This window comes from Ranitomeya imitator, chromosome 6 (genome assembly GCF_032444005.1).
Source record: "Ranitomeya imitator isolate aRanImi1 chromosome 6, aRanImi1.pri, whole genome shotgun sequence".
Lineage (NCBI taxonomy): Eukaryota > Metazoa > Chordata > Amphibia > Anura > Dendrobatidae > Ranitomeya > Ranitomeya imitator.
In genome coordinates this window covers 90,073,085-90,179,268 of record NC_091287.1, presented here as the reverse complement: position 1 = coordinate 90,179,268, position 106,184 = coordinate 90,073,085, and the positions used below count along the sequence as shown (strand labels likewise).

The window sequence follows — 106,184 nt, the reverse complement described above, 5'->3', positions numbered from 1 at the left end:
CCCCCATCCTGTCATGTGCTGCACCCATCCTGCGCCCCCATCCTACCATGTGTTGCACCCATCTTGCGCCCCCATTCTGTCATATGTTGCTCCCATCCTGCGCCCCCTTTGTGACATGTGCTGCTCACATCCTGCGCCCCCATTCTGTCATGTGCTGCACCCATCCTGCGCCTCCATTCTGTCATGTGCTGCTCCCATCCTGCGCCCCCGTTCTGTCATGTGCTGCTCCCATCCTGCGCCCCCGTTCTGTCATGTGCTGCTCCCATCCTGTGCACCTGTTCTGTCATGTGCTGCTCCCATCCTGCACCCGTTCTGTCATGTGCTGCTTCCATCCGGCACCCCCGTTCTGTCATGTGCTGCCCTATTCTGTCATGTGCTGCTCCCATCCTGCGCCACCATTCTTTAATTTGCTTCTCCCATCCATATGCCCCATACGCGGCTCCATTATGGTTGATGGCCCCCATAAGATGCTCCATAGTATATGCCCCCATACACTGCTCCATAAAGGTTTATGGCCCCCATAAGACGCTCCAGTGTGTATGCCCCCCCGTACACTGCTCCATAAAGGTTTATGGCCCCCATAAGACGCTCCAGTGTATATGCTCCCGTACACTGCTCCATTATGGAGCATCTTATGGGGGCCATAAAACATAATGGAGCAGTGTACGGGGGCATATATTATGGAGCATCTTATGGGGGCCATAAAACATAATATATGCCCCCGTACACTGCTCCATTATGGTTGATGGCCCCCATAAGATGCTCCATAGTGTATGCCCCGTATGCTGCTGCGATATATATATAAAAAAAAAAAAAAACATACTCACCTATCGTCGCTGGGCGCCGGGTGCTGTGGGGCCTGAGCAGGCGGGGACACCGGCGCGCTGTGGGGGTTAGGTGCCGGTATCGCCGCTAGCTCAGGCCCCCCAGCACTTGCTATATTCACCTGGCCCCGTTCCACCGCTGCGCGCCGCCATCTTCTGGGTCCTCTGGCTGTGACTGGTCAGTCAGAGGGCGGCGCCGGCGCGCATTAAGCGCGTCATCGCGCCCTCTGAACTGTGAACGTCACAGCAGAGGAGACGGGAGACTGAGCCGCACGCAGCCCTAGAATGGGGGACAGGTGAATATACTTACCCTCCTGGCGGTCCCTGACTCTACGGTGGAGATCGCGGTGTGCGTTCAGTGTTTACGCATACCGCGATCTCCTGGGAGCGTCACTCTGTGGTGGGCCAGACTGCGCAGTCTATAAAGGCTTCGGACAGAGTGACTCTCCCAGCGTTATATTATAGATATCACGGTCTCCTTTGAAGCCCGGCCACAGGTTGGGTTTTAAATGACCTCAATAATCACAGGCACGGAGATCTTCAATAGACCCCCTACAGTAGAAACCCATCGTCGACCCACGATCACATCACAGGTGCGCCGATGGTCGCATTAAATGCCACACCCCCATACTGGGACATGTTAAGCCCCCGGCAGCATTTAACAGGTTAACAGTAGAGGACAGAGCTCCGATCCAACAGCAATGGCCAAGAGGCATGTCCAGCCATCATAAGGCAGAGTATAGAGCGTGGTCACCTCCTGAACCTGCTCCATACATGTACAGCGCATGTTTAAAGTAGTCGTCTGGTGTATGAGATTTCCCCTATAAATAGCCATTTGTCTCTGAAAATTCCCTACAGCTGTTACTGCCTTTTCACAGAAATGAGACATTATCAGGGGCAGGAATAAAAATCAGGGCGAGTGACAACAGTGCCACACCACAGCGTGTGACCGCAACTAAGACTTACTTTCACACTTGCGTCAGTACGCGGCTGTCGCCATGCGTCGGCCCAACGCATGTTGTGAAAAATGAACAACGGGGGCAGCGGATGCAGTTTTTCAACGCATCCGCTACCCCATTGTAATGTCCGGGGAGGGGCGGAGTTTCAGCCGCGCATGCGCGGTCGAAAATGGCAGACTCGATGCAAAAAAAGTTACATGTAATATTTGTGCCGAGTGTCCGCCAAAACACAACGCATCATTCGCATGACGGATGCAACGGGTGGCCATACGTCGCAGTGCGTCGCTAATGCAAGTCTATGGAGAAAAAAAAACGCATCCTGCGGGCACTTTTGCAGGACGCGTTTTTCTCCAAAACGACGCATTGCGACGTTCGTCACACAATGCAAGTGTGAAAGTAGCCTTAACACATTGTCATTGTGAGATGGGTGGAAGCTGCTTCTATCAGTCTAGTTCAGTGATGGAGGTGAGGATAGCAGCACCACTTCTATTGGACTCCATTGCCTCGGCAGATTCTGAGTATCATGGTGTGGCAGTGAAAGAAGCGGTGTCATGTGTTCTGATGCTGCATCACCAATGGTACGGACATAGCTTCCCCACGTTCCTACAGGCACCGCCTTTATTGGACTCATTTTTCCTCTCTGCACCCCTACCATAAGTGAGGTTTTGACAAAGACCGCCCTCGGTCGAAACGTTAACCTTATTGTCCGCAACCTGTATGTCATAAAGCACCTGGTAATGTCTGTACGCACAAAGATACTTTTGGCATAAATCTTCATACTACTCGAGTGCGGCTGTTTTTCATGAACACTTTCATTGGGGGGGGGGGGGGGGAATGGGGTGCAGTGGTAAAAGGTGCAGGGAATTAACTGCAGCTCCATCCTCCTGATTATATCCCTCACAAAGTCACAGGAAGTTTAAAAAAAAAAAAAAAAAAAAAACAGATTCAGGGATTAGCTGTGAAGGGTGTGCAGTTTGAGGACTTAAAACATTACAGGGTATTCAATGCATAGAAGTTTCCAAATATTCACTGTAGTTGGAGTAACATGAGGGGCTTACTCTAGCTGGATTCACTTAAAAAATGGGCTCAAATTAAATCTAAGTTACATCAAAGCACACAGTCTGATTAGGTCAAAAGTCTTATGTGGAATAAGTCACAGAAAGCCAAACTTTTTAGACAGTTTATAAACATTGATGAAGCAATAGTCGTCCAAGCTGTAGGGCGCACTCAGATTCCAAGAAGAAACCTTACCTCTTGGATCCCAGTCAGATGCCTCTCACTTTGCAATGACAAGGGGCAGTACCTCGAAACAGTGTGCCAATTGAGATGGCTTGGCTTTTATCTCAAGTCATGTAGCAAGACTCATGAAAGGATGGATATTGATGTTTAGGATTGCTACTTCCAATAGGTGGCACTAGGAGTTCTAGTCTTCCTCAGAAGAGACCACTTGCATACTCCTAATGGCATGCTTTCAATAATGGATCCTACAAACCTTCAGTGTAGTACGTGCGCCACCTAGTGGCTTCTGATGAAAGCTAAAAAATAACCTGAATCACTGCTTCAAATCAAATTGATCCAATCAAGTGAAAATCAGTTCATTCACACCATGCATACAGAAAGGTCACAATAGCATCTAAAGCAGAGGTCCCCAACGTTTCTGACCTTGAGAGCCACATTCAGTCTCGAGAGGGTCGTGAGCCACATTCAGCACCCAACCCCCTCACAATAGCGGCAACCAAAGCCCCCATTATAGGCATAATGGTAACCAAAGCTTTTCCACAAAAAAAAAAAAATCAATCACCCCAAAGCAGTATACAAGATCCAGTGGTTCCCACAATACCCCCCATTCAGTATTCTCCTATAAAGCACTCCCAAGACACTCACATCCAGCTTCAAACACCTCCTCTGACAGGTGGCATCTTGTCTCCAGCGTACCATACTCAAATCTCAAAACCCCTAAAACCAGTATATGTGCATCCAGATCTGCTCTTCTGTGCAGAGCTGCTCACAAAACTCACCATTTTGAGATGTACTCTTCATACCGGTTTGCTAGAACTGGAGCTAATGCACCAAGCTGACAGAGCCAAAATTCATGGGACCGCGAGCCACATGTGGCTCCCAATCTACAGGTTGGGGACCCCTGGTCTAAAGGTATAGGTTTGCTTTAGCATTTCAGGCTTTACATATACTAAACACAGAGCAGGCATGTTAGATTTCTGAATTATAGGGCCTTACACACAGATTTGTGCAATACGTTACATGAGCATTTGAAGAAAACCCAGACTAGATCCCAACCACAGGGCAGACATAATGGATAGATTTCTACATTAATTTCCAATATAGACCACATCTGCAGCATATGGATAAGTACTTACCTTTCTGAGCAGATAACACTGCTAAATTTCATGGTCACACAAACAGCTGGTTAACCCCAATGTGGGCCAAGAGCCTGTCCTCAAAACTCCTTAAGTGTTAGGTACAGATCCTTTTATGGTCCCTGGAGATCAACCACGATCAAGCGAGTTGAGAGTTCCTGTGTATAGGGAACTGTGCACCAATGGCTGTCAGACTGATGGCCGAAAAGTATCCGGTGTATAGGGGCCTCTAGTCACCATTGCAGGTAGCACAATATTACATGTGCAGAGTTATTGCTACAGAGCCGTCTAACGCCCACAAGTCGTGGGAATACAGTTGTATACAGTTTAGGAAGTGTGCACCTACCTGGAGCCACCATTATAACACACATTACCAATATACACACTGCACAGCTTATCAGCTACAGCAGGGGTAGGAAACCTCAGGTCCACAAGAGGTTTACAGCCCTCGATGGCCTTTTATCCGGCCCCCGGGCTGATTCCTGGGCACCACAGTACTTAGGCCGGCAGCTGTAGTATGATGGCCACCAGCACTTTAAATTTCTTCTTGCTGTGTGAGCATGTGCGATGAGGCGGGTGCAATGTAAGATTATGTCCTGACACCAGTGCCATCGTCAACGTATTTTAGGGGCAAAGTTAGCACGTGATTTGTAAGGACCCCAAAAGGATGGTATAAATATCCAAATGGCCCAGAATGGACCAAAAAAAAAAAAAAAGTTCCCCTCCCGAGTGACAGCAAGAATGGACACAGCTTGTATGGCTCAGAATTGTTACTAATCACAAGCACCAATTTAGCAACACTCATTTGCCACGCTACGTTCCATGAAGAGTTCGCTCGAGTATGTGCCAAATTCATTAAGAGGGAAGCAACACTATGAATTTTGGACTTTCAGCTGCTGTGCACCAGCGATACAGCCACATCTACCCAATGCCCGGGTCCTTTACTATACCAAAATGTTCATGATCAAGACAGTCGGTCAAGACATTTGACCTTTTCTTGCAGGATCAAAAATAAAATAGTCACTTATAGCATCAAGATCTTCATTCTCCATCATTTTGGTTCTGAGGTTTTTTGCTTACATTGTGAGCACTGCAGTCCTTTACTCAAGCATGTACACTTCAGAAATGGTGCCGATCTTTCCTCTAATCACCAGCAAGGCCTGTTGTGGACTTCAATACATTTGTCATAATTTACACCACTTGGGAGTATGTTATTAGGAATTTGCCTGGCTTGCTGACACCCTTTCTGCAAGACTGCTTTAATAGGAAGCAGTCACCAGAATTAACACAGTTAACCTACAGAGTAAGCCCCATATCTGCAGATTAACAATTATTCCAGTTAAGAGGTTCCCTTTAAAGTTTTATCCGCCCTGGCAAGAAAAGGAGAGCTTTGCACCACAAACAAAGCTTTAAAAAAAAAAAAAAAAAAACACATCCCCCCCCCCCCCAATCAATCCCCTGCAGCTCCATTTTGACAGCAAGCTCCCTGTGGAGTCCTGAAGCAGAACCCATTATCTGCCACCAGCTCAGACTTGTCTGTTAGTTAAGGTACCGTCACACTAAACGACGCTGCAGCGTCGCTGTTTGGTTGCTGGAGAGCTGTCACACAGACAGCTCTCCAGCGACCAACGATGCCGGTAACCAGGGTAAACATCGGGTTACTAAGCGCAGGGCCGCGCTTAGTAACTTGATGTTTACCCTGGTTACCATCCTAAAAGTAAAAAAAAAAAAACAAAAAAAAAACAAACAAACGCTTCATACTTACCTTCCGCTGTCTGTCCCCGGCACTGTGCTTCTCTGTACTGGCTGTGAGCACAGCGGTGACATCACCGCTCTGCTTTCCGGCCGCTGTGCTCACAGTGAGTGCAGGAAAGCACAGCGCCAGAGGACAGACAGCGGAAGGTAAGTATGTAGTGTTTGTTTGTTTTTACTTTTAGGATGGTAACCAGGGTAAACATCGGGTTACTAAGCGCAGCCCTGCGCTTAGTAACCCGATGTTTACCTTGGTTACCAGCGAAGACATCGTTGAATCGGCGTCACACACGCAGATTCAGCGATGTCAGCGGGAGAGCCAGCAACCAAATAAAGTTCTGGACTTCTAGCCCCGACCAACGACATCACAGCAGGATTCTGATCGCTGCTGCGTGTCAAACTGAACGATATCGCTAGCCAGGATGCTGCAACGTCACGGATCGCTAGCGATATCGTTTAGTGTGAAGGTACCTTTAGAGCTGATGCCTGCAGAAGGGAAACATGCACAATACAAGCAATAGTGGCCAGTGTTATTCCTCATATACACAGGACTGCTTATGAGAAGTTGTGACAGTACCATTATCCTTTAAGATTAACATGATCATGCACATGAGGCTGGAGTCACACATGAGAATATAAAACTATTTATTGAACACTGCTCACCAGTATTTACATTGAAGTAAACAATATACAGTCAGGTAACATTCCACTTACTACAGAGGTCTCCGGAGCACTTCTACTGAAGCACCAGAGCTAACAACCTAATGATAAAGATTGGGCTACAGCATTAACATGCACATCAATTGAAGGCTACAAAACACTTGCAAGTCTGTATTATAGATGCTTGACTTCAGTAGAAGATTCATAAAAAAAGGTCTAGACAGAGCCAATACATGTATGTATCAGATGCTCTACAAGGCCAGGTACATTTTTGGGGGGCCACATTTAGCCAAATTACTGGTGTGGTTTATTCAGAAACAGAAAAGAAAACAACCCAAATTAATAACCTTATGCTTCAGGTGGCCAAATGAAAAAATAAAATAAAAATCAGTAAAAAGAAAAAAGTCTACCAATGACTTTATTGCGCTTCATCTTCTGGACAAGAGTGCCATGTTAATCTTTCTTCATAAAACGCAATTACAACTTGAGGACATTTCATGTTTGCTTCTTTTGCTGGGACCAAATCCGCTTCATCCGAGTCTTTCCTGCAAGAATACGTCATATGTTCAAACCCACAGACTTATGCCAGACTCAAATTCAGACCAACAGTGAAGGTTGATGTAGAATAAATGTCACTATCGTCAAACTTCCTAACACCAAGAAGGAACACTTGTCAGAACAGACATGATAACTTGCACCTTTTGGCCTGAACTAGGTATAAATGGTCAAGTTTGCAGCTACCAGACCTTCTCTCAGGAGCAAGCACTGTTCAGTTAAGCGCAAGCTTAACACAGAGGGGAGACACCTGAAAGCAAACATGTCAAATCCTTGTCCATGCGCTGCACAGATGGCCAATGAGTTGTCATGTGGCATGTAACACGTCAGTCGGCAGCAACATGCGACTACAGGGGTGCCAAAAGCAGCACTATTACCTTTCACAGAAAATCAGTTGATTCAAGTTCGCCAAACTTGACAGAATGAACTCAAGGGCAGCTGCGCTATTACAGTTATGCATGTTGTATTCTGGAACACTGACATTTCAGGGAGGAAGAGGAGTGGGGGAAGAACACCTTTCTAAAGAAATCTGCTGGGATGAGTCTTGGATGACTAGTGAAAGATGCAGGTCCCTGGCAGCTTCTCCCCACCTTAATCTACAGAACAGACAAGTCTCACCACAAAATCCTAGGAGGTGGGGGGAGTAGACGCCAGACCCTGGCCTCTTGGACTAGTCAAAGAAACATAACCCAAACAGCCTTCTACAGTATGGCTTTTCGGAAACAGTGCACGGTTTCCTAGTCATACATGACTGCAATAACACAGCCATTCTCAAAGTCACTGCCAGGTTCCCTTTAATTGGCAAGTACCATCTAAAGCAGTGTTCCTTGAACTCTAGTCCTCACAGCCACAGCAAATCACATTCTCAGGACTTCCAGTGTTGTGCAGACAGTGCGGCAGTTTCTGACGGCTTGGTAATTCCATCACCTGTGCAATACTAAGGAAATCCTGAAAACATGATATGTTAGTCGTGTGAGGACTGGAGTTGGGAAACACTGCTGTAAAAGCTATATCCACCAACTTTATTTTCCAAATACATCAAGTCTGATTAAATATTTTTAATTTCCTACAGTTTGGGGTCTACAGGGCCTTAAAAGGGTTAAAAGTGGTGGTCCAAAGGCCAAAGAAAATTTTCATCTAAAACCCTAATTAGTGCTGAAAACTATTTTCTAATATACTTACATTAAGAATTCCCTACCGTTCCCTGAACTACCATAACTTACAGGGCACACCAACTTCCTAAATGGTTACACTTTAATAGAAAAATCCAGTGCATGCTGGGATACTCAAACCAAGGATTATCAGGGGCAGAGGCTGCTGTTACTGCCTCAGCCCCCACCCTGGAACAGAGTCAGACATGTTTCAGTGGCTGGGCCTTGTCCTAGTGCTTTGTGTGATCAGCGATCACTGCGCACACTGTTGACGGCTTAGATCAGCAGTGGCAAGTTAGCAACGTAGAGGAGAGTGCACTGTTAATGTGCGGCGTCAGAATACCTGGCGGCATGCAGACAAAAGTGCCACCTTCACAAGTGATGTCACTTGAGGAAGGCGGCAGGGAAATACAGGAGCAGTCAGATGGTGTAGTTAAACAGTAGGGAGTTTTAAATGCAAGCATATTAGAAATTAGTTTAGATTACGGCACCAAGTAGATGGGGATTTAAATGAAATTTATATAACTTTAAAGAGCACCAGCAGGGCGGTCCAGTCCAAAGGGTATCACTGGCCTTGGTCTGACGTTTTTCTTGCATCGCGTGGATGGCGCATCACTACCATCTACAACCATGCATAAGAGCCGGGAAAGGTCAAAGAGCTCCGATGCACTGAGTACTTTACTCTGCCCTAGTCAGGGCAGAGAAGTACATCTGCGCAGGAGCGCGATGCCAGGGAGACTGGAAGACGTAAGGACGTGTCATCCACACGAAGCAAGAAAGGACAGCATCACAAGAAAGGCATAGGACCAAGACCAGTGACACCCCTAGGACCACCCTACAGACAACTATAATAAAGGGTCTTTCTAGTCTTGCAGGTCGGGGGCAGATACAGCATTCTACAGGTTGGTTCATTTATATGGATAGCCCTGGGTGGGCCGTGTATATGGATACACCTCAATAAAAATGGGAATGGTTGGTGATATGAACTTCCTGTTTGTGGCACATTAGTATATGGGAGGGGGAAAACTTTTCAAGATGGGTGGTGACTAGTGATGAGCGAGTACTCGTTGCTGGGGTTATCCTGAGCACGCTCGGGTTATCGCCGAGTATTTGTTAGTGTTCGGAGATTAAGTTTTCATCTCCTCAGCTGAATGATTTACAGCTACTAGCCAGGCTGAGTACATGTGGGGTTGCCTGGTTTCTAGGGAATCCCCACATGTAATCAAGCTGGCTAGTAGCTCTAAGGCCATGTTCACACAGAGTCAGGTCCCTGCGGGTTCTCCCGCAGCGGATTTGATAAATCTGCAGGGCAAACCCGCTGCGGTTATCCCTACAGATTTATCACGTTTTGTCCTGCGGGTTCCGCTGCAGGATTTTACTCCTACTATTGATGCTGCATATGCAGCAATATGCAGCATCAATAGTAATGTTAAAAATAATAAAATGATATACTCACCCTCATACGTCCCGATCTCCTCGGCGCTGCACGCGGCGGTCCAGTTCCAAAGATGCTGTGCGAGAAGGACCTTCGTGATGTCACATTCATGTGACCACGACGTCACCGCAGGCCCTGGTCGCATAGCAACCTGAGACCGGACGGCCGCATGCAGCGCTGAGAGGTGAGTACAGCTTATTTTTTTATTTATTTTTTTTTTTACCCACAAATATGGTTCCCGGGGCCTGGAGGAGAGTCTCCTCTCCTCCACCCCGGGTACCACCCGCACATTATCCGCTTACTTCCTGCATGGTGGGCACAGCCCCATGCGGGAAGTAAGCGGATCAATGCATTCCTATGGGTGCAGAATCGCTGCGATTCTGCACAAAGTGACATGCTGCAGGTTTTTCCCCCAGCATGTGCACAGCGGTTTACAGGTTACTGTAAACGCTATGGAAACTGCTGCTGACCCGCAGCTGCAAAATCGCCGCGGGACGAGTTGTACTTTTACCATGTCTTGTACTAGAAGACAGGGAAAAAAATATAAAAATTGTAAGTTTGGTGAAATTGCAAACAAAAAGTGCAATCCCACACTTGTTTTTTGTTTGGCTTTTTTGCTAGGCTCACTAAATGCTAAAACTGACCTGCCATTATGATTCTCCAGGTCATTACGAGTTCAGAGACAAACATGTATAGGTTATTTTTTATCTAAGTGGTATAAAAAAATTCCAAACTTTGGTTAAAAAAAAAAAAAAAAAACAAGTGTTTGACAGTGTCATTTAACTAGTTAATAGCGGCAGGTGGATTGCAATTCCACCCGCTGCTATTGCGCACATGTCAGCTGTACAAAACAGCGCCAGAGCCCACAAAGGGGGAAGACACGACATGCGCTGTACTAGTATGGTGCATGTCGTGAAGGGGTTAATAGCCGAACACTAACAAATGCTCGGAGATTTCCTGAGCATGCTCGGGTTAACGCGAGCAACGAGTACACTAGCTCACCACTAGTGGTGACCATGGTGGCCATTTTGAAGCTAACTTTATAAATGGGCCGCCCTGTATAATGCTGTATATCAGGCCTGAAAGGTGGTGGCCGTATCTCATACCTGTCAAACCTGGTGACAGGTTCCCTTTAACAGACAACCACTTTAGTCAGATGCCAAAGTTATATCAATTACCTATTGTATTTCTATTGGCGAGAAGTAGGGTATTTGATAATAGCTACAGGATTAGATTTTTTACCTGCCACTCTGGAGATACATTAGATCTACACAGGAGTTGTAGGAGGTAGATGAAAAATGAAGCTACTCAGCAAGCGGTTTTTAATAACAAACTTTTTGCATATATTTAGGGATTTAACAAAAAAAATGCAGCAATTTAAACAGTGTCCACTCCCCAATAATTGCAGCGAAGTTGAAACTAGGGGAAAAACGTTATTGCACCAGATCACATAACCAGAGAACATTACATACCATTTCATAAGGAACATCAGCTCCCCGCTGCTGTCTGTAGCGCCAATTATCCTCTCTGGTTCCAAACCTCTAGTGAAGCCTCTTGGTTTGTCAGCCTAAACAATGTTATGAAAAAAAAACAAACAAACGTTGGAACACAACACCAGCACAAAGCAGCAACAGGATCCCCAACGCAAGCAATATTGAATACATGATTTGGCAAGGACTGAGCAACCATTTGATAGGAGTTTCATGACTCACATTAAAGGTACCGTCACACTTAGCGACGCTGCAGCGATACCGACAACGATCCGGATCGCTGCAGCGTCGCTGTTTGGTCGCAGGAGAGCTGTCACACAGACTGCTCTCCAGCGACCAACGATGCCGGTAACCAGGGTAAACATCGGGTAACTAAGTGCAGGGCCGCGCTTAGTAACCCGATGTTTACCCTGGTTACCATCCTAAAAGTAAAAAAAAAAAAAAAAAAAACAAACACTACATACTTACCTACAGCCGTCTGTCCTCCAGCGCTGTGCTCTGCACTCCTCCTGTACTGTCTGAGCACAGCGGCCGGAAAGCAGAGCGGTGACGTCACCGCTCTGCTTTCCGGCTGACCGGCGCTCACAGCCAGTACAGGAGGAGAGCAGAGCACAGCGCTGGAGGACAGACGGCTGTAGGCAAGTATGTAGTGTTTGGTTTTTTTTACTTTTAGGATGGTAACCAGGGTAAACATCGGGTTACTAAGCGCGGCCCTGCGCTTAGTTACCCGATGTTTACCCTGGTTACCAGCGAAGACATCGCTGAATCAGTGTCACACACGCCGATTCAGCGATGTCTACGGGGAGTCCAGCGACGAAATAAAGTTCTGGACTTTCTTCCCCGACCAGCGACAGCACAGCAGGGGCCTGATCGCTGCTGCCTGTCACACTGGACGATATCGCTAGCGAGGACGCTGCAACGTCACGGATCGCTAGCGATATCGTCTAGTGTGACGGTACCTTAAGAAGGAAGAATTGGGCACCCAATGCTTTTATTTGTATTGAAGATAACCACATAAGAAACCTCTGGCAGTGGCTTATAATGGGGGTGAGAGGGTAATACCAAACCAGACAAGTTGGACAAAAAAAAACAAACCGTATTTAAAAGCAACAGTGTGAACACATTGCTATATTATATCTAGCAGTTAAAAAAAAAAAAAAAAAAAAAAAAAGCACAGTATTGTGATGTCACCACAAAGTGTGTCACTCAGAGCAGCGACCCACTATATAGGCTCCCCGACAGGGCAGTGGGCTTATACACTCAGTGTTAAGAACCTCATCTTCAGTTTCAAAGAATAGGTTTACCTCTAGTGGCTAATATTTAGATGTGTGGTTAAGCTCTCTGCCAATTACAGCACACTCAAAATTAAAACACTTCCAAACCTGTTCCAATTGCGTTAGAGAACATAAGTGATTACATTGTCAACCATCAGTGAGAATTAGGAGATCATAATACCGATTCTCGTTTCTTTTTTGTCTTGCTTTCTTCAGATTCACTGTCTGACACAGATTTTCGCTTGTTGCCATCGGTTTTTTCTTTGCCAGCTTTTTGAGAGTTGAGAAAAGCTTCAATTAACTCTGGACAATCCAAGTTTTCTTCTGGTTCCCAAGTATTGTCTGCGCTGTAAGACAAAGATGACTAAGAATAGTATACATTCTCATACAGAACAAAATAAATCTACAAGTTTTGAGAAAGACAAAAAAAAAAAAAAACACAAATATGTACTAAAGGCTAGTTTATAAACAAAGCATGCATGTCGTTTATTTTCTGCTGCAGATTACCTTGCAGTAAATCTACAGTACCACCATAGCAAGAAATTTTACTAAAAAAACTACAGCAAACTAATCAGTATATATGTATAGGATTAAAATATAACTTTTACTGTAATCTCATTAATAAACAACAGTGTAACAAATGCAAAAACAAAGTGCAAGGTGCATCAGACAGACAAACACCAATAGTGATTTGCGCTTTTAGATCAGCATTTTGATCTAGTGCCTATGGCCAAATCCAATACTGAAAAGTACTGATCTCTAAATAGAGGTATCTACGGTAGCTTTCAAAAATATTTAGGTTATTAGTAGCTTTTCACAAAAAAAAAAAAAAAACTCCTAGGAGCATGGTTACCCTCATATAGCGCAAAAACACATTGGAGTTTAACGCTCACGTTCTGGGTTTGAGACAATAGATATTGTATATATATATATATATATATATATATATATATATATATATATATATATATATATATATGCAATTAGGATTATACCACAGGCTGATTATAGCAAACTAATCAGTGCTGAGGATTTTAAATCCTTACTATGGTGTATATGTTAAAGGGGTTTTCCACTTTTAGGTCCAAGCGAGTCCAGTATTGTGAAATTAAGCCACATTTAGTTTACTCGGGGGTAAAACTATAATAAAAGGGAACCTGCACCAGAAAAAACAAAAATGCTATTAACCTGCAGGTGAATAGGGTTAGAATGCTTGCTGGCGCCTGCACGTAGGACGAATGTGGCATGGAGAAAGTCAATTTTATTCTCCCCTGCAGCGTTCTGGTTTCAATCACAGAGTAGGTGCCAACACTGGTTCAGTCACCGCTCTGACAATAGAGCGGCGGCAGTAACCGTACCACTGGCCAACACTCAGCTGTACAAAACCGCATCGGCATACTATTACGCGCAATGTTGGAAAGGGGTTAAGCTACGTGTGGACACCGACCAGCATTATAATGCTGTTAACCTGCAGATTAACAGCACTTTTTCTGATGAAATGTTTCCTTTAAGAGATTGAAATCTGCATGTTTTTACTTTCAAAAACTGATGAAATAGTGACCTAATGTCACCAGTATATATACCACTAGTACTTACAATATATTAACACTTTGGATGATTCATTGTTACGTATACTACAGAATGTTTTGTGCCAAAATGACATGTTACTGGGATGTAGGTAAACTTTTACCTAAAGCCCCCGTCACACATAGCGAGATCGCTGCTGAGTCACAAGTTTTGTGACGCAACAGCCACCTCAGTAGCGATCTCGCTATGTGTGACACGTAGCAGCGACCAGGCCCCTGCTGTGAGATCGCTGGTCGTGTCGGAATGGCCTGGACCGTTTTTTGATCGTTGAGGTCCCGCTGGGTAGCACACATCGCTGTGTTTGACACCTTACCAACGACCTCGTTGACAGGACGTCCCATTGAATCGTCATGAAATAGCATCGTTGTACAGGTCGCCACATCGCTGCTGCGTCGTTGGGGAGATCTCACTGTGTGACATCTCACCAGCGACCACATAGCGACGCAGCAACGATCCCTGACAGGTCGTATCGTTGTCGGGATCGCTTAAGCGTCGCTATGTGTGACGGGGCCTTAACACATCATGCCAAACAACCTGAGGGAAGGGTTTATGGTCTTCTCCCACCACTGACAGCTCTATATGTGCAACTCATGAATTGACTCCACAACTGCAGCTAATAAACAGCCATTTCAATGAAAACTTAAAAAAAAAAAAAAAAAAAAAAAAGCACGAACAGAGCAGAAATCAGGGTCACTTGCTACCTAAGGCTATACTGTGTTTCCAAGTGCAGTAATCATCCATTAGTATGGATCCAGCAGTAATCATGTCAAAAAAGTTGAGCAAGCACAACTCAGTTTTTTTAAAAACTGATTTTAGCTGGATCGGATTTTAAACATTTAAGTATCATATTTTTCAGATTATAAGACGCACCCCAAATTTTGAGGAGAAAAATAAGAGAAAAAAAAAAATTGGTGATGCTTCTTATAATCCTTGCATCTTATTGCTTACCGGGGGTGGTGGCTGCAGTGAAGCGGGGTCCCAGGGTCGCTGCTGGAGGAGGCAGAATGGGGTGATGCTCCAGGCCGCAGGCAGGGATGAGTGAGTGCTCCGATGTGTGGCGTGCTGCTGCGGGGTGTCTCTGGGTGCCCGGCGCCATTTTGCGACAGGCCAGAGCCCCGGCACTCCACGTGCGCTGGTCTCCGGGAATATGGCCAGCGCACGTGGAACCCTTGAAGTGCCGGGGCTCTGGCCTGTCGCAAAATGTCCGCACAGCGCCAGACACCCACGCAGCACCGCTGGGCACGGAGATACCCGCAGCAACGGTCAGCAGTCGCCAGGCACCCAGACAACAGCATCCTCCACCCTCCCACCCCCAGTCAGGCATGTTCGCTTTTTAAGATGCACCCCCTCTCCCCCCCCCCCCTCAAGTTTGGGGGTGGGGCAGGGAGCGCGTCTTTACAAAGCAAAAAAAATACGGTATATGGACAACAGATCATAGACCTAGAAGAAAAGCTGACCAATTTTACTTAAGGTACCTTTACACTAAATGACTTACCAACGATCACGACCAGCGATATGACCTGGCCGTGATCGTTGGTAAGTCGTTGTGTGCTCGCTGGGGAGCTGTCACATAGACAGCTCTCTCCAGTGACCAACGATCGGGGGAACGACTTCGGCATCGTTGAAACTCTTCAACGATGCCGAAGTCCCCCTGCAGCACCCGGGTAACCATCGGGTTACTAAGTGCAGGGCCGTGCTTAGTAACCCGATATTAACCCTGGTTACCATAGTAAAAGTTAAAAAAAAAAAACACTGCATACTCACATTCTGATGTCCGTCACGTCCCCCGCCGGCGTCAGGGTTAAAACTGCTTTCGGCAAGAGCGCTGCTAATGCACGCGCTGCTGCCGAGAGTTTCCCTGCACTGTGTCAGCGCCGGCAGTAACAGGGGTGACGTCACTGCTGTGCTCTGCTTTACGGCCGGCGCTGACAGTGGACGCCGGGGGACGTGACAGACATCAGAATGCGTGTTTTTTTTTTACTTTTACAATGGTAACCAGGGTAAATATCGGGTTGCCAAGCGTGGCCCTGCGCTTAGTAACCCAATATTTACCCTGGTTACAAGTGAACACATCGCTGGATCGGCATCACACACGCCGATCCAGCAATGTTAGCGGTGATCAGCGACCAAAAAAATGGTCCTGATCATTCCCCAATGACCAACGATCTCCCAGCAGGGGCCTGATCGTTGGTCGTTGTCACACATAACGAGATCGTTGCTACGTCACCAGAAGCATGACGTTGCAACGATATCTATATGTAGACCAATCCGAGGACTCAAAAAGTAGTGGAAACAAAATAGATTTATTGAAGTCACAACCAGTCATACAAAATGCCAACGTTTCGGCCAAAGCCTTTATCCAGGCATTTATCTGTATGGTGGTAGAGGACACAGCATGTGAAGCGAGGCAAACAGGAAAAGAGCGCTGCCTATAGAGAACGGGGCAGATAGGATAAGGATTAACAAGAAACTCGCCTAATTTATTGTCGATAACTTTTAATGCACAGAAACGATGAGATAAGCGAATTTCTTTGGTGATATCTGACGTAGGATCATGAGTGATCCGAAGATAAGTGTCAGAATCGCTTAATTGAGAGCGGATCTCATTAACATAATATGGTCTGTCCTTAATGAGATCCGCTCTTAATTAAGCGATTCTGACACTTATCTTCGGATCACTCATGATCCTACGTCAGATATCACCAAAGAAATTGGCTTATTATCTCATCGTTTCTGTGCATTAGGAGTTAGACAATAAATTAGGCGAGTTTCTTGTTAATCCTTATCCTATCTGCCCCGTTCTCTATAGGCAGCGCCAGTGATCCCCAACTCCAGGCCTCGAGGGCCGCAAACAGTGCAGGTTTTCAGGATTTCCTTAGTATTGCACAGGGGTTGGAATCATCACCTGTGCAGATGATCACATTACCACCGATGCAATACTAAAGAAATCCTGAAAACCTGCACTGTTGGCGGCCCTCGAGGCCTGGAGTTGGGGACCCCTGGGTAGCGCTCTTTTCCTGTTTGCCTCGCTTCACATGCTTTGTCCTCTACCACCATACAGATAAATGCCTGGATAAAGGCTTTGGCCGAAACATTGGCATTTTGAATGACTGGTTGTGACTTCAATAAATCTATTTTGTTTCCACTACTTTTTGAGTCCTCGGATTGGTCTACAATCTACATATATATATATTATATTTTTTCTGAGAACTCTGTTATACTTGGATTAAGATCCCCCTGACCTTTTTGTACGGTTGCAACGATATCATTAACGATATCGTTATGTGTGACGGTACCTTTAGGTTCAATTGATTAGTAAACTGGCCCAGATGCATATAAACCAATAAAGCTGTAAGTGCATTGTCCATAGCCAATGAATAGTAATTGTTTACCATCTCCAGGGTGCATGGATCTATAAAGTGGGCTAGCAGGATTATTCAAGAGCAGTGCTTCAAAATAGGTATTCAAAAACAAAGCTCCTTACTGTGAAGTAAACAATGGGTTAAAAGAGTAAACTTTGAGCAGTCCTATAATATCCTGCCACAGCTTTGCAGGCTGGGTCTCCACAGGTGAGAATGTAAAGTTCCAATGCAAGACCCCCCCACAATGGGGAAAATGAACTGATAATTCTGCATCTTGTGCCCCTTTCACATTGCATTCATCCCAGTGCTTAGTGGTTCCGTCAGGGCTTCCATCCGAACTCAACGCAGAAAAGCATTTCAGAGTATATGCTGAGGGAGCCATTAACTATAATGGTGCCAGCAGAGCATCATTTTTTGGGGTGTATATTCCTACCAGAGGCGGACACTCAGAAGCAGTCCATTACATCTAAGTGTCCACCTACTGTAGGCGTATATGCCCCTACACGATGCACGATAACTGTCCACACCACTAGTCAAAAGCCCCATCTTCCCAAATTCAGTTTTGCGGGGGCGAGGACGTAAGCCCCAATGAGACAACTGAGTATAGGAATGAAATGAGAAAGCCTTAAAGACAACCAAGCAGCAGGACAGATGGTAGAGACCAGAACATGGTCACTCCTGTCAAACAAGTACCATTTCACGATTGATGGTAAATGCCAACCTCTGCACCATGAACACCCTTGTATGTACTCTGGCTTTAACTAGTATATATCAACGTATACATGACTGCACCTCTGGAAAATCAAAGGAAACAATATTTGAGAGAAAACACATTTATCTTTTGACCAAGAGTTTGGGAAAGGTGGGTGGGCCATGACACTTACTCTGTGAACCCTTTCCACTTTAGATAATATTCAACCTTCCCATTTACAACACGTCTGTCCAGAACCTTTTCAACTACAAACTCTTCAGGTTCTGCTTCTTCCACTTTCTTGCCCTTTCCATTCTGCTTCTTCCCCATTTTCTGTCAAGGTGACAATAAAATTAGAAAAAAAAATTATAAAGTACTAAACAGGCCAAAAACATTAGCTTTTAAATTATGTATCATATATACATCCCTTAAAAATGTAAAGGGGTTGTATCAAGTTAATAAGTCATCCCTTATGGGATTTGGGACAACTTACTGATTGCTGGGGATTTAACTGCTGGGACCCCCCCACTAATCCGGAGAACAAGACTTAGCCATGTCTGGGGCATTTGTAACTCCACTCTATATAGATAGCAATCACGCAGGACCCTGCAATCGGGTTCAGTGGGGATCCCATTGATAAGACCCCCAGCAATTAATAAGTTATCACCCATCACAGCTATGAGATTTGTACAACCCCTTTAAAAGTTTCTCATGCATTTAAAGCATAAAAGATATAACTAAGGTTTTGTGGTAGAAGTGTAAATGACCATGCAGTGCTCCAACTTTAATAAGATCTGGTAAAATCCAGGAAAGTAGCATGAATTTCCTCATCCGCCATTAGCTGTTCAGCTACACAGAAACCATGAGCCAGCAGTAGGCAGTGTGGTGGGGATTGTCACTAATGTGCCACAACACAGACTGAGCGCAACCGCTACTTTCAGCAAAATGGTAGATCTACTATATAATTGCCTAAGGGTCACTTCTGTCTTTCTGTCTGTCCTTTCTTTCTGTCACGGATATTCATTGGTCGCGGCCTCTGTCTGTCATGGAAATCCAAGTCGCTGATTTTTGCCATGACCAATCAGCGACGGGCGGCGGTGTAACGCACTCCATTAACGCAACTATTAACCCCGTGTGACCAACTTTTTTTTTTACTATCGATGCTGCGTATGCGTATGTAAACGTTATTCTCACCCTCAGACGTTGCGTCCTGTCCGCGGCAGTGCAAGCAGCAGGTTCCGGTGCCAAGGATGCTATGCAAGAAGGACCTGCCATGACGTCACAGTCATTGACCGCGACGTCATCACAGGTCCTGAGCTCATACCAACCCTGGGACCGGAAGATGCCGCGTGCACCGAACACAGCCGCCAGGACTACAAGGGCCCCTCGGAAGGGAAGTATGTTTATTTTTTATTTTAAGTCTTTTTTAACCTCTTACCTACATGGCTGGGCAATATGCTACGTGGCAATATACTATGTGGACATGCATATTCTAGAATACCCGATGCGTTAGAATCGGGCCACCATCTAGTTTCACATAACAGGAAAGAAAATTAAATAGCAGTGAAGAACTGCAAGGTGCATGGCATGTGATGGGGTTTCCCACTACACAGATATGGACTACTTATTCTTAGGATGGGACTTCAATCTCAGGGCAGGGGTGAGAGCCCTCCCCCCACAACAGAACCACTGATCTGCTACCAAAAGCTCTGGCTGGATGCAAACAATGCATGGAGTGGACAACACTGCCCTGGCACACTGGAACGGCTGCTGCAGCTCTGCTCCTGAATGAATAGTTAATCCACAACAGCTGAGCAGACGCTGAACAGTGAGGTAGCCAACGGTGGAGTTTAGGTTCTGTTCACACAACCAGTGGCACATTTTGTTTCTAAACTAGACTGTTGCATTAAAGTGTAACCATTTTTTTTTTAATTTAGTATCTGCATGTAGTGTAGTGCGCGTATCAATATACACAATTACCATTGCTCTCCAGGATACAGCGCCATTCTGCTCCACTTCTCAGTGACATCTGCAGATTCCCCGGGGTCATGCTGTGCTTTTACAGTGCAACTTTATGGAGCCTCCGAGCAGTTCTCTATAGACTACACTGTAAGAGACTTGTGGCTCACAGAGCGAGTCGGAGTCTGAATTGCAGTGATGTCAGGAAAATGGTGCTGGACACGGAGAGGGGGGTAGGTGGCTATATCAATCTACTAAAAATACATATTTATATGGGAGTGCTTCCTGCATCCAGCAGAAGGGACCCATTGATTATGTTTTGGCTTTTTTTCCCTCAAGAAAGTTCTGCATTCTTGACTTTTCTGTGGACTCCATTGAAGTCAATAGCCCCTTCCCCACACTTCAGTGTGCATAAGGCTACGTTCACATTAGCGTTACGCTAATGTGCGTCGGCGACGCACCCCTATGTTTAACATAGGGGACGCGTGCGTTTTTTGTTAGTGTTTTTCGACATGTGCGTCGTTTTCGACGCTAGAGTCGGACGCACGAAAATGCAACAAGTTGCATTTTTCGTGCGTCCGATTTTCGTCAAAAAACAACGCACGCGTCGCAAAACGCAACGTTTTTGGTGCGTCGCGCGTTGCGTCGCCGACGCACCGGCGCGCAACGCTAATGTGAACGTAGCCTAACAGATTCAGTAGGTAATTTGTTTCTAAAACGAACAACCAGAAGGTGTCCCAGTTAGCGGGGGTCTCATATCAATGACTTGTATTAAAGACTGGTCATCAGTACAGGTACTATGTAAATACTGGCTGTAGCTTCTGGCCATAATGAATGGTCGGGGTAATGTTGGGCCTGTAGTGGACTATGTTAGAGCACTGCATTACCCATTACACAAGGTCCCTTCACCTGCGCAGACACCGATGCCTGCAGCCATGTTGGAGCAGTGTACACAGAGGCAGCCCCTATGTACGCGGCCTCCATCCATTCTGGGTGTGCATCCAGCAGGCGCTGTAATAAAGCTGTAGCCGGGGGCTGCATCATTAAGCCGCGCAAATAAGCACCGTGCGAGATCCCGGGCACACCCCGCTCGGCGCGGCCGCCGCCCCCACCTACCGGATAGTGCTCGGTGGCCGCACTGCTCCTGATCACCCTAGGCCTGGTGTGAGCGCGGCCCCGCCCCTGTGCACGCATGCGCAGTACAGCCCGGGAGACTATTCGCGGGGCTGACCATCCTCTCACTACCACCGGGAATGACGCGCATGCGGCCCCCAGAGCGGCCACCGGGCCCGCACCCCTGTATACATGACTTATACATAACAATAGAAGAGTCACTTACTACCTGCGTCTCCAGACTGGCCTGCATTTAATACTATTATCTGGTCCCCTTATCGCCGTGCGGCTCTATGAAGTCCTGTGTGTGAAATACATAGAGCTTTTAGTACATGCAGGTCTCTGGCGAATACACAGATACACGGCGAGGACTACACGGCCACCACTGCAGCGCTCATGTCGGGACTCTGTCGCGACTGCTAGAGAGGTGCAGAGATTACAGCCCGGCGCGGGCTATGGCGGCAGCACAAAGGTGGTCCTGCCGGGACCGGCCACCACACACTTGCCGGGCTCACTACCGAGCTCCGCCACAGGAGCGGCGGCGGGGAAGGAGCGAGTGAGCCGGCGCCCGCCGCACGTGCCCGGGATTTCCCGCCTGCACGCCGCAGACATACAATGGCGGGAAAGAGCCGTTACTGAAGCACCGCCACACAACGCCATCTTGCCCCATCATCCCGCCCGCACAACAGCCCCGGGGTCCAGGACCGACCTCAGGCCGCTACCCCGGCACGCAGCGCAGCAATACCGGCACATGCCCGCCACCTACCTCTCTGCCGCTTCTCCCGGTGCTGCTCCTCAGTCACTTCTCACCGACAACCGCCTTCTACTGCCGCGTACAACGTCACGGCGCGGGTGGGCGTGGCGTGCTGATGACGTAGTAGAACAATGGGCTCGAGCTTTCTGGCGGGGATTTTACTGGCGGGAACGTTAACCACTTCGCTGCTGTGGAAGTGCAGTCTGGTGGTGTGCACCATGCACTCGGCTCACGTGTGAGCACCACAGGGTTAAGTGTGTGTGTGTGTGTGTGTGTGTGTGTGTGTGTGTGTGTGATGCGACCGTTCCCAATAAGGGTATGTGTCCACGTGCAGTGAACGCTGCGTGTTTGACGCTGCATAGAGCCGCAGCGTCTAACACGCAGCGTCCAGATGTTACAGCATAGTGGAGGGGATTTAATGAAATCCCGTCTCCACTATGCGTGGTAACACGCACGCGGCGGCCCTGTGACTCCGGACATGCTGCGCGTCTTTTCAGATCGCAGCATGTCCGTATATCTTGCGGCGACGCTCCGTCGCCGCAAGATATAGCACAGGGCCCTATGGTGGGGAGCGATGATGCCGGATGTGTGCTGTGAACACATCCGGCATCATCGCGTCCCAGAAAGGGGGCGGGGCTTACCGCAGAGCGGCTAAGCCGCTCCAGCGATACCGCCGGCCATCCTGAACGTGGACACGCAGCCTAAGGCTGAGTATTTAGAGCGCTCATCAAGAATGGACTGTAAGCATTCCGTCAATACTGGTGATTTATTGCACATACATAATTTTATAATCGCATATAGAAAGGGGTGGTTAGTTACCATAGTGTCTAGCTCCTCTGTTATTGGTTATCTAAATCTATATGGAATATTGTGATTAATGCACATATGAATGCTGATTAAAGGGACACTCACCTGAATTTGGAGGGAACAATCTTCAGCCATGGAGGCGGGGTTTTCGGGTGTTTGATTCACCCTTTCCTTACAGCCGGCTGCAATATTGGATTGAAGTTCATTCTCTGTCCTCCGAAGAACATGCCTGCACAAGGCAAGATTGCCTTGTGCAGGCGTGTACTATGGAGGACAGAGAATGAACTTCAATATTGCAGCCGGCTGTAAGGAAAGGGTGAATCAAACACCCGAAAACCCCGCCTCCATGGCTGAAGATTGTTCCCTCCAAATTCAGGTGACAGAGTCCCTTTAAGCAACTAAAATGTAGCTCTCTGCATCTAGGACAAAGTTGAGACATCTGATCATCACTTAATACATCTGGTGCTGTTCCGCTTTCGGGTGTCTGGAAAGTACCGAGGAACCATCTCTCAGTACGGGTATCACTCAGGCCAGGCACTCCATATCCTCGTAAGGCCCAGTATCCCCTGCCCATTGCCCAGAATCAAGCTGTCTCTGACCAACTGAAGATCTACCTGGAACTAGGAATCATTGTTCCTTGCACATCGCCTTGCAATACCCCGCTTTTCCCGGTCAAGAAAAAAACTGTAAAAGGAGAGCCAGCCAAGTTCAGAATGGTACATGACCTGAGAGATGTGAATGACACCACGATGTATGAAACTCCAATTGTGCCAAATCTGCAAACTCTGCTCTCAAATGTGCCTTCCACAACAAAAGTGTTCACAGTGACAGACCTGGCTAATGTTTTCTTCAGTGTTCCCATTCACCCGGATGACCAGTACCTGTTTGCCTTAACACACCATGGGGGACAGCACACATGGACAGTGATGCCACAGCGGGCCCAGAACAGCCCTTCACGGTTCACCAAAGCAATGTCCACAGTCCTCGCCAACTGGGTCACAGAACACGCAGAAGTAACCCTGCTACAATACGTGGACGATCTACTCCTTTGTGCAGCTGACTTTGACACATGTAAAGCCCGTTCCTTGTCTCTCCTACTCTAAACACAACCAAACTGCAATACTTTTGAATCCCAGAAGAGAGTATAAACCAAAAAGAAACAAGGATCCCTAAAAAATAACTTTTAATAATACATCTAAAAAGACCATTCTTTATCAAAATTTAAGATAAAATAGTATTAACCCCTTAGTGACCGAGCCAAATTTTTGAAATCTGACCAGTGTCACTTTATGTGGTAATAACTCTGCAACGCTTCAACAAATCCCAGTGATTTTGAGATTGTTTTTTCGTGACACATTATACTTTATGATAATGGTAAATTTTGTTCAACATTTTTTGTGTTTATTTATAAAAAATATCAAAAATTTGAGAAAAATGTTAAAAAATTAGCAATTTTCTAAATTTGAATGATTATCCCTTTAATCCAGATAGTCATACAACAGCAAACCATTAATAAATAACATTTCCCACATGTCTGCTTTACATCAGCACCATTTGTAAAATGTTATTTTATTTTGTTAGCATTTTAGGAGGTTTAAAAATGTAGCAGCAATTTTTCATTTTTTCAAAGAAATTTACAAAATGTATTTTTTTAGGGACTTATCCATGTTTGAAGTGACTTTAGGGGTCCCATATATTGGGAAACCCCCAAACGTGATACCATTTTAAAAACAGCAACCCTAAACATATTGAAAACTGCTGTCAGGTAGTTTATTAACCCTTCAGGTGCTTTACAGGAATTAATGCAAAGTGGTATGACAGAAATGAAAATGTGTATTTTTACCACCTAAATGTTGCTAACTTCTAAACAGATTACTACAGCCGTCAGACTCTAAGGCCGCGATTTGGTCATGAATTGCCATGGCAAACATCAGGACAACAAAATCATGATCTGAGGGCACCAATTGTGACAAAGAAGAAGCCCCCACACTCTGTTAACCATTTATAATGATGTAGTCACTATTGACAGCAGCATCAAAGGGGTTAAACAGATTTAGATGGTGCAAATACTGATCGTGGCTGGTACAGCAAGTTGTCAGCTATAGTGGACAGTATTTAACAAGATATAGGAGTGTGTACAACAATATCTTATTGTTTATCAGAGGCATTAATATGCTTTTTTATCCTATTTGGACAAAATATATATCTTTTCTGCACTCCGTGTACCCGTTGGTGGGTTGAATCATCTGACTGTACTTCATTAGGTGGGCATGGCTTTTTTAGTCATTGTGCTTTACAGTGCTCCTGCTCCTGTACTCAGATGAAATACATCTATCCATATTATTGTGAGGGAGGCGTTGCTTTGTAGATATTGCACTTTTCATTGCCCCCTCTGGTACATTGACAAATTACATATATATATTTTTTTTGTGTATTTTCCTTTTTTTGGGTTATTTTTTGCATTTTGTTTTGGTTTTTTTTTCTCTCACGGGTATTGGAGTTGTATGTGAGACAAAATCTTTTGTCTATCTCTTTATTTAGGGATTGTAAGGGACCCTAGGGTCAGCCGTCGTTGAGTGGGGGCGCCTACCGCAGTAAATTAGGGTGCCAACCTCCACTGTCAGGTAGTTGTTAATTGCAGGTTCATATAGCGCTCACCAGCCTTTTTCCTCATTATAGGTATCTCTCAGGGCATGGTAGGGTGAGCCGTCGAGGAGTGGGGGCGCCTACCGCGGTAAATTAGGGTGCCAACCTCCACTGCCAGGCAGGACTCATTGCAGTTTGACGTAGGGTCTGAATAGGTACATTTAATACTATTTTATCTTAAATTTTGATAAAGAATGGTCTTTTTAGATGTATTATTAAAAGTTATTTTTTAGGGATCCTTGTTTCTTTTTGGTTTATACTCTCTCCTACTTTTCCTGGCGGAGCAGCACTGCAAGGTCTCAAAGGACTAAGTCCAATGGTGTCTGTAGCGATTTACATTCCAGGGACACTGTATTGCTCACCAGACGAAACACCTGAAATGACCGGACGACCACAGTGGAAAAGATGGTTCCTCCAACAACTCCAAAGGCGCTACAGGCCTTCCTTGGTCTAGTTTCGTATTGCAGAGCCTGGATCCCTGATGCCTCAGTTCTAATGCAGCCTCTGTACGATTACGTCAATGTAACTCCATTCCTCCTGACAGATGCAGCCTTCAGCTCATTCAAGAAGTTAAAAGGCTCTGTAGTCTCAGCGCCAGCACTAGGCCTACCTGACTACGAGAAGCCATTCCGTCTCTACCTGATGGAAAAAGAAGGCCTTGCTACTGGAGTCCTGATGCAGCTTCAGGGGGGAAAGCAGAGACCTTTGGGCTATTGTTCAGCTCGCCTGGATCCAGTTGCAAGGGAAGCCCCTCCTGCATGAGAGTAGCATTTGCAGCACTCTCCCTCCTGGACAAGGCTGCTGACATTATTCTTGGATATCCATTGGAAATCCTGGCTCCGCATGACATCTCAGCAATCCTCAACCAAACCCAGCCAAAACATCTCTCCACCGCCAGGCATCTTTGCCTCCAGTGCACGACAATGTCACCATCTCCAGATGCATAGTCCTCAACCCGTTCACTCTACTCCCACTCCCAAGGGGGGATACAGATATGGACCCTCAGATCAAAATTCTGATCAAAATCTGCATGATACCTTCTGCAGGGATCTGGATTTGCTCCGGACGGATGACCATGATTGCTTCAGCATCATGCAACAGGAAACAGGACTACCCAAGGTAGCAGAAGAGCCACTGACCAACCCAGAGTTGATTCTCTATGTGGATGGCTCCAGATTTGCAGATGATGAAGGAAGATTCCACACGGGATGTGCAGTGACCAGCAATCAAGAGATCCTGTGGTCCAGAAGTCTGCCGCCTAGTCTGTCAGCCCAGGAAGCAGAAATGTATAGCGCTGACGAAGGCCTGCCAGATTGCAGAAGGCAAAACTGCGTACATATACACCGATTCAAGGTACTCGCATAGCATAGCACATGACTTTGGACCCATCTGGGCTGCAAGGGACTTTCTCACAGTAATCGGAACAGCCGTGAAGCATCATGGAGCCATCAAGGACCTTCTGGACGCACTCCAACTTCCAAAAATGGTGCCAGTACTAAAAGTCAAAGCACATGGAAAATTGAACACAGTAGAGGCACGGGGTAATAACATGGTGGATATGGCAGCCAAAGAAGCGGCCAAAGGAAGACAATATGGAGAAGTGGGAGAGGTCATAGAGCCGGACGGCTAATACGTGACGACTGAAGACAAGAAACCTGACCAGATGACGTCCTGGGATCTGCAATATGCAATGGACTACAAACCCTGTTTACCCCGAAGCATGTACCCTATGGTGGTCCAGTGGGCACATGGGCCCAGGCACAGATCAAAGACAAAGATGAATGACCTGATTGGTGCTTACTGGTTCGCTCCAGGGATCTCCACCCTAACAGCCGAGTTCACTAGCAGCTGTTTGACCTGCGGCAAATGCAACCCCGGAAGAATGTAGAAAGTACTCACACATCATCTTGCCAGACCACTGTACTCCTTCCAGAGGATCCAGATGCCGTCAAGTGGAGGATTCGAATATGCCCTTGTGGTCGTGGACGTGTTCTCAGTGAGGAACCAGTCAGCAAAGACTACTGCAAAGAAGCTACTCTCAGAGATGAGATATGCAGATATGGGGTCCCAGAAGTGAGAGAGTGACCAGGGACCCGCATTCACAGCAAATCTCACACGGGAGATCTGGTCAGCAGTAGGGTCAGATTTAGGCCTACGCAATCCCTACAATCCCCAGAGTAGCTAGAAAGTAGAAAAACTGAATGGAACCCTTAAGAACAGGAGGTTGAAAGTTGCCCAAAAGACAAACAAACCATGGCATGAGACACTCCCAAACACACTACTTAGTGTAAGGCACACTTCCAGAGGCCCAGAAAAGCTGTCACCATATGAAATTTTGTTTGGGTCTAGTCCTAGGTTAGGGGTATTCTTTCCCTCAGCAGCTGACTATGCAATATGATACTTTGTCTGCTTATGTAATTGAACTCACCAAGAAACTTGCTAATATCCATTCTCGAGTTTTTTCTTCATTGCCAGATCCAGATTCAGTGTCCGATACGCACTCATTGAAGCCAGGAGATTGGGTGTTGGTCAAAAAAGTTTGTAAGGACACCACTCGATCCGAGATTTGATGGTCTTTTAAGTGCCGCTGATGACACCAACCTCTGTGAAGCTGGAGGGAAGACCCACTTGGATCCACTCATCGCATTGCAAGAAAGCTCCCCTACCAGAGGATGACACTCAAGCCAGAACGATGTTGTGGATGCCCTGCCTGACCGACCGAATAGATGACCTACCTGATAAAAAATACACTGCACATTCTATTGACTCAGAGACTGATTGCAATGAACCCCCAGATCTCCTGACCGCCCATTTGCGAAAAGTCTGTACGGAGTGGGGCATATGCGCTAGGCATACGTCAGTTCACCGGCAACATAAAAAAGTTGCAGCGCTTTGGGACAGGAGGCTAGGATTAGGACAAGTGATATCTAAGGGGGGCTTGTGATAGATATATCATGTAGATCTCACTTGCATGTATACTCTATAATCATATATACTTATATCTCAACAGCTAATATATACTCTGCTAGTTTATAATCAATTGCTCGATTTGACCACATGAGCTAGGCCAGATGGTTCCTCGGTACTTTCAGACACCCGAAAAGCGGAATAGCACCACATGTATTAAGTGATGATCAGATGTCTCAACTTTGTCCTAGATGGAGAGGGCTACATTGTAGTTGCTTAATCAGCATTCATATGTGCATTAATCACAATATTCCATATATATTTAGATAACCAATAACAGAGGAGCTAGACAATATGGTAATTAACTAACCACCCCAACCACTCCTTTCTATATGCGATTATAAAACTATGTATGTACAATAAATCATCAGTATTGATGGAATGCTTTTCTGTCACAATGGTGTACAGTCCATTCTTGATGAGCGCTCAAAATACTCAGTCTTATTGGGAACGGCCGCAGCACACACAGGGATAGATTTATCCAAACCAAATTTCCATAACATATGCAGGGACGGACACTGACAGCTTGTTCTATTTGGGCCTCCCCACACCTCTAAACAATAAATATATTTTCTTATAAGGCCCCTTTCACACATCAGTCTTTTGCTATCAGTCGCAATCCGTCAAATTTTGAAAAAAAACGAATTCAGCCTGATCGTTTTTTTTTCTCATAGACTTGTATTAGCGATGGAAGGCCTTACGTTTCATCCATCGTTCGCCGGAACAAATTCTTATTGAAAATTGTCCGGCGGCCGGAGACAACGGACAAAGGAACGTTTTTTGTGTACGTCAAAAAATTGGACAGCGCCGGATCCATCAAATGACGGAATCCATTTTTTTTTAACTGAGCATGCTCCAATTTATTTAGGATCCAATTAGCCAGATCCGCTAGTCTGATCTGAAAACAACGAATCCGTCACATCAGTTTTTCACAATCTGTGACGATCTGACGAGCTAACGGATTGTGACTGACAGCAAAAAACTGATGTGTGACAAGGGCCTTACTGAGATGAAGTTTTAAGCTATGCGCACACGTTGCGGATCCTCAGCGGGTTTTCCGGGTGGATTTGCACCAAATCCACAAGGAGTGCTCAGCCAATGTTAATCAATGGGAATCCAGAATTGGTGTGCACATGCTGTGGAAAATTCCGCACTGATTCTCAGCGTTTTATTTTCCTCAGCATGTCAATTCTAATTGCAGATCTGCAGCGTTTCTGTACCCATTGACTTACATTGAGTCAGTCAAATCCGTAGCTAAACCGCAGGTGTAAAAAGGTCTGCGGATTAGCTGCGAAGTTGCGTGCCAAAAATGCTGCAGAAAGGAAGGAGGAAGAGTGTGTGGGCGACGACTGTGAGCGGAGAAGATGTGCGGGTGTCTGTGTGTATGTGCAGGTGTGTGTGTGCACGGGTCTGGGTGTGTAGCCAGGCATCATCTGATGGGACTACTGCTCCCATCCGGCTATGTCTGCTGTCACATATAGCAGTGCCAGCATAAGTCGATGATGGGGCAGTAGTCCCATCATCTGGCGCCGGTGTTCAAGTGTAAAAAAAAATCCACACATTTACATAATCACATACAATATTCATACTCACCAAACACTTAATTCCCCGATGCCCTCGATCTCCTGTAGTAAAAATAAAATAATAAACCACCATATACTCACCTTTCCGCAGTAGTCCATATAATAATGAGTGTCGCACGACAATCTCACATGTAGAACTGTCACATCAGGAGATGTGACCGCTCTACCCGGCCTCCGGTGATACACTGACAGGAAGTGATCCTCCCGTAGTGTATCACGCCGCCGTGAGAGAGTTCACCGTAGTTCGTACTATCACTTGTGGTGCTGTAAGTGGGAGCACGAACTCCGGTAAACTCTCTCACAGCTGCGTGATACACTACGGGAGGATCACTTCCTGTCAGTGTATCATCGGAGGCCGGGTAGAGCAGTCACACTCGTTATTAAATGGACTACAGCGGACAGGGAGTATTTATGTTGGATTATTATTTTATTTTTGTTGCAGGAGATCGAGGGATTAGGCGATGCAGTAAGTATGGTTAATTAAGATTAATAAAGGACTTTATTCTGGCTGTGTATTTATTGACCATATAACTATAGGATTAGTAATGGATATGTGTCTTATAGATGCCTCTCCATTAGTAAGCCATGGGCTTGATGTCACCTGACAATACACAGGTGACATCAACCCCACAAATATTACCCCACTTGCCACCGCTACAGGGCAAGTGGGAAGAGCGAGGCTAAGTGCCAGAATCGGCACATCTGTAAGATGTGCTATTTCTGGGGCGGCTGAGAGCTGACGTTTTTAGCCTGGGGGGTGCCAATATCCATGGCCCCTTCCCAGGCTATTAATAACAGCCCGCAGCTGTCTGCCTAGCCTTTGCTGGTTCGATTTTATAGGGGGACCCTATATCAATTTTTTTCTGGGGTTCCCCTGTAAACTAGCCAGTAAAGGCTAAGCAAACATCTGTGAGCTGATATTAATAGCCTGGGAACCTTTATGGCTATTGGCTCCTTCCCAGAATATTAACATCAGCTGACGGCTTTCCCTCTGCTAGTTAAGAAAATTACGAGGGAGCAAACACAATTTTTTTTAGGGTATGTTCCCACGGTCAGGAACCAGCAGCGCTTTGGATGCAGCACATGTCCGCTCTGTCCAAAGCGCTGCCGGCTTTTGAGCACAGGTGACTCCACATGTGTTCATTGAACTATGCAGAATCACAGCGCCCAATACATTGTACGGGGACGTTTATCTTTCGGAGACTGAGTGTCTCCGCAAGATAAAATTACATGCAGTCTGGAAAGACGCACCGCATGTCTGTCTCCGCAGGGAAGCCGCGGGTTTCGGTGTACGCATAGTGGAGATGGGATTTCTTCAAATCCCATCCACTATACTGTAACATTTGGACGCTGCGGATGTACGCAGCGTCCAACCCGCAGCATTTACTGACTGTGGGAATGTAACCTTATCAAGTTTTTGAAAATTAAACAGATATTGCGTTTCACTCAGATTTCGTGTGTGTGTTTTATTTAACTCTTTATTTACCATTTTATTAATGATGGTTTCTGGCTGACACTTGGTCATTACTAAACCTCGGGCTTGGTATTACATATATATATATATATATATATATATACTATATAATTAGCCACAACGAGTATAAGGAAAGGAGCGGCACTAGAGCAATACGATTCCCAGTACGCAAGATGGCGGCAACCGCACACATCACCAGAGGTTCGCTGGCTCTACACTGGATCCCGCCGGGTGAGTATATAACTATTTTTTATTTTAATTATTTTTTTTAACAGGGATATGGTGCCCACACTGCTAAATACTACGTGGGCTGTGTTAGATACCGCGTGGCTGCTATATACTACCTGGCCAGTATTAGATATTATGTGGGCTTTGTTCTATACTGCGTGGGCTGTGCTCTATATTACGTGGCCAGTGTTATATACTGCGTGGGCTGTGTTATATACTGCGTGGCTGCTATATACTGCGTGGCTGATATATACTGTGGGCTGTGTTATATACTACGTGGGCTGTGTTATTTACTGCATGGCCTATATTAACGCATCGGGTATTCTACACTATGTATGTATATAGCAACCACATGGTATATACCACAGGCCACGTAGTACTCCTATATACTTCGCGGCCTGTGCTATATACTATGTGGCTGCTATATACATACATACATACATATTCTAGAATACCCGATGCATTAGAATCGGCCCACCATCTAGTTCACTTATATTTGTTTTGTGTGTAAACATTATATTCGAACATGGTATGTAATGATATTATGGTTTTCAATGGAGAATATAAAAGAAGATGTTGGACTAGGAAATTACATCACAATTCTATTTTTTTTGTTAAATAATATATCTTTAGTTAGCTAACAAAAACGCAGACAAATCCGCATAGAAATCCACCTGAAAATTCGCATCAATAAAATCCGCATAGAAATCCGCCTGAAAATTTGCATCAATAACGCATAAAAATCGCCCGGATTTTCAACTGCGTTTTCTGCCAAGAGAGGAAGAATTTACACAGATTTTTACAAGAGCAAATCCGCAACGTGTCAGTTTTGCTGAGCCCAACCATGTATATACAGTGGGTACGGAAAGTATTCAGACCCCTTTAAGTTTTTCAATCTTTGTTTCATTGCAGCCATTTGGTAAATTCAAAAAAGTTCTTTTTTTTTCACATTAATGTTCACTCTCCACCCCATCTTGACTGAAAAAAAAACAGAAATGTAGTAATTTTGGCAAATTTATTAAAAAAGAAAACTGAAATATCACATGGTCATAAGTATTCAGACCCTTTGCTTAGACACTCATATTTAAAGGGACTCTGTCACCTGAATTTGGCGGGACTGGTTTTGGGTCATATGGGTGGAGTTTTCGGGTGTTTGATTCACCCTTTCCTTACTCGCTGGCTGCATGCTGGCTGCAATATTGGATTGAAGTTCATTCTCTGTCCTCCATAGCACACGCCTGCGCAAAGCAATATTGCCTTGCGCAGGCGTGTACTATGGAGGACAGAGAATGAACTTCAATCCAATATTGCAGCCAGCATGCAGCCAGCGGGTAAGGAAAGGGTGAATCAAACACCCGAAAACTCCGCCCATATGACCCAAAACCAGTCCCGCCAAATTCAGGTGACAGGTTCCCTTTAAAGGGACACTGTCACCGGAATTTGGAGGGAACAATCTTCAGCCATGGAGGCGGGGTTTTGGGGTTTTTGATTCACCCTTTCCTTACCCGCTGGCTGCATGCTGGCTGCAATATTGGATTGAAGTTCATTCTCTGTCCTCCGTAGTATATGCCTGCACAAGACAATCTCGCCTTGCGCATCCTGTACTGGGGGACCATGTACTAGAAGGACTAACAATACACAAGAAGTCTTCGATATACAAACACGAGAATTAGAAGACCGCCTGAAATACAGAGGTTATCCTGATCAGGTGTTGCAGGGGGCACGAAGGAAACTGAGTAACAGAGCCGCAGGAATTACTAATACCAACATTTCCGTAGACAAAAAATTCACGTTTTGCTTTAAATACGGCCCCATGGACCAACACATTCGAGCAGCCATCAGAAATAATTGGCATTTGCTGAATAGGGATAGTGATTTAGCTGAAATGGTAGCCAGAGGTCCTTTGATCTCAAATAGAAGAAGCACCAGAATAAGAGACTTAATAGTGCAGAATCGGATCACTCCCATTAAAACCAATAGTTGGCTAGAACGAGGGGTCCCTTTAGGGAATTATCGATGCGGACATTGTAAGTACTGTAAACAGCATGTCACAGACAGGATTTTACATATTGGACCAGTCAAACACAAAGTTATGCAATTCATAACATGCAAAACTAAACACGTAATTTATGTGATATTCTGCCCATGCGGACGCTTCTATATAGGGAAGACTATTAGATGCCTTTCAGTGCGTTTCAGAGAACATTGCAGATCCGTGACAACAGAGAAAGGTGCACCCAGGCTTATTACACATATAAAGGAGGAACATAGGGGAAACACAGGTGTATTGACATTCGCAGGGATAGAACAGGTTAAACCGCCCATAAGAGGAGGTGACCACCATAATACACTATTAAGGTGTGAGGCGACTTGGATCATGCAAACGGGAGCCATGGGCCCCGCCGGTCTTAATGACAAAATTGACATGTCCATATTTTTGTGACCGACGTCCCCTCCTATGATGTAAGACACGCATTTCTACTTCCCCCGTGCGATCCCTTATAAAATTGGTATACCCTGTGTAGGGATGATATATTCTGCCATGGGTCTGTTATTTTGCTTAGTTGGTTGGATAAGTTATTAATAATAGTGTTATAAATGAGGGAAAGAAAGAGTTAAAAAATAAACAAGAGGAAAAGAAAGAGAATAAGTGAGTATAATTATTAATAGTCGCTTACCAAGATAATATAATGCCTACGTATTCGATATTGAATGTTAACTTAATACTGTTGCTTGCTATATGCCTTAGGTGCAGTCAAGATGTCAGCTTATTATTGTAACGTTTATCTACACTTGTCTGCGTGTATTATTGATTTTATTATTTTAATCCAAATTTGTACCGTGGGGGGGAGGAGTGAGCCTGCAAGAAGGGGCTATGATAGTCCACACTACTTCAGGCGTCACGTCCGATCCCTCATTGAACCCGTTTAAGCGCCAGACCGGCGCGAAACGGCCGTCGTTCTGCTCCCGCATTCCTATGTAACACACCCCCGTGCCGTGAAGATTTTTAACTAATAAAACACACCTGCATCAGAAGATTGGTGAGTGCTGCCATATTCTTTTTCTTTACATCCATGTCATCTGGCTTTCCGGATTTAGCACCCGAGATCGGGGGATCAGCTGAGGCTAATTAGCCTAGAACGGAGGTAGTCAGCTGCAGCGGTGGTGCGGTCAGCTGTGCTCTCGTAGTAGATTCATATGCTGGTAATATTTGGTTATGGTTTGTTGCTATTTGTTATATTGCAATATTGTTATTGTGGTATTGTTACTATTCAAACATATATAGCAGTATTGTTAGAAATATGGGAAATATTGATTTCCTCCAGGCAGGGTAATATTAGTAATATATATCCTTATCTGGGGATCAGGGGTAGGGACAGCATGGGCATGTTTGATTTAAAATGCCAGGGCTGAATTTCATTCCCAGTCCGTCAATGCTTGTGACATGGTCTCCCATGTCCCGGCAGGTCACGGGAGACCTGGTGTCGTCTTGGCTGCAACGGTGCCGATGTCGGAGGAAAGTACCTGTTATTTCTGTTTTACAAGTGGAACAACTTCATTTAAATAGGGGATTTCTAGGTAGTGGACAAGCCCTTTAATTTGCCTTCAGATACTAAGATTCACACTTTTCGATGGTACTCTTATCATTTAAAATTCATTATAGTCAAATTAAATTTTGTTGTGGAATGAACCTTTCATGTTCATCTCGGTGGCAGGCGTTCTGCTCACACATTGGTGGGCTGCCATTGTAACAAACATATACCTTGTGCCCTCCACCGCAGGATTTTATTACACGCTCATGTATAATTCATTGGAAAAGGAAAGAGGGTGAGAAGACGAGCGCCTCTTCTGTCACATCAATCTGCAGGGCTCTATCAGGGTTGCCAACTTGACTTTTTATTATTTCTGGACAACTTATCAAAATATTTTGGTGCTCTAGGTAAATGAAGCCAATGGCGCCCCCACCACCCCAAAGCAAAGGAATGGCTCAGAGACAAAGGTAACAGGACCCATAATGCTCATCCCCCTTCCCTTCGATGGGTTAGGTAGCAAACTCTGGTGACCACTTCCAATAGAATTGTATCTTTTTTTTTTTTAAATGTCATCAAAAGTTAAAAAAAGTGATGTACTTTATGGATGTGACTTAAGAGGGAGTGCAATATCAAAGTTAGATGTAGATTCAATCATTTACACAATACAGGGGAAAATAGCAATATTCATCCCTGACGTCCTATATTTTAAATGTAGAACCCAAGGGTAGCCTTAATCATGTACTGATGGAGGTTCCGGTCATGTATATATGTACTGATAGTGGTTCTGGTGACATATTTATTCACTGATCATGTTTCTGGTGCCATATTAATGTACTTTTGACAGCTCTTGGGTTTCAATTAAGGTGTCGAGCATTTGGCAGTTAACCTAATGGAAAATAAACAGACCCACATTATAGATAAAAGGATAAGTCTGATGGTTTTTGCGTCCATCATGCAACAAATACGAGTTGCACAAAACTGATGGTGGTTCTGGTGATGTATTCCTGTTCTGGTGACATATTCATGTAGTGATGGTTGTCCTGGTGCTGTATTCATGTAGTAGTGATGATTGTGGTGATATATTCATCACCAGAACCATCATCAGTACATGAACACAAAGTCAAAATCATCATCAGTAAATAATTAGAGCACCAGAGCCATCACAGTTACATAAATATGGCATCAAAAACATCATCAGTAAATAAATACGTCACCAGAACCACCATCAGTACATGAATACATGACCAGAACCACCATCCGTGCACTAATACATCCCTAGAACACCATCAGTACATGATTACATCCCCAGAAGCACCATCAGTACATGAATGCATCCCCAGAACCATCATCAGCGCATGAATGCATCAATAGACCCACCATCAGTACTTGAATACATCACCAGAACCACCATAAGTAAATTAATACATCCCCAGAACCTCCATCAGTACATGACTACATCACCAGAACAACCATAAGTACAATACATGATCAGAACCAAGAATAATTTAATACAAGAACCAAGCTATTTACGATTAATTGTAATATCAAGGCAGCCCCATAAACAATTGTATTGCATGAACCTACAACTCCCAGTATGTCCTTAACAATGGTAAGAAGATACTGTTGTTATTAACAGCCATCATCAGACTGCGGACCATACAGGAACCACAGAACTTATGAGAAGTAGTCAGTATCACAAATAAACATTTATATTCAGGTACCTTATAAATTGCATCTTCTCTAGAGTACCGTTTCTTTTCAACTCCATCTTGCCTAGATGACATGATAACTTTTCACAGCCACAGACCTCCCTCTTCTCTGGTATTTTGCAGCACATTCCCACACAGCGCCCTTAAAAATAAGAGTGTTATTAAAATGCCCTTTGCATAAAAATATCTGTTCATATTATGACCTAAATAAGCCTTCTATGGCATATGACCTCAACACTTTCTGCCCTTATGAACTATAATCACCACACCATCTGCCCTTATGAACCAAGGCCTATACCATGGCTGTCCCCTCTCTAATTTTCCATTACACTTTCTACATCTCCACATTGTCCCCCAGCCATGCTAAACTCCGGGGCCACCATAAGGGCATTACTGCACTTACTGGTGTATGGGGCCCATTAAGCACCCGATGTGCTTCTGCTCACCGGGCCGCAAGGTATAATAATACATTGGGCGCAGGCACGCATCCATTGGCAGCACAGATCTCTTTGTTGGGAAATTTCCTGGAGCTCCTCGGCCATCAAAACAGAATAGCCACACAGCTCGAGAGGAACTCCCTCTGCCTCTTCTGTGACATGCTGGTGATGGCACCTATGCATGTACATATGCCAGGCATGTACAGTACGAAGGCATGTACTCATCACCAACGAAGCTACCGCCTCACCAACACCGGAGCTACCGCCTCACCAGCACCGGAGCTACCGCCTCACCAACACCGGAGCTCCTGCAACCCTCAACCTACTGTCTCCTTCCCCATAATCCTGTAGAATGTAAGCCCGCAAGGGCAGGGTCCTCGCCCCTCTGTATCAGTCAGTCATTGTTAGTTTGTTTACTGTATGTGATATTTGTAACTTGTATGTAACCCCTTCTCATGTACCGCACCATGGAATCAATGGTGCTATATAAATAAATAATAATAATAATAATGTACGTGCACCAGGATACCAGACCAGAAGAGGAGCTGCAGGGAATTGTATGAGAAATAAGTTTGAAAACTTTTTATTAAAACAAATTAAATGAGTATTGGGAGAGCAAATGATGATGAATTGAGGGTGGGGGCAGGGAACAGAAAATGATATACTGAAGGTGGGGGCTAGTGGAGAGCAAAGGATGAATTGTGGGTGGGGGACAAGAAATGATGAATTGAGAGTGGGGGATGGAGGACAGCAAATGATAAATTGAGGGTGGGGGATGGAGAAAGCAAATGATGTATTGAATGTGGGAGATGCGGTCAGCAAATGATGCATTGTAGATGGGACGGGATAGCAAATGATGAACTGAAGGTGGGGGTGGGGAACAGTAAATTATGACTTGAGCATGGGGTGTTTGGGAGAGCAAATAATGATGAATTGAGGGTGACCAAATGATGAAGAATTGAGGGTGGGGGGAGAGCATTTGATAATTAATAGAGGGTATTTATATTTAGAATGGTGGGTTGCATAATAACTAATTATATATTAATGGTGGGTGCACGTCTGTATTCAGCTGCGTAGTGGAGAATGTGATCTGGAAACATCCTGTAGATAACTGTGTGTTATTTTCCGCAGAGATAAGTTGTGGCTGGAAGAAGTGATGGCGGTCTGCACTGGATGAAGAAGAAAAGCGAAGATGAAGGACTTCAACTAGAGACGTCACTAGTGAGCCAGTGTATTTCCTGTACACTTATGCTATACACTAACTAAAAGAAACGAAGCTCCTGTATATAATGTCACTGGAGATCCCTGTATTACCTGTACACTGTCACCATATACAGAGCTCCTGTCGCGACTCTGTTGCCTGTCCAAGGATCAGTGGTCCTTCCCTGTCCGTAGCACTGGCGGTACTCTAGATCACCCTGTTCCCCATATTACTTCTGATGGTGAAGACACCGGGGTCACGTACCTTGCCTTAGCTCCTGAATCCGTCCTCAGTCTGTACCCTTTCTCCGCCCAGGGAAGAGGGGAATAGTAGTGTACTGTAATACACCAACCAGACTAACAAGGTAATATAAACAGGGATAAAGGAAAATACCACTCATACAAATATACTCACACAAACAACAGAGGTAAATACCGGAGAGTGAAGGATGGGGTAAAACCAATGTAGGAGAAGGAGGGGAATTTAGCATACAAGCAAAATCAAGCAACTGTCTCAGTTAAATCCACCAAACGCCTTCTCAGACAACAACACACCACCATCTCCTAACCATGCAGCATGAAGCTAGCTCTGGCAATGAGTGCTTGCCACTAGATATGGGTGAACTCGAACAGTGAAGTTCTGCGTCCATACCGAACACCAACAGTTAGGGCATGGACACAGAACACGGACTTCACCAGGAAGTCCGTGTTGCTGTTTGGGTTTGGCCCCAATGTTTGTCGCTCTGTCATGTGCTTCTGGACGAAGGTGAAATCATCACTGCCAGTCAGACTACTGCAGTTCTCATGCTATCAAAAGACAGCATGAGCCAGCAGCTGTGATCGGTGGTATAAAGTTCACCCATCAGCCAATGCCTGCTGCTGCTAATAAAAGTGAGAGCAGGTGCAGCTGATGGAAGTATTCATCAAGCAGCGCCTGCGCTGTAAAAAAATAATTTAAAAAAAAGGCGTGGGTTCCCCTGTATTTTTGATAACCATCCAGGCAAAACTCACAGCTGGGGGATGCAACTCTCAGCTGTCACCTTCAGCAATGCTAGTTATCAAAAATAGAGGGGTACCCACTCCGATTTTTTAAATTATTTAAATAAATAATTAAAAAAAAAATGTTGTGGGGTCTCCCCTATTTTTGACAACCAGCCTTGCTGAAGCAGACAACTGGGGGCTGCTTTTTCTCAAGCTGGTAAGGGGCCATGGATATTGCCCCCCATCAGCCTATTCTGATGCTTTGCCCTACTCTTCGCACTTGCCCTGTAGCGGTGGCAAGTGGGGTTCATAATTGTGGGGTTGATGTCACCTTTGTATTATTAGTTGACATCAAGCCCACGACTTAGTAATGGAGGGACGTCTATAAGACACCTATCCATTTCTAATCCTATAGTTATATCGTAAATAAAAACACAGCCAGAATAAAGTATTTTATTAGAAATAAAATAAAACACACTTTTACTTTTGTATTTAAAAATAACAAATAAAACTATACTCACCTAACCTTCCATTGATTCCATTGAATTCCTCATCTCCTGTAATAAAACAAAAATAAAAAAACAACACTATCCCTGACTTGTCCTTCATTCTGTCCCACGCCACAATCCATGTCTGGGGGATAAACATTTTTCAACCTGGACGGTGCCAATATGCGACCGTCTAGGTTGAGAACCACTGATGAATGAGCTGTTGTGAGCGCAGTATCAATGACTAATGGTGACATCATCGAGTTTACTGCCGTTCACTGAGGCTGCTTTCCCATCCGGGCTGAACTGCAGTGACCTCGGTGAGCTCTCCACTAACAGAGTGAGAAAGTCTGACAGTGCAGCGCTGAGCTCAGAGAGTTCACCGCAGTTCACTGTGGGAAATTTCTGTGTATAATGTCAGCAGTGATCACTGTATTACCTGTACACTGACACTATACACAGAACTCCTGTGTATAATGTCACCAGTGATCACTGTATTACTTGTACACTATATAAAGAGCTCATGTGTATAATGTCACTGGTGATCACTGTATTACCTATACACTGAGACTATATACAAAGCTCCTGTGTATAAAATCACCAGTGATCATTGTATTATCTGTACACTGACACCATATACAGAGCTCCTATGTATAATGTCACTGGTGATCATGTATTATATGTACACTGACACCATATACAGCGCTCCTGTGTATAATGTCACTGGTGATCCCTGTACTACCTGTACACTATATATTATATACAGAGTTCCTGTGTATAATGTCACTGGTGATCACTGTAGTACCTGTACACTGACACTATATACAAAGCTCCTGTGTATAATGTCACTGGAGATACCTGTACACTGGGAACTGTTAATGTTTAATTGGTGCCATGTACTTTTCAGGTAGAAGCTTTCTCCTGATAATCTAAATACCGTAAGTCATACTTGTTCGGATTTTTTCTAACTGTACTATCATCAACTTGAATATTTAACATGCTAGCTGAGGCCTATAGAGACTGAGCTGCAGCTCTTGGTTGTGTTTTTTGGCAAATAGGCCGCAGTCACACTACTGTATTATACGGCCGAGTGCTATGTGAGAAAACATTGCATAGCACTCGGCCCAGTGTTAATGTATGGGGCAGCTCACATCACCGTTTTCTTTTCTCAGGCGTATTTGACGTGCGTATAAATTCACAGCAGGCTGCGATTGGCACCGAGACTCGTCCGAGACTTGCCAATGCAAGCCTATGGGTGCGAGAAAAAAAAATCGCATAGCACTCAGATCATGTCAGTGCTGTCTGATTTTTACGCACGGATGTTCTTTGAAAAGTCGGCAATTCATCTGCTGCATACAGTAAAATAACAGGTTAGAATAAAATGAAAGGTTGGAATAGAATAGATATACACACATAGAATACATATATATATATGTATATAGATGTCAGTGACACACACAGACATATATATATGTATATACAGTATATTACATAGATAGACAGAAGAAAAGCCTGCAATTCAGCAGCCGTGTACGGTAAAATCACAGCTGGAGCCGACAGGATAGAAGAGATGAACTTTGACAAATATTATATTATTACATTGTGTGTGCAGTTTACTGCACATATATTTAATTATTAAAAGATTATTTTTATGAAAGAAATTGTGTGGGCCCCCATGTAATTTTCTTAATCAGCAGAGGGAAAAACAATAACTGGGAGTCAATGTTTATAGCCTGGGAAGGGGTAATACCTATGTAGCTTCCCAAGCAATTAATATCAGCTCACAACTATATAGTACTTAGCCTTTACTGGCTATTAAAATGGGGGACCCTAAAAAGATTGACATAGGGTCCCCCTGTAATAACCAGCAAAGGCTCTTCATACAGCTGTGGGCTGATATTAATAGCTTAAGAAGGGGCCATGGATACTTCCCCCCTCAGGCTAAAAACATCAGCTCTCAGCCACCACAGAAAAGATGCATCTCTGAGATGTGCCAATTCTGGCACTTAGCCTCGCTCTTCCCACTTGCCCTCTAGCGGTGGCAAGTGGGGTGATAGTAATCCATATATTCTATCCTGTCGGCTCCTGCAGTGATTTTACATTAAATGGCTGCTGAATCTCTGGCTTTTTTTCTATTTATCTATATAATATACAGAATATATATACACTGTGTGCAGAATTATAAGGCAAGTTGTATTTTAGAGGATTATTTTTATTATTGATCAACAACTATGTTCTCAATTAACCCAAAAGAATCATAAGTATCAAAGCTTAATATTTTTGGAAGTTGGAGTGTTTTTTTTTTTAGATTTGGCTATCTTAGGAGGATATCTGCTTGTGCAAGTAACTATTACTGTGCAGAATTATTAGGCAACTTAATAAAAACCAAATATATTCCCATCTCACTTGTTTATTTTCACCAGGTAAACCAATGACTGCACAAAATTTAGAAATAAACATTTCTGACATGCAAAAACAAAACCCCAAAAACTTAGTCACCAATATAGCCACCTTTCTTTATGATGACCCTCAACAGCCTTCCATCCATAGATTCTGTCAGCTGCTTGATCTGTTTACGATCAACATTGCGTGCAGCAGCCACCACAGCCTCCCAGACACTGTTCCGAAAGGTGTACTGTTTTCCCTCCCTGCAGATTTCACATTTTATGAGGGACCACAGGTTCTCTATGGGGTTCAGATCAGGTGAACAAGGGGGACATGTCATTATTTTTTCTTCTTTGAGACCTTTACTGGCCAGCCAAGCTGTGGAGTAGTTGGAGGCATGTGATGGAGCATTGTCCTACATGAAAATCATGTTTTTCTTGAGCGATACCGACTTCTTCCTGTACCACTGCTTGAAGAAGTTGTCTTCCAGAAACTGGCAGTAGGTCTGGGAGTTGAGCTTCACTCCATCCTCAACCCGAAAAGGTCCCACAAGTTCATCTTTGATACCAGCTCATAACAGTACCCCACCTCCACCTTGCTGTCGTCTGAGTCGGAGTGGAGCATTCTGCCCTTTACTGATCCAGCCTCTGACCCATCCATCTGGCCCATCAAGAGTCACTCTCATTTCATCAGTCCATAAAACCTTTGAAAAGTCAGTCTTAAGATATTTCTTGGCCCAGTCTTGACGTTTTATCTTATGTTTCTTGTTCAAAGGTGGTCGTTTTCAGCCTTCCTTTCCTTGGCCATGTCCCTGAGTATTGCAGACCTTGTACTTTTTTTTACTCCAGTAACGTTACAGATCTGAAATATTTCAAAACTGGTGGCAAATGGTATCTTGGCAGCTTCACGCTTGATTTTCCTCAATTTATGGGCAGTTATTTTGCGCCTTTTTTGCCCAACACGCTTCTTGCGATCCTGTTGGCTATTTGCCATGAAAAGCTTGATTGTTCGGTGATCATGCTTCAAAAGTTTGGCAATTTCAAGACTGCTGCATCCTTCTGCAAGACATCTCACAATTTTGGACTTTTCAGAGCCCGTCCAATCTCTCTTCTGACCCATTTTGCCAAAGGAAAGGAAGTTGCCTAATAATTAAGCGACCTTTTATAGGGTGTTGATGTCATTAGACAACACCCCTCCTCATTTCAGAGATGAGATGCACGTCACCTGATTTACTTAAATGGTAGTTGGCTCTCAAGCCTGAACAACTTAGAGTAAAAAGTATCATGTGATCAAAATACAATTTGCCTAATAATTCTGCACACAGTGTATATATGTGGGTGTCACTGACATCTATATGTCTATCTATTCTAACCTTGCATGTAGAAAAGCCGCGGAGACACCATCACGTGTTTCTCAACGCAGGCAATAAATAGCCAGGTCTTTCACTGGGAAGGAATAACCACGGGAAGGGCAGCATCCCAAAAGGGAAAACCACCTATGCCAAAACATGGTATCCATCCACAGACAGCTGTTTTGGGGTATTTGCCCCTCATCAGTGTGGAGTAGGAAACTGGCTATTAGGAGCAGTGCCTAGTAAAAGGACTATAAACATAAGGATGAATGACCTCGGGGAGATCAAAACATCCAACACCGCGGAGACACCATCACGTCTTCTCAAGGCAGTGATCCAGAACACTGCATCCAGAACAAATGCATGTAGAAAAGCCGCGGAGACACCATCACGTGATGTTGTCTCCGCGGCTTTTCTACATGCATTTACATATTTCTCATAAGGGATGGGGGCAGTGTTCTGCCCCCTGCTGGTCAGTACATATCGTGACATTATCACCGACCCATACTTTTTTCCGGTGAACCAATGGCTCAAGAACAGACTTTTGCTCACCTGATCTAGACCCTCACAGATGAGGTTAAGGAGCTGCAGAGTCAGGTGGTGCAGCAGTTCCAGCAGGTGTCGTGATTCTGGGTCTCGGCTCACGTCCAGGCTCAACCGGAACCCAAGATATCTCTCTCTCTTTGATGCAAATGACCCATAAGGAGTGTTTTTTTGGTGGTGTGAACAGGTTCCTACAGACTTGTTCAATGTGCAAGTAGCCCATGTGTTTCTGGTTCTATAATTGTTCTCTTGTTTCTACAAGACTAGGGAGTCCATCACTCCTCTGTGGGTCATTTGCATTTAAGCTGTTCCATCCTGCATGTCCACATGGATATTCCCTCTCTGAACCCTGCTTATACAGGTACTATACAGATGATCAGGTTTTAAAAACATCAGATAGGGATTATATACATTAGTTAGGACGGCTCTATATGGGTATACCTTGACGATTGGTGGAGCAGCTTAGTATACTTTTTTTGCAAAAAAAAGTATCAACTAAATACCGTTTTTTTCCATCTTTTGACAAGCACTTGCTTATTACTGTGATTTTTTTACAACAGATTATTTTTTACCTCACTGCGCTCTTTTGTGTCTTCAAGTTTTTTGGTGGTGTGAACAGGTTCCTACAGACTTGTTCAATGTGCAAGTAGCCCATGTGTTTCTGGTTCTACATCTCCCTTAAGGCTGGAGGGTCACCACTGAGTCCTGTGTAAGGCTGCCGTCACACTAGCAGTATTTGGTCAGTATTTTACATCAGTATTTGTAAGCCAAAACCAGGAGTGGAACAATCAGAGGAAAAGTATAATAGAAACATATGCACCACTTCTGCATTTATCACCCACTCCTGGTTTTGGCTTACAAATACTGATGTAAAATACTGACCAAATACTGATAGTGTGACGGCAGCCATGTGCATTTCTACAGCTAGCATCTTAATCTACCCAGCTCTGCCACTACTGGGCTCTGTTTCAGCTACGTTAAAGGGGTTGTCCGATCTAAATCGATATGTCTGCAGTCACTCTGTGTTACTGCAGATTTTTGAATCCCCCGAGCGCACGCACTGTGCACTGCGGGGATTTGCTGGTTTCTTATCCAGAAACGGTGGTGATTTATGTGTCATACTTACTCCCGGGCAGAACCCAACCAGTCAGTGTGGCCTCGCCAGAGGCATAGCTAGGGTTTTGGTTCAGGGGGGGCAAAGCTTCTGAGTGGGCCCCTAGCCAGGTAACTTTGATTACAGCTGAGTGAGGCGCCCTAATAGTGGAGGAGAACCTCAGCAGATGGACCGCGCTATTACTGGAGATAATCTCTATACAAAGACCAACATTTATATTACAGCCATATGGTCAGTGGTAGATACCAGCCCTACAGAACATATGAGATCACAGCACAGTTACAGATAATGACTTACCACTGACGTTCTTTATGATGGAATCGTTCACTTTTCCCATCTGGCCCAGAATGACATGACAACTTCTTCCAGACAGGACTCGGCTGCAGAGAATACAACAAAGACACATTTCACTTCTCACATTCCAGCCCCATCACCATCTATTCCCAACCCGCACAAACTCCTCATCCTGCTGATACCCCAATACTGAGCCACTGCTGCCGTATGTGTCCCTATTACTGCACCTGCTGTGTGGTTCTTTGTGCCCTCTAAATTTTAAAAAAGCAACCATCTATAATATAGTAATGCTGGGCACAAGTGTCCTAGAAAACAGTGCCCATATTTTGTCCCCTAGAAAGTAATAATGCCCTGTGTGCTCCTTTGACAGTTACAGTAATCTGAGTCCCGCTATAACAATAAGTGCCCAGTTTACATTTAATAATGTCCCGAGTATGCCCCCTGTACAGTATAATGCCCCCTTAGTAGCCTCCAAACTGATTGATGGCTCCAACACTGTAATCACCACACTGTATGATGCCCCTCTAGATAGCCTCTTTATAGTATAATGCACCAGATAGTCCTCAATATAGTATAATGCACCCCCATAGGCAGATCCTGTAGTATAAGACAGCACCCCCCCATAGGCAGACCCTGTAGTATAAGGCTGACCCCCATAGGGAGACCCTGTAGTATAAGGCAGACCCCCCAAAGGCAGTCCAGGTAGTATTAGGCAGACAACCCATAGGCAGACAATGTAGCATTAAGCAGACCCCCATAGGCAGACCAGGTAGTATTAGGCAGACCAGGTAGTATTAGGCAGACCCCCATAGGCAGACCAGGTAATATTAGGCAGACGCCCATAGGCAGACCAGGTAGTATTAGGCAGATCCCCCCATAGGCCGACCCTGTAGAATTAGACAGACCCCCTATAGGCAAACCAGGTAGTATAAGGCAGACCCCCCATAGGCAGACCCCCCATTGGCAGACCCTGTAGCATTAGGCAGACCCCCCATAGGCAGATCCTGTATTATAAGGCAGCACCCCTTAAAAAAAAAAACCTCTCTTCTTCCTGGTTCCTGCGCTGCTCTGAGCTCCCGCTTGTCTCCTGACAGCGGGCGCCGGGCAGTGATGTCATCGCGCCCCCTGTCAGCCACGCAGACATCAGATGCTGACAGGGGGATGACGGGGGAAGGAGCGCAGCGCTCCTTCCCTCATCATCGCTGTCAGATGTATCGGCTAAATGCCAGTGCAGCTGACCCTGCGATGAGAGTCGGGGGGGCCCACTGCTGGCACCGGGTCCCACACCTGCTCAGGGGCCCCATAGCGGCAGAGCAGGGAGATCGATTCTCCCTGCTCTGCCGCTGTGCGCGCCGATACAGTTACAGTATCGTCGCTCCGGGTGGGCCCCCTTTGAGCACCGGGCCTGGGGTGCCCGCACCCTCTGCCCCCCCGGTAGCTACGCTACTGGGCCTCGCTCTATACACTTGTATGAAGCGAGGCCTCACCCAGTCTAGTGACGTGATCGTACAGTGGGCACGTCCTTGGGCAATACAAGTGTATGGAGTGAGGCCAGGTCCACTAGTCGGGTTCTGGCCAGGACTCTGCATAAAGCATATATGACCGCCATTCCCGACTAGTGAATCTCTGCTATGCACAGTGCATGTGCTGGGGATTCATAAGTCTGCAGTCACACATAGTGACAACAGACTTATCAATTTAGACCAGACAATCCCTTGAAGGTATGCCACTAGCAAGGCTGGTTTTAGACAAAGTGGGGCCCTAGGCAAAAGTTTAAAGTGGGGCCCCAAATGTTCACATATTGCACCATCGCACAGAACCATTTCTATTGTATTTACAAGGGCTAAGTTCAGGACGCTAAACGAGCGTGATCAGCAACATTGAAGTCATCCGACGCTTGTTTCCCAGCCTGTTTAGGGTAGGTGCACTCGTTCAGTAATTGGCAGCGCTTTGGATGCACCACATGTCCGCTACATCCAAAGCACTGTTGGCTATTGAACGCAGGTGAATCCGCATGTGTTCATTGAACCATGTGGATTCACTGCGTCCAATACATTGTATGGGTGAGTTTTATCTTGCAGAGGCTCATGTCTCTACAGGATAAATAGACATGTTGCGGTCTGGAAAGATGTGCCACACGTCCGTCTCCGCGGGTAAGCCGCGGGAGTCTGTGCACACATAGTGGACATGGGATTTCTTGAAACTGCTGACCCAGGTCTGCTGCCTGCACAGTCAACCATGCTGCATAAAGGTTCCTACCTGCTTATGTCTCCGCTGATCCAAAGTTCTCTCCACACATAGCTCTGCTGCATCATGGTACCTTCCTGCCTATATGCAGCTCTACTGGTACTGGCTATTCCACTTACTGCCCGGTTAGTACAGCTCTGCTAGCTCAACGCCTGATTCGTGCTGCTCACCCACACCAACGAATTAGCAAATCCATCTCACAACTAAGCCCATGGCATTCACACTTGCTTAATCCGAGGCATTTTATTACCAAAAACTTGCTGCTACTTACCCTATCAATTGTCATAGAAGCAGTAAGAATGTACTTAATTTTTTAAACACTGCTTCGGTATTACAAGTTGTAACTAGTCCTGTGGAGTTTCATCAGAGGTCGTATTTAACTCATTTTAAGACCTTCTAAGAACCAGATTTTTTTTAATTATGTTCTAATATATAATACTATAGAAATCAAAGAGGGTCTACTTAATTTTCCTCACGACTGTAGATTCTGCCAATGACCAGACATTCGGAAGTGTATGTCCTACCTGCTTTCATGTGGTTTTTAAATTCAATTGTGCATTATCAATGGGCAACCATCTGCCGAGCCATTCACCTCTCCAGATGGGGCCGTTCCTTCCCTTCTGGCGGTACAATTAGGGTTATTGTGATGTAATGTAAGATTGTGTGTGGTGTTTGTCAGCTGTGGTGACGGTAGTAGAAACCCCAGTGTATGTTTGGAAACTCTATACTGAGGTTACAATTTTCTGCTCTAGATTTTTACTCTAAGGATTCGCAGTGTTAATTGAAAGTATTGGACTCGTACAAAAAACAAATGTGTGAGGTGTGAGTATGCCAGGGGCCACATTTATTACAGCCAATACACTAACTTTGTACCTAACCATAGATTATATCGAGGCTTTCCAGACCAGGAAATGTTGTCAGTCCCAAACACAGCGCCTGGATGAGATTGGCGCTATTCCTGATCAATTAATAGGTGCTGCAGTTTCTGCATTCATGTCCTCAGTGGAAGGATGTGGGTGGGGGGCAGAAGTCCGACTTGCACCCATCACACATTAGTGAAATAGCAAAACTCAGCAGTGGCCACTAAGTAATTTATGAAGCTGCTGGATCTGCCCCGTACATCACTTAATAAGCCCACCATACACGTTAGATATCTATCAGCCAAACCATGGTTCTTGGTCGTCCCTCCTGTACAGCAGGAGTGCTCCTGTGTTTCTATGAGATAGCCATTAATGCCAGACATCTCTGTCCGAAATTAGACATGCTGGATCCTTAAAGGGGTTGTCTGGTTCAAATCAATAAGTCTGCAGTCACTCTTATGAACCCACCAGCGTACTCACCGTACACTGCGGGGATTCGCCAGTTTCTGACCTGGGAGCAGAATAATAATGTATGGAGTGAGGCCGTGCCCACTGCCCGGTATGTATAACTAATGCATATCCTCCGGTCCCAGCTCAGAAACCCGAGAATACTTGCAGCGCACAGTGTGTATGTTGGGGGGAGTCATAGGTCTGCAGTCACAACAGAGTGACTGCAAACTTACTGATTTAGACCTGACGACCCCTTTAACTCCCATACACATTTAAGCAGGGATGTAGAGAGTCGGTAAGCCAAACCTCTAACTCCAACTCCGACTCCACGACTCCCTCATACATGGCTCATGTTTAAATTTAAGTGATAAATTTACTGTAGTAAAATGGTAACATCAGGCTTTTAATCTTTATTATGATACAATAATCAAGCCTTTTAGATAGAACATAAAATATATTTACTGGAATACAATTTAAGAACAAAAAAACTTTGCATATTTACAAGTTATTATACACTCTGCAGTAAGTGGAAAAAATAAGTTTTCAACAAAAACGTACTGAATAACATTTGTGCAGTCTATGAATTTGTTCTGAGAAATAGTATTACCTCCATCAGATCCTCCTTTATAGATGACCTCAAATCTGACCTAATTATTTTAAAGGGAATCTGTCACCCCATTTTTCGCCTATAAGCTAAGGCCACCGACATCAGGGGCTTATCTGTTGTGAGTTCTGTTTTTGGGCTCCCTCTGGTGGTTACTGATGGTACTGGGTGATTTGTGTTCTGCTGTCTCTGGTGTCCACCTGTTCTATTAGGATTTGTCAGTTTCCTATTTAACCGGGCTTTCTTGTCATTTCCCCGCCGGCTATCAAGATTATCAGAGTGTTTTTTGTTACCTCAGCTTCTGGCTTCAGTAATCTTCAGGACAAGCTAAGTTTTTGATTTTCTTGTTCCACGTTTTGATTTATTTTTGTCTTGTCCAGCTTGCATATAATTGTTTCTTTGCTGCTGGTTGCTCTAGCGGGCTGTAATTGCTCCTCATGTTCCATGAGTTGGAACATGAGTTCAAGTAATTACAGGATGGTTTTTTGAAGGGTTTTTTGCTGACCGCGCAGTTTACTTTTGTATCCTCTGCTATCTACTTTTAGCGGGCCTCATTTTGCTGAATCTGATTTCATACTGTGTATGTGCCTTCCTCTCATTTCGCCGTCATTATATGTGGGGGGCTGCTATTTCTGTGGGGTGTTTCTCTGGAGGCAAGAGGGGTCTGTGTTTCTTCTAATAGGGGAAGTTAGATCTTCGGCTGGTGCGAGACGTCTAGGATCAACGTAGGCACGTTCCCCGGCTATTGTTATTTGTGTGTTCAGGTTTAGGGTCGCGGTCAGCTCTGGTTCCATCACCCTAGAGCTCGTTGGTGCTTGTCCTTTTGTGATTCCCTGCCATTGGAATCATGACAGTATAGCCGGCCCAAACATGTTTGGGCTGAAGTAGGAGGAAAATTAATAGCAAATACTTAGTGGGGAGCATGCCAATCACTAAACATATATCATAAATCAAATAACAAGGAATATCTGATTGACTAGGACCACCTGGACAAACTGCATATACGTAAAACACACAAAACCCAGAAAAACAGGAGGAAAAGTAGTCTGAGGAAGTTTTTTTTTTTTTTCTCCTCTGAGGTTGCTGCCTAGCCCTAATTGCAGCCTGGCTGATTTTTTTTTTTTTTTCCTCCTCTTAATCCTTGAATGGCTCTGACCTTAGCTGTTTATCATGGACGTCCAGAGTTTAGCTTCCAGCTTGAATAATCTTGCTGCTAAGGTTCAAAATATACAACATTTTGTTGTACATGCTCCTATGTCTGAATCTAGAATTCCTATTCCAGAGTTCTTTGCTGGAGATAGATCTAGTTTTCTGAATTTTAGGAACAATTGCAAGCTGTTCCTTTCTTTGAAATCTCGCTCTTCTGGAGACCCTGCTCAGCAGGTTAAGATTATTATATCTTTCCTGCGGGGTGACCCTCAAAATTGGGCATTTGCATTGGCACCAGGGGATCCTGCGTTGCTTAATGTGGATGCGTTTTTTCTGGCATTGGGTTTGCTCTATGAGGAACCTAACCATGAGATTCAGGCTGAAAAAGCTTTATTAGCTCTCTCTCAGGGGCAAGATGAAGCAGTAGAAGTAGCTGTGGAGGATATCCACTAAATAAAACGTAACTTTTAATATATATAAATTAATAAAAAACTAGGATCCTAACCAACACATATATAGACATTGAACAATGTGCTCAAGTGAAACAGTGCTCAAGATAAAAAATTGGAGCAGTCTTACCAATTAGACGGACATGAAAGGAACCCCCTCACGCTTCTGTAAGGGGAGTGGTATCAAGAATAAACATAAGACTGGAGGGTAGGAAAAAGATGTGTCACTACTATCTTCCCTGTAAGCCCCCCTAAAGAGCTCCTGCCCTAACAAGGACAGGCCCCAAATAAGTCCTGCTATGGACACCCACCAACCAAAGAAAAAAAAAAGAAACAGGATGAATGCAATGTCTCTATATCTCCCAACGCGTTTCAACTCCAATAGGGGAGAATCATCAGGGGAGTTCTATTTAGTGCAAGGCAATAACCAGTGGACCCACTGATGATTCTCCCCTGATGATTCTCCCCTATTGGAGTTGAAACGCGTTGGGAGATATAGAAGCTCTGAGGTAGCAGTTAGGATGAGTGGGCAACAGGACGGCCAAGAGCAAGAGGACTCGGGTCCTGCCAGTGCTGCTGCCTTTTCTTCATTCTCATCAGATGAGGAGTTTGATTTCGACAAGTATTTGGATGACATGGAGCAGGCAAAGCGTTGCTGCAGGGAAAAAGATTCCACTCCCATAGAAAACAGATTGACCATATTTCTGCATAATTTTTCACTTGCTCTCAAAGAAGTAGAAGAGTTCAATCGTTCATCAAAACTGACCGTGCATGAGGCAATTCCTTTATACCCTGAATTGTTAGAGAGGTTGTTCTCTAGCCTTAAAGGGAATCTGTCACCCCATTTTTCGCCTATAAGCTGCGGCCACCGCCATTAGGAGCTTACCTTCAGCAGGTTATAATGCTGTAAATAAGCCCCTGATGTAACCTGAAAGAAAAGAAAAACAAGTTAGATTATACTCACCCAGGGGCAGTCCCGGTGCGGTCCGGTCCAATGGGCGTCGCGGTCTGGGTCCAGCACCTCCCATCTTCAAGCGATGACATCCTCTTTGCTTCCTGTCGAGGCTACTGCGCAGGCGTACTTTGCCCTGTTGAGGGCAGAACAAAGTACTGCAGTGTACAGGCGCCGGGCCTCTCTGACCTTTCCCTCAACTGGGCAGATAAAGTACGCCTGCGCAGGAGCCGTGACAGGAAGCAAAGAAGAGGACGTCATCGCATGAAGATGGGAGAAGCTGGACCCCACCATAACATCTTTAATGGCCTCAGAAAGGCCATCTCTGAATTTTGCAGCCAGAGCGCACTCATTCCACTGAGTAAGCACCGACCATTTCCGAAATTTCTGACAATATATTTCTGCTTCATCTTGCCCCTGAGAGAGAGCCAATAAAGCTTTTTCAGCCTGAATCTCTAGGTTAGGTTCCTCATAGAGCAAACCCAATGCCAGAAAAAACGCATCCACATTGAGCAACGCAGGATCCCCTGGTGCCAATGCAAATGCCCAATTCTGAGGGTCACCCCGCAGGAAAGATATAACAATCTTGACCTGCTGAGCAGGTTCTCCAGAGGAGCGAGATTTCAAGGAAAGAAACAACTTGCAATTGTTCCTAAAATTCAGAAAACTAGATCTATCTCCAGAAAAAAACTCTGGGACAGGAATTCTAGGTTCAGACATAGGCGTATGTACAACAAAATCTTGTATATTTTGAACCTTAGCAGCAAGATTATTCAGGCTGGAAGCCAAACTCTGGACGTCCATGATAAACAGCTGAGGTCAGAGCCATTCAAGGATTAAGGGGAGGAAAGAAGCAGTCAAGCTGCAATTAAGGCTAGGCAGCAAACACTGAGGAGGGAAAAAAAAAAAACTTCCTCAGACTACTTTTCCTCCTACTTCAGCCAAAACGATGACCAATTTTTTTTTGGGCCGGCTATACTGTCATGATCCCAATGGCAAGGGATCACAAAAGGACAAGCACAAAAACAAAACAAGCTCTAGGGTGATGGAACCTGAGCTGACCGCGATCCTGAACCTAAACACACAACTAGCAGTAGCCGGGGACCGTGCCTACGATGATTCCTAGACGTCTCGCGCCAGCCGAAGGATTAACTTCCCCTATAAGAAGAAACACAGACCTCACTTGCCTCCAGAGAAACACCCCACAGAAATAGCAGCCCCCCACATGTAATAACGGTGAAATGAGAGGAAAGCACATACGTAGTTATGAAAATAGAATCAGCAAAAATTAGGCCCGCTAAAGCTAGATAGCAGAGGATACAAAAGTGAACTGCGCGGTCAGCGAAAAACCCTTCAAAAAACCATCCTGAAATTACTTGAACTCATGTGCCAACTCATGGAACATGAGGAGTAATTTCAGCCCACTAGAGCAACCAGCAGCAAGGAATCACATATCTGCAAGCTGGACTAAGACAAAAATTAAGCAAAACGTGGAACAGGAAAATCAAAACTTAGCTTGTCCTGAAGATAACAGACGCAGGGAGCAGAGGTAAAAAGACACGCTGATTACATTGATAGCCGGCGAGGAAATGACAAAAAAAGCCAGGTTAAATAGGAAACACCCATAACCTGATGGAACAGGTGGACACCAGAGACCGCAGAGAACACAAGTCACCCAGTACCATCAGTAACCACCAGAGGGAGCCCAAAAACAGAACTCACAACACTGACCCTTATCACAACCCTAACCCCAACACACCCATAACCCTAATCCCAAACCTAACCCTAATCCCAAACCTAAACCTAATCCCAAACCTAAGGCTTCTTTAACACTTACAGGGTTTTTTGCGGGCCGTTATTGCAGGGTTTTTTTTGGGCTGTATTGCCGCAATTTTCACGGTCTGCTGCCATAATGGACCGCAAAAAACTTGCAGGTTGTCGTTTTTCGGGTTTGTAATACTATGGCAAAGGTATTGGGAAAAAAAAACGGCGGTCCACAAAACTGGAAGTCACAGTGCACCACAAAAACAACCTTCTGTTGTTTTTGCAGCCCCAGTGAATTACAATGGGGGCAGTGTCCGTTAGCCATGAAAATTATTTAGCAGGCTCGATATTTTTTCACAGCCGGAAACACGGCCCTCACGGCCATATGGCGTACGGCGCTCCGTAGAATTGTTGCGGCCCATTTTTGCGGCCCCATAGAAATCTATTGGAACTGAAAAAACGGGACGCAAAACCACGGTAAGTGTAAAAGAAGCCTTACCTAACCCTAATTTTAGCCCCAACCCTAGCCCAAATTTTAGCCCCAACCCTAACATTAACCCTAATTTTAGCCCCACCCCTAACCCTAATTTTAGCCCCAACCCTAACCCTAATTTTAGCCCCAACCTTAACCCTAACCTTAATTTTAGCCCCATCCCTAACCCTAACCCAAATTTTAGTCTCCAAAGAAATGTAACCCCTGGCATTCAAAAAAAAGTTCACAATATTTTTCTCATTTGAAGATAGTGGATTTATTCACTGCCAGTCAATAACATAACAGACTCATAAAGACCGACGTTTCAGCAAATCTTTGCCTTTCTCAAGGAAGTCTATAATAGATAACAAATGAACAATGTATAATAAGATATGAATAACATAATCGATCAAAAACACATTAATGAACAAAAAACATCATATGGTAGTGAAAATTCATATAGCCAAAATACAGCAACCTATGTATCACCCCAAGAAAAAGCCACTGTAATGTCCCAAGGAAAACACTATAAAATAATTCTTCAAACCGGTGGATGATAGTGTACAGTAAAACAATATATATAGAGAGACCAAGAAGAGACCCAACAAGACAAAAATAAATAAAAAAGTTAAAAAAGAAAACAGGGAGCCAACAGAAAATTAGAATTAAACCACCAAGATGTTGCCCAAAGAAACACACTGAGGACTGGAAAATGAGTACCTGTATAAAGATGCAATGTCTGGTATATCCTATATCAGGAAGTATATTAGGGTAACGCTAAAGACCAAAAGAATAATCACTTACAGACCAAAATCTAATTAAGCTTGAGCTAAAGTAATCCCATAACAACCGCAATCTAACGATACCTGTAACAGCGCGGTGACGGTGTGCGTCCAGTGACTGGGAGCGGTGGAGTGTAGCTAGATGACGGAAGCCGGGAATAAATGCTGTGAAACTGCAACGTAATATCCGGTCTAGGACCTGAATCTAGTACGGAAAAACCCAAAGGGAAAATACACGCATCCGCAGTGCAACACAGGGATCCCGAGCTATTCAATGAAAAAAAGGAAAGGTAATGCGCCTGCGCAAGCAGCGCCTAGCCACAAACCTGGGATATATGAATAAATACAATCCTGCCCAAGTACATCACATATATCATATATAGGTCTGTAAATATACACAGATCCAGAGGAAAATAGATACAGGAAGAAATGATATATAGAAAAAAAGGGGGGGAGGAAACAAAAAATGAAAAAAATTAAGAAAAATAAACAAAAATGAAAAAATAATAAATAGTTTAAATATAAGAATCTTTAAGTGGAAAAAAGAGGAGAAAAAAACAAGAATATGAACCATCAGATAATAAATGACACATACATAGACCAGTGAATATAGAATAGGAAGAGGTGTCACCCAGTAGGAACGGACTTGAAGAATATGGTGATCAAAGTGGTATCTAAAAAAGAAACCAGAGAAATATGGTTACAATAAAATGCATCAAAATACACTCAATTTACAGCATATTAAACAACATCATAAATTTCAACGTTGCAGAGCCTCATATTCCCTGTTCATACCCCGTGGGTGGAGTGTTTGGAGTGTGAATATCCAAAAGGCCTCCCTCTATTTCAATATCTGGACCCTATTACCACCACGTCTAAGAGGAGAAATACTCTCTATCACTTGAAATTTTAGTTGAGATATTGAATGTCCTGCTGATATAAAGTGAAAAGGGACCGGTAATAACGTGCGTTTACAACGAATTGTAGACTTGTGTTGGGATATGCGATCTCGGATATGCTGGGTTGTCTCCCCAACATAACCGAGACCGCGAGTACATTTAATTAAGTAAATCACATAGGTAGAATCGCATGTGAAAAAGCCATTAATCTAAAGATCGTGGGTGAGAAAAAGTATCACCCTTAGTAACATTAGAACATTGCGGACAATGTAGACAAGGATATGTGCCTTGTCTCTGTGTGGTCAATACAGATTGTCGTTGTTCCCTTTTAGCCGAACCAATGTCGGCTCTAACCAGTATATTTTTGATGTTTGGTGGTCTCTTATAACACATCAAAGGAGGTATTGAAAACTCTGGAATAAACGGGTAAGCTTTACCCAATAGTGGCCAATGTTCTAAAATACAATTTTTAAGAAAATTAGTATATGGGTGGTAAGTAGTAACAAAGAAAGAGAGGGAGGCCTTTTGGATATTCACACTCCAAACACTTCATCCACGGGGTATGAACAGGGAATTTGAGGCTCTGCAACATTGAAATTTATGATAGCAAGGATAGGAGAACCATGAGTCAAAAAGTAGCCAAAAAGATATACCAAAAATACAAACTTTATTGAAAACACATAATTTTCATAAACATAATATTACCATATAAGTAAAAGTGACAAATTTGTGACTAAATCCATTAAAATCATTGAAAATTATGTGTTTTCAATAACGTTTGTATTTTTGGTATATCTTTTTGGCTACTTTTTGACTCATGGTTTTTTTGACTCTTGCTATTTATGGTTGAGTCGCCATTTTTTGTTGTGATTTACGGCTGATGTTCATTTATGTATATGTTGAAATTTATGATGTTTAATATGCTGTAAATTGAGTGTATTATGATGTATTTTATTGTAAGCATATTTCTCTGGTTTCTTTTTTAGATGCCGCTTTGATCACGATATTCTTCTTCAAGTCCGTTTTCCTACTGGGTGACACCTCTTCCTATTCTATATTAATTGGTCTATGTATATGTCATATATTATCTGATGGTTCATATTCTTGTTTTTTCTTCTTTTTCCACTTAAAGATTCTTATATTTAAACTATTTATTATTTTTTATTTTTCGTTTATTTCTCTTTCTTTTTTTTTCTTCATTTTTTGTTCCCCCCCCCCTTTTTTTCTATATATCATTTCTTCCCGTATCTATTTTCCTCTGGATCTGTGTATATTTACAGACCTAATGTATATATGATATATATATATGTGATGTACTTTGACAGGATTGTATTTATTCACATATCCCCGGTTTGTGGCTAGGCGCTGGTTGATTTCCTTTCCTTCTTTTTTTCATTGAATAGCTCGGGATCCCTGTGTTGCACTGCGCATGCGTGTATTTTCCCTTCGGGTTTTTCCATACTAGATTCGGGTCCTAGACCGGATATTACGTTGCAGTTTCACAGCATTTATACCCGGCTTCCGGCATCTATCTACACTCCACCGCTCCCAGTCACTGGACGCACACCGTCACTGCGCTGTTACAGGTATCGTTAGATTGCGGTTGTTATGGGATTACTTTAGCTCAAGCTTAATTAGATTTTGGTCTGTGATTATTCTTTTGGTCTTTAGCGTTACCCTAATATACTTCCTGACATAGGATATATACCAGACATTGCATCTTTATACAGGTACTCATTTTCCAGTCCTCAGTGTGTTTCTTTGGGCAACATCTTGGTGGTTTAATTCTAATTTTCTGTTGGTTCCGTTTTCTTTTTTAACTTTTTTATTTATTTTTGTCTTGTTGGGTCTCTTCTTGGTCTCTATATATTATTTTACTGTACACTATTATCCACCGGTTTGAAGAATTATTTTATAGTGTTTTTCTTGGGACATTACAGTGGCTTTTTCTTGGGGTGATACATAGGTTTCTGTATTTTGGCTATATGGATTTTGTCACGCTAGCGCCCAGACTGGTTGGCGCCGGCGTGCGGGGGTTTGGCCCCACTGGACCACAGACCAAACTACCCTGGAAGGGACGTAACTAAGTATAACTAAGTAGCTTCCTAGGTGTTCGCTGGAGCCTCTGATAGTGAGGTCAGACTTGTGCAATAGGAAGCTACCAGGTGCCACTCCAGGGTGGTGTCTGGCTGTGGCTGCTGATCCCACCGGGGAACGGAACATAGACAGGCAAGCGGGCACGGCTGGCACTCTGGCAGACAGGCGGGCACGGCTGGGACACAGGCAGGCAGACGGGTACAACAGAGACACTGGCAGGCAGGCGGGCACGGCTGGCTCTCTGGTAGGCAGGCAAGTACTGCTGGCTCTCTGGCAGGGCAGGCAGACAAGACTGGTACACTGGAAGAACCGGTAGGGACCGGTCTACAGGCAGGTATGTAAAACAGGTAAGAACCTGTTCAGACAGGAGGACTTATGAATAGGAAGAGAAAGACCGCAAGAGCGGATGCAGAGCTAAAGCACAGGAGCTAGAGCTAAGAACAAAGATGTCGGGGGCGGAGCCAATAGCAGGAGGCGGAGCCAAGTGCAGAACAGCGGGAGGCGGAGCCAAGTGTGGAAACGCAGGAGGCGGAGCCAAGAGCTGGAGGCGGAGCCAAGTTCAGAAACGCAGGAGGCAGAGCCAAGAGCTGGAGGCAGAGCCAAGTGCAGAATCGCAGGAGGCGGAGCCAAGAGCAGAAGTAGAACCGCAAAGAGCGGAGTCAGGTAGAACCGCAAGGAGCGGAGCCGCAGAGCGAAGCCACAGAGTGCAGAGCGAAGCCACAGAGTGCAGAGCAAGGTCAGAGTGCAGAGCAAAGTTACTGAGATAAGAGCTAGAGCTAAGCCACAGAGTGCAGAGCTGAGTGCAGAGCAAGACACAGAGTGCAGAGCTGAGAGCAAAGCCAGAGTGCAGAGCTGAGAGCAGAGCAAAGTCACAGTGCAGAGCAAGACACAGAGTGCAGAGCCGAGAGCAAAGCCACAGAGTGCAGAGCAAGGTAACAGAATGCAGAGCAAGGAGCAAAGCAAGGTCGCAGAGAACGGAGCCGAAAGCAGAGCAAAGCAAGACACAGAGAACGCACAGCAGGGAAAGGAAATCAAGACAGGGATATAAACGAACACAGGAACAGGTCTAGACTAAGACAGAGTCAGGAACGAGACAAGGCAGAGACATGGACACAAGCCAGGATACGACGCCCCTCTGGGTGGCGGACATAGGCCAGGGTACGAAGCCCCGCTGGGTGGCTACGCAAGGACATAGGCCAGGGTACTAAGCCCCACTGGGTGGCTACACAGGACACAGACCAGGGTACAACGCCCCCCTGGGTGGCAGAACACAAGAGTCACAGAGACATGGCCTGGCACTTCAGCAGCTAAGAACTGACTGATGGAGTAAGTTGCACAGACCCTGACCAATGGGTGGGGATGTCTTAAATACAGGAAGCCTCATGGCGATTGGCCAAGGACACCATAGCAAGGTGCACACAGTCTCTATAAGAAACAGGAGTTGCTGGCGCCGCCCCCTAAGCACACAGACAGAGCATGCACAGAGCAGACAGCAGACATGAGGCACACAGCATGGAGCTGGCAGCAGAGAGAAGTCACCACAAGGCCCAGAGAAGTGAGTTTGAGTGTAAAGCAGGTGGGGGATGGGAGGCCATGCAGTGATGCCAGCAGGGTTGTTACAGATTTTCACTACCATATGATGTTTTGTTCACTATTGTGTTTTTGATCGACTATGTTATTCATCTCTTATTATACATTGTTCATTTGTTATCTATTATAGACTTCCTTGAGAAAGGCAAAGATTTGCCGAAACGTCGGTCTTTATGAGTCTGTTATGTTATTGACTGGCAGTGAATAAATTCACTATCTTCAAATGAGAAAAATATTGTGAACTTTTTTTTGAGTGCCAGGGGTTACATTTCTTTGGATATTTCTGTGCACCTTCCATCTACTGATTAGAGTGCACCTCTTTTGATCTTCTTGCTAATTTTAGTCTCATCCCTAACCCTAACCCTAATTTTAGCCCCAACCCTAACCCTAATGGGAAAATGAAAATAAATACATTTTCTTTGCTTAATTATTTTTCCCTAACTAAGGGGGTGATAAAGGAGGGTATTTACTATTTTTTTTCATTTTGATCACTGTGATAGGGTTTATCACAGTGACCAAAATGAACCAATAGGAAAAATCTTCCTATTGTTGCCGGGTGCCTACGGGCAGATCTCAGTGGACACACTGCGCATGCGCCCGCCATTTTTCCCCTGATAAAGATGGCGGCACCCACCGGAGGAAGCAGGAGGGCCGAGGAGCACTGGGAGACACTGGAAAGTATGGGGGGGGGGGGCGATCGGGGACCCTATTTCTCTCTCCTCTGACGTGCGATCACATCAGAGGAGAGATAAATAACATGGCACATCGGACTTTTTTTTTTTTTGCGGTCACCACTACAGTTAGTAGCGGCGATCGCAAAACCGGGTCAGTAAGAACCGACCTGAATTATGTTCTTTGGGGTCAGATGCAGTTGAAGTTCAGACTTTCAGCTTTCATTTGAGAGTATCCACATTAAAATTGGATGAAGGGTTTATTAGTTTCAGCTCCTTAACATGTGCCACCCTGTTTTTAAAAGGGACCAAAAGTAATTGGACAATTGACTCCAAGGCTATTTCATGGACAGGTGTGGGCAATCCCTTCGTTATGTCATTCTCAATTAAGCAGATAAAAGGCCTGGAGTTGATTTGAGGTGTGGTGCTTGCATTTGGAAGGTTTTGCTGTGAAGTAAACATGCGGTCAAAGGAGCTCTCCAAGCAGGTGAAACAAGCCATCCTTAAGCTGTGAAAACAGAAAAAACCCATCCGAGAATTTGCTAAAATATTAGGAGTGGCAAAATCTACAGTTTGGTACATCCTGAGAAAGAAAGAAAGCACTGGTGAACTCATAAATGCAAAAAGACCTGGGCGCCCACGGAAGACAACAGTGGTGGATGATCGCAGAATAATCTCCATGGTGAAGAGAAACCCCTTCACAACAGCCAACCAAGTGAACAACACTCTCCAGGAGGTAGGCCTATCAATATCCAAATCTACCATAAAGAGAAGACTGCAGGAAAGTAAATACAGAGGGTTCACTGAACGGTGCAAGCCACTCATAAGCACCAAGAATAAAAAGGCTAGACTGGAATTTGCTAAAAAACAACTAAAACAGCCAGCACAGTTCTGGAAGAACATTCTTTGGACAGATGAAACCAAGATCAACCTCTACCAGAATGATGGACAGATAAAAGTATGGTGAAGGCGTGGTACAGCTCATGATCCAAAGCATACCACATCATCTGTAAAACACGATGGAGGCAGTGTGATTGCTTGGGCATGCATGGCTGCCAGTGCCACTGGGTCACTAGTGTTTATTGATGATGTGACACAGGACAGAAGCAGCCGAATGAATTCTGAAGTCTTCAGAGCCATACTGTGTGCTCAGATCCAGCCAAATGCAGCAAAACTGATTGGTCGTCATTTCATACTACAGATGGACAATGACCCAAAACATAAAGCCAAAGCAACCCAGGAGTTTATTAAAGCAAAGAAGTGGAATATTCTTGAATGGCCAAGTCAGTCACCTGATCTCAACCCAATTGAGCATGGATTTCACTTGTTAAAGACTAAACTTCAGACAGAAAGGCCCACAAACAAACAGCAACTGAAAACCACCGCAGTGAAGGCCTAACAGAGCACCAAAAAGCAGGAAACACAGCATCTGGTGATGTCCATGAGTTCAAGACTTCAGGCAGTCAATGCCAACAAAGGGTTTTCAACCAGGTACTAAAAATGAACATTTTATTTAAAATTATTGAATCTGTCCAATTACTTTAAGTCCCTTTAAAAACAGGGCGGCACATGTTAAGGAGCTGAAACTCCTAAACCCTTCATCCAATTTTAATGTGGATACCCTCAAATGAAAGCTGAAAGTCTCAACTTCAACTGCATCTGAATTGTTTTGCTTAAAATTCATAGTGGAAAAGTCTATAACCAAAATTAGAAAAATGTTGTCTCTGTCCAAATATATATGGACCTAACTGTAGCTTTAGTCTGAACTTTCAATGTCAAGGCTTGTCTCAGCATGGTACAGCTCACTAAATGCTTCACATCATATTTCTTCACAGTCTATGAAGAAGGGAGGAGGGACGGAGGATGTTTGTGCTGAATCACATTCCAGAACACACACATAAATATATATTTCCTCATCGATCCTGTTACTGTATTTCCGAATTTGAGATGTTAGAAAACCTTTTTTCCCCCGTATATTTGATGTAGTGTATATAAGTCATCAGAGCAGCTAACTTCTCCAAACATGAGCTAAGAGGAAAAAAAACCTAAAACATCAAGCATACAGAGACAACATATACTGAACTATTGATTTCTGCACAGTTTATTGAAAGTTTAGATATGCTTTAGTAAGTACTTACTTTCTTTAGTCTTTCTTTCCTGTTCACTCCAGAAATTCTGAGATGAATGTAGGCTTCCTTCCCTGTGTTTATTTTTGTAGAGGAGCTTCACTACTTATCATGAACATAAACAGATTCATCTCAGCTTAAAGTCTAGACCAGTATATCCTGAAAACCTGTTAAGGTCCGTGAGGACTGGAGTTTGGGAAACACTGGTCTAGACCTTAGATCAGGAATAGGACAGACATTTATAGGACATTTTATAACTTTCCCAAATTCTTATGAAAAAAAATATTCCTCACAAACTGCATTGAACTACTGTACCCAATTTAATATATATTTTAGGAGTTGGAGTCAGTCCATTTTATACCGACTCCAACTCCGACTCCACCAAAATGGGCTCCGACTCCACGACTCCGAAGCGCTGCATTTAAGTGCTGTTCATTTTTACGGTTTAAGGGGTAAAATAAGTTTTAAAATTACATCTTTGAAGATTTTTTTTGAGCACTCAAGAAAAACAGATGACCCGCAAATGTTAAAAACTGACTTTACAATTTAGCGGAAAGAGATAGTAAAGACATTAGAAAGTTCTATGGTCACAGGAGCAGTGAGGGCCCTGCTCACACGCTTACAATTTATAGACATGGGATAGGAATAACCTCCTGATCACTGGTGGTTCAAATGGTGACAACTCCCAATCGATGCCAAAAAGTAGTATTTGCTTATGCGCACTGCCATTCCCTTTACTCCTATGGGATGCTAAAAACCAGCTGAACGCTATGCTCAGAAGTCTCCGGCAGCCCCATTAACTATGAAAGAAGCAGCAGTGCGCTTGATCGACCACTGCTCCATTTACATGTGACTCCTCGGGGATTGGTGGAGTTCCCATCAGTCAGACCCCCAGTGATTGGGAAATTATCCCCTATCCCATTTATAGAGGATAACTTTTATCTTGAGAATGCTCCTTTATGTTTCCCATATACAATTGGTGAATGCAGGCAGCTATCTGACCCGACTTCTCCATATACAGGATGCTCCTCTGTTCTCTATGAGAGCCGCTGCCAAACTCCACTGGTGGCAGCTTATCTGCCATTAATCAAATGGATCGACCATCACAAATCTGTTGTGCAGGATCCTTCTCTCCCAATGTAACCTGTCTGGGGAGGGCCAGGAGGACCCCGTGCACATTTACACTCTTGGCCTATCCCATGTCCGACCTTAAAGGAATTGTCCGTTACTAGGACAACCCCTTCTCAATCTGAATGTTTAGCTCCGCTAAAATAAAAAAGCCTATACTCACCTGCTGTGATGGCGCTGCTCCAGCGCTGACGGCACTCACTCTCCTGGAGCTCCCAGGCGGTTGTTGTAACACATCAGATGACAGCCACGTACAGGATCAGATCTGTGACCCCGGCCTTAGACAAGGATATTCAGATCACGGCCACATATTGGATCAGATCTGTTACCCCGGCCGCAGACAAGGATATTCAGATCACGGCCACGTAATGGATCAGATCTGTGATCCCGGCTGTAGACAAGGATATTCAGATCACGGCCACGTACTGGATCAGATCTGTGATCCCGGCTGTAGACAAGGATATTCAGATCACGGCTATGTACTGGATCAGATCTGTGATCCCGGCTGTAGACAAGAATATTCAGATCACGGCTATGTACTGGATCAGATCTGTGATCCCGGCTGTAGACAAGGATATTCAGATCACGGCTACGTACTGGATCAGATCTGTGATCCCGGCTGTAGACAAGGATATTCAGATCACGGCCACGTACTGGATCAGATCTGTGATCCCGGCTGTAGACAAGGATATTCAGATCACGGCCACTTACTGGATCAGATCTGTGATCCCGGCTGTAGACAAGGATATTCAGATCACGGCCACGTACTGGATCAGATATGTGATCCCGGCTGTAGACAAGGATATTCAGATCACGGCCACGTACTGGATCAGATCTGTGATCCCGGCTGTAGACAAGGACATTCAGATCACGGCTACGTACTGGATCAGATCTGTGATCCCGGCTGTAGACAAGGATATTCAGATCACGGCCACGTACTGGATCAGATCTGTGATCCCGGCTGTAGACAAGGATATTCTGATCAGGGCCACGTACTGGATCAGATCTGTGATCCCGGCTGTAGACAAGGATATTCAGATCACGGCCACGTACTGGAACAGATCTGTGATCCCGGCTGTAGACAAGGATATTCAGATCACGGCTATGTACTGGATCAGATCTGTGATCCCGGCTGTAGACAAGAATATTCAGATCACGGCTATGTACTGGATCAGATCTGTGATCCCGGCTGTAGACAAGGATATTCAGATCACGGCCACGTACTGGATCAGATCTGTGATCCCGGCTGTAGACAAGGATATTCAGATCACGGCCACGTACTGGATCAGATCTGTGATCCCGGCTGTAGACAAGAATATTCAGATCACGGCTACGTACTGGATCAGATCTGTGATCCCGGCTGTAGACAAGGATATTCAGATCACGGCCACGTACTGGATCAGATCTGTGATCCCGGCTGTAGACAAGGATATTCAGATCACGGCCACGTACTGGATCAGATATGTGATCCCGGCTGTAGACAAGGATATTCAGATCACGGCCACGTACTGGATCAGATCTGTGATCCCGGCTGTAGACAAGGATATTCAGATCACAAAAGTATGGAGGAATAACTTTGAATACTTTATTATGTCGACCAAAAACACAAAAAACACACTACAGTTTTAAAAACATTTAAAAAACACACAAATGTGACAGAGATTCCTATAAGGAACCTTCCCCTGGACATGTAATGTGGTATGAGTTCGTATAGACAAAGATATTTACTCAAGGGTACAATTGTCCTAAGTACATATTCAGGATGATAAGTCTAAATATGACACAAACGGCTAATAGCCACACAAAACAATACAAAAAGAAAATTAACATATACATGCCTGGCCCAGCTCGCAGCACAAAAAATAATGGACACTGATACAAGGATATGTAGTCCTATTGTAATAATGGGCAACCACTATACACGTATATATAGCAAACATATCAAATATAGATAGATAATACAAAAAATGAGTGTATACAAAGGTCTAAAGTAGAGCTAATAAATTATCCTGTTATATAATCAGCACATACCTAAACCTGTACATAGCAGGTATACCCATAGATGCCGATATTGACCATAATGTGAACATTGACCAGATGGAATGTTGTATTGTTTAGATAGGCAAAAAAGCCAAATATATACATGATAGATTTACCCCTAATAAACAGGAGATAGCCAAGATAACAGTAAAACAGATAAATGCTGTATCAACCTTCAAGCGTACACCCGCAAAAACATTCATGTAGTTAGCCACACATAGATGAAGTAAGAAGGCGGCCAAAAGGTAATAAGCCCCTAATGTGGAGATTCATATAAATAGGTTTAATTTTGTCCCATATATATAAAGACCGTGTGTGGATACAAAAACAACCCTAAGCCTGGGCATGCACACCTAGGAGAGACGAACCAATATTAATATATACGGCATAGAACAAAGAGAACACTGAAGGAACAAAAGGCTATCATCCCCGTGCAGATTAGACTGGTAACGCTAATAGGACATGACCAAAATACTCATCCATACAGAGGTCCAGGGGGCAGAAGCCCAACGCGTGTCGCCACCAAAGTGGCTTCGTCAGGGGCAGGTGCCATAGTACACGGTCGACTGCTTTATATACAAACTTAACGCTTACCCTAATGAAAGAATCCAGTTCAGCTGAGGTACGACGGCATAGTGTGACAGATTAAGCATGGAGTATCAGCGTTATCGCCGCCGGAAGCAGCACCGCATGTGGGTACTTCCAGGAGTGCCAAGATGGTCATATAGGCACTAAGTGCGCATGTCCGGGACCCATATTGAAAGATGGATAATGGAAGTATTCCGGAGCACCAAGATGGCTACAGAGAAGCGCATTGCACAAGCGCTAGTTCGAAACTCCGCCCCCCACACACAGTAAAAGCAAACAGTCATAAAGGCTATACTTAGTGCGCATGTCCGAGGCCCATATTTGAGAAATGGATAATGAAAGTACTCCGGAGCAGCAAAATGGCTACAGGGACGCGCATTGCGCATGTGCTAGTTCGAAACTCCGCCCCCCCACAAACAATGAGAGCAAATAGTCATCTAGGCTGTAAAAATACCATTACACTTTTATCCTAACAAGATATCAACTAAAAACTGTGGTGCGACGGCATGATAGACACTAAGTAACGATATTGCCACTATAAAAAACGGCACTACACCCGGGCACTTGTGAGAGTACCAAGATGGCCGTGAAGGGCTATAGTGCGCATGCTCAGGCCCCATATCACAATAGGAATACTCCGGGGCACCAAGATGACTATAGACACGTGCATTACGCACGCGCCCGTTGGATACTCCGCCCCCCACACTCACACACATAATAGAAACAGACCATCCTACGAACTGTCCGAATGATTCGTACTGAGGCCAGATGCAGATACCACTACTGCAGTGTGGTAAAGCCCCAATAGGAACATAAATGAAGATATTGCGATATTTACACAGATTCTCCATAATGAAGACAACGATAGGGAACTATACAATAATAGGCGTGAGTACATTCAAGTGCAGACAAATATACGAAATTAACATATATAGATGTGAATATAAATATATAAAGTTACTAACCACATATATCAATCTACCCTGAAATGTAAACAATCAGATGCGGCAGAAATCTCATGCTGCAGCGATAGAAAAAGAATCGATAGGAGTCGTCTACGGACTAAATGGGTTATTATAATGTTGCACCACAGAAATACTCCTAAATGAATCATAATTTGGAGAGAAAACTCATAACACGGCAGCGACTACATTCCCTACCTCTTATCTCAATGCAGAAAAAAAAAAAAAATCTGTCACACTATGCCGTCGTACCTCAGCTGAACTGGATTCTTTCATTAGGGTAAGCGTTAAGTTTGTATATAAAGCAGTCGACCGTGTACTATGGCACCTGCCCCTGACGAAGCCACTTTGGTGGCGACACGCGTTGGGCTTCTGCCCCCTGGACCTCTGTATGGATGAGTATTTTGGTCATGTCCTATTAGCGTTACCAGTCTAATCTGCACGGGGATGATGGCCTTTTGTTCCTTCAGTGTTCTCTTTGTTCTATGCCGTATATATTAATATTGGTTCGTCTCTCCTAGGTGTGCATGCCCAGGCTTACGGTTGTTTTTGTATCCACACACGGTCTTTATATATATGGGACAAAATTAAACCTATTTATATGAATCTCCACATTAGGGGCTTATTACCTTTTGGCCGCCTTCTTACTTCATCTACGTGTGGCTAACTACATGAATGTTTTTGCGGGTGTACGCTTGAAGGTTTATACAGCATTTATCTGTTTTACTGTTATCTTGGCTATCTCCTGTTTATTAGGGGTACATCTATCATGTATATATTTGGCTTTTTTGCCTATCTAAACAATACAACATTCCATCTGGTCAATGTTCACATTATGGTCAATATCGGCATCTATGGGTATACCTACTATGTACAGGTTTAGGTATGTGCTGATTATATAACAGGATAATTTATTAGCTCTACTTTAGACCTTTGTATACACTCATTTTTTGTATTATCTATCTATATTTGATATGTTTGCTATATATACGTGTATAGTGGTTGCCCATTATTACAATAGGACTACATATCCTTGTATCAGTGTCCATTATTTTTTGTGCTGCGAGCTGGGCCAGGCATGTATATGTTAATTTTCTTTTTGTATTGTTTTGTGTGGCTATTAGCCGTTTGTGTCATATTTAGACTTATCATCCTGAATATGTACTTAGGACAATTGTACCCTTGAGTAAATATCTTTGTCTATACGAACTCATACCACATTACATGTCCAGGGGAAGGTTCCTTATAGGAATCTCTGTCACATTTGTGTGTTTTTTAAATGTTTTTAAAACTGTAGTGTGTTTTTTGTGCTTTTGGTCGACATAATAAAGTATTCAAAGTTATTCCTCCATACTTTTGTTATTGTTTGGTGTTCCCCTTTATATAGCATGACATCTTTTTCTTGGTGTTCATGGATTCTACTGTAGGTCATGCTGTGGGTTGAACCCTTGTCTTCTTGCTATTGTGTTGGATGGTGCCCTCCATTTCTTTGTTGAAAAAGGATATTCAGATCACGGCCACGTACTCGATCAGATCTGTGATCCCGGCTGTAGACAAGGATATTTAGATCACGGCCACGTACTGGATCAGATCTGTGATCCCGGCTGTAGACAAGGATATTCTGATCACGGCCACGTACTGGATCAGATCTGTGATCCCGGCTGTAGACAAGGATATTCTGATCACGGCCACGTACTGGATCAGATCTGTGATCCCGGCTGTAGACAAGGATATTCAGATCACGGCCACGTACTGGAACAGATCTGTGATCCCGGCTGTAGACAAGGATATTCAGATCACGGCCACGTACTGGAACAGATCTGTGATCCCGGCTGTAGACAAGGATATTCAGATCACGGCCACGTACTGGATCAGATCTGTGATCCCGGCTGTAGACAAGGATATTCAGATCACGGCCACGTACTGGAACAGATCTGTGATCCCGGCTGTAGACAAGGATATTCAGATCACGGCCACGTACTGGAACAGATCTGTGATCCCGGCTGTAGACAAGGATATTCAGATCACGGCCACGTACTGGATCAGATCTGTGATCCCGGCTGTAGACAAGGATATTCAGATCACGGCCACGTACTGGATCAGATCTGTGATCCCGGCTGTAGACAAGGATATTCAGATCACGGCCACGTACTGGAACAGATCTGTGATCCCGGCTGTAGACAAGGATATTCAGATCACGGCCACGTACTGGATCAGATCTGTGATCCCGGCTGTAGACAAGGATATTCAGATCACGGCCACGTACTGGATCAGATCTGTGATCCCGGCTGTAGACAAGGATATTCAGATCACGGCCACGTACTGGATCAGATCTGTGATCCCGGCTGTAGACAAAGATATTCAGATCACGGCCACGTACTGGATCAGATCTGTGATCCCGGCTGTAGACAAGGATATTCAGATCACGGCCACGTACTGGATCAGATCTGTGATCCCGGCTGTAGACAAGGATATTCAGATCACGGCCACGTACTGGATCAGATCTGTGATCCCGGCTGTAGACAAGGATATTCAGATCACGGCTACGTACTGGATCAGATCTGTGATCCCGGCTGTAGACAAGGATATTCAGATCACGGCCACGTACTGGATCAGATCTGTGATCCCGGCTGTAGACAAGGATATTCAGATCACGGCCACGTACTGGATCAGATCTGTGATCCCGGCTGTAGACAAGAATATTCAGATCACGGCCACGTACTGGATCAGATCTGTGATCCCGGCTGTAGACAAGGATATTCAGATCACGGCCACGTACTGGATCAGATCTGTGATCCCGGCTGTAGACAAGGATATTCAGATCACGGCCACGTACTGGATCAGATCTGTGATCCCGGCTGTAGACAAGGATATTCAGATCACGGCCACGTACTGGATCAGATCTGTGATCCCGGCTGTAGACAAGGATATTCAGATCACGGCCACGTACTGGATCAGATCTGTGATCCCGGCTGTAGACAAGGATATTCAGATCACGGCCACGTACTGGATCAGATCTGTGATCCCGGCTGTAGACAAGGATATTCAGATCACGGCCACGTACTGGATCAGATCTGTGATCCCGGCTGTAGACAAGGATATTCAGATCACGGCCACGTACTGGATCAGATCTGTGATCCCGGCTGTAGACAAGGATATTCAGATCACGGCCACGTACTGGATCAGATCTGTGATCCCGACTGTAGACAAGGATATTCAGATCACGGCCACGTACTGGATCAGATCTGTGATCCCGGCTGTAGACAAGGATATTCAGATCACGGCCACGTACTGGATCAGATCTGTGATCCCGGCTGTAGACAAGGATATTCTGATCACGGCCACGTACTGGATCAGATCTGTGATCCCGGCTGTAGACAAGGATATTCTGATCACGGCCACGTACTGGATCAGATCTGTGATCCCGGCTGTAGACAAGGATATTCAGATCACGGCCACGTACTGGAACAGATCTGTGATCCCGGCTGTAGACAAGGATATTCAGATCACGGCCACGTACTGGAACAGATCTGTGATCCCGGCTGTAGACAAGGATATTCAGATCACGGCCACGTACTGGATCAGATCTGTGATCCCGGCTGTAGACAAGGATATTCAGATCACGGCCACGTACTGGAACAGATCTGTGATCCCGGCTGTAGACAAGGATATTCAGATCACGGCCACGTACTGGAACAGATCTGTGATCCCGGCTGTAGACAAGGATATTCAGATCACGGCCACGTACTGGATCAGATCTGTGATCCCGGCTGTAGACAAGGATATTCAGATCACGGCCACGTACTGGATCAGATCTGTGATCCCGGCTGTAGACAAGGATATTCAGATCACGGCCACGTACTGGAACAGATCTGTGATCCCGGCTGTAGACAAGGATATTCAGATCACGGCCACGTACTGGATCAGATCTGTGATCCCGGCTGTAGACAAGGATATTCAGATCACGGCCACGTACTGGATCAGATCTGTGATCCCGGCTGTAGACAAGGATATTCAGATCACGGCCACGTACTGGATCAGATCTGTGATCCCGGCTGTAGACAAAGATATTCAGATCACGGCCACGTACTGGATCAGATCTGTGATCCCGGCTGTAGACAAGGATATTCAGATCACGGCCACGTACTGGATCAGATCTGTGATCCCGGCTGTAGACAAGGATATTCAGATCACGGCCACGTACTGGATCAGATCTGTGATCCCGGCTGTAGACAAGGATATTCAGATCACGGCTACGTACTGGATCAGATCTGTGATCCCGGCTGTAGACAAGGATATTCAGATCACGGCCACGTACTGGATCAGATCTGTGATCCCGGCTGTAGACAAGGATATTCAGATCACGGCCACGTACTGGATCAGATCTGTGATCCCGGCTGTAGACAAGAATATTCAGATCACGGCCACGTACTGGATCAGATCTGTGATCCCGGCTGTAGACAAGGATATTCAGATCACGGCCACGTACTGGATCAGATCTGTGATCCCGGCTGTAGACAAGGATATTCAGATCACGGCCACGTACTGGATCAGATCTGTGATCCCGGCTGTAGACAAGGATATTCAGATCACGGCCACGTACTGGATCAGATCTGTGATCCCGGCTGTAGACAAGGATATTCAGATCACGGCCACGTACTGGATCAGATCTGTGATCCCGGCTGTAGACAAGGATATTCAGATCACGGCCACGTACTGGATCAGATCTGTGATCCCGGCTGTAGACAAGGATATTCAGATCACGGCCACGTACTGGATCAGATCTGTGATCCCGGCTGTAGACAAGGATATTCAGATCACGGCCACGTACTGGATCAGATCTGTGATCCCGGCTGTAGACAAGGATATTCAGATCACGGCCACGTACTGGATCAGATCTGTGATCCCGACTGTAGACAAGGATATTCAGATCACGGCCACGTACTGGATCAGATCTGTGATCCCGGCTGTAGACAAGGATATTCAGATCACGGCCACGTACTGGATCAGATCTGTGATCCCGGCTGTAGACAAGGATATTCAGATCACGGCTACGTACTGGATCAGATCTGTGATCCCGGCTGTAGACAAGGATATTCAGATCACGGCCACGTACTGGATCAGATCTGTGATCCCGGCTGTAGACAAGGATATTCAGATCACGGCCACGTACTGGATCAGATCTGTGATCCCGGCTGTAGACAAGGATATTCAGATCACGGCCACGTACTGGATCAGATCTGTGATCCCGGCTGTAGACAAGGATATTCAGATCACGGCCACGTACTGGATCAGATCTGTGATCCCGGCTGTAGACAAGGATATTCAGATCACGGCTACGTACTGGATCAGATCTGTGATCCCGGCTGTAGTCAAGGATATTCAGATCACGGCCACGTACTGGATCAGATCTGTGATCCCGGCTGTAGACAAGGATATTCAGATCACGGCCACGTACTGGATCAGATCTGTGATCCCGGCTGTAGACAAGGATATTCAGATCACGGCCACGTACTGGATCAGATCTGTGATCCCGGCTGTAGACAAGGATATTCAGATCACGGCCACGTACTGGATCAGATCTGTGATCCCGGCTGTAGACAAGGATATTCAGATCACGGCCACGTACTGGATCAGATCTGTGATCCCGGCTGTAGACAAGGATATTCAGATCACTGCTACGTACTGGATCAGATCTGTGATCCCGGCTGTAGACAAGGATATTCAGATCACGGCCACGTACTGGATCAGATCTGTGATCCCGGCTGTAGACAAGGATATTCAGATCACGGCCACGTACTGGATCAGATCTGTGATCCCGGCTGTAGACAAGAATATTCAGATCACGGCCACGTACTGGATCAGATCTGTGATCCCGGCTGTAGACAAGGATATTCAGATCACGGCCACGTACTGGATCAGATCTGTGATCCCGGCTGTAGACAAGGATATTCAGATCACGGCCACGTACTGGATCAGATCCGTGATCCCGGCTGTAGACAAGGATATTCAGATCACGGCCACGTACTGGATCAGATCCGTGATCCCGGCTGTAGACAAGGATATTCAGATCACGGCCACGTACTGGATCAGATCCGTGATCCCGGCTGTAGACAAGGATATTCAGATCACGGCCACGTACTGGATCAGATCCGTGATCCCGGCTGTAGACAAGGATATTCAGATCACGGCCACGTACTGGATCAGATCTGTGATCCCGGCTGTAGACAAGGATATTCAGATCACGGCCACGTACTGGATCAGATCTGTGATCCCGGCTGTAGACAAGGATATTCAGATCACGGCCACGTACTGGATCAGATCTGTGATCCCGGCTGTAGACAAGGATATTCAGATCACGGCCACGTACTGGATCAGATCTGTGATCCCGGCTGTAGACAAGGATATTCAGATCACGGCCACGTACTGGATCAGATCTGTGATCCCGGCTGTAGACAAGGATATTCAGATCACGGCCACGTACTGGATCAGATCTGTGATCCCGGCTGTAGACAAGGATATTCAGATCACGGCCACGTACTGGATCAGATCTGTGATCCCGGCTGTAGACAAGGATATTCAGATCACGGCCACGTACTGGATCAGATCTGTGATCCCGGCTGTAGACAAGGATATTCAGATCACGGCCACGTACTGGATCAGATCTGTGATCCCGGCTGTAGACAAGGATATTCAGATCACGGCCACGTACTGGATCAGATCTGTGATCCCGGCTGTAGACAAGGATATTCAGATCACGGCCACGTACTGGATCAGATCTGTGATCCCGGCTGTAGACAAGGATATTCAGATCACGGCTACATACTGGATCAGATCTGTGATCCCGGCTGTAGACTTGCACTCCATGTATATATTCCGCTACAACATGTGAAGACACCCCGGCTGATTCTCGGCACGTTGCCCTACGTGATGCAGACCTGTACATTCTCACAGAGAATCTTATTTATTACAAAGGAAAATCTGCAGCTAAATTCCACAAGGAAATCGACACTGAAATCTAACTTACAGGGGGCGTCCTATGACGATAATTTAGCACGGGTCCATTTTCTCTGCAGTGGATGAGCTTTATGCCATGTAATGACCCTGTAGATTAGCGCTCACATTGCACTGAGAATGGTATGTCCTGACATCAGGTACATGCTGCTCTCCATTGTATCAGTGCGGTAATGTGATGGAGCCTGCACAGATAACAGTAAATACACGAACGTCCATCAAACAATGGACGACAAGAAGCCCCAGTCCCCGTCCCATAATCCCGCCTCCCCCACGGACAGACATAGACCGGTCCTGTAGCGTTAGGGCGTAGCCTTATTCACAGAGCAGCCAGCGCTGTTTGCATGCCGCAGCCTCCATTTCCGTGCGAGTTCTTACGTAAACGGCGCGGCTCCTGCTATGCTGGGAAAGATATTAGAACCGCAGACGTGAGAATGACAGCGGTAGGACACGCCCACTGCCCTAGCCTCCGCTCGCTATTGGCTGTGCAGGCACAAGATATGGCCGCTTATGGGCGTGACTAACCGTCGGCTAGGGAAAGTTCTAGAAGAAGGTCTGTCCGGGCGCCATTAAGCGCAGAGCCGTCGCTGGGGAGAGGCGGACTCGTCGCTTCATCGCATAATTTATTTTCTTTTTATTTATCTCCGCTTCTGTGTGTGTGGGCCGCCATGGAGGTGAGTTATGGGGCTCCGCCGGGTTTTCCGTTACTACCCTCAGGGCTGCTGTGAGATACCGGGGTGAGAGCGGTCGTGACGCCGCAGGTAGTGGCTGGTGCTACACCGGCTCCGCTTGTCCCTCCTCGGTCGCCATCTTGTCTCCTCAGCCCCGTGATGGCGGCCGCCCGCCCGTCGCGTTGTGCTCGGCTGTTCCCGGTCTCCTCAGCCTCTCCTGACAGGAATTCGCTGTATAATTTGCCCATTATTATTATTATTTATAGCACGCGGGGCCTTGTTTATTCTGTGTTGTTTTGCAGAGGGAGAAGGAGCAGTTCCGTAAGTTGTTCATCGGGGGCCTGAGCTTCGAGACCACCGAGGAGAGTCTGCGGACGTACTACGAGCAATGGGGGAAGCTGACGGACTGCGTGGTAAGCGGAGCAGCCTGCCGGGGTGGGAGGCAGCCAGGCCAACAATGAAGGAGCGTTCTGGGCCCACAGTGACCTTCATCAGTAAGGCTACGTTCACACTAGCGTTCGGCGCGCTAGCGTCGGGCGACGCACGCGTCATGCGCCCCTATGTTTAACATGGGGACGCATGCGTCTTTGCTAGTTGCGTTTTCCGACACGTGCGTCTTTTTTTACGCTAGCGTCGGACCAAGAAAACGCAACAAGTTGCATTTTTCTTGCGTCCGATTTTCGTCAATAAACGACGCACGCGTCGAAAAACGCAGCGTGTTTCGGTGCGTTGTGCGTCGCCGACGCAGCGGCGCACAACGCTAGTGTGAACGTAGCCTAACAGCAGTGTGCACAGGGTACAGGCAGGATCAGCAGCTCAGCCTGCACAAAATAAGATATCTGCTTACAGGATTTACATGGAATAGGATACTACTTGAGTGCCGTAATTACCAATTTTGATGGGGGTGGTAGTGATGGCTGTGGTTGGCCCTGGCTGTCGCTACTGGCCGGCGTCAGACACTTTGTATTATTGTGTCTGGGGTAGAAACGCTCTTTTGTTGTTTTTACAATACTTAGATGTAAAACCACTCATTGGTGCCATTTTCATCCACCCTGTATCCCGGTGTCAGATGGCCATAGCCCCGATAAGCCAAACCACGACTCTTGACTCCCCAATTTCCCTGACTTCTGACTCCAATTCACAGCTCTGGTCACTACTGAGCATGTACACAGACTCATCTCCACTAAAAGCCCAGATCCTTAGATCAGGAACAGAATAGACATTTATAGGACATTTCATAGCTTTACCAAATTATGAAAACATTTACAGCACATCCTGCAGTGTACTACTGAATCCAATTTATTATATGTTTTATGATTCGGTCCATTTAATACCTATTCTGCCGCTACAGCCCTGGGCACCTGACTGCTGCCAGCTTTCTCCAGTAGATCAGTCCATGCATGCCCAGCACATAATACCGTACTTTCCCTGCAGAGGGAGCTGCAGATTTCTCTGACCTGCTGCTCAGTCCCCTTCCTATAACTGCAGCTTGTTTCCTCTCGCCTGTGCTTTGCTTTTCGGCAGATGCTTTCCTGTACATAATCCTCTGGTGTTACGTTTATTCCTGTTTATATGGTGCACGGGGTGTAAATGTAACACAATATAATGTAAGCTTGAAAATCCTCAGCATCCTGTTATTTCCACTGGTCCTTGTGTTTGCAGTGTTACTTAGGCTACGTTCACATTAGCGTTGTGCGGGGCAGCGTCGGGCGCAGCCGCGGCGATGCATGCGTCATGCGCCCCTATATTTAACATTGGGGGGGGGCGCATGGTCATGCGATGTCTTGCGTTTTGTGACGCATGCGTCATTTTGGCGCAACTGTCAGGGCGCAGAGGACCCTGCATGATGCAGTTTTTTCTACGCCAAAAATCATGCAAAAATGAACACATGCGTCACAAAAAGCTGCGTTGTGCATTGCGTCGCCGACACAGCACCGCACAACGCTAATGTGAACGTAGCCTTATGTCTTGCATATGCATTGTAAATTCTGCACGTGGTGTATGAGAATAGTGACTTGTTACTGTGTCGCACGTGCTTTTATTTTAAGGTCAAGTTCACATCACGTTTAGCATATAATGCCTCTCAGTGAAGACTGAAACTCCCTCAACTTGGTCTTCTCTCGGCTTTGCTCAGTGGCTGATTTCACAAACTCCCCTCCCCCGCTTTCTGACCACAACCTTCTTTCATTCTGTCAAGAACTGCCAAGAGTGCAGGCCCCAACCACGGATCTCCGCTCTGACGATCTGGCCAATTACTTAAAATAAAAAATTGACCATATCAGACAGGAAATTATCTCCCAATCCCTTCATACCATGCACTGTCCTTCCTCCCTCACTGCATGTAGTTCACTCTCTGACTTTAAACCAGCCACAGAAGAAGTAATCGGGCTCCTTGCATCTTCTCGCCCGACCACTTGCACTAGTGACCCCATTCCGTCACATCTCCTCCAGTCCCTTTCCCCTGCTGTCACCTCCCACCAAAAAAAAAAAAAAATCCTCCTCTTTCTTCCCGTAGCTTTCCCTCATTTAAACATGCCATCATACATTCATTACTTAAAAAAACCATCCCTCGGACCAAAACTGGCCGCTATCTATAGACCTGTCTAATCTTCCCTTCATCTCTAAACTCCTCCTGGTCTTAAGGCCCCTTCACATCAAGCGACGCTGCAGCGATACCGACAACGATCCGGATCACTGCAGCGTCGCTGTTTGGTCGCTGGAGAGCTGTCACACAGACCGCTCTCCAGCGACCAACGATGCCGGTAACCAGGGTAAACATCGGGTAACTAAGCGCAGGGCCGCGCTTAGTAACCCGATGTTTACCCTGGTTACCATGCTAAAAGTAAAAAAAAACAAACACTAGATACTTACCTACCGCTGTCTGTCCTCCAGCGCTGCGCTCTGCTTCTCTGCTCTCCTCCTGTACTGGCTGTGAGCCGGAAAGCAGAGCGGTGACGTCACCGCTCTGCTTTCCGGCTCCCAGCCAGTACAGGAGGAGTGCAGAGCACAGCGCTGGAGGACAGACAGCGTTAGGTAAGTATCTAGTGTTTTTTTTTTTTTTTTTTTACTTTTAGCATGGTATCCAGGGTAAACATCGGGTTACTAAGCGCGGCCCTGCGCTTAGTTACCCGATGTTTACCCTGGTTACCAGTGAAGACATCGCTGGATCGGTGTCACACACGCCGATCCAGCGATGTCAGCAGGAGTCCAGCGACGAAATAAAGTTCTGGACTTTATTCAGCGACCAACGATCTCCCAGCAGGGGCCTGATCGTTGGTCGCTGTCACACATAACGATTTCATTAACGATATCGTTGCTACGTCACAAATAGCAACGATATCGTTAACAATATCGTTATGTGTGAAGGTACCTTTACCCGCTATCTCTCAGATAACTCTCTTCTCAACCCTCTTCAATCTGATTTCTGCTCTTTACACTACTGAAACTGCCCTCACTAAAGTCTCTAATGATCTACTAACAGCTAAATCTAATGGTCACTACTCCATGCTAATTCTCTTGGATCTCTCCGCAGCATTCAACACTGGATCAGCTCCTCCTCGCTATGCTCCGCTCCATCGGCCTCAAGGACACCGTTCTCCTATCTCTCTGAACGCTCTTTCACTGTATCGTTTGCTGGTTCCTCTTCCTCTCACCTTCCCCTAACTGTTGGGGTTCCTCAAGGTTCAGTCCTAGGCCCCCTCCTCTTCTTTGTATACTGCCCCTATTGGACAAACAATCAGTAGATTTGGTTTCCAGTACCATCTCTATGTTGATGACACCCAGTTATACACTTCTTCTCCTGACATTATGCCTGCCTTTTTAGAAAACACCAGTGATTGTCTTACCGCTGTCTCTAACATCATGTCCTCCCTCTATCTGAAACTGAACCTGTCAAAAACTGAACTCCTCGTGTTTTCTCTCTACTAACCTACCTTTGCCTGACATTGCCATCTCCATGTGTGGTTCCACCATTACTCCCAAGCAACATGCCCGCTGCCTTGGGGTCACAATTGATTCTGAGCTTTCATTCACCCCCCACATCCGATCACTGGCACGCTGTTCTTATCTGCATTATATCTGGAATTCAACCTTTTGTTACTTTTGACTTTGCAAAAACTCTTAGGCTATGTGCACACGTTGCGGATTTTGCTGCGGATCCACAGCAGTTTCCCATGAGTTTACAGTACGATGTAAACCTATGGAAAACAGAAAACGCTGTGCCCATGCTGTGGAAAAAAAAACGTGCGGAAATGCAGCGGTTTACATTCCGCAGCATGTCAATTTTGTGCGGATTCCGCAACGGTTTACACCTGCTCCACAATAAGAATCTGCAGGTGTAAAACCGCAGGGGAATCCGCACAAAAAACGCAAAAACAGCGGTAAAACACAGTGCCTTTTACCTGCGGATTTCTAAAATCTGCTGCGGAAAAATCTGCAGAGGTTCATTCTAAGTGTGCACATACCCTTACTGTTTCTCTTATTCATTCATGTCTTGACTATTGTAACTCTCTCTTAATAGTCCTCCCTCTTACCAAACTCTCCCCTCTCCAGTCTGTCCTGAATGTTGCAGCCAGGGTCATATTCCTCACCAATCATTACACCGATGCCTCTACTTTGTGCCAGTCATTACACTGGTTACCCATCCACTCCAGAATCAAGTAGAAACTTATTACCCTCATCCACAAAGCACTCCATGGCTCAGCACCACCCTACATCTCCTTCTTGGTCTCAGCCTACCACCCTACCTGTGCTCTCCGTTCTTCTAATGACCTGAGGTTAACATACTCAATAATTAGAACCTCCCACTCCTGTCTCCAAGACTTTTCACGTGCTGCACCAATTCTTTGGAATGCACTACCCAGGGTAATACGATTAATCCCCAATCTCCACAGTTTTAAGCGTGCCCTAAAACCGCATTTGTTCAGACTGGCCTACCGCCTCAACACATTAACCTAACTATCCCTGTGTGGCCCATTCAAAAAAACTTAAACCACAATCTGGTTCCTCGCATCATGTTCTCATACACTTTATGCAATTAATAGCCCTCTGTGTCTGTATTGTTAAATGTTTAGGCTGTTAACTGGTTCATGCAGCTTTACATGATCACCCGAGCCTTACACTATGGCTGGTCCGAACAACGAATACAATTGTTACCATCCACCTCTCGTGTTTCCCCTTTTTCCTCATAGTTTGTAAGCTTGCGAGCAGGGCCCTCACTCCTCTTGGTATGTTTTGAATCTGTGTTTATTGTTATGCTGTAATGTCTATTGTCTGTACAAGTCCCCTCTATAATGTAAAGTGCTGCAGAATATGCTGGCGCTATATAAATTTAAATTGTGTGACATGGATGCCTCTGATGAACGCCATACAGTCATCTAAGGGCTTGTGCTTTTTTTGTGCATCAAAATTGCCACACAGTATTGATTCAAATATGCTTATTTTTTGTGCCTTTTGGAATAAAGAATTGCACACTTTCAATAAGCATTAAAATATCAGTTGTCTAAAATAAGAGATTTTATATAGTATAGTTCTTTTTTCTCTCCTATAGGTCATGAGGGACCCTGCAAGCAAAAGATCCAGGGGCTTTGGGTTTGTGACTTTCTCCTCTATGAATGAAGTTGACGCTGCCATGTCCTCCAGGCCCCATTCTATTGACGGAAGAGTTGTGGAGCCCAAGCGAGCTGTAGCAAGAGAGGTAATTTCATGTTTACATCTTCTGATGTCATGATGTCTCCTCTTGCGTCTATTTTGTCTCACTTAGGTTCTCTTTCCCAGGAATCTGCGAAACCCGGAGCCCATGTTACAGTTAAGAAGCTCTTTGTTGGCGGTATCAAGGAAGACACTGATGAACATCACCTCAGGGAATATTTTGAAGAATATGGAAAAATTGATAGCATTGAAGTTATCACAGATAAACAATCTGGCAAAAAGAGAGGCTTTGGCTTTGTGACATTCGATGACCATGATCCTGTGGATAAAATTGTCTGTGAGTGTCTTATTCTTTGCTTTTATGTTATTGTCTCGAAGATGCTATCAATAAAGCTAAATGGAATCTCTTGTAGTGCAAAAGTATCACACCATAAACGGACACAATGCAGAAGTCAGGAAGGCATTATCAAGGCAAGAAATGCATGAAGTACAGAGCACTAGGAGCAGCAGGGGAGGTATGCATCTAGCCATTATGTGCAGGTTTACAGTCTTCAGGCTTATGAAGCACATTCTGAATGTATACTTATGTTGTAGGTAACTTTGGTTTTGGTGACTCCCGTGGTGGTGGCGGCGGTGGAAACTTTGGCTCAGGGCCTGGCAGCAACTTCAGAGGAGGTTCTGGTACGTCACATCATATTATTTACGATTATAGACATGTTTATAGCGCAGACAATGCATTTGAAGTCTCTCCAAACTAAAGAATATTTTGAAATCTTCCTAAAGCATTGCGTCATGAAAATGTATGTTGAAACGGGTGATACTAGCTCCTTTTACATGGAGACTATACATAATTTAGCATTGAATGGAAATTTAATAATTGCCAAACTTTAACACCGTCACTCTTTTCCTCTGATAGATGGCTATGGCGGTGGTCGTGGATATGGTGACGGTTACAATGGATACGGTGGTGGTGGTGGTGGTGGTCAAGGAGGTAAGTTGTTGTTTTTTTTTTTTTTTTTTTTTTTTTCTTCCCTGTTGCTGAATTCTTAAATTTTAAACACTTCCCAAATTCTTGTATGCTCTTTATGAACTGTAAATTAAATGGCAAGGACTTGTAAGTTCTAAAAAAATCGGAAAAACTGTTTCAAAATCAATATTTGATATAGTCCTTGGCAGTAAATCTACACTTCCAAGTGTGGAGCTATAAGCCTGATATGTGTACACACGCTTGTACAAATGCTCTTACCTACTGTACTGTATATTAATGTGACAGGTTTTTCTGAAATTCCTGCAAGTGCTCCAGTGACCTGGCTTGGCTTTGATTTGACATTAAAGGGACTCTGTCACCTGAATTTGGCGGGACTGGTTTTGGGTCATATGGGCGGAGTTTTCGGGTGTTTGATTCACCCTTTCCTTACCTGCTGGCTGCATGCTGGCTGCAATATTGGATTGAAGTTCATTCTATGTCCTCCGTAGTACATGCCTGCGCAAAGCAATCTTGCCTTGTGCAGGCATGTACTACGGAGGACAGAGAATGAACTTCAATCCAATATTGCAGCCAGCAAGTAAGGAAAGGGTGTATCAAACACCCGAAAACTCCGCCCATATGACCCAAAACCAGTCCCGCCAAATTCAGGTGACAGGTTCCCTTTAAGGACAGGAATTTCTTCTAAATCTAGTCATAATAGTATCAGAATTTTCTGCTGCAAAACTGTAGCTTTCTACAACATAAACTAGCAGCAGGTCACAGTGTCCTATAAATAAATGTTTGTTGGCTCTGCGCTTAACTCAGTGCAGTAAGAAGATTGTTGTATTGTGTTACTGACATTGTATTTACATTCATTCAGGTGGAAACTTTGGTGGCGGACAAGGTTATGGTGGTGGACGAGGTGGATATGGTGGTGGTGGTGGCGGCCCTGGCTATGGAAATCAAGGTGGTGGCTATGGCGGTGGATATGACAACTATGGTGGAGGTAATGTGGTGACTTCAGTGATAAAGGGACACTAAGCATGGAAAATGCACACAATGAGCCATTTCTGTGATCTTTGGCTTTAATTGAAAAAATAAAATGATGCGTAAAAAAAAAAAAAAAAAAAAATCTTGTTGTTCAGAGATGGTCCTCCCTCCTTACTGCCCCTTGTCAGAAAACTAGCTGCAGCGATAGCTGCCTCTATCTTACTGCAGTAGATAATTAAGCCCAGACTCAAAGATGGGGAATAAACCCCTGCAGGATCTAGTCTACAAGCCTTTGTGTTGGGACCGTGCAGACCGTTTAGGGGGTCAAAACTATCCCTTATAATTTCTCTGCAAAGTCAACTTTGCTGACAACTCGCTTGTCACCTTAGGAAACTACGGTGGTGGTGGTGGTGGTGGAGGAAACTACAATGACTTTGGAAACTACAACCAGCAGTCATCAAACTATGGCCCAATGAAAAGCGGAGGTAACTTCGGAGGCAGCAGGAACATGGGAGGACCATATGGTGGTGGTGGTAAGCTACAAATACTTGTGATTGCCACTTGTGTGACAATACCTAAAAGAAAAAACAGGGATTTGGGGATGTTTCCTAAATTTTGTAACTGGAAATGTATTAGATGTGTTACCCTAAAATAGTCATTGGATTTCTGTGTATGAGTATTTGAATTATTTTTCCTAGGAAACTATGGTCCTGGAAGTGGAGGTGGAGGTGGAGGCAGCAGCGGTGGATATGGAGGAGGGAGAAATCGCTACTAATTTCCAGTCAAGACCTTCTGGGTGAGTGAGGTTTCTAACTGGGCACAGTAGCTGTAATTGAATTTTGTTCATATAAACACATTTGGTTAGCTACAGGCTAAGCTTATCAGGATAGTATTGTCTTTTAACTGGCTAGATGGATCATATCATAACCTATTCTTTTTACTCTTTACTTCTGTTGAAACAGGCTTCACTGTATAAATAGGAGAGGATGAGAGCCCAGAGGTAACGCAGCTGCAGGTTATCGAGATTACAAAGTTTAAGGAGTCATTATCTCAGTCATGCATAGAACATGCAGTGATATGACAGAAGACACCAGAGCAGATGCAGAGAGCCATTTTGTGAATGGATTGGAATATATTTAAGTACTTTACCTTACAATGGAGGAAGGACTGTAAAATACGCCTTTTTGAGTCAGTTTACTAGGTTTTTAATTGTTTCTTTGTAGTGGTCTTTGTAAAGAGTGCAGCAGCATTCCTTTTTGATAATGTTAAATTTTTAAGTTCCAGGTAACGTGAACCTTTTTTTAAGATTTCTGAACAGTTCAAAACTAGCCAGGATCATGGTGTAATATGAGACTTTTTATTTTTCCTTTAAACTTTCAGTGTGTGTGTGTGTAGTTAAGCTGTTGTACACTTTCATTTAATAAAATAATTCGAAAGGAAATCTTGTCTCTAGATGTATGCCTTTGTCATGCCACAAGGAAAGGAATAGCCATGAGTATCGTGTTACCATACTGTTCAGTGTTTGTGTTCTGCAAGTCTTAAGGAGAAAAGTATTTAGATAACAAAGGGGATCTCTGCAAAGAGAAGCTCCTGTTCAGATCTTTTAGATGCAGCTGCTTCTTCCGTGGCAAGTAAAAGGCGGTATTTCCAGCGAGGTACTCAACCCAGAGACACAGGTCTAGTAGAAGAGAAGCCTTGAACGACTTCTAAGTTCAGTTGTTATACACTGAGCTAAAGTCCTGGAAAAAAAGTTTGTGCTACACTAGATTAAGGATGTCTGCGAAAGCTGAGGGGGTAGAGCAAAGTAGTGCTAAGCTTCAGTTAAACCTCTGTAGGTAAGATCCTATTTTCTTTTATTCAAAGAGATGATTGAGTTTACAGTTTAGCTAATGAATTGGCTTTTAACCATTAATTTGTCATTTTTTTTTAAAGTCCAACATAACCATTTGCAAGATTCTTAGTACGGTTTTTCTTTTGCTGGAATTCTAGCAGTGACTTGAAAAATGGACAAGCAGTCTGACATAGGCTGACGTACGTCGCAACCAGTGAAATGGTATACATGTGAATGCAGCCCAAACCTCTGGAATTCTTACAGGTAAATTTTCTCGGCATGCTGTGCTGTGTGTTCATGTGCCCTGACCTTGCTTTTGATCTACACTTTTAAGTTAGGCCTCTTTCACATTTACATCGGTACGGGGTCATCGCAAACCGTTGGCCCGACGTACCTTGTGCAAATAGTGCACAACGTGGGCAGCAGATGCAGTTTTCAGACGCATCCGCTGCCCATTACAAGTTCCGAGGAGGAGAGGGCGGAGTTCTGGCCGCGCATGCACGGTTAGAAATGGCGGTTCCGACGGACGAAAAAACGTTACATTGAACGTTTTTTTTTTTCGTCACAACTGGCTGCAAAATCAAGACGCATCCGTTGCATGACGGATGCGATGTGTGGCAATACGTGGCTAATGCAAGTCTATGGAGAAAATACGCATACTGTGGGCAACTTTGCAGGATGCGTCTTTTTTTTTTTTTCTCTCCAAAACGACGCATTGCGACGTTGGCCAAACAACGGAAGTGTGAAAGAGGCCTTAGGTGTGCATGATTTCAGATGGCCTCTGCCTTTAACCCCTTCAAGTCACGGCCCTTTTTCGTTTTTGCGTTTTCGTTTTTCACTTCCCTCCTTCCCAGAGCCATAACTTTTTTATTTTTCCGTCAATATGGTCATGTGAGGGCTTATTTTTTGCGGGACGAGTTGTACTTTTGAACGACACCATTGGTTTTACCATGTCTTTTACTTGAAAACGGGAAAAAAAAATTCCAAATGCGGTGAAATTGCAAAAAAAGTGCAATCCCACTCTTGTTTTTTGTTTGGCTTTTTTGCTAGGTTCATTAAATGCTAAAACTAACATGCCTTTGTGATTTTCTAGGTCATTACAAGTTCACAAAACCTAACATGTCTAGGTTTTTTTTTTTTATCCAAGTGGTGAATAAAAAATTCAAAACTTTGCTAAAAAAAAGTGCCATTTTCCGATACCCGAAGCGTCTCCATTTTTCGTGATCTGGGGTCGGGTGAGGGCTTATTTTTTGCGTGCCGAGCTGACGTTTTTAATGATACCATTTCGGTGCAGATACGTTCTTTTGATCGCCCGTTATTGCATTTTAATGCAATGTCGCGGCGACCAAAACGTAATTCTAACGTTTCGATTTTTTTTTTTCTGGCTACGCTGTTTAGCGATCAGGTTAATGCTTTTTCTTGATCGGGCGATTCTGAACGCGGCGATACCAAATACGTGTAGGTGTTTTTTGTTTTTTTTTGTTTTTAGGATGGGGCGAAAGGGGGTGATTTAAACTTTATAATTTTGTCATATTTTTAAAAGCCTTTTTTTTTTTTTTTTTTTACTTGTGCCATGCTTCAATAGGAGGCTAGAAGCTGGCATAGCCTGATCGGCTCTGCTACATAGCAGCGATCGGCTCTGCTACATAGCAGCGATCATCAGATCGCTGCTATGTAGCTGAAATGCAGGTGTGCTGTTAGCGCCGACCACAGGGGGGCGCTCACAGCAGGCCGGCATCAGTAACCATAGAGGTCTCAAGGACCTCTATGGTTACCATCCTGATGCATGGCCTACCCCCGATCATGTGATGGGGGTCGGCTATGACATTTCCGCCCGTCCGGAAGCGCCGGTTAAATGCCGCTGTCTGCGTTTGACAGCGGCATTTAACAGGTTAATAGCGGCGGGTGAATAGCGATTTCACCTGCCGCTACTGCGCGCACATGTCAGCTGTACAAAACAGCTGACATGTCGCGACTTTGATGTGGGCTCACCGCCGGAGCCCACATCAAAGGGGGTGACATGGTATGCGCAGTAATAGTACGGCGCATGTCGTGAAAGGGTTAAAGCCTCCTATAACACAGGCTGGGCTTCTTGAGACACTACTGTGGTTTAGCTGAAGACTTCCTTCTTGGTGTAACATTAAGCATGCTGAAGACTACTGCTTACATATAAAATAATGGAAACCTTAAAGAGCCACTCCTGTATTCTGTTTTTATTGCAACCCTGGAGTGGTGCTACTAATCTAAAGTGTAAAACTAGGGGCAGGTAACTTATCAGGCAGTCTGCATCTTTTATCAGCAGTTTGTGACCTGCGTGCTGGGCAATCCGAAAGTCATAACTCAATATAACTGAGAACCAGCAGACTTGCATTGGGAACTTGTGACCGTTACTTCTAAGGCTTTTGAACTCTCCTTCCTCTGCTCTGGCACGGAGTCTGCCCCTTCTCCCAGGGTCTGTTATTGTCAAGAGCTCTGCAGACAATAACTTATCTCTGCAACAGCCAGAGTTGATGGCATGAGCTGCTGAGCCCAGCTATTGTCTGTACGACTGTCGACGTGACGCCAGAGCTGCATACAATAAGATACCATGAGCAGCCGTGGAGCTGAGGAAGGTAAGTGAGTTTGTCACCACAGTAACCCTTGTTTGCAGTTGGCCACTGGATAAAAGGAAAAGGCTTGTTAAATATTTACAATCTTGAAATATTTAAACTTTACCATATTTTTCGGACTATAAGGCACATCCCAAATTTTCAGGATGGGAAAAAATTAATGCATCAAATGGGGGTCCGTCTTGCAGTCCTGAATTCAACTTACCTTGGAGGGGTCAGCAGCACTGGTGGAGCCGAGTCACAGGGGGTGTTTAGTGGTCTGGCGATGTTATGACCCTGACTGGTGAGGCAGGTTTGGTGGTGTGGGGGCTTCACCAACATCTTGTGAAAGCCTGGAGCCCCCGCACATCCATTCCTGCGATGCAGTTATCTCCTGAAAACCCCATCCCAAGAATGGTGCTACAGGTTTGGTGGTGTGGGGACTTCAGTGACGTTTTTGTGAAACACCGGAGCCCCTGCACTTCCATTGCCTTGATGCTGTGGCCTCCAGGAAAAGGCCGCCAGACGGAGGTGGCGCATGTGCATATAGAGATCATTGCAGAGATCTCAATCTGCATGTGCTGCTTCCGGTGGCCATTTTCCTGGAGGCCACGACATCAAGGCAATGGAAGTGCAGGTGCTCCGGGCTTTCCCGATGCGGCAGGTTCGGTGACATCGGGGTGGGAGTGAGATCATCACCCTGCAGTGTCAGACCACCATAAGAACTCGCCCGATTCCTGCTGCCACCTCGCTTATTGTAAGTATGTTACATTCTGACTAAGATGCACCTGTTTTCTGCAAAATATGAGGGGGGGGTGGAGTGGTTCTTATAGTCTGAAAAATATGGTATATTGCACATTAAGAGTAAGACTTGAAACTGTTTAAGAAACCCTCCAATCTAAATTTGTATTTTCTTAATATATTGCAGTCATCATATTATGTAGCACTGTGTACTTACAACTGCTCATTGTGCCCTTCTACCCAGCTAATTCTTCTTTTCTATTAGGTCTATGACGTCATGTGCCTAAAAACTGACTAGCCGACTCCTTCTAAGCTCTAGGTAGAAACAGGAGGTACATTTTCACTGTAGGAGTCGGTCACTGCAGAAGTCCCATTCAGATGGGAGGAGGGAGAAGCTGGGTCAGGAAGTGAAGAGGTGAATGATCAGTGCTGGGACAAGAGACTTCCTGTTTCTACACAGCAGATAAAAGAAGAATTTATTGGGTAGAAAGGCAAAATGTGCAATTGTAAAGTACACAGTGCTATATAAGATGAACGACAATATATGAAGACAATAAAAACTTTAAAGGAGTGCTTCTTTAAGATGGGCACATTACACTTTGTTCTCATGTTGCTCAAAATATTTGTAGTGGAAGAATCAAAAGTATTACATGTCATTTGGCAGTACACCATAAACCCCCTGCCTCGGTTCAGATGCAAAAATCGCACAAGACTTCTGGTGTCCCAGCAAGTTATACAAACTGAGGTTATATTGTACTGGGCTAAAGGCAGTTCTCTGAAAGAAGGAACATTTATTGCAGTTTATTACAGATTTTATGATTGTGGATGTGATAGTACTTGTGGTCTAAACCCCCCAAGTCTGCCAATATAACACAATATTATGTTCTTTGTCTAGCAGGTAACAAGGTTGAAGATCTGAAAGGGAATGCAAATAACAGATTTGACCTATTTATGTCAATGTAACAGAAGAAACATGCCATCATGAAACATTGTGCATACATAATTTTTATAGCTGTGAAAGATTTTTAAATAAAGAATTTTATATTTTCCTTACAGATGGAGTAAGTGTTTTTTTTGTTTTTTTTTTTACACATGGTAAATTCAGTATTGCCAAATCTTACTTCCTTTGCCATATTTAGGTTGTCTAGCAAACCATGCAAGGATATCGCTATTCAAGGAGCCATTTGTATGGAAGTGATGTCTTAAAACTACAAAAAAAAGTTGAATAAAAGCACACAAAAATAATCCCAGTAATGGCACAAAATATTGTATCATTTTTACTACTAGTAAAACTGCGAATGAAGATTGTCTCCTGCGATCATTTACTCCCCCTCCATACCCTGTTTTGCTGCATTCAAATTTCATCCCTAGGCCAGTTTTTTTTTTTTTTTTTTTTTTTTTTTTTTTTTTGTGTGCAAATACCCCATATGTGGGGGAATGCTTCTGTTTGGGCGCACGGCATGACTTGGAAGGAAGGGAAGGTGCGCCATCTGACTTTCAATGCTAAATTTGATGGAATAATTAGCAGATGCCATGTCAAATCCCCACCCCCACCCCCCTCCTCCTCCAGTAATCCGGTACCTACCGCTACTGCCTGGGTAGGAGATCTTCGTGAACGTACCCTGATGCAGTTTTTTCCTATGTTTACTTCCTTAGGGGAAAAAATGCGCTGGTAAGGTAAAAAACGAGTGCGCACTATGCGCTTGCCCTTTGTCAGTCGTGTGTGCGGCAGACTGTAGGGTATAGATTGATGGGAACACTGTATAGCGGTAGCACCAGTTGAGTTACATAGCCTTTTTCTCTGCTCCCATAGGTGGCGGAAGAGTCTCCTGATTTTACGTCAAACCTTAGGGAGATTATCAGAAAGGAAGTGAAAGATTCCCTGAAATCCCTGTCCCAGGGGGAGCCTTCCAAAAGAAGGGAGCCTAGCGCTTCGGATTCGTCCGCTGGCCCTAGAAGGGAGAATGATTCAGAAACATGTCTCGGCATCCTCTTCAGAAGAGGATTCTAATTATTTTTCCCGCTGGGCAGGCTGATCAAATCAGTTAGATCCACCATGGGGGTGGCTGACGAAAGGCCAGAACTTTCAGCGCAGGACCTAATGTTTGGTGGACTAGACCCAAAAAAGCGTAGGTCATTTCCGCTTAATGACAAGGTTCAGAACCTTATCAAAAGGGAATGGAAAAAGCCAGAGGAAAAAAGGCTCCTTTCCACCGGCCTTTAAACGTAGATATCCCTTTGAGGACCCCCTGGTGAACACATGGGATAAGGGACCAAAATTGGACGCAGCGGTGGCTAAGGCGTCTAAAAAAAAATCATCTATTCCCTTTGACGACATGGCTTCCCTAAAGGATCCTCTCGATAAGGCTGACTCGTTTCTTAAAGGGACATGGGAGATGTCGGCGGGTGCCCTAAGACCTGCAGTAGCTGCGACATGTGCAGCCAGATCAATGATGGTCTGGCTGGATCAACTAGGGTCCAAATTGGAAGAGGGAGTCTCCAGAGAATCTGTTAAAATTCCTGCCAACAATTCAGAATGCCGCTGCCTTTCTCGCGAACGCATCTGCAGATTCTGCAAGAATGGCGGCTAGAGCGGCAGGATTATCAAACGCGACACGCAGGGCCCTATGGCTGAAATGTTGGCCGGGTGACCTTCAATCCAGATCCCGTCTGTGCTCTATCCCATGCGAAGGGGAATACCTGTGCGGTCCAGTCCTAGACGAACTGCTGGAGAAAGCCGGAGACGAGAAGAAGAAATTTCCCAGTCTACCGACTACTTCTTACAGGCGTCCCTTCGCAGGGAAAAGGTTCTTTCGAAGAAGACCAGCTAGAGACCAGAGCAGATGGGACGATAAAAAGAAGAAAGGTACTGGATTTATGTTTAGAGGTGGGGGACGTCACGAGCCATCCCGTGAGGTCAAAAAACCACCCCAATGACTAGTCGCCCCGGTGGGAGGTAGACTATCTGCCTTCTACCCGGCCTAGTCCAAAATTTCCAGTAGCGATTGGATTTTGGGAATAATAGCTACGGATCTGCGGCTAGAGTTCTCTATCCCTCAGAATTTCTTCAGAATTACACCACTCAGGTCCTCTCCAGCAGAACAGGCGGCCCTGGAAACAGAAGTTCACGACCTGCTCAATAAGAATGTCCTATCAGAGGTTCCAGAAGGAGAACAGGGTAGAGGATTCTACTCCCCTCTATTCCTGATACGTAAACCTGACGGCTCCTTCAGAACAATTATTAACCTTAGGGCTCTTAACAATTTTCTGACTGTACAATCATTTAAAATGGAGACTATTAACACCGCAATAAAGCTACTGTTTAAAAACTGCTTTATGGTAGTATTGGATTTAAAGGACGCCTATTACCATATCCCCATTTATGCAGGACACCAACTATTCCTGAGGGTGGCGGTACGGTTGGATGGGGTAGTCAGACACTTCCAGTATAGGGCCCTTCCCTTTATATCGGTTGCCCCTTGGGTGTTTACCAAGGTAATGGCTGAAGTTATGGCACATCTACATGAGTCTGACATTCTAATAATCCCCTACCTGGACGATCTCCTTATCGTAGGTAAAACGGCGGATCACTGTCTGGAGCAGTTACATAAAGTAATGTCTGCCCTGGAGCGTCTGGGGTGGATGCTAAATGTTAAAAAATCAGGGTTACAGCGGTTTTTTTTTTTTTTTTTTAGCCTGACCCTGGATTCCCAGGTTCAGGAATGCCGTTTGCCTCACGAGAAAATTGATTGTCTGCACCTTCAGGTGCTAAACACCTCTCAAAACCCCCGCCATGTCTCTTAGAAGAGCCATGTCTTTGTTAGGCTCTCTCTCATCCTGTATTCCAGCGGTCCGATGGGCCCAGTATCATACGAGGATACTTCAGGGCGAGGTGCTGTTACAACAAAAAAGGTTGGGGGATGTCTGGAGAGCCTGCTGACCCTATCCCTAGACGCTATTGTATCCCTTGAATGGTGGCTAGACCGAGAGAACCTGTCCACGGGGGTCCCCTGGGAATATAATGTAACTCGTATAGTCATCTCAGACGCTAGCCCTTCTGGATGGGGGGGCTCACATGGGGGATATATTGGTCCAGGGGCTTTAGGATCAGCGGCAGATGGAAATGTCCTCTGGAAATGGGTATTCTCGTACAATCGGGTCATCGTGGCATATATGAACCACCAAGGCGGGACCCGTTCCAAATCCCTAATGTACGTAGCAGATCGTCTGTTCCAGCTAGCAGAGCAACATCTTCTCTCATTGACTGCTCTTCACATAAGAGGAGCAGAAAACACTATGGCGGATTTCTTAAGCCGCAACAAATTGAGGCAGGGAGAGTGGTCCCTGAACGGCTCCATCTTCAACCTCATCGTGGAAAGGTGGGGTCAACCGGAGGTAGATCTGTTTGCCACAAAAGAAAACAGAAAAGTGACACAATTCTGCTCTCTGAACCCCAGAGAAAATCCTCTGTCAGTAGACGCCCTCCTCATAGACTGGAACTTCAGGCTAGCTTACGCCTTTCCTCCCCTGTCTCTACTTCCTCTGGTGGTGAGGAAAATCAGGAAGGACAAGGCCACAGTGATAGTAATTGCCCCATTCTGGCCCAGAAGGACGTGGTTTCCATGCCTAAGGGCTATGTCAATATCCGACCAATGGGTCTTGCCAGACATCCCGAATCTCCTATCCCAGGGCCCAGTCTACCATCCTCGGGCGGTTGGCCTTCATCTGACGGCGTGGATTTTGAGTGGGCGCTGTTAAAAGATAGGGGTTCTCTCCGGGCCTCATTAACACTGCTGAAGAGCAGAAAAATAATCACAAAAATTTGTCAGGATCTGGAAGAGATTTCTTCAGAACTCGGGGGTAATAGCTGGTCAGTCAATACCGATAGACCAGATTTTGGAATTCTTACAGAAGGGATTAGATATGGGGTTATCCCCAAATACTCTTAAAGTACAGGTATCAGCCTTAGGGGGGCCTCTTTGGCTGCAACATTGCTGAGAATTACTGGGTCAGCAAATTCATCAGGGCGACAAAACGGTCTAGGCCAATGGTGAAGAATAGGGTCATGCCATGGGACCTGAACCTAGTCCTCTCAGCCATGACAGAGGCCCCATTTGAGCCAATTTCTTCAGCCTTTATTAAAAATCTATCTCTTAAAGTAGCCTTCCTGGTGGCCCTAACATCTGCGCGTAGGATAGGCGACATCCAGGCATTATCCAGGGTTCCTCCTTACATGCAGCTTAGGGATGATAGTGACACTGTCCCCTGATCCAGCATATCTTGCTAAAGTAGGGTCCAGATTCCACAGAACACAGGAAATACCGTATATACTCGAGTATAAGCCCAAAATTTTGGGCTGAAAGTGCCCCTCTCGGCTTATACGCGAGTCACGGTGGGCGGCAGGATCGGCGGGTGAGGGGGCGAGGGCGCTGAGGCATACTCACCTAGTCCCGGCGATCCTGACGCTCCCCCTGCCCGTCCCACGGTCTTCGGTGCTGCAGTTCTCTTCAGTGGTCACGTGGGACCGCTCATTAGAGAAATGAATACGCGGCTCCACCTCCCATAGGGGTGGAGCCGCATATTCATTTCTCAAATCAGCGGTGCCGGTGACCGCTGATAGAGGAAGAGGCTGCGGCACCGAAGACTGTGTGACAGGCAGAGGGAGCGGGACGCCGGGAGCAGGTAAGTATGTCATATTCACCTGTCCCCGTTCCACACGCCAGGCGCCACTCCATCTTCCCGGCGTCTCCGCTCTGACTGTGCAGGTCAGAGGGCGCGATGACGCATATAGTGTGCGCGGCGCCCTCTGCCTGATCAGTCAGTGCAGAGAGACGCCGGGACCGAACGCTGGGAGCTGCAAGCAAGAGAGGTGAGTATGGCGTTTTTTTTTATTGCAGCAGCAGCAATGGCACAGCTATGGGGCAATACTGAATGGCGCAGAGCACTATATGGCACAGCTATGGGGCAATAATGAACGGCGCAGAGCACTATATGGCAGCTATGGGGCAATAATGAACGGCGCAGAGCACTATATGGCACAGCTATGGGGCAATAATGAACGGTGCAGAGCACTATATGGCACAGCTATGGGGCAATAATGAACGGTGCAGAGCACTATATGGCACAGCTATGGGGCAATAATGAACGGCGCAGAGCACTATATGGCAGCTATGGGGCAATAATGAACGGCGCAGAGCACTATGGCAGCTATGGGGCAATAATGAACGGCGCAGACACTATGTGGCACAGCTATGGGGCAATAATGAATGGTGCAGAGCACTATATGGCACAGCTTTATATGGCACATCTATGGGGCAATAATGAACGGTGCAGAGCACTATATGGCAGAGCTTTATATGGCACATCTATGGGGCAATAATGAACAGTATGGAGCATTATATGTGGCACAGCTTTATATGGAGCATCTTATGGGGCAATAATGAACGGTATGGAGCATCTATTTTTATTTTTGAAATTCACCGGTAGCTGCTGCATTTCCTACCCTAGGCTTATACTCGAGTCAATAAGTTTTCCCAGTTTTTTGTGGCAAAATTAGGGGGGTCGGCTTATACTCGGGTCGGCTTATACTCGAGTATATACGGTAGTTCTTCCATCTTTCTTCCCCAATCCTACTAACGATAAGGAAAGGAAACTACACACTTTAGATGTAAAAAGATGTATCCTGGAATACCTAGCAGTGACTGATCCTTGGAAGATAGATAACGCCCTATTCGTGTCCTATCAGGGTAGTAGGAAAGGTCATAGAGCATCGAAATCTACTTTAGCTAGATGGATCAGGGAGGCTATCTCTCTGGCATACATCTCCAAGGGCAAGCCGGCGCCTTAAGGTCTAAAAGTGCATTCCACTAGAGCTATGGCGGCTTCGTGGGCGGAAAGATTGGAGGTGTCGATTGACCAAATTTGTAAGGCTGCTACTTGGTCTTCTCCAAACACATTCTATAACCACTATAGATTGAACCTGGGTGCCTCTTCTGACCTCTCTTTTGGTGTAAGGATGCTGCAAACCGTAGTCCCTCCCTAGTTAGTTACTCTCTGTAATTCTCTCCGTAGTGCTGTCATGGACGACCGATAAAGTCTTAGTTACTCACCGGTTAATGGTGTTTTTCGGAGTCCATGACAGCACCTGTACATACCCTCCCGTCTTCTTAAGTTCTGGTTGTGCACCTCTTCCTTTGTTTATATAATTCACGGGTAGTGAATGGTTAGTTATTGTATCATTGTTTATTAAGTATGCTATTAACCTTGGTGGTCCTCTTATGCTCTGTAAACCAACTGATGCGTGGGAGAGGTGCCACCCTTATGTATCTGTAGGTTTCCTGTTCCTGAATGGCGGATCCCCTCTCTCCGTAGTGCTGTCATGGACTCCGAAAAACACCGTTAACCGGTGAGTAACTAAGACTTTTCCCACAAAAATCTATTTTAGCTACAAATTTTGTACTTTCACAAGGGCAAAGGGAGAAAATGAACCCGAAGCTTGTTGTGCAAGTTCTCCTGAGTTCATCGATGCTCCATATGTGGTCAAAAACTACTTATGAGGCACAGTGCAAAGCTCAAAAGGGAAGTGGCGGCGTATTAGTGGAGATTCTGCTACACTTGTTTGAGGGTGCCATGTCACATTGGCAGAGCCCCTGAGGTGGCAGAACAGGAGAACACCCCACCCATAAATGACCCCATTTTACCAATGAAACCTCTCACTTAATTCATCTCGGGGTGCAGTGATTATATTGACGCCACAGGTGTGTCACAGACTTTGCCACCATTGGGCAGTGAAGAAAAAATAATTTACATCTTTACTAGTGATGAGCAAGTATACTCATTTTCCCATGCACGCTCGGGTGATTTCCGAATGTTTGTTAGTGTTTGGAGATTGTTTTTGTTGATTCAGCTGCATGATTTACGACTGATAGCTTGAATACGTGTGGATTCCCTAGCAACCAGGCAACCCCCATGTGGTGAAATGTGTATGTATGTATGTATATATATATATATATATATATATGTGTGTATGTATGTGTGTGTGTATATATATATATATATATATATATATATATATTCTCTATGTGTGTAGGGACATCTCTCTAGGGTTATATGTGTGACTAGTGATAATGTAGCATCTGTCCTGAAGGCAAGTCGCACCTAGGTTTTAATAGGTACTTCCTTGGGACGAGTAAGACCTGTCTCCAAATCTCACCAGGCCGTCTGGCTAAGGCTAGGGTCACATTGTGTTAGGGCAGTCCGTTTAGCGCATAGCGCTACGGACTGCGCTAACGCAATGTCCCAAAAGGGATCGTGTATGGCGATCCCGCTAGCGCAGATACCCGATCTGCGCTAGCGAGGGACGGACCTCGGACGCTGCAAGCGGCATCCGCGGTCCGTCCGAAACTAATGGGACATCGCTAGCGCGTGCCGAAAATGACATGCGCTAGAGATCCGTTAGCACATTGCCGTCAATGGGTGCGCTAACGTAACCATTGCATGGCGTTAATTGCGACAATTTGCCATGTAACGGAGTCCGCTAGCGTTAACCCATTAACGCAATGTGAACCTAGCCTTAGGCCAAGAACAAAGGAACACTTGACACCTCTGATTGCTTGGAGGGGAGATGCTAGTTGCGACTTGAGGGTTAGCTATTCCTGGGAACCATCTCACAAGTGTCTCCAGAGGAAAATAATATATATTCATTAGTAGCGTGGCCGTAGCCCAATCAAACAGGCAGTAGTTATGATATTGGCCTGAGGGGCCGGTCTAGAAACCTGACCTCAGACCAAAGTTTTACATTTAGGCTGCAGACAGAGAATTGTGTTCACATGATGAGGGCAGCCTGAGAAGCTGATGTGTTCCAACTCCAGTCACCCCCCCCTCTCAGGGAGCAGAAAGCAACTACCAGTTAGATAATTTCTGTAAGTTTTCTCCCGTTTATTTTGATACTGTTTTGCATAAGTTGTATGTCTTTATTATCATATTTTTATACCTTTTTCTTATTGTAAGCATTGAACCTTTTGCTATTAAAGTATAAACTTTAATAAGTTGAACCTTGAATGTTCTAAAGAATCCATAGCCTAGAGGTGTGCGAGCCTTATGAGTGATAAACATATTTTTATTAGTTATTTCTGGGACTCATCGCCCGTGTATTCGATGAGTGGTGGCAGCGTGTATGAGCGGGTGTGTGGCCTAGGTCGGTGTGTGATTTATGCTCCCATTACAGCATAGGACAGAGGTTGAATGCTGGACTGAGAGTGGGGAGATAGATTAACCCTTGCCGGCACAACCCCAAGTCACGTGTGAGAGCAGGCACGTGACGAATAAGTGACTCCACGGAGAAGGGATCAGTGGCGAGCGGTGGGATAGAATTATTTCTATTAGAGTATTAGTGCATGGTTTAAGCAATTCCCTGTACTAAAGAATTGGTATCCTTGCGAGGAGTGCACCAGTTCTTCAAGGTTCAACTCAGTGCTTACTTAGACATACTTGCAAACAGTTTCCCCTCCCCGTTTTTCTTTTCTATCTTTTATTTGGCAAAGGCTGTTCATCGATCTGGCAGCCCAGTACAAGAAGCAGAGCAAGGAAGCTCTGGCCGACCTCTGTGAGTAGAGAGGAATAGAGACAGCCGACAGATCCAAGGAGCTGCTGATACGCGCCTTGGTCGAGCAGGACATAGAGCAAAGTGCTGGAACATCTGGGCAAGGAGAGAGCCCACCTCTGAGAGACCCAGCAATGCCAGCTCTTGCATCGGAAATGCCTGATGGAAATGTCAGCAATGCCAGTGCTGAGGAGCATGTGGACTGTACTTTGCAAATGGACTTACAACGGCTGGGAACAAGTGATGCCAATCTGCGCATGCAGCTGATTCTACAGTACCCACAGGCTGCTGCTGCAGAACGCCGTGAGGAGAGAGCTTTCCAGCTTCAGATGGCTCAACTAGAGCGGGGTATCAGTCCTCAGATAACCCCCTCCCAGGACCTCCTGACACCCCACATGTACTTAGGCTGGCTAGCAGCTGTAAATCATCAATTTTTTTTTTTCACAAAACGACGTATTGTGACGGAAAAAAAGACTGAAGTGTGAAATAGGCCTTAGCCTTTGGGAAATGGGTAGTAATGGCACCAGAACTTTTCCCACAATTTCTGCTGAATGTAGAAATATCCCATATGTGGCTGTCCAGTACTACTTTGCCATACGGAGTGCTGGAGCACTAGTTGCCTCCTGGAGTGCATATTTTCGTAGAATAGTTTGCAGATTCCATATAGAGCCCCTAAGGCTATGTGCACACATTGCGGCTTTGCCTCTGGAATTTTTTGTACAGATTCTGCATCTCTGCATAAACGCAGGTGTGGATTTGATGCGTTTTGTGCGGATTTGATGCGTTTTTACCCTTGCGTATTTCTATAATGAATGGGAACAAAATCGCTGCAGATCCGCACAAATAAATGACATGCTCCTTTTAATCCGCAGCGTTTTCCGTGTCAATTCATGCAGTGTTCAGACAATTCCTCAGGGTGGTGGTATTGGTGGAAGGCGTTGTAAAGCACCTCCAGTACAGGGCACTTCCACTTGGCCTGGCAGTGGCTCCTCGAGTTTTCACAAAATTAATAACGAAGGTTACTGCCCACCTGATGGAGAGGAACAGATTAGTCATCCCGTACTTGGACGATTTCCTAAAAGAAGGCCATTCCTTTAATCACTGCCACAGTCAGGTGGAGGATATAGTCGTTATCTTGAGAAACTTAGGTTGGTGTTTAAAACTGGAAAAATCAAGGTTGCGGCCGCAGAGGATGCAGGTCTTTTTTAGGTCTCTTGCTCGACTCCCACCAGCAGGAATGTCGGCTTTCGGAGCAGAATGAAAAGTTGTTCAATCTCATCTCCAGGGCAGTAAAAAATCCGGTAATGGCTCTCAGGAGTGCGATGTCACTCGTGGGTTCCTTAACTTCATGTATCCCAGCAGTGAAGTGGGCCCAGATCCATTCAAGAGACTTAAAGGGATTCGTTCTCAAAAGCCAGAGCGTGTTGCAGGGGCATCTAGACAGTTCGCTAACTCTACCACAAGAAGTTGTGGATTCTCTTCACTGGTGGCTGAGGATAAAATCCCTTCAGGAGGGGGTCCCGTGGTTTCCCCTCATCTCCAGGACAGTCACCACAGATGCCAGTCCCAAGGGGTGGGAGGCACATCTGGACAGCCACTTCCTTCAGGGAACATGGTCACTGTTAGAGAAGAAAGCCTCCTCGAATATGCTAGAACTTCGGGCAGTCGAGAATGCATTACATAATCTTCTGCTATTCCTTCAGGGCTGTCATGTAAGAATACTGTCGGACAATCAGGTCATGGTGGCATATTTAAATCATCAGAGGGGTACACGGTCCGAGACCCTAATGCAGGTATCCAAACAAATTTTCGATCTAGCAGAAAGCAACATCCTTTCACCATCGGCCCTCCATATCAGAGGGACAATGTGACAGCAGACTTTCTGAGCCGCAGCCCACTTCTACAAGGCGAATGGTCCCTCAAGATAGCAGTATTCAGACATTTGGTAGAGATGTGGGGAGAACCGGAGATCGACCTTTTCGCCACCAGACAAAACACCCAAGGTAGAAAAATTCTGCTCATTGAATCCGAGAGAAAAACCCCATGCAGTAGATGCCTTCCGGATCAGATGGAAGTTTTCCCTGGCATATGCTTTTCCCCCGGTCTGTCTCATACCAGCGGTCAGGGCCATATTTAGAGTTTATGCTGCCCTAGGCACTTTTTTGCCTCCCCCATTGGTGAGTATGACACTATCGGCAGTGACTTTGGCAAAAATCGCTGATGTGAAAGTAGCCTTTTGAGGCGCACAATGACATCTTCAGAACGATGAGTATTGCTCCTAGTTCACTGCTCCACTAGCATTGTTACCCATGTACACTGACAGACTTGTTTACGCAATAGCTATAAATGAGGTTATCTACATATAAGAGTGTTATATCTCTGGTTATTGATCAGGGTGGCCTCTGTAAAATAATGTGCATACTATGATGATCTGTATTAGTGATGCACTATCTCTGATCTGTTTATGTATCTTATGTATACATGGGTAGTTTGCCTATGCTACTGATTATTCAGTCAGTGCATCTATCTATTTTCTGCTTTGCCTGTTAAAGTTAATTATCTGGGCACATATATATATTTTGTGTGCTATTTTTTCTCAGCTACCCATAGGAAATCCAAGGGATAGCCGTCGCGGAGTGTACAGTAGGGTCGCTGTACAGTAGCGTGCCAACCTCCACAGCTAGTAGAGGAGCTGCGGAGACACTATCACGTGTTTCTCAACGCAGGCAGTGAATAGCCAGGCCTTTCACCGGGAAGGAACAACCAAGGGAAGGGCAGCATCCAATAAAGGAAAACATCCAATAAAGGAAAACCACCTATGCCAAGCATGGTATCCATCCACAGACAGCTGTTTCGGGGTTTTTGCCCCTCATCAGTGTGGAGTAGGAAACTGGCTATCAGGAGCAGTGCCTAGTAGAAAGTCTATAAACGCACGGATGATTGACCTCGTGGAGACCAAAACATCCAACACCGCGGAGACACCATCACGTGTTTCTCAACGCAGTGATCCAGAACACTGCCCCCAAATATGCAAATGCAAGTAGAGGAGCTGCGGAGACACCATCACGTGTTTCTCAACGCAGGCAGTGAATAGCCAGGCCTTTCACCGGGAAGGAACAACCAAGGGAAGGGCAGCATCCAATAAAGGAAAACATCCAATAAAGGAAAACCACCTACAGGTCCTTCTCAAAAAATTAGCATATAGTGTTAAGTTTCATTATTTACCATAATGTAATGATTACAATTAAACTTTCATATATTATAGATTCATTATCCACCAACTGAAATTTGTCAGGTCTTTTATTGTTTTAATACTGATGATTTTGGCATACAACTCCTGATAACCCAAAAAACCTGTCTCAATAAATTAGCATATCAAGAAAAGGTTCTCTAAACGACCTATTACCCTAATCTTCTGAATCAACTAATTAACTCTAAACACATGCAAAAGATACCTGAGGCTTTTATAAACTCCCTGCCTGGTTCATTACTCAAAACCCCCATCATGGGTAAGACTAGCGACCTGACAGATGTCAAGAAGGCCATCATTGACACCCTCAAGCAAGAGGGTAAGACCCAGAAAGAAATTTCTCAACAAATAGGCTGTTCCCAGAGTGCTGTATCAAGGCACCTCAATGGTAAGTCTGTTGGAAGGAAACAATGTGGCAGAAAACGCTGTACAACGAGAAGAGGAGACCGGACTCTGAGGAAGATTGTGGAGAAGGACCGATTCCAGACCTTGGGGAACCTGAGGAAGCAGTGGACTGAGTCTGGTGTGGAAACATCCAGAGCCACCGTGCACAGGCGTGTGCAGGAAATGGGCTACAGGTGCCGCATTCCCCAGGTAAAGCCACTTTTGAGCTACAGAGAAGCAGCACTGGACTGTTGCTAAGTGGTCCCAAGTACTTTTTTCTGATGAAAGCAAATTTTGCATGTCATTCGGAAATCAAGGTGCCAGAGTCTGGAGGAAGACTGGGGAGAAGGAAATGCCAAAATGCCTGAAGTCCAGTGTCAAGTACCCACAGTCAGTGATGGTGTGGGGTGCCATGTCAGCTGCTGGTGTTGGTCCACTGTGTTTCATCAAGGGCAGGGTCAATGCAGCTAGCTATCAGGAGATTTTGGAGCACTTCATGCTTCCATCGGCTGAAATGCTTTATGGAGATAAAGATTTCATTTTTCAGCACGACCTGGCACCTGCTCACAGTGCCAAAACCACTGGTAAATTGTTTACTGACCATGGTATTACTGTGCTCAATTGGCCTGCCAACTCTCCTGACCTGAACCCCATAGAGAATCTGTGGGATATTGTGAAGAGAAAGTTGAGAGACGCAAGACCCAACACTCTGGATGAGCTTAAGGCCGCTATTGAAGCATCCTGGGCCTCCATAACATCTCAGCAGTGTCACAGGCTGATTGCCTCCATGCCACGCCGCATTGAAGCAGTCATTTCTGCCAAAGGATTCCCGACCAAGTATTGAGTGCATAACTGAACATTATTATTTGTTGGTTTTTTTGTTTGTTATTAAAAAACACTTTTATTTGATTGGATGGGTGAAATATGCTAATTTATTGAGACAGGTTTTTTGGGTTATCAGGAGTTGTATGCCAAAATCATCAGTATTAAAACAATAAAGGACCTGACAAATTTCAGTTGGTGGATAATGAATCTACAATATATGAAAGTTTAATTGTAATCATTACATTATGGTAAATAATGAAATTTAACACTATATGCTAATTTTTTGAGAAGGACCTGTATGCCAAGCATGGTATCCATCCACAGACAGTTGTTTCGCAAGCAGTGAATAGGCCGGGGAAAGGCCTGGCTATTCACTGCTTGCGTCGAGAAACACGTGATGGTGTCTCCGCAGCTTCTTTACATGCATCTGCATATTTCCCATAAGGGATGGGGGCAGTGTTCTGGAATCACTGCGTTGAGAAACACGTGATGGTGTCTCCGCAGTGTTGGATGTTTTGGTCTCCCCGAGGCCAATCATCTGTGCCTTTATAGCCTTTTTACTAGGCACTGCTCCTAATAGCCAGATTCCTACTCCACACTGATGAGGGGCAAAAACCCCGAAACAGCTGTCTGTGGATGGATACCATGCTTGGCATAGGTGGCTTTCCTTCATAGGATGCTGCCCTTCCGGTGGTTGTTCCTTCCCGGGGAAAGGCCTGGCTATTCACTGCTTGCGTCGAGAAACACGTGATGGTGTCTCCGCAGCTTCTTTACATGCATCTGCATATTTCCCATAAGGGATGGGGGCAGTGTTCTGGAATCACTGCGTTGAGAAACACGTGATGGTGTCTCCGCGGTGTTAGATGTTTTGGTCTCCCCGAGGCCAATCATCTGTGCCTTTGTAGCCTTTTTACTAGGCACTGCTCCTAATAGCCAGATTCCTACTCCACACTGATGAGGGGCAAAAACCCCGAAACAGCTGTCTGTGGATGGATACCATGCTTGGCATAGGTGGTTTTCCTTTATTGGATGTTTTCCTTTATTGGATGCTGCCCTTCCCTTGGTTGTTCCTTCCCGGTGAAAGGCCTGGCTATTCACTGCCTGCGTTGAGAAACACGTGATGGTGTCTCCGCAGCTCCTCTACTTGCATTTGCATATTTGGGGGCAGTGTTCTGGATCACTGCGTTGAGAAACACGTGATGGTGTCTCCGCGGTGTTGGATGTTTTGGTCTCCACGAGGTCAATCATCCGTGCCTTTATAGACTTTCTACTAGGCACTGCTCCTGATAGCCAGTTTCCTACTCCACACTGATGAGGGGCAAAAACCCCGAAACAGCTGTCTGTGGATGGATACCATGCTTGGCATAGGTGGTTTTCCTTTATTGGATGTTTTCCTTTATTGGATGCTGCCCTTCCTTTGGTTGTTCCTTCCCGGTGAAAGGCCTGGCTATTCACTGCCTGCGTTGAGAAACACGTGATGGTGTCTCCGCAGCTCCTCTACTTGCATTTGCATATTTGGGGGCAGTGTCTGGATCACTGCGTTGAGAAACACGTGATGGTGTCTCCGCGGTGTTGGATGTTTTGGTCTCCACGAGGTCAATCATCCGTGCCTTTATAGACTTTCTACTAGGCACTGCTCCTGATAGCCAGTTTCCTACTCCACACTGATGAGGGGCAAAAACCCCGAAACAGCTGTCTGTGGATGGATACCATGCTTGGCATAGGTGGTTTTCCTTTATTGGATGTTTTCCTTTATTGGATGCTGCCCTTCCCTTGGTTGTTCCTTCCCGGTGAAAGGCCTGGCTATTCACTGCCTGCGTTGAGAAACACGTGATGGTGTCTCCGCAGCTCCTCTACTTGCATTTGCATATTTGGGGGCAGTGTTCTGGATCACTGCGTTGAGAAACACGTGATGGTGTCTCCGCGGTGTTGGATGTTTTGGTCTCCACGAGGTCAATCATCCGTGCCTTTATAGACTTTCTACTAGGCACTGCTCCTGATAGCCAGTTTCCTACTCCACACTGATGAGGGGCAAAAACCCCGAAACAGCTGTCTGTGGATGGATACCATGCTTGGCATAGGTGGTTTTCCTTTATTGGATGTTTTCCTTTATTGGATGCTGCCCTTCCCTTGGTTGTTCCTTCCCGGTGAAAGGCCTGGCTATTCACTGCCTGCGTTGAGAAACACGTGATGGTGTCTCCGCAGCTCCTCTACTTGCATTTGCATATTTGGGGGCAGTGTTCTGGATCACTGCGTTGAGAAACACGTGATGGTGTCTCCGCGGTGTTGGATGTTTTGGTCTCCACGAGGTCAATCATCCGTGCCTTTATAAACCTCCACAGCTAGGCAGTTATTGAGCTTAGGGAGCAGTGCAGCTAGGATTTTTTGTTCACTTATTAGCACTTTATTCTGCATTGTTTTGCACTTTGTATATCTGTGTCTCTCACCCTATCAAAATACATACAATAATGTTTTTGCCTTATTTATCAATGAGCAACTTTGGCTATTGATATTTATCTAATCTATTTCTTCCTGTTGTATATCTGTGAGCCCGGCTGTGACACATATGCAGGGCGGCAATAGGAGCTTTAGGGTGAGCCGTCGTTGAGTGGGGGCGCCAATCTCGTTCATGTGTAGGGTGCCAACCTCCACTGTTCGGCAGTAGGTATTGAGGGTCCCCTTTATAGGGTACATATAGAGAGCACGGTTGTTTGTCATGCTATGTTTGTGGTTGTGTCTATGTGGTTGTGTCTATGGTTTTAACCAATAAAAGTATTGTTTTATATAGTTATTTGAGGATTATAGGTTATTTGGTTGTACTTAGAAAGTAGCCTTTTGCAGCAGATCCAGCAGTTTTTCCGCATCTGCCATGTAACAGATCACTTACGGCAACAGTGCGTTCAGCCTCATTCATTTCCTATGGGACTTGCAGACATGTGCGGCACTTGCGATTTTGCCGCAATCCGGTAAATGCGGTACTTGCAGCAATGGGAAAAAAACGCTATCAGCAGTGTTTTTTTTAGTCTCACCACAAGTGCAAAACCGCAAGTGCTGCACATGTCCGCAAGCAGCTATCACTACCTGTCCCTGCACCTTGCTAGCTCATCCCTCTCTGACCTAAAACTACACTATAAAGCTTTAGAAAAAAAATTTATTAACTGACATATTCCTACGATAATGAGGGCTCCAGGCTACGGCGTAGACTGTGACTGGCTTTCTCTGGGTCTCCATTCTCTCTCTGTGCACACCCTCATTCTCTGCCTTGCTGCCTGTGCTGCACTGTGCACATACATCCCTCCACCGGACCTGGTAATTGCCGCTCGCAGTATGCTACTCCGTAGTACATGCCTGCACAAGGCAATCTTGCCTTGCGCAGGCGTGTACTATAGAGGACAGAAAATGAACTTCAATCCAATATTGCAGCCAGCGGGTAAGGAAAGGGTGAATCAAACACCCGAAAACCCCGCCCCTATGGCTGAAGATTGTCACCTGAATTTGGAGGGAACAGAGTCCCTTTAACAGCCTGGAACTTGAGAGGTCGGTGCTAGAGGATAAGGGATTCTCGGCCAGCCTAATTTCCACCTTGCCTGCTTGTAGGAAACCGGTCACTACAAGAATTTATGGTAGGACGTGGAAAAGATTTTTGTCATCTATGGGGTGTTCTCCAGAAGGGAAAGTGCCCATGAAAGAGATTCTGGAGTTCCTGCAGAGAGGGCGAGATCAGGGTCTGTCGCTAAGCACGCTAAAGGTCCTGTTGTCAGTGTTAAGGTACCGTCACACTAAGCGACGCTGCAGCGATACCGACAACGATCCGGATCGCTGCAGCATCGCTGTTTGGTCGCTGGAGAGCTGTCACACAGACAGCTCTCCAGCGACCAACGATGCCGGTAACCAGGGTAAACATCGGGTTACTAAGCGCAGGGCCGCGCTTAGTAACCCGATGTTTACCCTGGTTACCATCGTTAAAGTAAAAAAACCAACCACTACATACTTACCTTCCGCTGTCTGTCCCCGGCGCTGTGCTTCTCTGTACTGACTGTGAGCACAGCGGCCGGAAAGCAGAGCGGTGACGTCACCGCTGTGCTTTCCGGCTGCCCGGCGCTCACAGCCAGTACAGAGAAGCACAGCGCCGGGGACAGACAGCGGTAGGTAAGTATGTAGT

The 106,184-nt window shown here is 45.2% G+C and overlaps 2 protein-coding genes and 1 long non-coding RNA gene across 11 annotated transcripts; 1 reads left to right on the top strand and 2 right to left on the bottom strand.

The window, feature by feature from the left end:
- Positions 1-6,538: 6,538 nt before the first annotated feature.
- Positions 6,539-22,088, bottom strand: CBX3 (chromobox 3). Of its 4 annotated transcripts, none has more exons than XM_069729889.1 (6): positions 21,954-22,085; positions 21,414-21,488; positions 18,309-18,448; positions 12,657-12,822; positions 11,184-11,278; positions 6,539-7,115 (listed from the first exon to the last, which is right to left on the bottom strand). In XM_069729889.1, exons 2-6 carry the CDS (start codon positions 21,438-21,440, stop codon positions 6,989-6,991), a joined length of 555 nt encoding a protein of 184 aa, XP_069585990.1. In that variant the 5' UTR covers positions 21,441-21,488; positions 21,954-22,085; the 3' UTR covers positions 6,539-6,988. The 4 variants fall into 4 exon arrangements, with proteins under 4 accessions (XP_069585990.1, XP_069585991.1, XP_069585992.1 ...); XM_069729890.1 differs by having other exon boundaries at positions 21,417-21,488; XM_069729891.1 differs by lacking the exon at positions 21,414-21,488 and having other exon boundaries at positions 21,954-22,088.
- A 14,839-nt stretch (positions 22,089-36,927) lies between these two features.
- Positions 36,928-74,599, bottom strand: LOC138642006 (uncharacterized). The gene is made up of 3 exons (XR_011313973.1): positions 74,539-74,599; positions 38,791-38,863; positions 36,928-37,030 (listed from the first exon to the last, which is right to left on the bottom strand). It is a non-coding gene; the product is annotated as an uncharacterized lncRNA (long non-coding RNA).
- A 456-nt stretch (positions 74,600-75,055) lies between these two features.
- Positions 75,056-89,015, top strand: HNRNPA2B1 (heterogeneous nuclear ribonucleoprotein A2/B1). Of its 6 annotated transcripts, XR_011313972.1 has the most exons (12): positions 75,067-75,199; positions 75,499-75,609; positions 80,745-80,891; positions 80,972-81,182; positions 81,259-81,360; positions 81,440-81,526; positions 81,762-81,836; positions 82,693-82,818; positions 83,192-83,335; positions 83,501-83,598; positions 84,792-84,897; positions 88,858-89,015. XR_011313972.1 is itself a non-coding variant. In XM_069729886.1 (11 exons), exons 1-10 carry the CDS (start codon positions 75,194-75,196, stop codon positions 83,575-83,577), a joined length of 1,086 nt encoding a protein of 361 aa, XP_069585987.1. In that variant the 5' UTR covers positions 75,056-75,193; the 3' UTR covers positions 83,578-83,598; positions 83,765-84,243. The 6 variants fall into 6 exon arrangements, 5 of the variants coding, with proteins under 5 accessions (XP_069585987.1, XP_069585984.1, XP_069585983.1 ...); XM_069729886.1 differs by lacking the exons at positions 84,792-84,897; positions 88,858-89,015 and adding an exon at positions 83,765-84,243 and having other exon boundaries at positions 75,056-75,199; XM_069729883.1 differs by lacking the exon at positions 88,858-89,015 and having other exon boundaries at positions 83,192-83,287.
- The last annotated feature ends 17,169 nt before the right edge of the window (positions 89,016-106,184 follow it).

Excerpts from the sequence above, each read along its gene's own strand:
- CBX3 (XM_069729888.1), bottom strand. The coding sequence starts at position 21,268 with ATGCGTGCACAGGGGCGGGGCCGCGCTCACACCAGGCCTAGGGTGATC. Across the intron at positions 18,449-21,190 it reads CGGCCACCGAGCACTATCCG|AAAATGGGGAAGAAGCAGAA; the intron begins GTAGGTGGGGGC and ends TCACCTTGACAG. Across the intron at positions 12,823-18,308 it reads AAGTGGAAAGGGTTCACAGA|CGCAGACAATACTTGGGAAC; the intron begins GTAAGTGTCATG and ends TTTGTCTTACAG.
- HNRNPA2B1 (XM_069729886.1), top strand. Across the intron at positions 75,610-80,744 it reads GGAAGCTGACGGACTGCGTG|GTCATGAGGGACCCTGCAAG; the intron begins GTAAGCGGAGCA and ends TCTCTCCTATAG. Across the intron at positions 82,819-83,191 it reads ATATGACAACTATGGTGGAG|GAAACTACGGTGGTGGTGGT; the intron begins GTAATGTGGTGA and ends TTGTCACCTTAG.